Source organism: Eutrigla gurnardus, assembly GCF_963514095.1.
Source record: "Eutrigla gurnardus genome assembly, chromosome: 3".
Lineage (NCBI taxonomy): Eukaryota > Metazoa > Chordata > Actinopteri > Perciformes > Triglidae > Eutrigla > Eutrigla gurnardus.
Genome location: NC_139917.1, coordinates 30,677,318 through 30,819,131, shown reverse-complemented (window position 1 = coordinate 30,819,131; position 141,814 = coordinate 30,677,318). Strand labels below are relative to the sequence as shown.

Below are 141,814 nucleotides of genomic sequence, written 5' to 3'. Positions count from 1 at the left end.
GGCTCAGATTGATTTTACCATTCAGCAGCGACCTGCCGCAGCCCTTTGGCTCACCATGGTAATTCTCTCTCTCACCTGATAAGGTACCTGATCCATAATAAATCAATTGTAATTAGTTTTATGTTTGAAGGGGGGGGGGGGGGGGGGGGGGTCTGTGCTTTGCTTAGGGGACTCTCTTCAGCCTCCTCCCATCATCCTATTCATTCTCAGCCGCCAGTCATCTCCACACCTGATATCAGTTAATCTCCTGATTATTAAGTGTGGATTATTGATGGAAGGGAGGCGGCTGCATTTGACGCCGACTATTGTGTCAAGGACATGCATGGTTTTGTTGTTTTTGTGTGTGTGTGTGTGTGTGTGTGTGTGTGTGTGTGTGTGTAAACGGGTGTGTTTGGGTTGTGGTCTTGGTGCTGGGAGGCTCAAACATGTCCTCAAACTTCTCCTGATAAAGGTTTCTAGCCTGAAGTGGACCGACGGACTCTTCTGCAGGACAGTTAATCGTCATCGTATCTGAAAAGTCACCAGTTTGATTCCTTCTGCAGTCGCGTTGACTCGCTCAGCTCCTACATTGCACTTATGTTCCACTAAATTTGAATTTTGGTAAAAATTGAAGGAGAGTCTCTCGTACTTAAAACATATCAAACACCTTCTTTTTAATAACAAAGCTGTGTGAAAAACTCAGCACCCTCCACCATTGATTTCCCCTCCATTTATTCCTGTTTTGGTTCATGCTCGGGGTTCTCTGTATTTGAAAGTTGACGCTCCTCTCTAACAGACGGATTCATGCATAGACGCCGCTACTTTTGTAGTCCGCGGCGGTTTGATATGATAAGCTTTTTTTTTAGACGTTCAAAATCAATATGTAATCCTGTGCAGGGGCTTATCCCCGGGACTGGGCCATTTGTGTGGCTCTTTGAGCTTTGTTACAGGTCTTCTGGCAGCTCTGTGCCGCGGATTGATTAGCTTCAGTGCCAGAATCCTATCAAATGGCCGACTCTTGATGATGGAGCGAACTCTCTCACTGCCTCTAGTTGACTGGACCTGGAGATAAGGGCCCGGATGGCAATTCCCTCCCTTCCTGCACACCGAGGGGGGGCGGCAAGGGAGCGCTCGCTTCTTACCCTCCGTGGCTCAGAACGGAGATCAGGAGCTTGTTTGGAAGGTGTTCCTTCGCATTTCAGGACATTTAGCTGAGATTTAACCACAGCGAGAGAGACAGAGAGAGCGACAGGTAGCCGGCAGCTGTGTGGAAATGTGAGCATCAGACAGAATAACAAATGTGATAATAAACTCTCTATTTCTTTATTAAAAGATAGAAAAGTTCCACGTCGGCCGGGTCCATTGAAGATCCCAACGGCCGAACCGAGTGGTCTTCGAAATGGGACAAAGGATTTCCTGTTTGCGTCACCCGTCACGTATTTCAGACTGATCCATCCCAAATCAAGTCCCAAATCAAGTCCCAAATCAAGTCTCAAGTCAAATTGGCAAGTCCAGAGTCAAGTCCCAAAGCCAACATAGACATGTCCCAAGTCAAGTCCCAACAAAAATCCCAAGTCAAGTACCAAGTCAAGACAGGCAAGTCCAGAGTCAATTTCTAAATCAAGACTGACAAGTCCTAAATCAAGACAGGCAAGTCCAGAGTCAAGTCCCAAATTCAAGACAGGCAAGTCCAGAGTCAAGTCCTAAATCAAGAAAGGCAAGTCCTGAGTCAAGTCCCAAATTCAAGACAGGCAAGTCCAGAGTCAAGTCCTAAATCAAGACAATCAAGACCCAAGTCAAGTCCCAAGTCTAGATGGTCATGTAGTCTTCGTGGTTCTGCTACTGGACTGGTTCAAACAAAGCAGATCTGGGGAATTCACCGCTGAATGGATAACGTTAACGTGTTGATTTAGAAGAAATTAGCCGATTCTTGACACTTAAATAAAACACTTTTATGATCTTTGGGCTTGAGGGGAAAGTATCAAGTATTTTCAAGTCCAAGAGAAGTCGGGAGTCATCGGTGTTCGAGTCGAGTCCGAAGTCATCAAATTTGTGACTCGAGTCCAAATCGTGTAACCCGAGCATCTCTGCGTATTTGTTTCACGTGTACAAAATTAACTTAACTTAAAATTGTATGGATCTACGCATGTTGTGTTGGATGATCACGTGCTTCAAATCAACGTGACCTTCTCGTAACAAAGGGCCGCTTTGCTAATTGCCCTTTAATAAAAAGAAGAAAAAAAGCAGCCATTTTGCTCCAAGACAATCTGGGACTTACTTTTATTGCCTTCAATATTTTCCTTTTTTTTTTTTGCCGGTCCGGGGAGGGTGACGGGGAACAGAATCTGTGCATTCCTGCGAGCCTCGCCAGCGCTCACATGGTTACGGCTGCTACGCATTGTTAGAGATATCTGAATGAGCGCCGCCGTGCAAGTTTTAACGTGATTGCCCGAGGGGCAGCAGAGAGAAAGAGTGGAGAACAGAGCCGGGGAAGGGGGGGTGGGGGGGCATAATCCTAAAAGGATTGGAAGTTAACCCCCCCCCCCCCCCAACACACACACACACACACACCTCTGTGTTTCAGGGGGTGATGGGTACTGGATGGGGTCAGCTGGTTTCGTGGCTCTGGTGTCTGATTTCTCCCTCCAAGCCTCCTAGTACCCCCCCCCCCCCCCCCCCACCAACCCCCCTCCTTCATTGTTTGCCTTCTTAATGAGAGGGGCGGGGCCTGTGGACCTGTGATTGACAGCTACATGCTCCTCTCTCAGCGCTGAAGGACTCACTGTCTGTACTGTACTTGACACTGGATGACGAGTCGTTTCTCATTTCCTGTTTCTGCCCTCAGGTGTCCCCCCCCCCCCCCCAATGATAAACCTACACAGTTAAATAAAGGTAGAAGGTACCTGATGGGGGATAATGCTGCAGAACTTCTCAGTAAGATGAAACCAGCTGGAGAGCAGGACCAGTAAGGAAACTCAGGTGACCTTTTTTCTTTTTTTGTAGGTCTTAGTTTTTTCTTTAGGTGGCCAACGTGCGACGGCGTATTAGGGCCACGGTGAAAAAGATGGAGGGGGGCAATATTTTCAGGAAATAAGTAGCACATTTGCAATTTATAAAGTTGCAGATTTGCAAGTTGATGGTTATTGTTGGTTTTATTTATACGGGTTCAAATTGTCATCTTATGGGTGTTTATTGAACGAGGAGGTCGGGCTAAGATGCTAGCAGTAGCTTTCACTTGTTGTCATAGCAACAGCAAACATCCGGTTGGGCAACATGTTTACCTCCTCTATAATAAAGTAGCATATTTGCGACTTTATAAAGTTGAAAATTTGCTACTTTTGTTTCTCTGAATATTGACAAACGTAAAAAATGTTTTCCTACAGTGGCCCTAAAACGCTATCATACAAATGAATCACATAAGTAAGAAAACTTTAATTTAATTGTCTTGTGCTTGTGTGTGTGTATATATATATACTTTTATTTATATCTGTAAATAGAAGTCAAATGTTTGTTTATTTAGTTATCCTTGTTTTATTTCTATTTCTGTGTCAAATTCCTTGCACCAATGAAACTGATTCTAATTCTCATAATTTACCTGACAAGTTATTTTGGTGAACTTTTAACCTAGATTTAAATATAGTTTAAATCTCAATGAAAAATAGAGGATCACAAAGTCCTTTTGATTTTTACTGAAATCTGCTCTGAATGCAGTTAAAATGGCTGCAGCCTGTTGCACCGTCTCATCTGAACTCAGGCAGCACTTTTGGATGAAGGACGGCTCAATCAGGGAGAACATCTGCTCTGCAGCGTGATTGACAGATTTATGAGGAGGTCGTCCTTTAATGGCCATTTCAAACGACCCCGTAACTTCACTGTAAAACCTTCGTGACCTCTCGTTGATTCGTGAGGGGAAACTTTACCTCTGCAGGTTTTAAAGCACATAACAACGCTGTCAAACATGGATCATACTAAGGCACGCTGACATTTGTTAATCCTGTTGTGGAAACAGAGAAAACGGGCAATTTAGTTATATCTGAACCACACACTCGTTCTGCTGCACGCCAAACACCCGTTGACTGTTTGAACCCGGATGGAAATGCAGGAAAATGTTATTCAATTGGTTTAAAAAAAAAACAGACACAAGTGGTGTATAATGGACGTACTGAAAGGTTCAGTTTTTATTAAATTCCCTGAATTCCTATCCATATTTCCTTGAATTTTAGTATAAGTCACTCCCTTTAAAAAAAAATAATAGTTCTGTTTCCTGTTGCATCAACAGTTCTAGTGTCTCTTGTTGTGATTTGATGCTATAAATAAAATGTAGTTGTATCAAATGTCCATGGAACAGGTTAAAAGGAAGAATTGTTTCTAGCCAATCACAAACAAGCAAGTCATGTCATAGATTATCAACTTTGGAGAGTCCAATTAAAGGCCCACATTTATTGTGAATTTTAGATTTTTTTTAGTGCATGAAAATAGCATTCTCCCACTACTGAAGCTAAATAAACATATTTTTGGGGGGAGAATGTGTCGTCACAAAGACTCAAATGGGGCAGCAGGAAGACATGGTGTGTTAGATGTTACATAATCACACACGGGCTTGTTTCCATCGCTACGTCATCGTCCTGTCACCTCTGATGTCACAATGAAGGCTTTTGGATCACTTTGCCTTCACTGACAATATCTGAATATTTTTGTTTTTTACTTTATGATTCATAAAAAGTTGTTTTTAAAATACAAATTTCACACGTGGTCACATATGTTTATAATCAACTTCCGCCTCTTCCACCAACATCGTCGCCCTCATAATGCACATCATCATGCACAGTGAATATCCCCAACACGTGATTATTTCTATTTGTAAAATGCCTGATCACTTTCGAGAAATTACCGTAAAGGTCTCACATTCAAAACGCTCACTGCGAAATATTTCGACTTTTGCATGAAAACAAAGTCGGAAGAGAAGTTTTCTTACCTGAGAGTCGCTGCAGAGATCTGCGTGGATCCGGATCAGAGTCGCGTGTGTGAGCATGTCTCGGTGTATTCTGGTTGATCCTGGTCCACGTCCCCCCTCACCTGCCTGCAGAGCTGCACTATTCCCTGCAGTCAGCTGATCCTGGAGGGGTTCTCCCTCCCGCCCTGCCCGGAGATCTGGCTCGTTTTCCGCGGAGCGTCGCAGCAGCTCGGCCTCCCGCGTCTCACAGCCTCGCGATTTGATGCATCATGCTTTTAATACGAGCCGCCAACACAAACGAGACACCTCTCCAAACTTAACCCCCACCACACACACACACACACACACACACACACACACACACACACACACACACACACACACACACACACACACACACACACACATCTTTAGCCTGCCTGATCCCTGGATTTACGGGTTTTAGTATTAAGAAAATACTCTCTGGGATTAGACCCCCCCCCCTAAAAGGAAACCCCTCACAACAACAATGACTTCGTCCATCGTTGATATCTTGATACTTGTGATCGATCACTGGCTTTGTTGCCCAACTTTGTGAGAACATGAGAGGAAACGAGACGAGAAAAGAGTGTTATTCCTCTCAGTTACATGATTTAACTTTATGACTGAGGCCTTACTTAACTGTTCGGCCTCGTGCTTACTTATATTTGTATCTTTCTGTCTTTTCATTAAGATTTATACAATATTGACGTTCAAGAGCCTGTAGATCCTCTGAATGCTGATTTCATTCAAAGGTCATTAAATAATAATTCATAACTGCAGCAGCTTTACATATGTGTGAAATGATTGCAGCTTTTGTTTTTCCTCCTTCAGGTTTATTTTTCAGAAATATTTGTTTTTTTTTCTCCTGAATTTAAGATTGTCAGTGTGGTTCATGTACGAAAATGTATATTCTATTATACTAAATAATAATAATAACGTGAATAAAAATAAATCATACATACATAAAGTGTTCTGTGGCCACGAACTATAATCTGGGCTGAGTGTTGTGGGGCCTGGCAGCAGCCTTCATTGATTATAAACTCAAACAAAAAAAGTATTTTGGTTAGTTTGTTTGTCGTTATGACGTTTTAGCTAATTTATCCCTTTATTATGGTGCAGAAAAAACATTTTTAATTCGTCTTTTTCTTCAAAAACCAAAACTTTTCGTTCAACTTCGTGTTAATAGAATACAAAACACGTTATTGATAAATAATCACACTTTAATATCACTACTTATTGCTTTAATGGAAGCCGGCCGAATCTTTCGGGTTTTTTTTATTCTTTATTCAATTCTTTTTTTTATTAATTAATTTATTTTTATGTATTTATTTTTTAGCAGCAGGCCTGTCCTTTTATTTTTTATACTTTTTATCCGTTTTTATTCTTTATTTAATATTTTTTTTATTCCCTCATTTATTTTTATATATTCATGTTTTAGCAGCAGGCCGATTCTCCCTCAACTTTCTGACACATAAACGTTCCACTCGCGTCACGTGGTTGCTCGCTTCGTTCAAAAGGGGCGGGTGTTTCGGCGCCGAGCTCGCGCGCTGATTGGTCGTCCGCATCGCCCCCTCCACTGCGAGGCCAGCCGAGCGCTGTGATTGGCTCGCAGGGCCCCGGACCCGCGCGCTTCCCCGGCTGATAGAGGCGCGGGCCTCGGAGAACGAGCGTCAATCTCCGTCCGTCAACACCGGCAGGAGAGAGAGAGCGAGAGAGAGAGCGAGACCACGGAAGAGTCGGTTATTTATTTATTTTTTCTTAATTTTTCCTGCGGTTGAAATGTTAATTTTCTAGTTGCGAAGCAGGCGCGAGGTGCAGGCAGAGCACGCGGAACAAGCACGCGACAAAACTTTCCTCCATGTGGATATTTCACGAACTCTGGATCTCATCGGTTTGACGTTTAACCGGATTTAAACAAAACACGAACACAAACCGGAGCCTGAAGAAGGTGAGAATCAAACCTGCTTTTATTGCAACCTATTTCTCCATATATATATATATATATATATATATATATATATATATACACACACACAACATTAACGAAATTATTTATATTTTCTCAATATATTTGAACTCATATTTTTTCTCTTGGAATCGCCTGTTTTGGAAGCTCACAAAAAGTGACTGTTTAAAAAAATAATAATAATAAAAAGAGGAAAAATTAAAAAGAAATATGAAAATAAAAAATAAAATGTTACATTGATTTAAAAAAAAATAAACGACTCGTTTAGTCTGTGCTATAATAATAATAACAACAACAACAGTGGAATAAATGTGAAGTTTAACGAAGGAAACATTGAAAACAAACCTGATAATACTCTCATCTAAAAACACGTCACTGCGCTCCGCTAATCGTCGCCCTGCAGATCTAATCTAAATTGTAATGGCCTTCATTTGCACACAGGTTTTTTCTCCACGCATTGACATGGCGTGATTCGGCTCCTTCCTGCGGTTATGGAAATAAGTGGCGCTTTATGCGGAGTGTTAACGCCTCCGTTCAGATCCACCGGGAGGCCCGCGGCTCCTTTCACGGCCCAGAACAAGCTGCCATTAGGCCCTAAATATGAGCGTTTACCTGCTAAAAAAAGAAAAGGGACCCCAGTGGATTATGGAAATTCTTATCTAAATACATTGTTTTACGCTGACAGTTAATCATTAAGGCGGTTTATTATTAAAGCTAATGAGTGAGGAGGGGAGGGGGGAGTAAATTAACATGCAGGATATGTATTAAAATAAATATTTAATTCATTCTTATTATCTTTCTTTACTCTTAACCACATTTTATTTTAATTCCACACGCTTGTTCAGTTTAAATATTCTATTTAGATTTATTTTGTGACAATTAGTAGCACGCTAAACATGTTTATCGTGTTAAAAGTGAATTATAGTATTTAGTTTATGCAATTTAAGTAAAAAAAGACTGCTATGATATGCAGTAAATGTATTAAATACATACATTGCATTCAGGAAATATAAGTAGCTTAAAAGTCAGCACATGAATATTAAGCAAATGCATTTTAGTCTAATAAATAAATAATAAACAAAGACACAAACTTACTGAAAACCCAATTTAAAGGGGAGTTAACGTAAACGGTATGACCTTATTATTCCGTGATGCTCGTGTTCCGTGTTGAGCAGCAGAAGGCCGGTTATAGAAACGTGTGTCTCCACAGGTCGATTTAATTGTGAGCTATTGAATTAATTCTAAAAGTCACGGAGATGTGAGTGATAACGGGTAATTGTTCGAGTCCCGCCAGCCCCGCGTGCAAAAACACCGAAGGTCTGTTAACAGCAGTTTCAGCTATCGATTATTATTCATTTTATTATTATTATTTTATAGAAGTGAGAGTTTCTCCCAAGAGATCACACTCAGTTTGGTGCCATTTTTTAAATGATTTATTTCTTGGAAGTTTCTTCTGGAGCTCGATGTCCTTTTTTATTTATTTATATGGTTTTAAACTTTTGATTTCAATTCTGCGTAAAACAACGAGTCTCCTTTCACACATCTTGTTCCTCTACTTAAGTCCCACAAGTTAATTCCCATCCGATCTAGTTTCCTCTCTCTCGCTTTGGTAATTAGCTGGATGATTATTATTATCATGACTATCATTATTATTTAATTCTAAACGCCACAACATGTTACATCCAATTTAAAATAAATGTAGAATCAGCAGCGTCGTGTCTGCTCTCTGATTTATGAAAAGCTCACACGAACGATGTCGTCATGTTACCTCGGATTATATCATATCTGTTCGTGTTTGGAAAGTGTGACGTCACATTTGGTGGTTAAATGGTGATTTTTCTCGTCCACAGCGAGGGGGGACCCCCGAGGACCTGAACACCGGGTTTCGAGCATGATGTCGTATCTCAAACAGGCCCCGTACGGGATGAACGGACTGGGCCTGAGCGGGGCCGCCATGGACCTGCTGCACCCGTCTGTGGGGTACCCGGGTACGGACCACATCACACGAGGCGCTCGAACACACACTCAACACAACTAATTCACGGTGACGTCACGTTAGCGACACGAAAGCACCGTATTTTTCATTTTCAGAACATGTTTTTAAACATTTCGATCTGCTTTAGTGTCACTATAATATTTCTATGAAATTAATCTGTAAAGTGAGTATTTTTTACTTCTTTTACACATTTAACTTGTTGTCTAGTTGGTAAAATAAATACAGTCGAAAGGAATGAAGTCTTTAAAGTGACTTCGAACTTGTATAAATGGAGGGGAAAGTGTGTGACGATCGCGATGTGGAAACTGTCCTTGCATGTTGTTACGTGTGTGTGTTGTTCAACTTTTTTGGGACGCAATTAAGTTGTAATTTGTTCTATTCCAAAGTGTGGTAAAGACAATCACTCACTTTTCTCCTGATGATAAAAAAAACAACAAAAACGCTCCGATCGAAAAAAAAAATCGTTTTTGGGAAGTAAAAAAAAAGTTTTATAAGCTAGAAAAAAAACTGTTCCTCTACACATGAAATAAACAATAATCACAAATAATGAAACACAATGAAAACACGTGCGTAAAAACCAGCTTTTACGCACGACAGATCTCCAAATGCGCACGATTAGATTCTAACTTCTGGAGGGATATCCAAGTGGAGTTTCACACTAACTAATGATGCATTTCCTTTTTCCCCTCCCCTCTTCCATGCAGGTAACCCGCGGAAGCAGCGCCGGGAGCGGACCACCTTCACCCGGACGCAGCTGGACATCCTGGAGTCGCTGTTCGCCAAGACGCGCTACCCGGACATCTTCATGAGGGAGGAGGTGGCGCTGAAAATCAACCTGCCGGAGTCCAGAGTGCAGGTCAGAGGCAGCGACGTCACGTGGGAACGTTTTAACCCCATAGGAGGAAAAGGGAACATTTCCCATGCAGTTGGAATATTCCGTTTTTTTTAGCTTTTGATGATGAACAGATGATGAAAATAGTTGGTGATTATATTTCTGTGGATCTGTTAGTGGAATTAGTTTTCCTTTCATTTGTGGTCCTTCTGTAAAAAGCTGTCTCCAAACATCATGTTGGTTGTTTAGAGGACAATAACATCTCATTTAATGTGATGAACAAGTGACATAATAAGTAGACTGAATACTGACCATTGGATTGGTACAAAGATGGAGTTTACCACAGCTGGAAGGGGCTGGAAAAGCATGGAAATGCACCTTGCAATGCTTGAAAAGTGCTTGAATTTGACTTTGAAAAATGTGTAGGAACCCCGATGAAATATATACTTCTAATTTGGGAGATTTCAGTGCTTCCCATTCATATTAAGATTACATTTCTAACATGTCTGACGTGAGAATGAACCAAGTAGAGCAAGGAGATTTGTTTTTGGGAGATGGGAGGTCAGAGCAGAAAGCCTTCGGAGCTCAGGTTCCCTTGAAGCAGATAGTTTCATGCTCTACTGTTACATCTCTTTCACTTTGCTAAATACCACACTGTCCTCGAAGATTTTTCTTTTTTTTAAAAGTCGTGGTGCCACTTTCTGTTTTTTCTTCTTCTCCCACCTCAGACCTCTGTACCGATTAGCTCCAGTGTACAAAGGAGAGAAAAGTTCAGCTGTTATTGATCAAGTAGAGACAAGTCTTTAATTCAAAGGGGGGGGATTTGGCAGGGCTTTTGATGCGGTGAGCTTTCTTTAGAAAAAAAGGGCCGTCAGAGGCTTTAGTGGCCCTCTGCTGGGCTCAAAGCTGCAATTATGGCTGCTGCCTCTCTGCTTTCTGCTGCTTTTTTTTTTTTACCACCACAGCTTTCCCCTCTTACAGGCCGCGTTATATCATCAGGAGTAGGAGTGCGTTAATTTATAAAACATTGCATTATTTAATGTAACACTTCTGATCATATTTGAGTTCACATTCTAAACAAGATTACAACAAATGTGTGTTTGGATCTTGTTAGAATGAAAATTCAGCCACTCAGGGTTTAATTTTGTTATATATATATATATATATATATATATATATATATATATATATATATATTTCATCACAATCAATGCCCTGAACTTAATTCTGAAATAAAAAACCTAAAAGCTGATAATTAATTATTTTGATTTTCAATCTTATTTTGAAAAACCACATTTTGAGTTGCATCTTTTCATTCGGACATTTAATTTGACATAAATGTTCTGTTTCTTGCTATTAATATTAATCATTTAATCAGACAACGTTCCATCGTGTAATTCTTATTATGTGATTATGAGTTCACTGAGGGAAAGTTACCCAGCAGGTTGTTTGTCAGTACTCGAGCAGGTCGGCACACGGCCGGGATTTAACGGGTCAGTTCCCCGAAATCACCAAACAAACAAACAAACAAACAAACAAAAATACAACATATTTTCATTTTATTTGTCCGGATGTTTAAAATGTTCCGCCTCGTGGACTCCAAAAGTGTGTTTTTCCCCCCCAAAAAATAGTCCCTATTTGGGACTTTCTACTGAAGAAATAATCTGTGGATTATTTTAACTATATATTTTCAGGAAAGAGATGTTAAATTGTATAAAAAATAAATAATTATAATGTATTATGGAGGCAGAAAACCTGTTAAAACCTGGAGAACTCAAATTAAAATCACTTGCCACATGTTAGTGAGGAAATATGTTTTTCATTTGGGTGTACTGTCCCTTTTAGAGTGTGTTTTTCTGCACATTCACTCGTTTTGTTTGTGGTACTGTCTCTCTGGATGAACTGCAGCCAGCAGCAAAGGTCAAAGGTCAGATCCAGAGCTCCTCGGTAGGATCATGTTAGAGGGACGGTGTTTAGTTCCCTGCCAGCTCCGTCCTGTCGGGTTTTTGCCCGTTACTCGGTTTCTGATCCGGTGCCACGTGAGATGTTGACCTTTTGACCTCTCCCTCCCTCCTCAGGTCTGGTTTAAGAACCGGCGGGCCAAGTGTCGGCAGCAGCAGCAGAGCAGCGGCAACGCCAAGGTGAAGCCTGTGAAGAAGAAGTCGTCGCCGACGAGGGAGAGCACCGGCTCGGAGAGCAGCGGCCAGTTCACGCCGCCGCCGGTGGTGTCCAGCTCCTCCTCCAGCTCCTCCTCCTCCACATCCTCCTCCGTCCCCTCGGGCCTCGGCGGGCCCGGTCTCATCAGCACCTCTACCTCCGTCACCGCCCCGGTGTCGTCCATCTGGAGCCCGGCCCCCATCTCCCCGGCCCCGGCGCCCGCTGCGCTGCCCGACCCCGCCAGCGCCCCCACCAGCGCCTCCTGCATGCAGCGCTCAGGCTCCTCCTCCTCCGGTGGTGGTGGCGGGACGCCCTCCTACCCGGTGTCCTACAGCCAAACGGCGGCGGCGTACGGCCAGGGCTACCCGGCCTCAGCGTCGGGCTCTTACTTTGGCGGCGTGGACTGCGGCTCGTACCTGGCGCCCATGCACTCCCACCACCACCCGCACCACCCGCACCAGCTCAGCCCCATGACGGGCGGCTCCATGTCAGGGCATCCGCACCACCACATCGGCCAGACGTCGGGGCACCACCACCACCACCACCACCCGTCGCACCACCACCACCAGGCGTACAGCGCGCCCGGCCTCGCCTTCAACTCCACAGATTGTCTGGATTACAAAGAGCAGACGGCGGCGGCGGCGGCGGCATCGGCATGGAAACTCAACTTCAACACCTCTGACTGTTTGGACTACAAAGACCAGGCCTCATGGCGTTTCCAAGTGCTGTGACCTTTCACCCCCCCCCTCGTGTTTTCTCCTCTTCTCTGCTCACGAAGAAGTATTCTTTTTGTTGTCGGTGGTTTTTTTATTTTATTTTTTTTGAAGATCCTTTAAACTAATAGTAGAGACATTTAGATAAAAGTTTATTTGCGATGCACGGACGCCATCGGAGGTTCAGCTCTGACGTCATCAGCGGGATTATTTTTCTACTCCAGAGCTCCAGAGGAAATTTGAAGGTCTTTTAATAGCGACATTTCAGTGGAACCTGCAGTCTGGGATCAATCAGTTACCCTCAACTTGATTGGGATTATTCTTCAAAGACAGAAATCGTAAATCAGACTCTTTAGTCGGCTTCTTTTCCTAAACATGATGCTGCTATGATTTTTTTAGGGTCACTGATGTTCATTTCTATCTGATTTCCAACTATAATCTTGTCCAGAAACTCGTCGTCCAGCCTGTGAGGGTTGTGTTGTATTTTGGAGACTGAATTGCAGCACTTGTTTATAAGGTGAAAGATTTTTTGTTTTTGTTCTTGGCGGAGGAAATAAAAAATAAAAAAAATGTGAAATTAGACACGCAATGTCAGTATTCTGTTTTGAAATTTGAAAAGATGTACATTCGTGTCTGTTTTATAATAAAGTCTTGTTAAAACACGAGCATTCCCCCAAGACTTATTTCTGCAACGATTTAAGTTTGTCTGAACTGGTTTAACTGGTTTGAGGCTGGCGTTTGGCTGTGAACCACAAAAAGAAGCATCCATATGCGATTAGTTACAATTCTATTTGTAAAATTTGTTCTTTGAGAAAATGGTCCTACTTCTCTCTGCTGGCCACCAGGGGGCGACTCCTCTCTGGTTGTATAGAAGTCTGTGAGAAAATGGTCCTACTTCTCTCTGCTGGCCACCAGGGGGCGACTCCTCTCTGGTTGTATAGAAGTCTATGAGAAAATGGTCCTACTTCTCTCTGCTGGCCACCAGGGGGCGACTCCTCTCTAGTTATATAGAAGTCTATGAGAAAATGGTCCTACTTCTCTCTTGATGTATTATCTCAGTAAACATTGTAAACATGAGTTTATGGTCTCAATCTCTAGTTTCAAGTCTTTTTCAATCCAGCATGATGTTCATTTAGTACATTATGGTCCATTTAGAGTCCACCAGACCAGAAAGCAGGGGATGCTTTAGGGGGCGGGGCTTACCTGCTGATTGACAGGTCGCTACCACACTACTAATGCTAGTTAGCTACTAAGATGACTTTAACACTTAGCTGTAAAGTTGACCTTGAATTATGAAGCTAAATCTGTTAGCAGTTTCACACCAGAATTCACATGGATCCAGATCCAGTAAGGGTGCCGCTATGCTGCTTGTGTTCCTCAGATCCACCCGTCGCTCCTCCACAGTCCAAATATGGTCACTTCCTTTCACTGGTTGCAAAAATTCCAGGATGGCGATGGTCAAAATCCAAGATGACAAAAATGCAGAACTTGAGGTTTCAAAACCATGGTCCACGAACCAATGGTGATGTCACCATGACGACACCCACTTCTAACGTACAGTCCTGTTGTTAGCGTGAGTAACGCTACATCCTGGTACCGGTTGGTTCCCTGTCTCTAAGTCGATGGTTGTAGCAACTTAAAAAACGGCTTTCTTCTTCTCCTCCTCTTCTTCTTCTTCTCTTCTTCTTCTTCTTCTTCTTTGCATGTGTATGTCTTCTGTGCATTAACACCACCTACTATGATGGAGTGTGAACCAGAGTAATCTTCCCATGAACTAAGGAATAAAAAAGAAAATTAAATAAATAAACATATCTAATATCCAAAATAAAATACAATAAATAATGAATTAATTAAAATACATAAATAATACAAAATAAAATAAAAATAAAATGTGATTCTCTTCTCCAGAAGTTGATTGCCAGGTGAGCTCTGATGTGGAACACCTGTCCTCGTTATTATAAATACCAGTCAGGTGCGTTGCCTTGTAACTTCCGTCTTTAGGCCTTGGGAGAACCGAGCTCTGCTTTTCCACTTTCCTTTGGTCACATTCAGGCTCAGAAAGAAGAAACAGGTAAGGCAACATTGTTGCTGGGAGTGAAAACTACTTCAACAAATGCTGTTTCTTGTGTGACGATCATCTGTGTGAAATATGAAGAAACTCTCAAAGTGTTAAAATAACTATTAGTAGAAAACATGCTGCGGCAGGATAAATGTTATCTCTGGCATCCAAATGGCGTGTCAACATCCAACCCCCCCCCCCTACCCCTCGCAGCGGGCGGGTTAGCAAACATGTACGCTGGCATCAACCCCCCGGCTGTTTGTTCGGCCGCCGCGACAATAATGTACACCTCCATTTGATCCGAGAGAAAAAGGGACGAATCACGATTTTAATTAACAGCGGTGCACCCGCTTTCCCCTGGCGACGCCCCTCCAGCAGCTGGACAAACAGCTCTCGGGGTAAACATGGCGTCCGGGACGCGTGTTTGCCCGCTCTGTGTCCTACCGGGGTTTTACCAGCATGCACCGCTGCCTCGCGCAAACACGGGCAGGGATTTACCACGTCAGGACAAACTAATCTGCAGGCCGGTTATTCCCGAGGAAGGACGCCCCCCCTCTCCGAACAGCTGTTCTGGATGTCTTGTTACCCCCAGAGACCTGGACCTTCATCCCCCCCGTCTTTGTAGTGACAAAGTGAGTCTGCCTTTTTTTGGCTTCTTGCTTCTCCGGGACGCCGCTGACAGAAACACTTTGTCTTCTCGGGGGATCACGTCACTTCTCCTGACGAGGCGGCGCCTCAGAGGACATCAAAGTGTCCTCTCGTCTCCTCTGAGTGCTCCTGAAGAAGCGACGCCGCGACCTCCCGTGTCCTCTCCTGTCCCCCTCATGTCCTCCCGTGTCCTCGTGTCCTCCGTTGTCCTTTGCGTTTCCCCCTCATGTCCTCTCGTGTCCCCTCGTTTCCCCTCGTGTCCTCTCGTGTCCTTTCGTATCCTCCCTTGTCCCCTGTGTGTCCCCTCGTCTCCACTCCCCTCATGTCCTCTCGTGTCCTCTTGTGTGTCCTCTAGTCTTCTCATGTCCCCTCGTGTCCTGTCGTGTCCTCTCATGTCCCTTCATGTCCTTGAGTCCTTTCATGTCCCCTCGTGTCCTTTCGTGTCCCCTTGTGTCCTCGAGTCTTCTCATGTCCCCTTCTGTCCCCTCATGTCCTCGTGTCCCCTCATGTCCCTTCGTGTCCCCTCATGTCCTTGAGTCCTCTCATGTCCCTTCGTGTCCCCTCATGTCCTCTCATGAGAGTAGCGGTTATTGTTGTTTTATTTATTTGAGGCCAAATTGTCATCTTATGGGTGTTTATTGATCGGTTGTTGAGCTAACATGCTAGCGGTAGCTTTCACGTAAACACGTTGCTTGACTGGTTTTTGCAATGACGTTGCAAGTGAAAGCTACCACTAGCATCTTAGCCCAACCGCCCGATCAATAAACACCCAAAAGATGACAATAAAACCAACAATAAGCATCATCATCACCACCCATAACGAGGCGTTGTCACACGCTGTGATTGATACAAATCTGCGAGTTTATAAAGTAGCAAATTAGCCTCTTTTTTGTTAGAATAATGCCGTCAGCTCTGTTTTTTTGTTTGTTTGTTTTTTAGCTACAGTGGCCCTAATACGCCGTCGTATCTGGCACATAAATAAATTGATAAAAACGGTCCAGATGTAAACTGTAATGAAGTCTGATTGTCGTCCTATGGTTGTTTAGGAGTCACTGGCAGTGAGAAAGATACGAGTCACAGTGAAATATAATGTTAAATTACGGGACTTTGTTGCACGGTTGTCAGATGCAGAATTTAAAGTGTTGATAGTGAAAGTTTTTATGTAGAAACGTCCTCATCCGTCCGGCTGCACAGCGACGCTGCAGCAATGGAAGTTAAAAGAATAATTACAAAAAAAAAGGGCTTGAAAAAGTGGGTAAAAAGCCAAATGATGATTTATGATTTTGAACACTTCCAGCGTGTGTGTGTGTGTGTGTGTGTGTGTGTGTGTGTGTGTGTGTGTGTGTGTGTGTGTGTGTGTGTGTGTGTGTGTGTGTGTGTGTGTGTGTGTGTGTATAGTTTCATATGGAAATCCCTTTAGCACGGCGGGTAAATAGATTACGATACAGTGAGGGATTAGGGACTGCCTCGCCGCTGGCCCGCTAATCCCAAGCACAGACTGTCAACAGCCCTGACATGTCCGGGACTCCTTCTGCACAAAATGGCTCCTCGGCTGTTTAAGAAGCCAATCTAGAAGACGCCCCCCCCCCCCCCCCCCCCCCCTCCTCCAACATGAATATTCCTATCAGGGCTGTCAGAGACGGGAAAGACAATGACGTTCGTCTTCAAAGGACGGAGATTAGATGCTGCACGAGACAAAACGAGACGCTTTGAAGTGATTTCGGTTCACATTCTAGCTACGATTTATTTTTTCTTGGCCGTGCGGCAGGCGAACAAAAAACAAAGTTGCGTTTTCACAAAAACTTCTGTTAGACTTTTAAGTTTGCGATGTGCGTGATCACATGAGCAGCTTTTTAAAAACTATTTTTTATGCCTTTTAGCATTTTTGGTCTTGGTAACCCGGGAGTTTTGGGGTTTGGAGGCGACGTCAGTGTTGATGTGTTGTGTGTTATTTGTTTGTGTTGAAGCCAAAAAAAATGCAGTTTTTTTTTTAAATCGGTGTAGAAAAATTAGATTGAATTGGCCTGAATGGGGGGGGGGAGTGGTGGAATGTTTTTTTTTTTTTGGAGTGTTTTCATCTCATTGAATCTAATAAACAAACAAGTTATATTCTGTACAACAAAATGAACACAACACTTTTTTTGTAATTCACATTTTCTCATTGACATTTTCAGATTTCAAGGACAAAAACACAGAACAAAACAAGTAAATAAATCAAATAAATAACATGTTAACATGAAGACAACACTTATGCAGTGAACATGAATTCACAGCTTAATAAATGTGTGTAATTGTTCTTAAAGTTAATAAATGTACATCATTAGTGCATAAAATAGTTTATAATGGTTTTATTAATGCTCTAAAGAGCAGAAAAGTTACCTTAGATAGGTACTTAGATAAAGTTGTTTATTTCTTTTATTTCGTTTAAAAATAACGATTCGTAAAATCTGCTGTATTGAATCTGAGACTAGATGTTATTATATATTCCTTAAAGAGACTTTTATATGCAGATGACGAGCTGCTGTTAGATATTAAGAGTTCATATTTATTCAGGTTTACACGAGCAGCGTATTTACATATTTTATCTCCAGTCAATTTTAGAAAGAAAAAAACCCACAAATACTACTGCACTGTGGTATTTACCTGTACTGCTACATTATACTTGCAGTACATTTGAGAGTAATCTATCAGGCTTTTTTACTGCACTACATTCATTAATACTTTTACTACTAGTACATTTACTGTACTTGTATTTTTGTAAAAGTTTCACCTTTTCCTTGTAATTGAGGAAACTTGTTTATTAAAGTTTGTCTACATGCTTCATCCTCTTCATCAGAATCAGTGAAAACCTCCTGTTACTGTGATACATTGTCTCGTTATAGTCATCATGTCAAAGGTGGACACGTTTGATCAGCTGATGTTAATTACATTTACATTTAGGGCATTTTGCTTTTGTCCAAAGCGACTTACAATAAGTGCATCTGTGGAAAGAAAGAAACCTCAACATATCATCGCCGATAAAGTAAGAGAGTGATATATAGAAACAAGTGATCCTCATCTCAGGAAAGTAGTAGCTCTTCAGCAAGGATACCTTAAGTACAACGAATGAAAGATCACTAGAACCAGAGTGCATCTTGTTTTCGGGGTCCCTACGTTGGATGCGTTCGCCCTCCGAGTGCTTCTCACTTCTGAGGGCCCGGCCGGCTGAAGCGAGGGCCTCTCCTTGAAACAAACGGCAATGGGGGAATCTCTTTGTCGGGGCGATTCCTAAGCCTAATCTAATGATTCAGATGACTGGGGGCCGTACTTATAGCCGGATAGCCACTGGCTCGCTTCAAACAAGCCGCTACGGGTGGAAGTTTCCCAGGATTAACACTTAAAGAAGCAGCAGAAGGGAGAGAAAAAAAGAAGAAGAAAAAAGAGCCGGTGCCTTCCAGGGAATCCCCATTAAGTCGAGGCTTGGAGGGCCAGAGAGGAATGTTACTGCTGAGCCGTGATCCAGGTCTGTTTCAGCGCTAATGGAAAAAAAAACGTTTGATCTGTGATCTCACGAAACAATAAGGAAACACGGCAGAGATTTAATTCTCCTCTCCGGTGGAATCTGTCCGACCGCCGGCTCGACACGGGCGGGGAAATACGCCACGCGATGCTGGACGTCATTTCAGCACACCGTCGCTTTAAGAAGAGTCTAAATTCAAATCTATGATGGGGCCACAGAATATTTATAAAATACAATCCGAAAGTGGCAATTAACAAATTTGGGCCTTTTTAAAAAAATGTTTAGTGACTTTGCAAAAGCACCACCGTATAGGGCCACTGTAGAAAAAAAAAAAAAAAAAAAACGGAGACAAGAGAGGTGTGCAGAAAAAAATGTGAAAATAGCAAATTTGCTACTTAATAAAGTCGCAGATTTGAGCTACCGCTACCATCCTAGCCCGCTAGCTACCGCTAGCAACTTAGCCCAAACACCCAATCAATAAACTAAAAAACTAAAACGGGGTTGTACAACGGCGTGTTAGGGCCACTGTAGGAAAAAAATGGAGCCGAGAGAGGTGGGCAATAATCAGAGAAAAAAAGGCGCAAATGTAGGAGTTTATTAAGTAGCAAATTTGCTACTTAATAACATCACAGATTTGCTGCTTTATTATAGAGGTCATAGAGGAAGGAAACACGTTAATAGAGAAAGTAAGTAACTAATGTGAAGCGAAACATGTTTCCATTATCTTCATTCCATAAAAGGTGGACTCGGTTGAAGTCGGATCTTTAGGAATTCAAATGAAAACGCCAAAAGTGAACTTAAATATCGGACAAATCTGCAAAATCACAGATTTTTATTTTTATTGAAATGCCAATATTATCAACAATTCTCAGTCAACAAACAAAAAAGATTGTTGTTTGGTGTTTAAAATAAATCAACACTGACTTTTGGTGTCACATGGGACACAAGGTGAAAGTCCTGTGTTTGTTATCAACCTGTCAAATAACGTAGCTTGGTCGGTGATCCTTGGCGGTTTTTTTTGACGCATCCACCCGCCCACCGCCTTACGGGTGGATTAACTAACGTAGTGTAAAGAGATAGATGGTCACAGAAACATAGGACTTTCATGCAGGAGACCGCTGTTAGTGTCCCCTCCCCTGAAAAGTAAACTTTGAAATGTCGTAACATGGATCGCGTAAGTGTTGTCAATTTTCCTCAACCTAAACAAAGAGGGTTTTAGTTGTATTTTATCTATTTAACGGCATCGACCTCACATAAACGACATCAGCGTATTTTGAATCAAGCGCCATCCGATCACTCCGAAGCCGCTCCGCTGACGGCAGCTCGGCCCGGGAGCATCACTGCCGTTTGTTTGTGGTGGACTTTATTTTCGACGAGTCGTAGCATGCGTTTTGGGTGCCGGCTGTTTTTTTTAGGTGCCCTTCGGTGCTGCTGTCACCGCTTTGAGTGACAGCTCTGTGCAACACAAGTAACCCGGGATTAAAGTAACCCAGCGTAAACAAACACTGAGAGGCAGAAAGACTTCTGACCGACTTCAGACTCCCGGCATGTTGTTTCACAGCGGCGCTCAACTTTAACCTTTAACACCATTTCTAACTTTCTCCTCCCCCTGCATGGAACACCCCCCTCCCCCCCCCAAAAAAATGATGTTGTCATGGAAACAAATGGCCTTTTGCGTATGACGTTGAAAGTTATATAACAACGCTGTTGACGCGAGTTGAAAGACATGGTGTTTTTTCTCTTCTAAATGACTTTTGTGGTTTACTTTTTTGTGTTTAACGTTGTGTCTGCTTTAACCACTTTAACCACTGAATGAGAGCAGTGCAGAGCGGCGGCCGTGAGCTAGTGGGCTTGAGTAACAACACACACAGAGGGACAGCGACTTCTCTCTGCTCAGGTAGACGTTACTCCACTACATCTTTATATGGTTCATCATTGTTTGCTGATATATTCATGCTCAGAATAATACGCTCCCCTTACAAACCTTCAGGAGGGGATCAAACCTCCATTAGTGAAGAGGATTTCTGGGTATTGAAGTCCTTAAATTAGGTGCATTTTTTGGTGGTCGGCAACTACCTGGTGATACCCAATGTTGGAAAGTTGGCGTGAAACGTCGGTCAAATAAAAAGTTCTGCTGACGGAGGGCCGACGGGCGGAGATCGGAAGAAAGATCTGACGGGTTCGATGATTCGGACGAGAGCTGATATCACTCGTCTTATTCACAAATCGTAACGCTGTAATCTTATTTGTTTAAGAGCTTTAGGGGCTCAATGGGGGGCTTTAGTCTGAGCGGGCTGCAGCCTTATCATTAGCAGGGAGGGAAGGCGATTAAGAGCAAATTATAAAACAAAGAATCAAGTTCCCAGAGCCAATCTAGATGAGATCTCAGTTAAACGCAATCAATTTGGAAAAGCTCACAACGGGGAATGTCAATATCTTTCTTTCTTTCTTTCTTTCTTTCTTTCTTTCTTTCTTTCTTTCTTTCTTTCTCTCTCTTTTGCTCTCTCTTTATTTCCCTTTTTTCTTTCTTCGGTTTCTTTCTTTCTTCTTAACTTATTGTAACTTCTTTCCTTCCTCTCTTCTTCCTTCCTTCCTTCCTTCCTTCCTTCCTTCCTTGCTTCCTTCCTTCATCAAATGCATCGGGTTTCTTTTCATCCATTGGGACTTTTTATTCAAAACATAAACTGTTATTGTTACATGAGAAGAAGTTAAACATTCCTACTTGATAATCTGTTGAAATCAACAGATTATTGGACTGCAGCGTCCGATGTATTTCCCCTCATGCATCACCTGAGTATGGTTCTACATGCTAAATGAATATCCACAGGAGGAAAGTACAAATACTTTGTTACTGTACTTCAGTAGAATTTTCAGGTATCTGTACTTTAACTTGAGTATTTATTTTTCTGACAACTTTTTACTTTGACTTCTTACATTTTAAAACAAATATCTCTACTTCCTACTTCCTACTTCCTACTTCTCACATTTCCAAACAGGCTTGTTACTTTAGTTTTAATGCATTCAAGGAGAATTAAAGACATTTTCCTTTTCTTATTAAAATGGAGAGAGTTTCAGTTAGACTAGTAAAAAACATCCAGTAAACGTAAACATTTACTATTCTCATGAACACATCACCAAGATTACAGTTGAACACTTTGTGTTAGTGTAATAATTTACCATCGATAACCGTAAAACAGTCACAGGGGACATTTTAATACTTCTAATACTCACAAGTACAACAACCTCACCAAAACTGTAGATAAGTAGATGAGCGACGTGAGCCCAACCTCAGTTTAGAGGCAACAACGGTTCTCGATTTTCATTTGTCTGACGTGAAAAATCTATAAAAGTATAGGTTTTTGCTGTGTGTGTGTGTGTGTGTGTGTGTGTGTGTGTGTGTGTGTGTGTGTGTGTGTGTGTGTGTGTGTGTGTGTGTGCGCGCATTGAGGCTGGGTTAATTTAGGGACTAATTAAAGTGGAGGGCGAGCGACTGGGTGAAACGTCAGCACCCCCGTCTCTCTCTCTTTTGTCATCTTTAAAGTGGCCGTAGGAGTGTTAATAATTTGACTCCCCCCTCCTCCTCCCCCCTCCTCCCCTCCCAAATGTCTCTTAAGTGATGGGGAGGGGGGACTCGTTTGAAGACTGACCCTCCCCTCTTGTTTCTTGTGTCTCCCCCACCTCCTCCTCCTCTCCCCTTTCTTCTTCATTCCCTCTTCTTCTGTTGTCTTCTTCTTCTTCTTCTTCTATCCTCTTTCATGCTCCGCAGCCTCGGCTCCTCCTTTTCAATCTGGCCGGCTCTTACAGGGTGAACGGACTGGAACTGTTGCTGTTCCCTCTGATGTAGGGTGGGGGGAGTAATATGGGAGACAAGTTAAGAGGTGACTCCTTCCTTCCTTCTTTCCTTCCTTTCCACCTCTTTCTTCCCTCCTAACTTCCATTTTCTTGTTGCATCTTTGCATCCTCCCATTTCCTCCCTCCACCTTTCTCTTGTGCTACACCCTTCTCTACACCCTTCTCTTGTGCTACACCCTTCTCTACACCTTTCTCTTGTGCTACACAGTTCTCTTGTGCTACACCGTTCTCTACACCTTTCTCTTGTGCTACACCGTTCTCTACACCTTTCTCTTGTGCTACACCCTTCTCTTGTGCTACACCCTTCTCTACACCCTTCTCTTGTGCTACACCCTTCTCTACACCCTTCTCTTGTGCTACACCCTTCTCTACACCCTTCTCTTGTGCTACACCCTTCTCTACACCCTTCTCTTGTGTCACCGCAGAGTTAATCCAAATGACTTCTTTATGGCTGAGAACGACGTATCGGGAATGTTTTGAATAACGGCAGAGGCATCAAAAGTACAGACGTTCAGTACTCAAGTAGAAATACAGCTACTTGTATTCAAAAGTAGAAGTACTGAGTCTACTTCTTTACTCAAGTATAAGTGTAAAAGTACAGGCTAGTAAAGACATTTCTACTGGCTGTTTTTTTCCCGAGGCTAACAAATCTGGCATCATATTCATAACAAAATAATATTTAATCAATTCCCCTCAAATCCATTATTTCTAAAGTAATGAGGCTGTTTTGGAAATGTGTGTGAGAGTAGAAAGTACTTACTGTATATTTTTTAGAAAAAGTATGAAAAGTTATACATATATATATTTGTGTTATATAACTGGGCCGTTATTTGTGATACATTAATATTTGCTACAGCATCACATTTTATTAGTTGATCAAATGCTTTCTTTGATCTGAAAATGAAATGAAGCCTCAAATAAATGTAGTGAGTAAAAAATACATTTGCCTTTGAGATGTAGTGGAGATGCCTGAAATATAAATACTTAAGTAAAGTACAAGTACCTCAAAATAAATTCTTCAGTAAATCTGCAAAGTTAGACTCACCACTGATTTAATCTCCTTCCTTTACTTCTTCTGTTCGACCCGTTCGTCTCCTCTTCAAGTCGAGTCTTGTTTCATTTCAACTTCATCTCGTCCTTTTTATCATCTTTTCTTGAAAACATTTCTTTTATCCAACTTTCCTTCCCTTTGTTCGTCACTAATTAATTAGTTATTGTATTTTGTGTATTTGCACAATGAAACAAAGCAGCAGAAACACATCAACAAGAAAAGAAAAGAAGCTTGTGTTGTGCAGGTGAGATTTAGAAAAAAATCCTCAAGGATTATAGAAAGAAAAAAATGTAATCAACAAAAGTAAACGAAGACTAAGCATGCAGCATAAATCAAGTAAACACAGCAAGTAAATAAAATAATTCAGTGAGAGAGGAAGTGCAACAAAAAACATGCTCATTTCCTTTTTTCAAACGATTTTCCCCCTGTTATTAATAGTTCATAAATGTTAATTAATAGCTTAATTAATGCCCAACAAATTAATATAGTCTTTATGGATCAGTTGTAAACACATGTCAGGAAGTTTGTTTGATCCTCGTTTACAACTCAGCTCATGATCAATTATAACATTACATATTAATATTAATAACTTTTAATACTGAGAAAGTTATTAATGTGATCAATGCAGCGTTAATAAATGATTTATAATTACTAATAAAGCATCACAACCCATTATAACAGATATCTCTTTACATATAATCAACCTTTTTCTCTTTTCTGTCTCATTTTCTTCCCTTCTTCATTCTTTCCTCGCTTCCTTTAATTTTTATGACGTATTCTTTAAAAAAAAAAAAAAGTCTCTTCGGTGGGTTTTATGTGTTCTGCGTTCGGGAGGCTGCAGGCAGCAGTCGTCTGGTCGCTGGCTGCCAAAAATGGAATTAAGTCAGTTGCCAGGCTGGATAAGGAATTGGATTCTCTTCCTCTTCTGTTATCCCTCTGGACCAGATCCTGTTTCCCCCCCAAGGGGTTGGGGGGGGGGGGGTTAGCGGTGATGGAGGAGGGTGGGGGTTAGATCTCTGCCAGGTCGCTGTCATTGCAGCACCTCAGTGCACCCACATCAGGTCACACCTGACCCCCCCCCCCCCCCCAAAAAACCCCAGTGTATCTGGGCAGCAGCTGCAGCCGGCCGGGGGTCTGGATTCTGGGGTCTCCGGACCGGGCCGAGGTCTTCTCCACGCCACGCCGGCTTATTTATCTTCACAGGATGCAACACCTGGCCGGGCCTCCACCCAGCTGGACAACAACGCTGCTGACTGATATCAATAGAGGCTTTGGAGTTTCATCACAGGTCTCCTAGCAACCGAGGCTGGCGCCGTCACGGAGGAACTCGCTGTGTGGAAATAATACGCAGTGTGTGCAATGCATCCTGGGAGAAGAGAAAATCGCAGATAGTGCTACTTGACTGTCGGTGCTTTCCGAGTTGGAGTCTTCACTTCCCTCGTACACACACGTGTGATAACTAATGATTTGTCATGAATGCTACCTGCTAACCGACGCTAAAGACGACCGGTCACTGCTGGGCTTCAGCAGCGAGACTGTTAATGCATTTACATTCACTTTAACGCCGTGTTACGTCTTTAAAGACATTGCAGAGTTTAGGTTGGACATTGCATAGGTTGGACATTGCAGAGTTTAGGTTGGACATTGCATAGGTTGGACATTGCAGAGTTTAGGTTGGACATTGCAGAGTTTAGGTTGGACATTGCATAGGTTGGACATTGCATAGGTTGGACATTGCAGAGTTTAGGTTGGACATTGCATAGGTTGGACATTGCAGAGTTTAGGTTGGACATTGCAGAGTTTAGGTTGGACATTGCATAGGTTGGACATTGCAGAGTCTAGGTTGGACATTGCAGAGTTTAGGTTGGACATTGCATAGGTTGGACATTGCAGAGTCTAGGTTGGACATTGCAGAGTTTAGGTTGGACATTGCAGAGTTTGGACATTGCATAGGTTGGACATTGCAGAGTTTAGGTTGGACATTGCATAGGTTGGACATTGCAGAGTTTGGACATTGCAGAGTTTGGACATTGCATAGGTTGGACATTGCAGAGTTTGGACATTGCAGAGTTTAGGTTGGACATTGCAGAGTTTAGGTTGGACATTGCATAGGTTGGACATTGCAGAGTTTAGGTTGGACATTGCATAGGTTGGACATTGCAGAGTTTAGGTTGGACATTGCATAGGTTGGACATTGCAGAGTCTAGGTTGGACATTGCAGAGTTTAGGTTGGACATTGCAGAGTTTAGGTTGGACATTGCATAGGTTGGACATTGCAGAGTTTAGGTTGGACATTGCATAGGTTGGACATTGCATAGTTTAGGTTGGACATTGCAGAGTTTAGGTTGGACATTACAGAGTTTAGGTTGGACATTGCAGAGTTTAGGTTGGACATTGCATAGGTTGGACATTACAGAGTTTAGGTTGGACATTGCATAGGTTGGACATTGCAGAGTTTAGGTTGGACATTGCATAGTTTAGGTTGGACATTGCATAGGTTGGACATTGCAGAGTTTAGGTTGGACATTGCATAGGTTGGACATTGCAGAGTTTAGGTTGGACATTGCAGAGTCTAGGTTGGACATTGCAGAGTTTAGGTTGGACATTGCAGAGTTTGGACATTGCATAGGTTGGACATTGCAGAGTTTAGGTTGGACATTGCATAGGTTGGACATTGCAGAGTTTGGACATTGCAGAGTTTGGACATTGCATAGGTTGGACATTGCAGAGTTTGGACATTGCAGAGTTTAGGTTGGACATTGCAGAGTTTAGGTTGGACATTGCATAGGTTGGACATTGCAGAGTTTAGGTTGGACATTGCATAGGTTGGACATTGCAGAGTTTGGACATTGCAGAGTTTAGGTTGGACATTGCATAGGTTGGACATTGCAGAGTCTAGGTTGGACATTGCAGAGTTTAGGTTGGACATTGCAGAGTTTAGGTTGGACATTGCATAGGTTGGACATTGCAGAGTTTAGGTTGGACATTGCATAGGTTGGACATTGCAGAGTTTAGGTTGGACATTGCATAGGTTGGACATTGCATAGTTTAGGTTGGACATTGCAGAGTTTAGGTTGGACATTACAGAGTTTAGGTTGGACATTGCATAGGTTGGACATTGCATAGGTTGGACATTACAGAGTTTAGGTTGGACATTGCATAGGTTGGACATTGCAGAGTTTAGGTTGGACATTGCATAGGTTGGACATTGCATAGTTTAGGTTGGACATTGCAGAGTTTAGGTTGGACATTGCATAGGTTGGACATTGCAGAGTTTAGGTTGGACATTGCAGAGTTTAGGTTGGACATTGCATAGTTTAGGTTGGACATTGCAGAGTTTAGGTTGGACATTGCATAGGTTGGACATTGCATAGTTTAGGTTGGACATTGCAGAGTTTAGGTTGGACATTGCATAGGTTGGACATTGCAGAGTTTAGGTTGGACATTGCATAGGTTGGACATTGCAGAGTTTATGTTCAGTTTGCACTCCTCTTTGGTCCAGACAGACGTAAAAAAAAAAGATAGCTGTAAACATTGAAAGATTTGCAGAAATCAGATGACTGTTGAGGAATCAATACTTGTAATTTTTCATTTCCCCGTCCCTCAGCGTCTCTCAGCTCTTTGGGTAAAAGTATTAGATGAGTCCCGGCGGGGGGGAGGGGGGACGGACCATCGGACCTCAAAATACATCTCCTTGCATGCTTTTCCATTAAAATTATTTTTTTCCATTCTCCCAAAGAACGATTTGGAATTTAAAGTCCTCCATAATTGGGCCTATATTTTCCCGGCCTGCCGCGACTGTGCTTATCAGCGAGGGGTAAGAATTAAGACCACATAGGGAACCAAATAACATTTTTTTAAAAGCTGGGAGACTTAAGTAGAAAATTGGCTTAGCATGCAGATAGCAAAGTCAACAATGGGAACATATATCCCGGCTCGGAGTGATTGAAGTCGCTGTCTTTCTGAATAACAAAGTGTTTGATTTCCACCACGGCTCTTACATAAACTGCTAACTTGATTTCACACCCCGGATCTGAGGGTGACAACAAACACTTTAATTAGAGGAAGATGATGCAGGAGAAGGGGGGAGGAAAGGTGATAGACGGTAACAAATCCCCAGCACACTCCAGACAGCCTAAATATACAGCCAGCAAAGCGAAATATCATATTTTTTTTCTCATATCATATTATTTTTCTCTTCATTCTCGAGCTCGGAATTGTGAATATTTTTGCATAGCTTAAAGGCCGGGTGCTATCTCGTCCAAACCTACGTGGTTCATTTGCATTGTGGAGGGTTTACACGGGAGGTTGTGGGGTCTGAACGGGGGGTTGTGTGATCCATAATTTCGGCCTTTTGTTGGTTGAGATTTGGACCAGACAGTGTACCTGCCGGTTCCTGGCCTGTAGCGCCGCAGCCCGAGTGGCACCTTGTGGGCCTTTTGAACCCCGAGCCTCTCCACATGGCGAGATTAGCTCCTTTCAGAGCGCCGTCACCCTCCTAAGTAGTTGTTTTTTAATGCCGATAGAAGAGAAGAAAGAGAAAACGGCCAAACAAAAAAAAAAAGCACAAACCCCCTTTTCACTTGCTCCGGATCACCACAACTGATAAACGCCCGTCCAATAACCAATCAAGGCCTCCACCTTTCTCTGCAACCCCAGAACCAAACGCCACCGTTCAGTTTGGGCTTTATTGGTCAGCAAATAGCCACTTTTTTTCCTCTCCTCCTCTGGAGGGGATTAGAAAGGCGAAGCTTAGTCCGCTGGACCAGACACTGGCGGGGAGGCCAGGGGGTCTCCTTATCAGGGCTCGGCTGCTGGATGCGGATCCGCTACAGGACAGATTGCTTTCACTGTCGCCTGTCTGCGGGGGGAAGAACAAAGACGCCGCTGCCGCCGCCGCCATAATGCCCCGGCTCTGGTGGGACACCGAGGGCCTCGGAAAGACGCCCTTATGTATTCATTAGGATGTGCAGTGAGATCACACATGCCTCCGCCTCCTTTCTTCTCTGCTTTTCATCCATCAATCTGGCCTCCATTTAACGGGGTAATTTCTTGCTCGTAACCTGTTCTTTTCTGATGGCGTCGGGGATACAGATGCCTGGCGAGCGTGTGAGAGACTCGCTGCATCCTTACAGCCTCAATCTGGGATACATATATATATATATATGAACAAACCTCAGTCAAAGAGCCACGTTTCATCAAAGAAAGTCCGCTGGCTTTCAAATTGGGATGATTCGTCTCCCGAGATATCACGCGTTTGTGCAACAAAGAGGATTTTCCCCAACAATGCACCAACAAAAGCACATTTCTTGATTGCTGCAGTCCTGGAAAACAAACGAGCCAATGGAGGACGAGAATAGTTTTTCCCGATCGTGACTCGTGAAACTGATGCGGTGACTCTTTAGGGTCTTTGCTGGGAGGCGTCTCGGTATCAGAGCAGCTTATATTCAAAACAAATTCTTTATATTATATCTGCAAAGTGCATATTAGCAGAGAAGAGATAAAAATGACTGTGGCTGTGATCATTTTCCTCGTGGCCTCATAAACTACTCTGCAGCATTTCGACCTCCAAACTCATGAATCGCTCATGAAACCATTTTGTATTCTGGCAGAAAAGTTTGCTGCATTTCTTCTCATTATGAGTTTATGGAAAATGTATCAACATTTTGTGACTTTGCAGAAATGAAAAAGCTTTTCCTCATTATGTTGATGAATAAAAGCATAATTCAGGTGGCGTTGTGTGTGAGGCGCTGTCGGTATGTCGACGCTACTTCAGCTCCATCAGATCTATGGATGGATGACTGAACGGGCCCCTATCAGGCTCAGGGGCCCCTGATTTGAGCCCCTCAAAGAGACACATATCAACCAGAAAGAAGCTTAAACGACTACAAAGAGACTCAGAATGATACAACAAAAAACACCAAAAACACAAAAAGACACACAATCCGTTGATATATATATCTGTTAATTGCAATTAAATCACAGCTAAATAGTTTATTTTGGGTTCATACCGCTATAGTAAACCAGCTGATGTGTCTCTTGCTAGATCCAGTGAATCCAGCTTGCTTTTCTGGTGGATCTGGGACTTCACAACATGTAATACAGGTTATTTTACATACACAGTGTGCATTATTGTGTTTGTTAGCTTTCATGTGAGCTACGGCAATACTACAGTATTATGCGTGGTTATATTTTCTTGAGGTAATTATCATTGTGTGCCGTTTGAGACTCTTCAGTAAAACTTTAGTCGTTTCATTTCTCAGCTTCACCCTTTCTCGCTCGTTAAATGTTCCCGATGGTGGAGGTGTTTAGGTGGCGTAGTCCGGGATCTGTCCGTGGTCCTGAACCGGAGCGGATCAGCAGACACGACACGGTCTCTTAGCCCATCGTGTTGTAACGAGAGAGAGAATCGCTCATAAATTCAACAAATATTTAATGCTCTGCTACGCTCTTCTGTGAGTGATCTGAATGATATCGACACCTTATGATGTTGTTATTCATCCTGATGCCTATAAAAAAACGTATATATATCAGTATATATACAGCATATGTGTGTTTTCTGTGTGACATCACAGCGGCGTTGGCCTGGAAACCACAACAAAACGCTGGAATTTGTCCAATGTAGATTTTCATGATGGACACACACTTGTGATCGTAGAGGCCAGAAAACTGTGTGTGTGTGTGTGTGTGTGTGTGTGTGTGTGGTTGCTCTCCCGACATCTAACCCCAATTTGCGTCACACTAATTCCAAGTTTTAAATTACACCTCTCTCTCTCTCTCTCTCTCTCTCTCTCTCTGTTTTAGCCCCTCGGGCCTTTGGCTCGACTCTTGGCGAAGAGAAGAAAAGTGAAATAAAAGCGACATAAAGGGGTGAGGAGCCTGAGGAGGCGACGTGGCGTTTGGCGGACAGAGCGGCGCCAAGGCCTCCACCGACGCATCACCGCCACACATCCAGCAGACTTCCTGGGATTCCCCGAGAGCAGACATGTGACACGTCGGCGGGCAAAAGTAGTCCGACAGCTTCTGTATTCTGATTTGTAATCATGGTTCCACCATTTATGCCATTAATACCACCAGTTATACCATTAATACCACCAGTTATACCATTAATACCACCAGTTATACCACCAATTATACCACTAGTTATACCATTATTTATACCACCAGTTATACCATTATTTATAACACCATTTATACTATCAATACCACCAGTTATACCCCAAGTTATATCATTATTTATACCACCATTTATACTATTAATACCACCAGTTATACCATTAATACCACCAGTTATACCATTAATACCACCAGTTATACCACTAGTTATACCATTATTTATACCACCAGTTATACCATTATTTATACCACCATTTTTACTATTAATACCACCAGTTATACCATTAATACCACCAGTTATACCGCCAATTATACCACCAGTTATACCATTATTTATACCACCATTTTTATCACCATTTATACTATCAATACCATCAGTTATACCCCAAGTCATATCATTATTTATACCACCATTTATACTATTAATACCACCAGTTATACCATCAGTTAAACCATTATTTATACCACCATTTACACCACCATTTATACCCTTTATATCACTATTTATACCACCATTTAAACTTCCATTTATATTACTTATACCACCAGTTATACCATTATTTATAACAAAGTTTTACCTCCATTTATACTATTTTTACCCCCGGTTATACCATTATTTATACCACCAGTAATACTATTTATACCCCCAATTATACCATTTAAACCACCAGTTATATCATTATTTATACCACCATTTATACTATCAATACCACCAGTTATACCCCAAGTTATACCATTTTTTATACCACCATTTATACTATTAATACCACCAGTTATACCATTATTTATACCACCATTTATACTATTAATACCACCAGTTATACCACCAGTTATACCATCAGTTATACCATTATTAATACCATTATTAATACCATTATTTCTACCACCATTTACAGCAGCTCAATCAGAGATACTTGGTGGTAATGATCCATGCTGGTGTTTTGGAGGACAGATGTCGTGTCTGGAATGTATTTTCCGGTGACAGATGGTTGAACTCTCTCTCTCCTTCTTCCTTCGGTGTGTGCCGACCCGTCGACGACGAGCGCATCTGTCGCCGCTCTCCTCGCGTCCGGGTACGTCCAACATGGCCGCGGGACTCGCAGCCGGGCAAGAGGTGACAGGACGGCGTGGGCGTGTTGGTGCACATGTGAGACGACGGACTTTAAAAGGTCACCCGCCGGACAACAAAGAAAAGACCCGAAGCCCCTTCGGGGACTCGGCCTCCCGTCCCAGAGGACGAGGGCAGAGTTGAAGGGTTGAAGAGTTCACCTGCAGGCGAGAAGGAAGGTGGTGAGGCAGTCATGCAGAAGTCTGACATGAGGACAGGACGGGAGGCGGGGCCGGATTAGCCAGGCTAAGGTGACAGAGGACAAATAAAAGGCGGGACAGAAGTGAGTGTTTTACAGCGTAAACTGAGACGGGTTAAGTTTCCTGGAGCGATCGTTTCCTGAGTTTTCTACGCTCAATGACTTTTCAGGCACTTTGGACATTTTGTGCACCAAAACCTTTGTGTTGCGTTAGCCGTGGTTTGGCGGCGTCCTTCATCAAAACTTCGTTAACTCACCAAGATGTAAGTTTTCAAGCACTACTCGGCCGCTCGTCTGCTGCAAAATATCAGACAATATGAAAATGAGTTATTTAATATGCACGTCCTTAAAGTCGCAGTGAAGTTCGAGCGTCGTTTTATTGCGTACTTTGAGTATTCTCCAGTGAAACGGGATATTTGAGCGGTGTGCACATCCTCTCATCGCTAAAGGTTACGGTTTCATCGATGGATGGATGTCATCACATTATTGGTTGGTTCTAGTTTACATAAGCACACATCCTATTTTGTTTTACAGCAAGAATGCAAAGTAATTCATTTTTTTGTAAATTCTACCACATATGGGGGATGTAGGATGGCGGATTAGGGCCACTGTAGGGAAAAAGGAAAGGGGGGGAAAAAAAGTTGCAAATTTACGAGTTTATGAAGTAGCAAATTTGCTACTTTATTACGATGCCAACAACTGGCATCGTGTCATAGAGGAAGCTAACAAGTTGCTTGACACGTGGAGTGTAGATCACATCCCTACAACGGCGTATTAGGGCCACTATAGAAAAAAACAAATGGAGCGTCCATTTCGTGAGAAAAAAGTTGCAAATTTGCTACTTTATTAAGATGCTAGTATTCACTTGTCATAGAGGAAGTAAACACGTTGCTTGACCGGAAGTTTGCCGTTGCTATGACAACAAGTGAAAGCTACCGCTAGCATCTTAGCCCAACCACCCCAGTCAATAAACACCCATAAGATGATAATTTGTCCTCCATATAAATAAAACCAACAATAAGCATCAACATCATCACCCTAAGGACCTTAACAAGGTGATGTCACACGTTGGGATGATTCATTAGGAACATAAATGTACATTCATGGAAAGTTAGCAAGCATAGATGCCGCTTGTTAGCATCGTAATAGAGGAGCAAAACTGCGACTTCAAAAAGTTGCAAATATCTCTCTCTCGGCTCCGTTTTTTTTTCTCTACAGTGGCCCCAATAAGCCATCGTGTATATATATATACAGGTTGTGGTTCCCAGTAATGATCTTTTACGTATTCATCTTATTTAGGGTCCTGATGTACCTGAAGGAGCCCAAATGGTTCAGGAGTCACACAATCAAGTCAAATCCTGCTTTTTGTTCTCCAAGAAAACGTTTTTGTTCTAATCGATCAGACCAGTGACCCTCGTCTGACTCAGCGATGTGATCCGAGGCGACGGACTGAGGATTCCTCACGTTGTTGCGTTTTCTCACATCTCTGAGGTAGACGAAGCCACACTTTGGCTCCTCCGTCTTCACCATTAACCGTTAAATCGGCGTGTCAGATGGTGGCGCTGCTGGCCGCGCACCAGCACTTCAGGGTGTTTTCTATCTGCGGCGTCCCAGGCAGATGGTGGAGTAAGTGTGATTGGCAGGAGACGGGGAAGGAAGCGGCGACGGAGCGGATACTGTTGCCAGGGAGTGTGGGGAGGGGGGAATAAGAGGGTACGATGGAGGGGTGGGGGGGTGTTTCGGGGCGTGACCGGTCTTAATTATCCCAAAGGGTTGCCAAGTGTTGGCGCTCTGACAAGGTCTCCGAGCCGAGTGACGGGTTTTCCAGCTCCACTGAGGAGGGGTTTTTTGGAAGGGGGGGGGTTCTGAATGTAAAGTGACTAATGTGTTTCTGCAAACAGCTCGCGCTCGTGTTTGTTGCCATCAGCAGTTCCCATGAAAACACACAACAGCGAGGGGGAAGTAGCCAGCGGTCGCTATCGGAGCATCTGAACGGGCTCAGAGTTTTTTAATCCTCGGCCGAGATGAGTTTCCCCGATTCCTGCTCTGCAAATCCCTGTTGGAATGCGGCCGCGTGCAATGTCGCCCCCCCCTCCTCCAGATACGGATCGTCCTACGGCGGCCCCGCGGAGCGACCTCTTGGTTGGAGCACACGTGAACCAATGGCCTCCGGGGGAGTCGAGATACAACCGGCAGGTGCGGCGTAAAAAAACCTCCTGGCGGCGGGAGTTGGGTTCATTGGGGGGCGGTGGCACCAAGCCGCCTCCCACTTCACTGCCTGACTCACGCAAGGAGGAGGAGGAGGAGGAGATAAACGGGCCATTGCAGGTGAGATCACCGATGCCGGGGTTCACCCCGAGGTCAGGAGGAGTTCCCACAATGCTCCTTGTTTCCACTAAACACACCAGCATTGACCACGCCACACCGAGAGAAGGAACAAAAACCTGATGTCCCGATGCGATCGCGTCTGTGTTGTTGTTGGCGCTTAAACGGAAATATTCATAATCCCCACATCGTCGCCATCACCAGTCATAACACAGAAACGAAGGAGCGGTGGCGCCGACCGACCGCCGGGGGGGGGGGGGCCAAGCAGCTCGCCGCCTGTGTGACCACGTCGGCTTTCAGACGAACGAACGCACTTTGTTTGTCCCCCCCCCCCCCCCCCCCCCCCCCTGTAAAAAACAGTTGAGCGGCCCGAGTCGATGAAAGCCGGAGCTTGTCTCCAGCTCGGAGGTCAGAGAACTACATTCCCCACATTCCTCCTCCGTCAGCTGCTGAGAGACGGCGTCGCCGAAAGGCTGTAATTACCGCCGACGCACGCTCATGGGAAATATCACCATCGAGGCCTTTCGCCGTCAGAGTAGCGTGAGACGCGTCAACAGAAAGTCAAACTTTTGGGATTTCACAACAGCGTTGATTGAAAATGGATGAAAAACGATTCGCTTCTGACTGCGACGTGAACGCGACATTTTCTGTTGGAAATCGGAGCAATTTTGTTTTATTTTCACAATTTTTTTCTGCCCAGAATTTCATGGCATCTTTTTTTTTCTTCTAAAAGTAAACTGCCAAATGGTTCTAAATTAAATCGCTATTTCCATTTTCCATAGCATGAAACAAAAATATGATTTGAAAGTTATGTTTCTCACAAATGTCATTTCTTAATATTTCTAATTTCTAATCCAAATTGGCTGGCCATATGTTTAAGGTGGAATGTTTAGCATTTAAGGTGATCTATTGCCATAACGTAAATATGAATGAATTTGTGTAAAATCACCTGATAATAAGAATCATGTTGTCGTTAGTGTGAGCTGTTTAGATCGACATACCGAGTGGGTCACATGGGAAAAGTTTCAGTCATGTGCAACCTCGCAGCTAGAGGCCGCCAAATCCTACACACTGCACATTTTAAGGTGGGTTTGTTTTCCTGCAAATTTGACATTTGCAAAAATAATTCAAAATTTGATATTTTTAAAGTGTTTCTAACCCTCTTAAAGTATCTTCATTCGAGAGCGTGTGTCAGAGGAGGAAGTAATCATAAACGTGTGTGTGTGTGTGTGTTTGTGTGTGTGTCAGGTGTGTGTGTGTGTGTATGGGAGTGATTTGCTAGCGTGGACTCGTGAGCGCTGCGTCCTCCTCAGGCGTTTGTCAGTGAGTGACAGGTAAAGCGGAGTGCAGGGAGGACAGACAATACAGAGTAAGTAGAGATGTGGTAAACAGGCTCGGCCATGCCTCCATCATCGCCAATGCCGCCGCCGCCACGCTGCTAACGTGACATGTCATCTCCACGCTGCAGCGCTTTGTTTACGCGTCACCTGTCAAACCCGGGGAGGGGTCCGACGTGGAAAAGAAGGCCGTCGTTAACACCAGCTGGTGATGAATATATCCAACGTGCAGCTGAGTGACGAGGCGAGCGTTTCCTCCTCCATGAGCTCCAACTGCTGCTTTTTGGGGTTTTTTTTAGTGTCTGAATGTTTTCTTGCAGCAAACTTTAAAAAAAAATGTTTTCCACACCACGATTAGCTCTTTTCTGTCCGCTATCATCACTGTGTCGAAATCATCCCGGGTTGTGGTCGATGTTCTCAAAGTTCCTGTTTTCACCACAGACTGAATATGGTTAAGTGGACGTCGTCATGGTGACGTCATTTTGGCCGCCCACAACTCAATATCCTCTCTCTCACCTTTCGAAGATCTTGTGTTTTTTTCCCTGCCCATAGGTCCAATGGATGTTTCCGTCAATGTATGATTGGTAGGCTGATCATACATTGACATCTCCATGGCAACTGAACGGATATTTTAAACGCTCAAACCACATGAAACGTTCGTCCCCTTTGTGTTTTTTGCGATACGAACCGCGACGCTAGCCAATCTCTTTGAATATCCCCCCCACCCGGGATCCCCCACCTGGATCCCCCCCTAGATCTCCCACCTGGGATCCCCCCCTTTTTAACTCTTTTTCCAACCAACATAAAAGATGATTAAAGCTGATTTCTGGATGCAGATAAGTTACATCTGTTGCCAAACGGTTCTTTGGATTTCGAAGCGGCCGGCACGGAGACGCCTGCCTCCAGGCCGCTGTGACGCTTGCCTCCATGTTTGGTTTTCCCAAGTGCCGGGTATATAAACGTACGGCGCTCTCATTGAGCGAGCGGCTGGCCGGCGGTGACTCGGCGGGTTGGGACCTGCTGTGAGAATCACTCAAGGCCGTCTAATCATGCATTTTCTGTGGCAGCGACGGCTGCGTGAAGGAATGCCAGACTTCACCTCCCGCTCAGAGGGAGTCACCGCCGGGGGTCTTGGATTCAAGCGCCCCTCCTCCCCTAGAGGGGTCAGGGTCAGGACTACGTGAGTCACACTTCCCCTCTACCTCGCCTCCATCATCGCTGCCATTGTGCGGTTGTTTTTTTACTCACAGGTCTGCTAACATGATGCTTGACTAAATCATCGACGTGTTGAGGCGTTAAAGAGGCGGAGTCTGGAGCCGTCACATGACAGGGGGTTACGTGGTTCAAGTCCCGCCCGACGACCCCCCCATGCCAGAGAACTTCTGCAGGTTCCATCCAAGCGTGCATTTTTTTTAAATTCCAGCCCAACGTTGTGGTCGGTCCAGCATCGCTCCAATTTCATCAGCAAAGGCTCATGGGTAATATTATGTTCACGTTTAATGTTAATTCTCAAGGTTGTCGACGCGTCCAATGGGGGGTTGCGGCGGAGACTGTATACAGGAAGTGGATGAAATCATGGTGACGTAATCCATTGGTTTGCTGACTACGGTTGTGAAGCCTCCAGTTGGATTTTGGCCGTCGCCATCTTGGTATCTTTTGCAACCAGTGGAAGGAAGTGACCATATTTGGACTGTGGAGGAGAGACCGGTGGATCTGATGAGCAAACCTTACTGGATCTGGATCCATGTGAATTCTGGTGTAAAGCTGCTAACAAAGTTGGATTCATAAATTAAGGTCAACTTTGACGCTAAGTGTTGAAGTCATCTTATTATTTAACTAGCATTGGTTGCGACCTGTCAATCGGCAGGTAAGCCCCGCCCCTTAAAGCATCCCCTGCTTTCTGGTCTGTTTGCACAAAACCTGAAATCTGTACATTTTGGTCACAAAAGTGATGACGACAAACATATTAATTGCTTTTAATGAACTTCCAATTTGTAATGTTTATCATCACGTTATTCAACATTTCCCAGTTTTGTTTCATGACTTTTGTGTCTTTAAAAACACTTTTCACCATTATTAACCTGTTGTACTTTGAGCTGCATTTTATGGGAATATTTTATTATTATTATTATTATTATTATAAATATATATATTTTATTTGTAGGGAATTTATAGGGAAGGCTTCAAATGTATTGGGCCAAAAGCTGCTCGAAATTTGGTTAATAAAAATACTAAATGGGAAATAAGAGGTTATCATATAATCATAATAATTTTATGATCCTTAACGTTAACTGTTAACTTTTCTTGCTTATTCTGAATTTTAAAGTTTTTGCACCGTATTGATTTACATTTTGTTTTTATTTGCAGTAGTTTCTACTTACTGTTTCCTTCTGGATCAATAAAGTTTTATCACTTTTTTTAAGCCTGAAGCTTAAAAAAAAACATTTCTACATGAGGAATAATGTAATTAGGCTTGTGTGGACGTCAACATGACAGATGACTACATCGCCTTGTTGTTAACAGACACAAACATCCTCAGAGCATAACTCGTTTCTAAAAAGAAGAAACAAGGCTGCGGCGCCCTCTGCTGGCCGGCGGCGGGAGCGACACGTCCAGATGTTTCAGCACTCTCTCAAAGCATAGTGGTCTCCACAGAAAACGGGTTCTGGAGTACAATTAGCAGGTATTTGTACATCTTACTTACTTCTATACTTTATTTAGGTCACTTTTCTAAATTCAACATTTACATTAAAATAAAACCACACATTTATAAATTATGAGATTAAACCAGTGGTTTCAACTATTTTGGGCAAAAAAATCTCTGTTGTTGTTAACTTTCACTCTTAATACTTTAGTTTAAGTACATTTAGCTGGTAATATATTTTGTATGTTTACTACCTAATTGTGTGTATTTGTATTGTGGTATTGGTACCTGTACTTGTGTAAATGATCTGAATTATGACTTTACTATTTATGGAATTATACGAGACTTTAAGAAAGCTCAGACGTATATATCTTTTTTTTAATCTTAATTTTTTGACAAATCAGCCACAAGGGTCAAAGGTCAAAGTCACACATGACTATCTGATTATTTCTTCCCTCTTTTACTTCTTCAGGATACACTATTTCTGTTTGGATTGATAATATCTAAAAGACTAGAATATATCTCCCGTCTATGAACTGTTGACTAAAAGGGGGGCGGTCTGGTCCTTCCGAGACCAGCACCTGTATCTTGGCGAGGCTCTGACCCTGAAGCCCACATGGACCCGTCGGTGTCGGACTTCAGAATCAGACGTTTGGCGCCGTGACTCGTTCATGCGTCCCCTCAAACCTGTATTTTCATATCCTCCGGGACTCGGGTCATAACTCTGCTGGCCGGTAATTACAAAATAAACAAGTCGATGACGAGTCAGCGGGTCAGCCGGCACTGTAAACACGGTTAATATGCACAGCTGCTGCTGACGTCAGCACTTTTAATCAGATGGACTCCCATTAGTGTGGTAAAACTTTTTATAATAATAATCATATAATAAAGGACGAGAGTTCAGGTCACTGAAGAGAGACTTGTTTGACCTGCAGACACTCGAATAACTTGAATAGTGTGTTCAAGACGTTCGTATCAAGGAGTCATGTGACTTGTATTTGACCTCAGTGACTTGTATTTGACCTCAGTGACTTGTATTTGACCTCAGTGACCTCTTGTATTTGACCTCCGTGACCTCTTGTATTTGATTTTGTTTATATCATATATTAAATAGCTTTCTTGGGAGACATGATGATGATGAAATGAACTAAACATAAATATAGTAAAGAAGAACCGTTGATTTCTATTTTTATCGTTTTGAGGGAAAGAATCAAGTCACCACTTACTGCATCAGTCCTCGCGTGACCCCGAAATGTGCTGTGACGTCACTTGTCCCTACATAACCAAACTCTCGCGCATTTTTCGTATGAATTAAATGCAGATGAAACGCTTTAGCAGCGGCGGCTATTTACGTCCTCGAGATCTCATTAAGGGACTAGACTGACTGCGGCGGCGCGTGCGCGTGGTAGTTCGTGCGCGTGTGTGTGTTCAGGTAGACGGTTGCGCCGTCAGTCCCGAGGCACAAGAAGCCGTGAGGTCGAACTGCAGCGCGGTTTAAGGTCGTCTCCGGTGCCTGTCTGTCTGTATCCCTCTCTCTATCTGTCTACCTGTCTGTCTCTCTCTGTCTGTCTGTCTCTCTCTCTCTCTCTCTCTCTCTCTCTCTCTCTCTCTCTCTCTCTCTCTCTCTACTGGTACCGAGTCCGGTCGAGCCGCCATTTCTGCTTCAGAGGACAGTCAGTCAGACAGACAGTCAGTCAGAAAGACAGTTAAAACGCCGGCGGGACCATGTTGACGATGCTGACGTCCATGTATCTGGTGGTGCGGGCGGTTTCCTCGGAGGTGAGTTGAAAAAGCCGCGGGGACGGAGCCGGGTGGGGGGTCCTTGAACGCATCACTTACAAAAAAATGGAGCTGAACTTGGCCGTTAATCACTGACCGGAAGTTTCCACTCCCACAGGACTTGAGTTAGGCAAACATGTCTGCCACCGCGTTTATCTAACAAATAGGCGAGTTAACAGTGTTTTTTTTTTTTTTTTGGTAACGTCCGATCGACTTCAGGTGTGAAAATGGCCGCCGGAAACCCAACACCTTAGTTTTTGGGTGACGGGAGCCCGGCAGGATGCGTCACCATTAATTCAAGAGTCGTCGTCTTCTTCTTCGCTTGGCAGTTTTGGCAAAGTGCCACACACACACACACACACACACACACACACACACACACACACACACACACACACACACAGACGCACACATTCCCACACAGTGAAGCCCGCCAGAGTTAACAGCACATCCGGTCCGGTCGTAGCCCTCAAAATAAAAGCACCCAGATTCGAACACTGAATAGGTCTGATTTTCAACTCCTTATTTATCATAATGTACATGCTCTCAGACTCCCTACTACTACTAAATATATTTTAAAGTAGAAATCTATGACATGAAACATAAAATGTGCAGAAGTTACTAGAAGAAAATGATGTACAAATGGGTAGTAGAAGTATTATGGTGATACATTTTACCAGTGCAGTGCGAATAAAAAGAAATGTCTCATTGTTATGTTGCCATAAGATTTAAATAAGAAGCGTTTACAAACCCTTGTTTTTATTTCTTCGGTTATCACATAGTTGAAATGTATACATGTGTAAGGATGAATTAAACAAGTGACACAACTGATAATGTGTACTTTAAGTACCTGCACTAAAGAGAAAGGAAATATTCTTAAAATGTTAGGAGAGATAAAGGCACTCAATGATAACTCATACAGTCAAAACTATTACGTAAAAATCTGAATATTTACTTAATATATCATATATGTATAGTCTTCTATCTGCTGTGTAAATCATAATTAACTTTTAAACTTTTAATCTGATAATCTACAGTAGCTCAAAAGTCTCACAATTTACAAAGTAAAGATGTTGACTTAACTCAGTATTTCACCATTTTCATTTATGAATATTGGATTACCACAAGTACTTTCTCCTTCTTAACTGTCATTTTATTTTTATTTTACTTTTATATAATAGGCCTATAAAATATAATTAATTATGAGGCATCGGATTTAAAAAAAAAAGTAATAATCATTTCAATTAATAACATCATTTTGACCAGATTCATGTTTACCATGAGAAAGTAACTTCTTATGTACCATATATGTTTAATATGTTAAAAATGTTCTAAATGTGAAAAATAACCTGCCGTGATTCAGTTTCATGTTCATTCAAACTAAACTTAAATCAATGTTGTAGTGGTAGAACCGGGAAAAACAATTTAATCCACAGGATTTACAGATAAATACAGACTAGATTAGATACGATAAAATAAGACGGGATTTCTTTATCCTGAACAAACTTGCTGTGTGCTCAAAAATACACGATAGAAAAGGTACACATAAATTATAAAAACTCTCTTCCTCTCTCTCTATATATATATTGTGATCAAAACAAATCACTAATGTTAAAGTTGATTCCCCTACGGATTCCTTTTCGTGTCTTTCATAAAAGCAACATTTATGTGCTTTTATTTTGAAGTCTGAGTTGCTGGGCTTCCGGTCATGCTTCGTGTCGTTGCTGCTGCCTTGATGCAGCAGTCCCAGGCTGCAGATTATCAGCACCACGGTCAGTTCCTGGCAGCAGCCCAGACCTGTTTCAACTTCAGGGCAGCTTTCCGGAAACTGAACCCGGCAAAACGGCAAACAGATCCAACATGGCCGCCGGTGTCCTTGATAGGCTGAAGGGTGGAAGGGGAACGCTGTCATTTAAAACCTCACTTGCTGAAATGTATACCCTCTACAAAAAGAGAGCCTCCTTCACTTTTATTCTGAGCCCTTTTTTCCTTTTAGGCAGCAGGTTTGGTTGACAAAAGTATGTGGACACCTGAACACTTGTTATAGCTGAACATGAAGCATCATTGTTCACAGATTTTCAACATAATACGTAAAAACATTTTTTACTTTCTGTAATCTCTAATCTGATTCTATCAAATCAAAACGTTCCTTTTTAAAGTTTCTCCCAGGCGGCTTCCTCTGATTCTGAAAAGTGTCTTAATCTGTCATTCTTTCTGCTGGCCACCAGGGGGCGACTCCTCTCTGGTTGTATAGAAGTCTATGAGAAAATGGTCCTACTTCTCTCTGCTGGTCACCAGGGGGCGACTCCTCTCTGGTTGTATAGAAGTCTATGAGAAAATGGTCCTACTTCTCTCTGCTGGTCACCAGGGGGCGACTCCTCTCTGGTTGTATAGAAGTCTATGAGAAAATGGTCCTACTTCTCTCTGCTGGCCACCAGGGGGCGACTCCTCTCTGGTTGTTTAGAAGTCTATGAGAAAATGGTCCTACTTCTCTCTGCTGGCCACCAGGGGGCGACTCCTCTCTGGTTGTATAGAAGTCTATGAGAAAATGGTCCTACTTCTCTCTGCTGGCCACCAGGGGGCGACTCCTCTCTGATTGTATAGAAGTCTATGAGAAAATGGTCCTACTTCTCTCTGCTGGCCACCAGGGGGCGACTCCTCTCTGGTTGTATAGAAGTCTATGAGAAAATGGTCCTACTTCTCTCTGCTGGCCACCAGGGGGCGACTCCTCTCTGGTTGTATAGAAGTCTATGAGAAAATGGTCCTACTTCTCTCTGCTGGCCACCAGGGGGCGACTCCTCTCCGGTTGTATAGAAGTCTATGAGAAAATGGTCCTACTTCTCTCTGCTGACCACCAGGGGGCGACTCCTCTCCGGTTGTATAGAAGTCTATGAGAAAATGGTCCTACTTCTCTCTTGATGTATTATCTCAGTAAACATTGTAAACATGAGTTTATGGTCTCAATCTCTAGTTTCAAGTCTTCTTCAATCCAGCATGATGTTCATTTAGTACATTATGGTCCATTTAGAGTCCACCAGACCAGAAAGCAGGGGATGCTTTAGGGGGCGGGGCTTACCTGCTGATTGACAGGTCACTACCAATGCTAATTAAAATGACTTTAACACTTAGCTGTAAAGTTGACCTTGAATTATTATGAAGCTAACTTTGTTAGCAGCTTCAGACCAGGATCCAGATGGATCCAGATCCAGTAAGGGTGCTGCTTGGGGTGCCGCTCTAAACCACCCGTCGCTCCTCCGCAGTCCAAACATGGTCACTTCCTTTCACTGGTTGCAAAAATTAGCAAGACGGCAACAACCAAATGCTGAAACCAGACCAGAAGAAAAAGTGTCCGCATACTTTTGGCAATTTGGTATCACTTGATTTAGCAGTGAGTGTTGTATATACTACTTTATTTATTTACTACATTTCAGCGACAAAGATTGCACTTTGAGCTACATTTATACAGCAGCAAGCTACCAGTTAGTCCTCAGGTGAAGATCGTGCAGCATGTGATCAAGTTTCTAAATGCAACACATCGTTAGATATTAAACTCGTGGTGGTTTGTGAGATTTTTGAGACCCTGAGAGGTAAAATTATCCAGTATTTCACCCCAAAAAAGACAACTTAACGTAATACTTTTGCTCAGCAACATTCTGAATTTGGGACTTTTTGCTGGTCTGGGAGTGTTTTTATATTGTTGCTACTTTTTCATGAGTACTCCTTCTGGTGACGACGTCTGGACGCTCTATAAATGTCAGCAGATCAGACGGCTCACATTTACCTCCCACGAAGCCGCAGATAACAGGCTGAACAACAACTTAACAACAACTTAACGAGCTGGCGACTGAACCCAACTGGGACCTGGACGGGGTGACCTTTCACCTTTGACCCACAGTCACCTGGGAAGAATTTAAAAAAATAACTCTGGCCAGAGTTTCTGGATGTGGATGGTAAAAAGATATAATAATATAACAATCTGCGTCTTTTATTTCTTTGTGGAATTCAGATGAAATGTATGAATTTCAGTGTTTATGGGGCCGGGAATTTTTTTTAATATCACTCTGGTTTTGAGTCCAAATTCAGCATCTGGTCTGCATCAAAGCCTTGCTGCAGAAATACCAAATCCCTCTATAACATTTTTAGATTTTACCGTAACAAAAGATTCAAAGATTTTTATTTTTGAAATGTTTTATTTAGACCTGAAGGAAGATGAAACGTTTGCTTTTGCTGGCATGCTGAGAAGAAAAAAAAAACACACTTTCCATTTTATGGGACCTTTAAGTCCCTTAAAGGATAATTACGTGAAGCTGCTTAGCGCCCTACAGGCATCACAGGAATGTGGTGGTGCACAGCGGTGGCTTCATGTCACATGACCTCTCACTTCACTCTTGTTTGACACATAAAATCCTGGTCTGGAAACAAACTACTAACTGAAGCTGTCGGACTTATGAGGCTTTTCTGCTTGGTTCGGGGGTTTTGTGCACTAAACGGTCACCAGAGTGTCAAACACTAAAGTCCAAAGGGGGAGTTACTCAAGGAATTCTGGGTATTTTAAGGGGATTTCTGGGGGGATTAGGAGATTTCAGGGTGCTCCAAAGATCCAAGGAATCCTAACAGGTGCTGTCAAAGGGGTATGTGGAAGGTCTTGAGATAATTTTTCAGAGATTACAGTTAGTAATGGATGTGGATGTAGTCATGGTGACATCACTCATTGGTTTGAAGCCTCAAGTTTGGCATTTTGGATTTTAGCCTTCGTCATCTTTTTTTGCAACCGTGACCGGTGACTGTGAAGCTGTTAACAAAGTTAACTTCATAATTCAAGGTCAACTTTACAGCTTAGTGTTTAATTCATCTTAGTAGCTAACTAGCATGGTAGCGACCTTTCAATCAGCAGGTAAGCCCCGCCCCCTAAAGCATCCCCTGCTTTCTGGTCTGGTGGACTCTAAATGGACCATAATGTACTAAATGAACATCATGCTGGATTGAAGAAGACTTGAAACTAGAGATTGAGCATAGAGTTCTACAACCAGATAGAAGTCGCCCCCTGGTGGCCAGCAGAGAGAATGCAACATTAAGGTATTTGAACTGGACGTTGCTGCCAGGTTTTCCAGGGTTTTTTAAGGATTTCACACGTATAATTATTGACGTTTTTTTTGTTTTATAAAAAATCTAGGAGGCTTTAAATGTGTTACAGTTAATGAGACATTGAATATAAACTGCTTTTTAATCTTTAAACGTGTTTGTCTTTTGTCTGTTGTTTTGTTTTCCTGCTGGCTTGCTTGCTATGTGCTGATCTTTTTTGTTTTTGTTTTAGTTTTGTTTTTTTGTAAAGCGTCTTTGAGCACCTGGAAAAGCGCTATATAAAACTTATGTATTCTTCTTCTCCTTCTTCTTCTTCTTATTGTTCTTTTTCTTGATATTATTATTATTATTATTATTATTATTATTATTATTATTATTATTATTATTATTATTAATAGTATTAATATGTAAGATCACAGTCCCAAAGCGGTGTGGAATCCTATTCGGCGCAGTTCCTCTGCTGACCACGAGATGTCGCTAAAATACGCAGCATCCTCAATTTAAAAAAAAGAAAAAAAGAAAAAAACAGTCTTTTTCAGAACATCCTCTGCCGTACACGGGTCGGTGGGCGCGGTGTGATCGGCGCGGTGCATCACGGGAAAATGTGTTCTTTGTGTCGCCGACTCGGCTCCGCTGTGAAGCCCGTTGGTGTCGCCACGCGACTACAAGTCCCGTCGTGCAGAGCGCGTCGGGTCGTACCGCCGCCTGACTTTACAAATGCGAGGATAGAGGTGACCCTTCCGTCTAGTCCGACTCTGAAGCGGGGAGAACAGGCGTCACACACACACTCGCAGCATCTCCACCCGTTAGCTTGACAAAATGGTAAGAAGGATTATTACGCTTGTAAACGCTCTAATGTTAGCTCCTCTGTTAAAGCATTAAATAATGTACCGGCGCGCTATACGAGGCGTTACGGTGTTGACATTGAGGAGAAGGTGGCCGTTAATAACATAATGTACGCTAACGTTACTTACTGTGTTTCTGTTGAGCTGTTGTTTTTAACTGAATGATCAAAAGGGGAACCGAGGGTGTCACGCGCAGTTTCGTTGCGCAGTTTTAACGTTAGCATCTGCAGCCGAGGGGGGACGCTTTGTCTCCGCTGTTCTTAATACTGTAGCTCGGCCGCTGTTCATTCAACACATTTGCCTCCATTTTAATGAGCAGCCTATGGCGTGACGTCAGGCAGACCAACGACTCTATTCTTTTATTCAATCCGGGTAACCAATCGCGGCAGGCGCTGTCGCCAGTTTGAATCTCGTTAAACAAGTATCGCAATTTCCCTTTCTTGCCACTGCTTTCCTTGCCAGTTAGAAAGCGTGACGCAATGATGGTGATTTGTGACAGCGCCGGAAACGTCCTTCACTTCGGCGTGTGTTTAAATGAACCTGCATCGTTTATTAGTGCTTAATTTCTGCTGGTTTGCTGGCGCTCATTCATTGCTTATCCCGGGAGAACCGCGTGTTGTGTATTAAAGTTGTATCCGATGCTTGATTCATGCGTGCCGAATTGAAGAGTGACATCACCTGCTAAAGATCAAGTTAAAATTAGTCTGAATGTCACGTCCCACCCTCACTTGGTGACGCGCAACGCTTTAATTACGCTGAACTCTGAATGGGGTTTGGTCGTACTAAAGGGGACTGAGGCCTTGTGATGCAGGATTCCATCCGTCAAACATAGATCCAACGATGCATGTTAACGTGGCCTCGTTTTTCCTCCATCTGGAGTTTTATCTAGGCCAGTGACACTCATGAACCACATGTTTTATTTCCCCTCCCAGGCCGAACCAATCCGTGTTGTGGTGACCGGCGCCGCTGGCCAGATCGCCTACTCCCTGCTGTACAGCATCGCCAAGGGAGATGTGTTCGGGAAGGACCAGGTAAGGGCTTTTGATTGCATAACTGACAGCTGTGTGATGCTCTGTGCATGACATGACTCTTACATAACAGCCTCACCGTGAATAATGCATGTTTTAACGTGCCATCAGCTCATTGCAGTCCCGATGAGTGTCAGATTACCTCATCCAGGAGGAAGAACACCACTCTATTTTAATATTCCTAATAGTGTTCTGCTTTTTATGCAAACATGGCCGTGTTGTACTTCTTGCCCCCGACGAGCTGATTGGCTCATCGGAGGCACCGTGATAAGGATCAGACTCGGCCAGTGATCTGAAACTTTGCACCAGTATTTATCAGCAGCTACTGAGCGGTTTTTATCTCTAGTGGCGTTTGCACCATCCTTACAGATACCCCATTAAAGCGTGTCTTTACTTAAACGTTGTATCCATTCTTACCAAAACACAATGTCAGGCTAGATTTTTTTGGTTTGGTGATAGATGCTCCTCCTCATCTTCCGAGCAGCGTTTCACCATTCATGAAAATGAATTCCATTCAATATGCATTGAATGAGAATGTTATTAACAGTAGTACATGCTTGGGTTGAAAGACAGAAATCAGGCAGCTAATGATTCATCAGAGGGGTCGAAATTCTCAATTCATATGTAAAAGTACACCATAGAAAACCATGTTAATGAGTATCTGATAGGGAAGTAATTGGAAAAAATCTGCAGATTTTTTTAAAGAAAAAAGGAAAAGACTTCCACTCGGATCTGTCATTTTTTAAGAAAATTTCACAATTGAGGTTCGGGTTCATTTGTTCTTCCGCCCCCAATGTTTATTAAAAAACCCAGACAATCTTAATTTAAAATGATCATTTAGGTATGCTTTTCAGGTAATACCTTTTGTCTTCCCTCTCCTTTTTTTTAAGCCAATCATCTTGGTCCTGCTGGACATCCCCCCCATGCTGCCGGTGCTGGACGGAGTCGTCATGGAGCTGCAGGACTGCGCCCTCCCACTGCTGAGGGGTGAGCCAACACATTCATTTAGTTTCTTCAAAACTTTTGGTGCACCATCCGGTCCGTTTTACACCGCCTCCAGGTTCTGAAGAGTGAAGCAAAATGCTGAAGTGCCTTAAACTTGCATTCTCGCTGTTGGCCTTCAGGGGGCGACAGTCTGATTGAATAGAAGTCTATGAGAAATGAGCGAGCTGTAGAGTAAATGAATAGAGAGTTGTTGTTTTCAGAAACGCAGCAATAATAAAATGTAATAATAAGAGTGAGACGCCACCAGAAGCTTCATAAGTAACGCGTAAAAGAGCTCTTTCTGTATCTGTCTTTTATTTATTGTTTTTTAGTAACTTCCTGCATGTTATACCTTTCCAACCACGTACGTTCTATCAGGCATCGAACCAAAAACACTTTGACTTTGAGATGCAAAAACGCTGACTCATCTCCGTGGTTCAGGCCTCTTCCTTCCTGCAGCATTCTGCTGAATAAATCCGTCGTGTTGTCTTTTAAAACGGTGAGACGGTACCTGTAGTCGAGGCACCGCCAGCCGTGTTTAATCACCCCGATGAGAACAAAACGTCTTCCAGCATGAAGGAGTTTCATGTTCCGTCTGGAGACGCTTTAATTTTTAATGCAGAGCACGCTGTGAGCTGTTTGTCCTCGATAACCTCGTATCTGTGCTGCTGCTGCAGGGAGGAGGAGGAGGGAGGAGTGTCTACAACAAGGCCTCTGATTGGCTGGTGGTTGAGACACTCCAGTAGCCAATCAGATCAGTGGTGGGACAATGATGAATGGAGGAGGGGGTGGGGGGGTGAACCATGAACTCAAGTCCAGTCTGATAACAGCAGCAGTTTTACTTCAACTACAAACGCATGTTATCATCAGAATCTGATGAGGCGGCAAATTTATCAGAGTTTTCAGCTGAATGAGAGTGACGAGAAAATCTTCTAAAAGGAGGAATATGTGGGGAAATATGTATATAAAACATGCGGCAGATGTTTAAATCCAACGTCCCTCAGGTCAGAACCAATAAATGTATCTTTATCAATAAGTTTCTACAGTAACCTCCTGTTTAGTGGAGGGCAGGTACGAGATCTGTCAACAGCTCCATAAACCGTACGTTTCAGAGGAAAATGCTCTCAGTTTGTGTCGAACTTTGAATCTAAGTTCATTTCATGAAATCTAAAAGTTCAACAAAAGCTATTAAAAATGCTAAGCAAAATTACAAAGCAAAGTAGCAAAATAACATTTGATAAAAAATTTAATTTCAAAGTTGAAACACTATTGAACGTTATTATTATAATAATAACGATGATAATAATAATAATGACGTGGATTGACCCTGATAAAGAAATCTCCCCCCTCCCCCCACAGAGGTGATCCCCACTGACAAGGTGGAGGTGGGCTTCAAGGACATCGACGCCGCCATCTTGGTGGGCTCCATGCCCAGGAAGGAGGGCATGGAGAGGAAGGACCTGCTGAAGGCCAACGTGGCCATCTTCAAGACTCAGGGAGCCGCCCTGGACAAGTTCGCCAAGAAGACGGTCAAGGTGACACCTGGATGTTTATATTTCTGCTGAGGGTTATCATGCTTTGTCCCGGGGCATTCTGGGAGTTTGAGGGAGGGGGGGGGGGGAAATGAAAGTGCTTATCCAGCGTTTCCTGTCTGGAGAGGAAACTCTTTCCTTTAACAAAGCTGGATGTTTTCGGACAGCAGCTCTTTAAGTTTCTCTGTGTTTATTTGTTGTTTAACAGGGTTTGAATTTATATTATAAACACATTTTAGAGGAACGGTATAAAAATAGACAACGTGTTCACATGATGAGGAAAAACCCCGGTGATGTGTAGAAGACCCACAGCATGTAGTCCAGCAGGAAGTCCACAATGAGGCCCAGCATTAGTGTGATGTGAAAGAGGTCAAAGGTCAAAGCCACCCATGCAGGGAATCTGTGGAGAAAAGAAAACAGCCTGTGAAGCTTTTCAGCTACTTTTATGCCAGAAACCTTCAGAGAAAAATGCAGATTTTTGTTTGTGTATTAGGGAGAAAACGGGACTACAAACAACGTTTTGTTGTGCTAATTGTACATTATATATAATATAGATACATCTAATTGAATTGGCCAAAAGGTTTTTTTTTTTAAATAAACATTTAGGCCGTAAAATTATGAAACTACTCAAAATGGATGAAAAATGTAAAGTGGTTTTAGTGATATTTTAAGAGTTTTAATCAGAGTTTGATGATTATCGGTTTAATATCGTGAACCACAATTATTCTGGCCACCATGCTCATGACATGAAACTTTCACATCGTCGAGCCTTGAGCCCATATTGTCTCCTGTCTCCTCACCTGTGTGACGCCTAGTTTTTTATTTATTTATTTATGTTTTCCAGGTTGTGGTGGTCGGAAACCCGGCGAACACCAACTGTCTGATCGCCTCCAAGTCGGCTCCATCCATCCCCAAAGAGAACTTCTCCTGCCTGACCCGGCTGGACCACAACAGAGCCAGCTCCCAGGTAGGGATGGACCATATGATACAATAAATAAAAAACCTTGCAATGAGCTGGTCCCGGTGAATGTATATTACACACCATCCTCAGTCTAACTGATCAACACGAGTGCAGGTCACTGTTTCTTCACTCATACAAATAGAATGGCAGGGAATTCGTTTTTTAATATGTGGGATATCTGGATTGAAATTGGCAAAAAGGCTTTAATTTGTGAGGCCAGAAAGGGGTCGAGTGGGTCATGGAAAGCGTCCTGCTCTATTGACTGAACCTCGTTGTAACATTAACCCGTAAACCAACATGTGACCCTCCAGCAGCCCCTTCTGAAGAGGGGGAACAGACTAAATGTCCTCGCTGTCAAGGTCTCAAACTCATATCGTCACGTGAACAAGAGCTGCTTGAGATCTGATTGAAAACTTTGAAACAATTTGAACCATTTTTGTTAACTGGGTTGTTGGCAGGCTGATTTTTAAATCTGTAAATTAATAGCTGAAAGACGAAAGACGAGAGCCTTTATTCAAGTAAAAAGTTTTCCTGAAAATATCCGAAATAAGGAACCGGTTTATTGCCGAGAAGGTTTTCAAGGAGAAGTAATTTGTTTTGTGACGGTCAGAATAACGATAGCAAGGAAAATTAATAATAAACTAGTTCTGCAAAAGTCAACAATCAAGTATGAAGTAGAAATTTACATTTTAAAAATATGTAAAAGAAAAAAAGTTTTAAAACGAAAAGGATGGACTGTGTGAAATGTTGACACATTTAATATTTCTTTAAGTAAATAATTGTTCCATTGATCACCAACTGAAGGTCGTGCGTGACGTTTCCCCTCCTCCCCTCGCCTGCAGGTGGCGATGCGTTGTGGCGTGTCCGCCGACAAGGTGAAGAACGTCATCATCTGGGGGAACCACTCCTCCACCCAGTACCCCGACGTCCACCACGCCAAGGTCAACGTCCACGGCACGGAGACCGCCGCCTACGACGCCGTCAAGGACGAGTCCTGGCTCAGAGGAGACTTCATCTCTGTGAGCGCTCGCCGCTTATATGTTCGCCTGTCAGCTGTTTAAGGCAACTACAGATCTGTCTGAGCTCAGCTTCCAGTTACACTCCAGAGACACTGACCTCTGGTGGCGTCTGCTGGTCACTACAACACAACGCATCAATACAGCGTCACAGAAAGAGCAGCATTTGTGTTTATGACGGTATTAAAAATCATAATGTCGGGATTTATTAATACCGTGGTTGACGGTAATGCAACCCAAGCCTCGTTTTAAATCTGCAGTGTTATAAATCTTAAATTTTTGGGGTAATTTTTGCCTTTTAATTGAACAGCAAAGAAGTTTTTCTTCCGTTAGAGATCCTCCAGCTTGTTAAGTTAAATTAAATCTAGGCTCAAAACACATCTCTTCTCCCTGGCTCCCTTTTATGACAGATATTGTGATATATGTTCTCATGTTTTATCCTTTTTAGTTAAATTAGCTACGACGTGTGGATGTAGGTGTTCTTTTATCTGCTTTTGCTCTATGTGCGGTACTTTGGTCAGTGTAAACTGTACTTAAATGTGCTTTTTACCTACTGACTTCATCTTCGTCCTGCAGACGGTGCAGCAGCGCGGTGCCGCCGTCATCAAAGCCAGGAAGCTGTCCAGCGCCATGTCCGCCGCCAAGGCCATCTGCGACCACGTGAGGGACATCTGGTTCGGCACCAAGGAGGTCAGTGTTCCTCCAGGCCGGGGAAACGTATGAAACGCGTAGAAAAGAGGTCTCGAGGACTTTGATTCACATAAACTGAAGAAATGTTGAACATTAGTTACAGGTTACTTTAAAGTCGATCGTCAACATGCAAGAAAAACAGCAGATTTTCCCATTTGTAAGATTATGTCTTCTACTAAATGATACTCAGTCAAACTTTATTTGGGAATATATATTCATATTTAAGATGGTATGTTTAATGGCTGCATATTTTTATTTTCCTTTCTGTCTTTATTTGAAGTTATATTCCATTTTTTCATGTTATTTATATTGTAGAATGAAAAAAATGTTTCCCCCAAAATCATTCAGCCCTAAAGATTTGGATTTAGACCATAAGAGGACATAAAAACACATTTCATCTTCCTGTATTTTACGAAAACAATTTACTAAACGGGGTCTCCTCAGCCGTGATGCCAAATCGGACCGAGGGTCTTTGTGGTCATTAATTCAAAGCTGACTGAAGTTGTTGTTTCCTGTCGACAGGGCGAGTTCATCTCCATGGGCGTCTACGCTGCTGGAAACTCCTACGGCATCCCGGAGGACCTCATCTACTCCTTCCCCATCGACATCAAGGTGAGTTGGACCGATCGGCCGCTGGGCGGGCGTGAGTGAGTGTGTGTGTGCGGGAGGGCAGATCCAGGCTCTGTTGTTGGTCAGGTTTATCAGATAAACACTAATGAAGTATTTCACTGCTGCTGTGTTTTATTATGTTCAGACAGACAGGTACCACATAACAGTGTTGTCATACAACACACCCCACGGCATCTCCACCTGTCTTCACCTGTAGTGGGATCAATGAAGCTCAGCGTATCTTATCTAGCTCGACCTTTGACCTTTCCCCTCTGTCGTCCCACACAGAACAAGACCTGGAAAATGGTCGACGGACTCTCAATAAACGACTTCTCCCGCGCCAAGATGGACGCCACAGCAGCCGAGCTAGTGGAGGAGCGTGACACCGCCCTGGAAATCCTGTCCCAGTGACTGTCGCCCCCTGCTGGCCAACAGCAGCAACAGCACTTAGATCCCATGAAGGCTTGCTGCTCACGCCTCTGAAGAAGAAGAAGAAGAAACCCTCCTCTTATAACCGTCCCAGCTGGCGTCTGTGTGTCACCTGTCTGTCTGTGTGTGTCACCTGTCTGTGTCTCCAGGCCACTTCTTTCAGGGTTTTCAGAAAACCTGTTACCGACCACAACCTGGCCGCCTCCGTTTGCAAGACACAGAGAGAATGTCTCTGTTGGTAGATGATAACGCACACTAGCTGTCCAGAAACTGTAACGGAACCTGTTCTCACCATTAAAACAACACGGAAACTAACCGAACAAAACCCGACGTCTCCTTTTATGCTTCTTTGATCGTCGTAGTATTCTGGTGCTTGATAGACCCTACTAATGTTTTCCACCATTGTTTCAGCCTGAAAAGTTACCAGTAAGAATGCGAATTTTCTTTTGAGTATTTTTTTAAAAATCCAATTAAATGTACAAGTGCAGAAATGATTTGCAGTGGATCATTTTAACCACATGAGGGCAGCATCGATCCAAACTTGAGACAGTTAATTAGTGCTCCTCAATTATTTATTAATGTATTCAGTTATATCAGGGGCTTATGTAAAACATAAAATAGTGCAGAAGTTAAAATATGGCAATAACATACTTTGGTAACATGGTGTCGCCAACAATAGTGATAAAATATGTATAAACACGAATATCTATTTTATGCTGTTTTTTATCTAAACGTAGGTAGTAAAAGTATGTAGTATGAAATGTACAAGTTAAAATACAATTAAGTAGTACAAAAAAAAGAAGAAAATGAATATAAATGTCGAATTTAAGTCACAATTGGATGCAATTAAATCAGAATAAAATGGACATAAACCTGATCAAACGGTTTTAAACTGTGACGAGGAAAACGTACAAAAAAGCGAAATAATCTTAATTTGAATAAAATCTAAATAAAAACGTTTTAATCAATCAAATGAAGTTTAGAAAAAAGAAAACCATCCTGGGTGGGCGGGACATGTTGCAACTTCTTTTTGATTGACGGACATTTTCCACCAATTGCCGTTCTTGTTTAGTACTCTTGCTCGCTACGTCACTTAAGTTCGGCGTTGTTGTGCTAGTCTGGCTGTCGGCTAGAGAAGCTAGCTGGCTGTCGGCTACAGAAGCTAGCTGGCTGTCGGCTAGAGAAGCTAGCTGGCTGTCGGCTACATGCTAACTAGCTGCCGGCTACATGCTAACTAGCTGACGGCTACAGAAGCGAACTAGCTGTCTGCTACAGACAGAGGCTAACTGGCTGGCAGCTACAAGCTAAGTAGCTTAGTAGTAGCTACAGAGGCTAACTGCGGCAGGAAGAGGAAGCGTCGACTGGGTCTGGGACTGGTGGTCTGACAGCCAGGTGGTCTCTCTCTCTCTCTCCAGGTCTGAGGTAGTCCGTGTTGTCCTCAGTACTATCTCCGAGGCTCTCTACTTGGACTGTGTTCAGGTGGGTAACTTAATACAGACCTGTGGCTGTTTGTGCGCGAAAAGTTTGTTAAAAAAGAGAAGTAAAAGGGTGTCGTCTGCAGCTTTTGGGGGGATTAAATGAACATTCAAACCACTAAAGCATGTCTGAACTGCTGGCTTGAACCTGCTACTGGCGTGTGTGTACGTACGTACTGAACAATATGTAAAGATACTCAAAAAGATCATTAATATTCATATCAAAAACTTCCTAATGAATGTTAGTTCCAGTGGTGGATCCTCTGCTCTGTGTGTTGCATTTGACTAAAAAGTAAAAGTACCTCAAGTTTGTATTTGCTACTTCCTTCCTTAACAGGTTACAAATATGTAAAATGTGCAAATAACAATTATATATATATATATATATTAAATATAAAATGATATTCTAAATAGATTGGTGTGCAGGGATTAATTAAAGTGGCATATATTCAATTCAATCATCTTTATACAGTTAAGTGTTTTTTTTTTTTTTTTAAAGACTCAGGATAATGCGTGAGTTGACCTTTTACACGCTGGGTGCCGAGGTCACGGTAAAGGTCACCATTACAACCTCACTGAGGGAGGCGTGTTACATGTTAGATTTTACATGTAAGCCTCACATGCAACGGTATAAACCATTACATTGTAAAGATAAAAGTGCAAGGAAGAAATGGAAGGAACACTTCTTTACAAGTTAACAAAGTGTGTCTCTCAAACCCAAATCAACTCATATTTAAAGCACTCAGGAGTGTGTGATGTAGTGGGATGAAGGCACACACTTACTGTGTGTGTGTGTGTGTGTGTGTGTGTGTGTGTGTGTGTTGTGTGTGTTGTGTGTGTTGTGTGTGTGTGTGTTGTGTGTGTGTGTGTGTGTGTGTGTGTGTGTGTGTGTGTGTGTGTGTGTGTGGCCGTGGGCAGGCCTTGTGTTGAGCTCAGGGTCGGAGCTGCAGATCTGTGAGCTTCCTCTGAGCTGAGGATGCGGAGGATGGCTGTTGTTCTCTGACAGCTGCTGATTTTAAGTGTTTTATGTTGTATTTTTTTTTTCTTGTGGACCATTTTTCACCTTTTAACACTGTGAGCTGATAAAGAAACTGCTGCCTCCTTTCTTCAACCCGTTATTGTCTCTGGATTTGAAGCAGATTGTGGTAAAATGTCTCTAACTGTAGCTGGTAAGTTTATATCCGGGTTGTTTAGACACATTGTGGGACGTTTTTCTGTTTGTGTGTGATCAGACTTTTGTCTTTTCCTAAATCTTAATGAATAATTATCGGGTTTTCTCACAGCCAGTCCGACTGTGTATTTCGTAAGTATGTACTTAGAAAACTGGACTGTCGGAACAATGGCATTGTCTCATTGAATGAATGGGTAGAAACTGTAACTTTTTTATCTTTACATTTGATCTTAAATTAATTATAAGTAATTATTTTGTGACACCTGAACTTTGAAAACGTGTATTTTATATATTTTTATTTTACCATTGTCACAGTGGTAGCGAGGAACTGGAAATCACACTTGACCAGTTCGGAAAAATTGTTTGTGATATTATTTTTGTTGCATTATCTTCTACTGTATGACTGTCATATTCCTTAATAACTTTTAGTTTCAAATAAAATAGAAAATGGCACAATAGCAATTTATTTTAAAAGAAAATCATGGCAGCTTCTGGTTGTAGATAGAAAATATACAAATATATAATTTCTGACATATATTCATGCAATTTAAAAACCTGAACTGACACTTTGCTTCGACTGATTTTAGGTGGTTCAAGGTCGACTCGGCCAATATTTTGCAGTGACATTTATTCTATTGAAGTTTGACTATTTTCATGAAAGGAAATCTCAATAGTGTTTTCTATTGAATTTAGTGTTTTAAGGATTGAAAGCGGCTTTAGAAACACATCGGATCATCCAAACCACAGAAAATCTGACACAACTTTTTATGACATCATGTGTGTAAACGTCAAACTGCACTGGGCTGTTTCACGTTTCGAGTTGTTTCTTCATCTAAAAACCAATAAAGTCTTTGTTTGTCTCCGAGCCGTTTCGAACACATGAACGGATTCTTCTCCGGTGAAAAGTGAAATTAAATCTGTGTGTGTGTGTTTTAATGCAGACCTGACCAGAGGAGCGATGACAGAGTTTCAGGAGAAGCTCCGTCAGCAGCATGAGGAGTCGATGCACCGCGAGCTGGAGGCGCTGCTCGCCACGGCCAACAAGGCCGAGGCCGAGGTGAGAAAAACCAGAACTCTCCCAAAAACTAGAATAATAAGTTCTTATCTGAAACGGCACACGTCCACAGTGAGTCCCAGCAAAGTACACTATTTGTCAGAGTAATAGTAATAGCAAGACACGCGTTGGCTGGTTTACTACAGCGGTATGAACCCCAAAATTAACGTTTTTGTTACGATTTAATTGCAATAAATGGATACATAATTATGCAGAAGTAACGACATAATGACGACACTTTGTAAAAAGTCTAAAGTCATGCTTTGTTAGGTCTGTCTGCAAGTTCACAAGCAAGCAACTGTTAATACGCTTGTTTTCTGAATGGAGTCTGGTTGATGGGTGCTAGGCTACGCTAACATTGTAGCTGCTCCGTCAACACTCCAAATAACATCATCTAGACATAAATACAGCAGAGACCTTGTTGTTTGGACCACAGACAGTCTCTGGTTTCTCCACATAGTCTGGTCTGGTCTCTGGACTCTACTCTCTAGACCTCTGGTGGACCACAGACCGCTCGTCCCCAGGGAACATCGTCCTCGGCTACTGTTGGTCAAATATTTGTAAAGTATTGCGTACAGAGAGTCCATCAGGTCCAGGTCGTAGACTCTGTTGGGAGAGTTCTGGCCTGTTGGTGAAACATGAGGTGAACAACCCTGAGATCACACACACACACACACACTTACACACACACTTGTACCGCTGCAGTGAATGGAAATTACTCAAGGTTTTAAATACAGACTCCAAGTAAAGCTGGGAAAGTATTTTTTGACAGACCTGAAAATGGAACCCCAACTACATCCTGATACAACAGTAGATTTGGCAATATTACATGGTTTTCTTCTTCTTCTTCTTCTTCTTCTTCTTCTTCTTAAAAAATAAAAGTCACGCATAAAAAAACCAACAGTGAATTCCACTAACAAGTATTGAAAACCTTTTACGCTGTTTGTGCTGCCACAAACACCCACTAGAGCACCAAATGTGGATTAATACGCCACTAAAAATAGTCCCAAAAGAAAGCTTTCTTTCCTCTTGTTTGCTTGATAAATCTACAGTGATTAAAAGTACATCTGTTTTAGTAAATTACTGAGTGTTTTTAAAAATGAAACAATACATTAGTGTTTTAAAAGATTAACTAACGCACTGTTGGTTTGGGTCTTTTCATGGGATGTTTGGACCAGAAGAAAAAGGTCTTTAATGGGACTTGGGTAAGGTGTTGATGGATGCTTAAATATTTTTTTAGCAAATCATCATCCTTTGTTAATTTTTTATAAAAAAAAAAAAAAACATCGTCCCTACATTGAATAATTAAACTTGAGTGGAGACCATCTTGCAATGGGATCACACCAGGAGTCAACCTCCGGGGTCTGAAAAGTGAAGCCAACGCTGAAGTGACATAAATTTGCATTCTCTCTGCTGGCCATCAGGGGGCGACTCCTCTTAATTAAATGATAAACTGCTCTTTTTTTTCTTTTTGTCAAGTATCTCATTGACACAGGAATATATTATTATTTCATATAGACTATACATTTATTTATATAGTGATATATATATATATAATCTCGATTATTATATATATATATATATATATATAATAATCGAGATTAGTCCTGCTTTAAACAACACAACAAGAAACACACAACGTTTTTTCGCTGATAGCTTTGGTTTGTTCTCTTTTTTCCAGATCTCCAGAAAGGATTTCGACGGCTTCAAGAAGCTCTTCCACAGATTCCTGCAGGTCAAAGGTCCGGCGGTCGACTGGGCCAAGATCAACCGGCCGCCCGAGGCCTCGGTAAGCCTCAGAGACCAGCCATCACGCTGTGAGGGTTTCGTGTTGCAATTCCTGGTGTCGTAATCCAAGGTCAGTGTTCACGCGGAGGCTCAGCTCAGACGTCAGAACGGCAACGTGTGAACTGACTGAACAGAACATCAGGCTGTCATGAATCTAACTTTAACACTCTTTATTTAGTGATTTATTTCTCTCCATTGGAAATGTCAGTTTCTAACTAAAGCTCCCTTTTTTTAAAATAATAATAGAAAAATAAAAACAAACTTAAAATGTTAGTATAAATTGTATTTCAGGTCATTTGCAATATACGGTTGTTTACCTGGTATATAAAATATGAGAAATTATTGCTGAACTAGGTCTTTTTTGGCCCCGTATCCGAACACCAACGAACGAAGAATGAAAGAATGGAGAAAGTAGAATTGACTTTACTTGAGTATTTCAACTCTTTTATTCCCTACATTTTATTGTAATGTAATGAAGTTTCGTGGTAGAGTTGGAGGCAGCCATTAACTCCCTGCATCGAGTGTAAACGGAGATAAAGGAGGATAAACAGACCCTGGATCTGTTTCTGGACTGTTGGCACAGAGACGAGAAACATCTGATCAGCAGCCGAGCGTGAATAATGTTCTTCAGAAAGAAGGGAAACGTAACCAGATCCGAGGAGAGAGAACATTCAGGCTAAAGAAGCCAACTATTTACCAGCGTGGTGACATTTCACAATCACACACACACACACACACAATCACACACACACACACTGTTCTCAAAATACCCGAGCAGAGTGAAGGTTAGGACTAAGAATAGACTTGACCGCCGCAGCATTCAAAGTCTGGTTGTAGGGCGGCGAGGTCAGACGGACTGTTGGTCCACAGAGGGGGTCTGGACGCTGCTGGGCACCCACTTGTCTTTGCACCCCCCCCCCCCCCCCCCCAGCGTCACCCATCCTGGGTCACCCAACTGCTGTTACGAGTACACTTACGCAATCAAACACACACACAATAACACAACAATGGTGTCAATCTAGCAAAGTGCAGAGTTCAAACGTGGAGAATAACCGTGGGATATGTGAACCTGCTGGTACGTATACAGCTTGCAGGGCAGGTGTATAATAATGTAGTAATAGTGAGATGTTATATACAGAATACACAGCCGAGGGTAAATATAGTTGAATAGGACACACAATATTAACTTATCCAAATGTTCCAAAGCAAATAAAATAGTTCAGAAGAAGTACTTTTTTACTTTTGAAATGTCAACACACTGATAAATAGTTGGCTTTAGCCTGAAGGTACTTTAAGTATATTTATTTTATACTATTTTATGTTTATCAGTGAAAAGTAAAATACTTTGACTGTAGTCACATATCTCAGTACATGTTCCATCACTGATTATATAGACAAGCTTTACAGTTAATGATTTTATGTCTAAAACTTGAATGATTCTTTTTTTTTTTTTTAAAGGACAAGTTCACCCAAAACCAGAGAAAACATCCCTTTATCCCTGGTGGTGTTTAGTCAGGCAGATTATTTTGAATTTGTTGGAAATAAGCTATTTACAGGGCTGGTACGGGTGCTGGAAACCCTTGAAAAATAATGTTAGTGTGGTGTTTTCCAGGTTTGAAAAGTGCTTGGATTTAGACTAAAGGTCTTGAAATGTGTGTTGTATGTGATGACATCTATGATAGAACAGAGAAAAGAAGATCTCCATATCTGAGGGACTGAAAACAGCATTTTCTGACATTTCTTTATGAAAAATGCCTTTTGATGATGAACAGATGATGAAAATAGTTGGTGATTATATTTCTGTGGATCTGTTAGTGGAATTAGTTTTCCTTTCATTTGTGGTCCTTCTGTAAAAAGCTGTCTCCAAACATCATGTTGGTTGTTTAGAGGACAATAACATCTCATTTAATGTGATGAACAAGTGACATAATAAGTAGACTGAATACTGACCATTGGATTGATACAAATATGGAGTTTACCACAGCTGGAAGGGGCTGGAAAAGCATGGAAATGCACCTGGAAGTGCTTGAATTTGACTTTGGAGAAAGTGTAGGAGCCCTGAATTCACAATGAGACCACGAATTGCCTTAACTTCAGTGAGTTTTATTGTGGTGGTTGTTGTCGTCGTAGTTGTTGGATCGCTACTAAACGAGCTAATTCAAGGTTCTGATGTAGTATAGTGTTGATTACATCAACACACACACACACACACACACACACAGAGTGTCCATAAATATGTGTGTCCTGCTGAGGATCAGATCGGGTTTCGTTGGCTTGTTTCTGAAAACATGAAGCTCATCGTCGTCCTGTAGTAGCTGAATCACTAAAAGTAAAAGTACCACATTGGAGGAAAGCAGGGGGCAAACTTGAATTCTCTCTGCTGGCCATCAGGGGGCGACTCCTCTGGTTCCAAAACTAAGTTTCATTGCATGGAAATCACATTTAAAAATACTCTTTATTGTGCAAAGTTACATTAGTTTGGTGAAACAGTAAACGTGGTGTTATTAGGTGTTGTGCGCCCTCTACTGGGCAAACTGCATGGTGACAGCATGTATAATCTACCAAGATCATAGTCTTACATCTGTCATAGGTTTATCATCAGATAGTACACTTGTGTCTTGAAGGGCCTAAATCAGAGGTTTTCAGGCCACGGCCTCTAGAGACCTGGGGAGGGACCCCCTATTACATTTAATATAAAACTGTGTTCCTTATTAAAGCGGTCAATAATAATGTGTAGTGTTGCCTATAGTGTATAACAGTACTTTGTAATGATGGATGGATACAATGCTAAGACATTAAAATAACAATTGTTCACAGATTCACATTTTGATTCTGTTTTGGCACAAAAATCACAATTTCTCAACATAATATGTGGTGCCTGGCGTACTGTCCCTTTAAACGCGTGTCTCTGCTGCTCAGATCCAGCCCTACGACAACATCAAGGCGAGGGGTCTCCCCGACAACATCACCGACAGCCTCAACAAGCTCGCCGTGGTCAAACTGAATGGCGGTCTGGGGACCAGCATGGGCTGCAAGGGCACCAAGAGTCTGATCAGCGTCCGCAACGAGAACACCTTCCTGGACCTGACCGTCAAGCAGATCGAGGTAGAGTCCAGACGCCGCCGCCGCCGCCGTGGGGGGGAACGCCACGAGGTTGAGCTGAACTCTCTCTCTCTCTTGTTGCTTTCAGCATCTGAACAAAACCTTCAACGCCGACGTGCCGCTCGTTCTCATGAACTCTTTCAACACCGACGAGGACACGAAGAAGATCCTGCAGAAATACAAACACCACCGCGTCAACATCCACACCTTCAATCAGAGCAGGTAGGACACACACACACACACACACACACACATCAGGGGCTGATTCCCTCTCCTCACAGGTATCCGAGGGTCAACAAGGAGTCTCTGCTGCCGATCGCCAAAAACATGGGGCTGGGCGGTGAGAACGGCGAGGCCTGGTACCCGCCGGGTCACGGCGACGTCTACGCCAGCTTCTCCAACAGCGGCCTGCTGGACAAACTCCTCGCCGAGGGGAAGGAGTACATCTTTGTGTCCAACATCGACAACCTGGGCGCCACCGTCGACCTCTTCATCCTCCACCACCTGATCAGCCAGCCGGCCGACAAGCGCTGCGAGTTCATCATGGAGGTCACCGACAAGACCCGAGCCGACGTCAAGGTGGGTGGAGCTTCTTTCTCGTTTTATGTGCTGAGCTCGGCCGTCCGTGGCGAGGATCTGCTCAGCCTCTCCTCCTCCTCCTCCTCCTCCTCCTCTGCAGGGCGGGACCCTGATCCAGTACGAGGACCGCCTGAGGCTGCTGGAGATCGCACAGGTACCGAAGGCCCACGTCGACGAGTTCAAGTCCGTCACCAAGTTCAAGATTTTCAACACCAACAACCTGTGGATCTCTCTGCCGGCCATCAAGAGGCTGCAGGAGAAGAACGCCATGGACATGGAGATCATCGTCAACCCCAAGGTGAGTATTCAACGCTTCACAGTGGACTCTCATTTCCACATCCTGAACTATGACTTTTCTGGAGGTTTTCTGACATTCTCTACTATGAAGTTTTTCATATTTTTCATAACTTTTTTCCAACACACTATACTATGACTTAATATATTGTGTGTAGAAAAAAGTAAATTAAAAAAGTCATAGTATAAAATGTCGAAAAAAGTCATCGTAAAGTATGTCGAACAGTAAAAATAGTTTTGTGTGGTTTTCGATCATTTGGGCTGTGATTATGCTTTAGCCATGATATTTGGGTCAAGATCTGTATTTTTGGACAAACTTTAAAAATTCAACCACTGATTCTATATTAGGTCTATAATCGACTGTATAATCAAAAATGTTACATTCAGCCTCCTGGACGTATGTTTTCATCCCATGGCTGCTACAGCAAAAACATATATATATATATATATATATATATATATATGTTTCTGGCTTTTAAAGGGTTAACCTTCTTTAAATGAATGAACATTTGGAAGTTAGAATCAGGAATGAAGTTGGTTAAAAGATTTAGCAAAAAAAAAGAGAAAATATAAATAAATGTAAATATACATGGATTTTATGGTAACATTTCATGTGGACACTTTTGTCCACGTTTGTTGCGTAACTTCTTTTGAGGAGGGTTCAAGGGTTAATAAAGAAATGGAACATTATTTAACGTGAGAGGTTTTAATAAGGCATGTTTTGAAAAAGCAGCGTTCCCCTCCTCTTCCCCTCGAACGTCTCTGCAGACGCTGGACGGCGGTCTGAACGTGATCCAGCTGGAGACGGCCGTGGGCGCCGCCATCAAGAGCTTCAACAACGCCATGGGCGTGAACGTCCCCCGCAGCCGCTTCCTGCCGGTGAAGACGTCGTCCGACCTGCTGCTGGTGATGTCCAACCTGTACAGCCTGGACGCCGGCTCGCTCACCATGAGCAAGAAGAGGGAGTTCCCCAGCACGCCGCACGTCAAGCTGGGCAGCTCCTTCACCAAGGTAAGCAGCCAATCAGAGCACAGCTTCGTTATCAGCTTCATACAGAAGCCAGGAGCTGCCATCCTATTATCTACTGTTATTATTATACACTATTTAGCAGAAATTGGATGGTTAACCTCATTCTGATGTTGTTGCAGGTTCAAGAGTTTCTGTCCAGGTTTGAGAGCATCCCGGACATGTTGGAGCTCGACCACCTCACCGTGTCGGGAGACGTCACGTTTGGAAAGAACGTCTCTCTGAAGGTAAACAACATTTCCTGTCTCTGACCAACACTGACCACAGCGTTCATGACCACCGTGCTGCTCATCAAATAGTCATAGTATGGTATCTCATAAAAAGTAATTATAGTATGTCCAAAAAAGTCATGAAACGAGTAATGAAAAAGTACTAAAAAGTAATGAAAAAAAGTCATTAAAAGTAATGAAAAAAGTCATTAAAAGTAATGAAAAGTTCTTTAAAAGTAATGAAAAAAAGTCATTAAAAGTAATGAAAAAGTCTTTAAAAGTAATGAAAAAGTCTTTAAAAGTAATGAAAAAAAGTAATTAAAAGTAATGAAAAGTCATTAAAAGTAATGAAAAAGTCTTTAAAAGTAATGAAAAAAAGTCATTAAAAGTAATGAAAAAAGTCATTAAAAGTAATGAAAAAAGTCTTTAAATGTAATGAAAAGTAATTGAAAAAAGTAATTAAAAGTAATGAAAAGTAATTGAAAAAAGTCATTAAAAGTAATGAAAAAAGTCATTAAAAGTCATGAAAAAACGTCTTTAAAAGTAATGAAAAAAGTAATTTAAAAACGTATTAATAGAAGTCATGAAAAAAGTCATAGTATCGTATGTCCAAAAAACAAACCAATTGATCGATCATTGAGGAGGAATCAGCTGAGTCATTAAAAGTAATGAAAAAAGTCATTAAAAGTAATGAAAAAAGTCTTTAAAAGTAATGAAAAGTCATTGAAAAAAGTAATTAAAAGTAATGAAAAGTCATTGAAAAAAGTCATTAAAAGTAATTTAAAAGTAATGAAAAGTCATTAAAAGAAATGAAAAAAGTCATTAAAAGTAACGAAAAGTCATTGAAAAAAGTCATTAAAAGCAATGAAAAAAGTCTTTAAAAGTAATGAAAAAAGTAATTAAAAGTAATGAAAAGTAATTGAAAAAAAGTCATTAAAAGTAATGAAAAGTCATTAAAAGTAATGAAAAAAGTCATTAAAAGTAATGAAAAAAGTCATTAAAAGTAATGAAAAAGTCTTTAAAAGTAATGAAAAAAAAGTCATTAAAAGTAATGACAAAAAGTAATTAAAAGTAATGAAAAGTCATTGAAAAAAGTAATTTAAAAAGTCATTGAAAAAAGTAATTTAAAAAGTCATTAAAAGTAATGAAAAAAGTCATTAAAAGTAATGAAAAAAGTCATTAAAAGTAATGAAAAAAGTCTTTAAAAGTAATTTAAAAGTAATGAAAAGTCATTAAAAGTAATGAAAAGGTCTTTAAAAGTAATGAAAAAAAGTCATTAAAAGTAATGAAAAAGTCTTTAAAAGTAATGAAAAAAGTCATTAAAAGTAATGAAAAAAGTAATTAAAAGTAATGAAAAAAGTAATTAAAAGTAATGAAAAAAGTCATTAAAAGTAATGAAAAGTCATTGAAAAAAGTAATTAAAAGTAATGAAAAAAGTCATTAAAAGTCATGAAAAAACGTCTTTAAAAGTAATGAAAAAAGTAATTTAAAAACGTATTAATAGAAGTCATGAAAAAAGTCAAAGTATCGTATGTCCAAAAAACAAACCAATTGATCGATCATTGAGGAGGAATCAGCTGATCAATCCGTCTGAAATTTAGGCTGGGTGAACCCTGCCTGAACTTCCGGGAAATTTGGATTTCGCTCGGCAGTTTAGGCTGGACACCCTCAGGCTTACTTTCGCTGTTACATTGCCAGAATCTTTGGCTCCAATCAGAAACGGCCATTCTCTCCTGGCACGCTATTGGCCGGTGACGTGACGATGACGAAACATAATGGGCATCGTACATTGATCCCGCCTCTTGAGCAGTAGAAACAAAGCGCAGCTTCCCCAGACTAATGTTCAATCTTAAAAGATTGACCTTAGTATGGTGAAAACCAGACTATCTGAAATTATTTTTATTTAACAATTCAAAATGAGTCATAATAACCTCATCATATAACCGGCCATGTTTTCCATGCAGGAACTGAGTATTTTACACCGTGGTATTAGTACTTTTACTTCCGAATACTTCCTTTCACCACTGCTGGACATAAACCGAATGTCTTCACTGCATTTTTAAATATATATATATATTTTTTTTTTTTCCACCAGGGAACCGTCATCATCATCGCCAATCACGGCGACCGGATCGATATTCCCGCCGGAGCGATGCTGGAGAACAAGATCGTTTCAGGAAACCTGCGGATCCTCGACCACTGAGGCATTCTGGGAAAAAAGACGCGCAGACAAGCCGTTGAGAGAGAGAGGTTAATTTTAGTCTCTTTGCCGATGAACTGTCAAGCTTGTGTTTTTTATTAGTCCATTTCCAACGTTTGAAAAAAACAGACGGGGTCAAAGGTCAATTCGTCTTCCTGATGTTACTGCAAACAACCAAAGTCTGAGGCCGCTGCGGTCGTCTGTTTCTGCTGTCAAATAAACAAGTGCAATATGGGTAATCTGAGTGTCGTGTTGGGTTTTAATTCCTCTTTAATCAGTGTCAGTATGTAAGAAGAGGACGTCGTCATGGTGACGTCACCCTTTGGTTTGTGAACTCCGGCGTTTCAGAGTCTGTGTGACCGGTGAAAGGAAGTGACCATATTTAGACAGCGAGGAGCGACGGGTGGATCTGTCAAATTCTTCAAAACCAACGGGTGATGTCACCATGACTACGGCAACTTCCTGTTTACAGTCTGTGGGTTAAATGGATGTTTTTTGTGGGGGTAGAAACGTTAGAAAAACAACTTTTCCTCGACGTGCTTTATAAAAAACAAATTAAATTTTTTTTTAAATATATATATATATATATAAAATACAAATAATAGAAATAAATGAATTCACCGGCCTCGAAACTAAAAACGAGCAACAGAAAACAAACCGAAGGACAACAAGTCGCTCCATCATCCCGTTTTATTCACATCAGGTTTCAAAGGATTCAAGACATTTTGGATTCTCAGACATGCAGCCCGTCTCTCTCTCTCTCTCTCACACACACACACACACTCTCTCACTCTCACACACACACACACTCTCACTCACACACACACACACACACACACACACAGTGGTATGGTAGGCACACTGCAGTGGAGAGCTCAGACGTGTCGATCAAAAGGAGGCACTTCTGAAGCGGACAGTGATGATAGTCGATGCTCTTTTGTTTTCAGGAAGCTTCACAGCTGCAGTCACATGACACGTGGTTTCCTCTGGATATTATCTTGACAAAAAAATAAATATTTTCTCCGTAATAAACCCGTTGTATTAAAAGTACTTTAGTAGCGGATTAAAGCCAGAAGAAATGAGTTTGGCTGCCTGTAGTGTTGCTGTCGGTTCGAGGGACTGCAGGTGATGTGACCACAGCTGGGAAAAAGGGTGCGTTCAAAGACACCCGGGAACAGAAAATCTGTCGCTTTGTGTTTGTGAAGTGGAGGGAGCTCTTAATTCTGCCTTCAAAAATGCCCCAACAAGTTATCGTTTGTGGAACGAAGGTGACGTAAGGAAGAAAAGAAGAAAAAACGGTACCTGAATGCACCATGAGAAAAGCGATGTCGGTTTCAGGGAATTATTTAGATTTTGTGCAGCTTTTGATTCAGATTTTCTGTTCCCTTTTTGAGTGGTTTCAGCTTCGGAGGAAACAAAAGGAAAAGCTCACGTTCTGTTCATGCAGATAAATTAAAAGTAGAGTCGGAGGGAGGACAGCAGTTTGAGTCAACGGCTGATTTTCATGCTTCGTGATTGGGACAGTTTGAAGGAAACAAGTGGAATTGAAGAGTTAATTCCCTCACTTAGAAAGGTGTTTTACTTTGGTAACGACAGGATGCAGCTGTGATGCGTTTCACAGTCTGGATGTTTATTTTGAAAAAGAATCAGGAAAACTAACTCTTCAGTTACACATTTTGGGAGCGTTCCTCCAGGGTCTGGATTTCCAGGCCTTGAAAATCAGCAAGTCTGTGTTTTAAAAGAATGGCTGATGAATGAGATTGGGAGGGAAAAAAAGTTTGGAAACACCAGGAAGGAATCTTGTTGATTCTTTCAGAGCAGGAAGGAGAGAAAAAAATTAAATATTCTTCCCAGAGCAAATCGTTTGTTGAGCAAAAAGTCTGCGAAACCAGCGACAGAAAACGTTTTGGTCTCAGCGTGCGTCGATGATAAAAATCCCTTCGGCTCCGACGTCGGGAGGAAAAGTTCGCCACAGTATAGAATGTTTTCAAGACGACAGAAAAATAAATTACCCCGCCACTTCTGAAACATTATCTACACCCTTGGCCTAAAACCATCTCTAATAATTTACTCTTTCTGCTAAATTGCACACAGTGAGATGAGGTGGCAGCAGTTTTTAAGGAGGCTCTGTTTGTTACTCAAAGTCATTTAAGGTGGAACTGTTCAGGAAGCCCCCAGCGAGTTGCTGCTCTCCCAGTTGTCATTTTTTGGTCCCTGCGGGGCCTTCTCCTGCCGTCGGCCGGCCGCCGTCAGCCCCCCCAGAGGTCGGGGCCCGTCGCCGGGTCGGTGGGTCCTGGACCCACTGGTCCCCCCCCGGATCACCTCTTCTGTTCCCAGATCTCGGCCATGTTCAGGTCCAGCCAGTCGAGACTCTTCAGCGCCTGGACGTTCTCCGTGTAGAACGCCACGTCCACCACCACCAGCCTGCAGACACCCGTCAGTCAAACAGTTCAAACAGCTGATTAACGATGCCGAAGTAACTTCATAATGATGACGATTTGAAAAAAGTGCTGAGTCATGCTTTGTTAGGTCTGTCTGCAAGACCACAAGATAACTACTTCTGGTCAGGTCTGGTCTCTGGTCTAATGTGAGCTACTATCTAGACCTCTGGGGGACCACAGACAGTCTCTGGTCTGGTCTGGTCTCTGGTCTAATGTGAGCTACTATCTAGACCTCTGGGGGACCACAGACAGTCTCTGGTCTGGTCTGGTCTCTGGTCTAATGTGAGCTACTATCTAGACCTCTGGGGGACCACAGACAGTCTCTGGTCTGGTCTGGTCTCTGGACTAATGTGAGCTATTATCTAGACCTCTGGGGGACCACAGACAGTCTCTGGTCTGGTCTGGTCTCTGGTCTAATGTGAGCTACTATTTTTACCCGTTCTGCGGTCCTCCGTCGTTGACGACCCCGAGTCGAGCCAGCTGCCTCTTCAGGTGCATCTTGAAGCCGCCGTTGATCCTCAGGAACAACATCTGTGGAGGAAGTCAGGGGTCAGGGGTCAGGGGTCAGCTGATGTTAGTTCCTCTGCTGGAGACACGAGGTCCGGTTCTACTGGACTCACCTGCGTCTGCTCCTCGGGTAGAAGCTCAGAAATGGCTTCGTGCATCTTGGCCATCTGCTTGCAGACGTTCCTGAAGCAGGCCGACGGCATCGGGGCCTTCACTTCGTACTGAGGGCACAACGGCACGGTCACGTGGGAATCCAACCAACAACCCACACAACACCAAACTCAAATACTTTTTTGATGATATTCGGGTTCATTTGCAGGCGGGTCAGTTAAAATAACATCAATATTTAAGTTATAATCGGGGCCCAGTACAAATTTAAATTAAATAATACAAAAAGGAATATTAATAACTCACGTCAACATATTTACAGCTTCTTGCTTCGATAGTTAAACAAATACAAAAAGAGAAATATGTGTTTCCTCTGTACGAGGAAATAACGCCACAACATAAAAAAAAAAACTTGAACTACACGTGATTATTATTTCTTAAAATCTGTATCATTATTAAAAACTACAAGACGAAGACCCGGGGTCCTGGTCTAGGGAGCAGGATTTTGGGTTAGCGAGGGTTAACTGGTTCCGTTCTTACCAGACAGATCACCATGGTAACGGATGCTTTTAAAGCGTGAGCTCACCTTTGATAACACCTTCTCAAACAGACTGTCCATGATGGCCACCAGCTTCGCCGATATCTCTGCTATGTGGTCGTTGTAGTCCTGAAATAAATAGCATCCCATTACAAAATGACTTCAGACTCAGAAAAAACTACATTTTTAAATCTGATTTTATGTTTTAACTCTTTGGATCAAAACTGTATGAATCTTTATTTAAATTATATATTTATAATTATATTTATAGAGCTATAGTGGAATGTTATTAATGTACTTAAGTACATATTAGAGGTACTTGTACTTTACTTGAGTATTCACACTTTACATCACGTTGTACTTCTACTCCACTCCGTCTCAAAAGGGTAAAGATGGCACTTTTTACTACGTTTGTCTGACGGCTTTCACTACGTTTCAGATGACAGACTTAAAATAATAAATAAACATAAAAATAAATAAATGACTAAAAATAAATAAATATCAAAATAAATATATAAATGAATAAATATAAAAATAAATAAATTATAAAAATAAATAAATACATATAAAAATAAATAAATTAATATAAAAATAACCAAATAAATATAAAATAAATAAATATATAAATGAATACATGTAAAGATACGTTATAAAAAAATAATAAATATAAAAATAAATAAATATAAAAATAAATAAATATAAAAATAAATAAATACAATAGAAATCAAACATTTTACTCCACATTTTAGTGCATTTTGCTGATAATACTGTTACTTGACTCAGTGAAGAATCCATCCTCTCCACTGACGAGTGTGTCTGTGTGAGGAAAGTGTTGTTTTCATGTGCGTTACCTTGGTGATGTGGTCGAAGTGTCTGAGGACGCTGAACTGTTTGGGCTGCAGTTTGGTCTCAAAATGAGCTCTGATGACGGGAATGTAGTGAACCACCAGCTGTAGGCAGCGGGAAGCTAACGCTGCGCACACACACACACACACACACACACACACACACACACACACACACACACACACACACACACACTCTCAGATTCATCATCATGTCTGCATCTGTCATGCGAGGTGAAGCGTGGTCTGAAGAGAGGTTTACCGAGGTTTTTGGTGGTGATGGTCTTCAGACCGACGACCTGCAGAGCTCCGGCTCCCAGAACCAGCTGGCAACTCCGAGAGTTGAAGTGCTGCAGAAACACAAGAAGAAGAAGAAGACATCCGCTAAAGGGAGGACGTTCAAAACATTCAGAAGAAAATCAAAACGGACGCGAGTACCAAAAAATTAAATCTGCTTCCGTGTGTTGATATGAAGAGTTTTCTTCATGTTTTCTCTCCACGTGTTCATAAATGCATCATCTATAAGATTGTTCCGTTATGGATAACGAGAAAAATCAGCTGAAAAAAATATTATATATGGTTTATTTATGCAGGAAAACTTTACGACGTGTGATCTTCCTATTGACGAAGATTTCATTGTTTTTAACTAAAAAGATAAAATATTGTTTCTCAACAAAATGTTCAGTGATTCCAGTGTGTTTTATATCATATACATGATATTTCATAAGCTCGTGGTGGCGTTGCCGTGTTGATTGACAGGGAGATAAACCAATCAGATGGTCTGCAGGCCTCCCTTAGAGACTGACAGGGTTTCCTCGTGGACCTGGTCTGAGCGTGTGAGGCGGTTCTGACCTTGAGGAGGTCCGACAGACGCGTCAGCATGTCGGTGGCGATGGACGGGATGTCATTGACGCACTGACAGTATTCCAGAAAGATCCGGATCAGCAGCAGGACCGTCCTGAGGAAGCAGACGCATCATAATCCTGTGTTTATGGTACATTAATTATGTTTACTGATGCTTCGCCGTGAAGGAGGTCACGTACCCGACGACGGCGTATTTCTGCCCGTTGACGAGCAGGAACTCGGCGGGCTTCCTGTCCTCTGGACCTGCACAGAAACGCTACACGTCACCTTCTTCAAAGCTGCACGATATTAATGGAGGTCTGTTCTACGTGTCACCTTTATTATTATTATTATTATTATTATTATTATTATTATTATTATTATTATTATTATTAATAATTATTCAGCCAGAATCAATTTTTGGTTTATTCTAGAAAAACAAAGTCTTGCTCTGATTTCCTTCAATAAAAATAATTGTAGAAAAATAAGGATTTTAAAGATAAACATAGGCCTCTTTCACCGGAGAGTAAAACTGGATCTAAAGATGGTCTCCATGTGGTCCCACGAATCAACGAATTTACAATAAAATTAATTATTAAAATAAAAAATACATAAAATACAATAAATGAAATAAAATAAATAAATAAATAAATACATAAATAAATAAATACTTAAATAAAATTCAATAAATAATTAAAATAAATAAATACATAAATTAAATTAATTTAAATAAATAAATGAATGAAATTCATTTTATTTTCTTATTTTTTTTTATTTTTTTTTTTTATTATTATTATTATAATTTACATTAACATTTTTATTATGTGAAATAATTCGTTTTTCTTTCTTTTTTTAACAGAAATAAACTATTCATTCATTCATATTCATTCAAATAAAATAAATAACTAAATAAAACAAATAAAATAAATACATAAATAAAATAAAATAAATTAATGAAATAAAATAAATAACTAAATAAATAAAATAAATGTTTGGATAGAAACGTGGTCTTATAAGAGCAGCTGGGGTCATTCAAGCTAAACACGCATGTTAACCTCACGAGGGGTATCTGGTCTGGGGGGTTTGGGGTACCTGGGATTTTGCGCTCCGGTAGTGTTATCCTTCCATCGGCGATAGAGTTGACCAGATCCTGAAACTCAGCAGGAACCTCCGCCTGCTTCCAGCGCTCGTTGTCCAGGAGGAGGCTGCAAACCACGACAACACACCGAATATATCAACTTCAGTGGTGGAATAACGTACATTTACTAAGTCTGTCAGCCCCCTGGTGGCCAGCAGCGAGAATGCAAGTTCAACAGCCTGGTCCAGACGGAGATATCGATTTAAGCCACGGCCTTTTACAATCATTCTTACAATTTTGCCATAAAATAAATATGGTACAGAACATCTTTGGGTTGAAAAAAACAAAACAACAATCAGCCCGGCCACATTTTGAGCTGCGGGTCACCTGAGTTTGTTCTTGCGTTCTTCATGGAAGCGGTGGACGAAGCGGTTGGCCTGGCTCTGCAGCGCCCCCCTCAGGGAGACGCTGCGCCGGCCACACAGCTCCTCGGTTTCCCTGACGAAGCCCTCCACGGCCTGAGAGAGGCACACGAACTCCGCCGAGCTCAGACGCTCCAGAGAGCCGTCCTGTCGGGGTCACATGACACCGTATCTCATTAACAAAGCCTCAAGTCCTCGGGGTTTTAAAACATTCCAGACGACGTTAACGGTGAATGTAAACAGTGGAGCGGCTGTGATGTCACGGCGTGCGGCTCCTACCTTGGCTCTGGCGGTGAGCACTTTGGCGCAGCGGTCGTGGCTGACGTCGGAGGCGGCGTACAGCAGCTCCTGGATGTTGTTGATGACGCGGTTCAGCTCCAGATCGGCGGGCATCATGTTCTCACCGGACCTGAAAACAAACACGCCGGGGACAGAATCACATTCCTGCACTAAAGCTGCATTTACAGTCTATTCTATTTGGATTTAGTGTCACTTTGAGGGCTTTATCACATTTTTTAATGTTCTAGATTTATTGCTTACTGTTTTAAAGGTTATCCTAATGCTTGTTTGTATCCATAAGTGACACGGGAGGCGGAGCTACAACAGAATCCTTAATAAAGACATTTTTAGGCCAAAAAAACGTTACAATTAACTTTAATGAGCTGAAAACAGAGAGAATACGAAAATGTTTTATCTGATATGAAGAGAGTTGTTTCTCTCCACATCCTCATAAATGCATCATCTATAAGATTCCATAGACTTTATTAATTACACACATTCGGTACAGTGTGCACTTAAAACAAAATTAAAAAATGTATTGTAAAAAGAAAGTAATTATTTAAAAGTATAATTTAAAGCATGTTTATTAAATATTATTTTTTAGTATTTGTAGAGATTGGAAGAAAGGACAAGGCCGTGGTAGCGACCTGTCAATCAGCAGGTAAGCCCCGCCCCCTAAAGCATCTTCCTGGTCTGGTGGACTCTAAATGGACCTGTCAATCAGCAGGTAAGCCCCGCCCCCTAAAGCATCTTCCTGGTCTGGTGGACTCTAAACGGACCTGTCAATCAACAGGTAAGCCCCGCCCCCTAAAGCATCTTCCTGGTCTGGTGGACTCTAAACGGACCATAATGGACTAAATGAACATCATGCGTTGCTCTGGAGCGACTGGGTGAAATCAATCAACCTTTAAAGAAGAAGAGTAAAGACATACATGAAGTTCTGGTCCCTGCTGACGGAGGTCTCTGTAGCCCCCGAGGCAGAGTCGCTGCAGACTGCCTCCCCCCGACTCTGCTGGGTCCTGGAGCCTCCAGCAGAGCTCTGAACCTGGACCACCTGCTGCTGCTGCTGCTGCTGCTGGGCCTCGTTTAGGGCGTCGCTGATGAACAGACCCTCGTGGGTCAGGTAGGCCAGCTCCGCTTCCCCCTGCAGGACCAGCTGGCCATGGGGGGCCTCCTGAACCGAAGCCCCCGAACTGGCCTCCTCTGTGAGCCGGTTCTTCTGGTTTGAGGCCAGAACCTCCAGAACCACGTTTTTGATCACGAGCAGAGTGACCTGACGGACAGCAGGGGAAGAAACCAGGCATTCCTGAGTGAGTCTACTTTATTCACATGATGTAGCTGTGAGCTACGTTGGTTACATAGAATCACGTAGAATAGAATATCAACACACAGACTCACCTTGATCCTCTGCAGGAAGACAAGGAAACTCTCAAAGACGTTCGTCAGCAGCTCGAACCACTGAGGGAACGTCATCAGACGCATCTGTTCAGGTAGCCTGGGGGGGGGGGAGAGGAGGGAGGGAGGGGGAGGGAGAGAGAGAGGGAGGGGGAGAGAGAGGTGGGAGGGAGAGAGGGAGGGAGGGGGAGGGAGGAGGGAGGAAGGGGGAGAGAGAGGGAGGGAGAGAGAGAGGGGGGAGGGAGAGAGAGGAGAGAGAGAGGGGGGAGGGAGAGAGGGAACGTTATCTACTTTGTGTTGATAAGACGGAGCCACCTCGTCTCCTTTCAAAGTTTAAAATGATTAACCTCTGAACCCCACACACACACACACACACACACACTCACACTCACACTCACACTCACACTCACACTCACACACACACACACACACACACACACACACACACACACACACACACACACACACACACACTTCTTACTCACTTAGTGACGACTTCAGCATCAATTTCTTCTATGTGTAAAACGTTTTCTGCCACACACTGAAACACACACAGTGGTGGGATTAAAGGAGCGTTACAACAACATGGCTTCATGTTTGGTCTCTAACCCGCGGTGACGTCGTACCTGAGAGACGACGGCCTTGGCAGCAATCATCGTCTCATCGCTGTAAATGTCCAGAAAGTCCAGTTTCCTCTGCCGCAGCAGGCCGAACACCAGAGACTCCAGACGCTCCTGAAACACACACATAAAACCCACATAAAACACAGGTCAAGGGTCAAAGTGCAGATTCAAAACGTAAACCGACGGCAGCCTTTTTGATTCGTCAAGAAATGTGATTTGAAATTTGATATAAATTAGGATTTCTTCAACCAAGCTGAGATCAACATCACAGACACAAGACCCATCATTTATATAAATCACACATCATGAGCATTTCCTTTATATTCATATGGTGATTTAAAATCATTTCTTGTCCATTTGATACACAATAACCAGCCCCTAAAGACTGTTCTGGAGACAGAAGCCCAGGATTTAAACATTTAGTTTCTCTAACCTGCCTGGAGACCAGATGGATTCACACCATGTTATAAACTATTAGTCTCATCCTACAGCATTTAAACCATCCGGCCCTCCAAGCAGATTAAAACAAACAAATCAAATGATTATTTCCAGACCAATCAATCACTGAACCCCACGTTTCAGCAGCAGGCGTGATTACCACGTGTGTGTGTGTGTGTGTGTGTGTCCCACCTTCTGTGAGGCAGCGTTTGGTTGTTGAACCTGTGACGGGCAATAACAGTTAGACACTCAAATCCTGGTTTATAATGAATAAAGAAATGAAACGTGTAACCCCCCCCCCCCCCCCGGGATTCTGTTATCCTCCATCATGAAACTCTGATCAAGACTTGCTGATAATCCTGAACTGGACTCACGTGAAGGATCGTGTGTTTTAATTCTGTATTCTCTACATATATAACTACTATATATATATATATATATATATATATATATATATATATATATATATATATATATATATATATAACTACTCTATAACATATAAATACTCTCCGGTTCTGATAGAACTGATGCATCTAAGCCAACATCTTGACGTTGCCGTTGCTGAAACCTCCGACCCATGGCAGACTTTTGATATGACTACATTTAGGACAAGCTCTGCATGGATAATTCCCTCCTGGATCGGGCCGACTGCTTTGAAGAGGCTTGTCGTGTAATAAACGGTGACAAACAGCAGAGCGGACGATACTGGGTTTGTTCAGACCTTCTCCAGGAGATGCGGCTCGTCCTTCAGGCTGCGGTGCAGATCGCTGCGAGCGTACATGCTGAAGTCCTCCACCATCATCTTGTCGATCAGCTTCTCCAGCTCACACAGCTGGGAGCCCAGGTGTCTGAGGGGCGGAGAGACAGACAGGCAGACAGACAGACAGACAGACAGTCAGTAACATCACAGCTGCAGTCTGGTTTCTGACTTCCTGTACTCAGGACTTTAAAGGCCACGTGAAATGATTTGTTGATCATCTGTGGTTTAATGTGACGAGGACGTAACCTATTAATTGAATTATTCATTAAAAACATATTTTTTTAAACTATGAGTTGATTATTTTGAAAAACAGATTCTCATGAGACAATATGAAAATGTAATACCAGGATTATCTTGACCAAAATAATAAGATATTATCCAGATAATCATCAAAATGTGCTCAAAACTATTAAATGCTGGAAACAAATATTTGATTGTGTCACAGATGAACATCCTTCATAGAGAACAATCTAATAATCTTAAACAAGAGGATCATGAATCATAAGGTTTCCCTGCATGAATCGTTATTTTTGGATCATTTATTTTTTTAAATCAAGCTCTATTTTTCACATCTCTACCATTATAACATATAGACATATATTTAAGTAAGGATATTACTTGTTGTAATGTCCTTAACACAATAATGTGTTCTTACTAATGTCACTAAGTAATCATCCGTTTTGTTTCTGTTAATAAATATAAAATACTTTAATGTAGATTCCCATCTTTTATTTATTTTGTTCTGTCTAAACTGTGTTTTCGTTGAAGGGGTTCCTTCCTGATAAAGACAGTGTGTGAACGTGTGATGGAGCGGCCTCCTCACCTGAAGCTGTGGATCCCCTGCAGCTCCTGCTGCAGCACCTCCTTGGTGGTGGAGATGAGCTCCAGCGCTCCGACGAACTCGGAGGTGGAGAGCAGCAGCTGCACGGTGGGCTGCGTCTGGTGCACCGCCGCCATCAGCTTCAGCTTGTTGTGCAGCTTCACGCAGTTGTTGCGTGTGACGGCGGTGCTGAGGGCCCGCAGAGGCCCCTGGCACATGACCCGGTCGATGGCGGCGGTCCGACCCCGCAGGACGGCCACGGCCCGCTGCGTCTCCTGCAGCCGGTCCTGCAGCTCGTGCTGCGACGACATGGCGTGGAAGAAGGCCTCGGAGCGCAGGGAGATCTGCCGGGCGATGCTGACCTCCACCACGTCCAGGTAGTGACTCAGCTGGGGGGGGGGGGGGGGTTACACTGGTGAGAACAGCCGTCTGTGTTGTGTGATCGTCTGTTTGTTGTCAGAGGTAGGGCCCTACATGAAATCCGTTTTCATTTTTTTTCCAGATTCCATTTTATTTCCCCCCCAAATTCTGTGTTTTCCAATTTTAGAGCTTTTTTTTTTTCATAAAATGATGTCTAATCATGTGGTTGATCTGATGAAGAAGCATTCTAGTAGTTATTATTGTAATTCCTTGTCATTCAGAGACCATAAACATGTGTATGTGCAATCATTAATGGAGGAACGTTTCCGATGTGACATTCTGGTTGTTGCGGGTCGAGTCATTCTTACATCGCTAAAACTCAGAGAAAAGTCAAATAAACGTCTTTGACATGACCACCGATCTGTGTGTGTGTGTGTGTGTGTGTGTGTGTGTGTGCGTCACAGGGAGACAGACAGAGTGAGTTTACCTTCTCCTGCAGCAGTTTGGAGGAGGCCACGTCTCGGCTGCTCTTCCCTCCGGCGCTGTTGAAGTGCGACCACGGCAGCACGGCGTTGAAGGTGGCCGGGTCCTCCAGCGCAAACTCAGGCTTCATGAAGATCTGAACATAAAAAACATATCGTGAGACACACGGACACACACGGACACACCCAGACACACACAGACACACACACCTTTACAAAGTTAGTAACGTTTCGTCCGTTATGTTTGAAATAGTGACGTTTTAGAAAAGTTGTAAATGGGACTTATACTGCACAAGTGTTTATAAAATGATGTTTCATACAGTTTTCCATGTTTAAATGTGGCCCCTTATTTATTCAGGGTTCCTCCACCTTTTCCAAAGTCAAATTCAAGCACTTTTCAAGCATTTCAAGGTGCATCTCCATGCTTTTCCAGCCCCTTCCAGCTGTGGTAAACTCCATATTTGTACCAATCCAATGGTCAGTATTCAGTCTACTTATTATGTCACTTGTTCATCACATTAAATGAGATGTTATTGTCCTCTAAACAACCAACATGATGTTTGGAGACAGCTTTTTACAGAAGGACCACAAATGAAAGGAAAACTAATTCCACTAACAGATCCACAGAAATATAATCACCAACTATTTTCATCATCTGTTCATCATCAAAAGGCATTTTTCATAAAGAAATGTCAGAAAATGCTGTTTTCAGTCCCTCAAATATGGAGATCTTCTTTTCTCTGTTCTATCATAGATGTCATCACATACAACACACATTTCAAGACCTTTAGTCTACATCCAAGCAACACACTTCTCTCAGCTTTTGGGGATTTTGGGGGTTTCTTCACATATCTGTGATGCAACAAACACAAGAATGAAGTAAAGTAGTGAAGTGTTACCTTCGGGACTTGTTCCAGATCAGCTCTGGATTTATCTGCAAACAAGAAAAGCTCCGGATCAGCCACTCAATCTGGATTTTAGATCATTTTACATTCTGAATGACGAAGTTGAATGGACTTTTGAATGGAGGAAAAAACACAGGAAAAACATCAAGGCGACGCCTGCTTTTAAAGCCATTCCTGGTTGTTATAATTAACACAGATCAATCGGTACAAAAGGTGCAAAAATACCTAATATATAAAACCAGTAAATATTGTTTTATTTTCTGGTTTTAAATTAAGAAAATAAACTAATAAAAGATTTAAGATGTGCAGTATATGAAACACAATTAGCATAAAGGATTGAAGAAGAATAACCGATTGGTGAGTAAATAAAGTGATTTTAAAGGGAGATAATGAAACCAAACGACTGTCACACTTTACTCAAAATCTAGAAACAAAAGCATGTCTGATGTTCATGACGAGCTCCATTTCCTGTCGGGGCTCATTCTAATGGCCCCTGAGAGGAGCCTGAGAGGGAGGGGGGGCTGGTTAATAACTCATACCGTGGTTGGGGGTGACACTGGAGACGGCGTCCACGTCGTCTTTGTTGGGACAGATTGTCTTGCAGCGTTCGTGGATTCTTTCCCTCTAAAAATAATAAAAAAAGAAGCTTATCATTAAAACACACCAACTCTGGTGAAACATGCAAGCAAAGGAACAAGGAAACGTCTTATTGTTGTTTAATTGTCTGTGAAACATCGTTCTGAAAGAGGAAATGATGACAGGCGGTTCAGGTAAGCATAATAAGATTAAAATGTTACGTTTTATGGCAAATTTAAAAACTTTGATTTCCTCTTTCACAGCTTTATGGAAATGCATATCAAGCCAAGTAATTCAAATAAAAACAACAAAATGAATAAATAATAATAATAATAATATGTAATAACTCTTATCTGGACATTTCTCTACAGGTCCGGGACCCCCTGGGGGTCTGCAGAGTTACTGCAGGGGGTCCCCCAAAATGATTTAAACCCAAACTTTTTTCTTCCAAAATTTTAAATTTTAAAAAATACACCGTAACATTAACCTCTAATAAGCAAATATAAATGTTAATTGTTGTGTTAATGTGGAATTGTGATAAGAAGTAATAAAACATTCAGTCGAGGAGGATGCCTCGGTGTTTGTGGCTCCTCCTCTACGTTCCCCCTGTGGTTAGTAAGGGTTTCCCATAAACTACGTCCATCTGCGGTGCACCAAACAGCTTTCAGAACCATTAATAATAAAACACATGAAAAACAACAACACTGCTGTGACAGATTTTTTTTAGCAGAGAGCAGTTTGTGAGCAGAGCTCCCGATACAGGAAGTCCAGATCAATAACTCCACTCTGTCTAACAACTCTCAGCTGATAGTTCTGCCTCTGACTTTCCTTTAACCGCTACGTTTTTATCATCATACCACCTCATTTTTATTTAATTTAAAACACATTTGCACAATGTGGAGGGAGATCTAAGTGCTAACAGTAATTGTTATGGAAGACAATAAATCAATTCCTTTTAAAGCAGGAAGCAAATGCAACAAGAAGAAGATCCCAACTAAATGGTTTGTTAAAAAAACAACTGCTTCAAGGTGATTCCTGACCCGCCCGTGAAGGTCACATGCAGTCTGCGGTGCGTTACCTGAGCCGTCTCCTGCAGGTACGGTCCGAAGTGTTCCCTGGTGATGTTGGGGAGGTAGAAGGAAGGCATCACCTCCGTCTCTGCGAAGTCCAGCCCCCACGTTTTGGTGAAAAAGTCGGACTCCCGCTTGGCGAGCCGCGGGTCGTTCAGCGCGGCGGGGAGGTTGACCTTCGAGCTGTACACCGTCCACCTGTCGTGCTCCGCCACCACGGACGGCCCGTCACACAGGCCCCGCCCCTCACCTGCAGGGGAACAGAAGCAAAGTATGATAAATAAAAAAACATGTAATCGACGAGCAAAATACTCCAGCTTCTCAAATGTATTTGTTTTATTTAACTGTAAAGTTGGATTTAAAGTATTTAATACACAACCTTTGGCTCTGGGGAAACACTTTTTCACTACTCTCTGACAGCGTGTAAGGTGGTGAGGTAATCAGTTAGTTAAAGCCCCTAAAAAACCAAGACTACAAATGTTAAACCCACCGGTGGGCTCCTTCGGGCAGACGTCGGGCAGGGAGCGGACGGACCGGATATCCCGCTCCTTGTGAAAGATCCCATCTCGGCCTCCGCGAGGCACTGGGGAGGAGACGTGGCTGGAGGCCATGGCATTGGGAGGAGCCTCCCAGGAGGCTAGCTGGAGACAGACAGACAGACAGACAGACAGACAGACAGACAGACAGACAGAGACGCAGGAACATTACATTAAAGAAGGATGAGGCTGTTGATATTATTTCTGCTGTCATCAACAAACATCTAAACCAACAGTGAATGTATCTGACAAATATCACGTGAGACTCAAAGCCAGAAATATCTTCTTCCTCAGAGTCTCCTTCGTTGACCAGAAACTAACTAACTAACTAACTAACTAACTAACTAACTAACTAACACACGGTCCTGCTGCCACAAATACTAACCAGACTAACGCGCTGATGAAAATAGTCCCGACCAAATGTAATTTTTTTTCCCTCCCTTTGTTTGTTAAAAACTACAGTGACCAGCTGTTTTAGGAAATAACTTCCCTGTCTTCACTTCTCTGCCATGACAGCGAAGAGTGACTTAAATCTTTAAAAACACCACATATATATATATATATATATATATATTTTGCTTCCATTAAGAGTTTTAAGCACATTTTGATGATAATCTGGGATAATATCATGAATATTTTGGCCAGGATAACCACAACATAAAATGTTCATATTGTCCCACACCGTATTATCATCCAGTTGAACCTGTGTTCGTTTCCACCCTCGCTGTCTTTCAGCTCTGTTTTTGGTCTCCACCAACTCCTGAGGGAAATATCCTTTCAGTCTCTTTAGCTGCCAAATCCTCCGCCACGTTCAACCGGCTTCTAACTAACTGCGTAGGACGGCTCATCAGGAAACAGCTGCCTGTTGCCGCTGGCAACGATGCTGACGAGAGCGCCAGGCAGAAAATATGCAGTGAAAACCAAAACTATGAGCTCTTCAGAGAGACTAATTAAAATGGAGGTGAAATCCAGAGACGGGTGATAATTTCCTGTGGCTTCGTCATCACGACGACGTTTAATATTACACAGAGTTATTGTTTGCATAAGTGATCAGTCCAGCTATTGGAACGTTTTATCTGACAGGGAATCAATCTGCAGAAGGGATGAATCATTTCAGTGACTTTTCAGTGTCTGGTCCAGCTTCTCCATTTCATGTTGACAGTAAAATGTTATTTTGGGGGTTTTATGCTTCCGGATAGTCTTTAAAGGAGGTCACGTTCAGTTTAAAGAAATCGTGATTGCTAAAACCGTAAGATTTATTTGCTTTGTCCTTTTTTGACGACAATAAATCGATATAATAATAATCAGCCCTAAAAAACTATTATCTGTCCTCTGCGACGCACACTGATGACAGATAAAAAAGCCTTGCTGAACGAGCGTGGTGAGGCTCAGGATGTGAAGCGGAGAGAGATGTGTTGTTGTTTCAGGTCTAATCTTGACTGCTCGGACTGACGAGGTGGAAGACCCTCTGCCGTTAATCCCACCACACCGACGAGAGGATTAGAGGAAATGTCTACAATCTCACCGTCCACACCGCCACTATTTTTAGCTCTTCCTGTCTACACTTAAAAATCTGTCTCATCTTCAGCGTTGGAAGAAACATTTCAAAGAGTAAAACTTCAGACTCTCGCTGTCAGACCGGCTCGTTTCCGCAGCCTACGAGACGTCTGAGGTAAAAATAGACATAATTGTCCTCTTTGCTTTGTTTCTGAAGAGACGTGCTGGTGTTGCACATTAAAATAAACTCCTCGCAGATTAAATTCACTATTGTGAAAAAACGAAATCACTTGGATTTAATTGATCAGTAAACCTGAGGGATGTTTCTGTATCACTGCAAGTTTATATCGGTTTTAATTAATTAAAGTGTAAACATTTAGAACAACAAAAACTCTTAACACAGCAGCGTTTGATTCACAGAAGCTTTCAAAATGAGCTGAACACAAAAAGAGCATTATCAGCAGAATTATTACGAAACCAAACAAATGAACAATCAAATAAAATAAATACGATAGTTCCCTGTAGTTTTATAAAGTAGCATCAGAGTCAAAGTAGTATATTGCTGTTTACACTTCGGAGTATAGCTCATCAACACTACCTTAAAGCCTTAAATCTCTTCTTCATCCAAACACTAGATCTTAAAGTGCTGCTCAAGCATTTTAGACTCGCATGTGCATAACGTTTGGAGGACGACAGATTTTAAAAAATAAATACAAATATGAGATATCCCAACTTCTGGATCCTAAATCAATGTATTTTCCACCTTTGCCTGGAAAACACCCACATCTGTCAAACACCAACTCTTCCATATGTATACAGCCTTTCTGTTGGACTTTAGTCGTTTCTCTGCGAAAGTACCTCAAAGAGTACAGTACTTATTTGCACACGCATAATTGCACCGTTTACATTTACATTTGCACTGTTTTACTGTTGTATAATTATTATTATTGTCGTTTTAACTTATGTCACATGCTGCCTTTAAATTACTTTGTTTTTATACTATTTTTCATACTAAGATGTTACATTGTTTGGCATTCTGTCGACAGCAAAAGGAGAGTTTCATCGTACAGGGAAACACGTTTCTTTACTGTGCGACGGTCTGACAATAAACCCTTTGAATCCTTGAAGCCTTGAATCCTTGAATCTTGAAGTTAACATTCCAGCTCTGCTGCCTTTCCAGAAGTGCAGGCAGTTGTGACAGCAGCTAGCCAAGCTAGCTTTAGCTTAGCATTCATCGCTGTAGCCGTTGGCGTCACATCCACTGGGCTTGACAGCGATGGTGGACGCTAAACGCTAACTCCAGACGCAAAAAAACTCGATTTCACTTTCGACATGGGGGCTGACGAGGCTCCGGGAGTCCCCGAAGGCCTGTGACTAAAGCTCACGCTCAAAAAAGCTAATGTTGTCAAGCGAGTCCAGCGGAGAGGAGAAGGGGAGGGGGTTACACGTAGACCAGCTAGCCAGCTAGCCGGACAGCTAACCTGCTAACACACCAAACACTCTGTGACGTAATTAAAACCGGTCACCGCGGAGCGTCGTCGCCTTCCGTACCTGTCGTTAGAAGCACAGCGGCCGCCGTCTCTCCTCTTCACCATGACAGGAACCGGGAGGAACCGGGAGGAAAACAACAGGACACAACAGCAGCAGGCACCTCCTCCAGTACACCGACCATCATGCACCGCAGGAGGAGGAGGAGGAGGCGGGGCGGCGGACGCGTTCTTCTTCTTCTTCTCTTCTTTACATAAAACTCGCTGCTGCCCCCTGCTGCCGCCTTTAAAAACACGCACTTTAAAAGTAGCCCGTGTGAATATTTTTTTACTAAATTTACTCAATGTATTTATTTTTAATCACGTCAATTATTCTGACAGGCTCTAATTTACTATAATAAAAACGTATAATATAATATTGTTATATTTTTTTAATAAAAAAGAAAATTATGAATGTATCTTGTGCTGTATAATCTACTCCCATTTCAATACAAATTTGAAGGGAAAAAAGTAGAAAACCCTATCCACATTCATTTTGGCCATAAAGGATTTTCTTACATTTCTTCATGTGTGGGTCAAACTCTCTACTTACTCCTAGCTTATAAACTAAATATGATATAATTAGTACATAGTAAATATATAGTCAATAATAGCTGCATTTTGTACACAAACATCGGCAGTCGTTGTGGTCACTTCACTGGTTTCACTGAAGAATCAGTTCACCCAGAAAAGTTTAGAAGGACGATATTTTATTAAAATAAAAAAATCAGGAATGTGATGGGTGAAAATTTGAAGGAAACGACAGAATGCATTTTCTGTATTTCTTTTCACGTACAAGCGTGGGATTTGACCTCACGTGGCGCTAGAGGAAAGGTCCGAGAGTCACCATCTCATCACAAACGCCTTTCTGATATTTGTTATAGTTATAAAGATATTTCCATGTGTAAAATGCAGCATTCTGGGGTTAAACGTTCCTCATGTAACTGCTGAGGAACGCTGGTTAGCATCTTTACGACAGCCTCGAAAGTTTTCCCAAGAAATATATATTTATTGTGTTACAACACAAAGCTCGTATTAAGATCATAAAAACAGTCATTCTGCTCAAAGAGGCCACATAACAGTGGAAGGTCACGTGACCTCAAAGACTTAAATATGGAAATATGTTATAAATTATCACGAAAGGTACAAATTTCTTCCACAAAAGGGTTTTTTTGTTTTGTTTGTTTTTACATTTTTCTGCCTTTGAATAAAAGAAGTGAGACACCGAAACACTCGACTGGTGTTCATGTCTGAGTGTTACCGGCTCCAATAGTCATCTGATTTACAAGACAACTAAATAAGTAAAGAATAAATAAATGAGTAAAACATGTCCACTTTAGAGAAGAACAGTTCTTGAATCATATATATATTAAAAAGGGGCAGAAATCAACCCAATAAATGTATTTAAAATGGACACAATTAAGTTAAATGTATAAGTTATAAAAGATGGAGTTATGTTGTGCCGTTGTGTTTCTAGTCCAGCGGGCTTTGGAAGATGAGTCTGACGCAGCCGGCCTCGCCGCCGAGCGGCTGGACGCAGAACGGGCAGGCGGCGTGGAAGGTGTGCGTGCCGTGCGGCAGCGGGATCTGACTCCAGTACGCCGTCGTCTTCTCCGAGCACACGTGTCCGCAGGGGGCGAAGGCGTGGCTGGGGGGCTCGGCGTCCACGTAGAAGCCCGCCTCGCAGCCCAGCCACAGCGGCTTGTAGGGGCCCCGCGTCCGGCACATGGGGCACTCCCTCTCCTGGCGCCCGGCCTCCACCTCGGGGTCCCGCCGGCCCCCCCAGCCGTGGTAGCCGTGCACGTGGCCGCAGCGCAGGTAGGCCCAGGGCTGCCTCTCGTCGGGCACGTCGTCCTTGCGGCGGAGGCTGGGGAAGGCCAGCGTGTTGAAGCCCACGGGACACTGCGGCCGCCCGGCGTTCAGCTCCTGCCGCAGCGCCTCCAGGTGGTTGACGGTGGGGGTGCGCGCCAGACCCTCGGCCGTCCGCCACAGCAAGGTGGCGCCGCACAGGTCGATGAGGGAGCCGTCCACCAGCTCGTTCAGCTCGGGGTCCACCTGCAGGAGAGGCGAGCAGGAGACGCTCAGACGTTTCATCCCACAAGCAGCCACTAGGGGGCCCCCAAGCTGCACGTTTTATTCGTGCTTTTTACATTCATTTATTGACACAAAGTGCTTCATTGTTTTCTACCTTTTATTATTATTTTCTGTAAGTTTAACTTTCTTGGGTTGAGATGTTTGATTTGAATTTGAGAGAGAGATATTTCACAAATATACGTGTGAGTGGAACAGATTTAACTCAATTTATTATCTCTTTCCATTTCTATTTTTACTTGGTCTTTGATTTGCCCATTTTTTTTACATTATCTTAAAACCCACCTGTACTCCTAGCTTTTAACCCAGCTTGAGACTTTCTTCTTGTTTTATTGTATCGTTTTTATTTCCTCATGTTGTTTGTACCATACACATACAGTAAGATAGAACTATTATATCCATGCTGTGTCGGTCACCCACCATCTTGCCCCTCTGCTGAGATGATCTGGTTTCCCGCAGCGTGAAGACGTTGCCGCAGACGGACATTTCCCTCCACAGACCGGGTTTGGAGCCCTGGCTGAAGCCGTGGCGCGGGTGCATCACCAGAACGCCGTTGGTGGTCAGTCCGTCCATCTGACCGTCCTGCATCCTCCACTTGGCTGCTTTCTCCTGTGAAAAAAAATACATATATGAAATATACCCCATGTTCAGCCTTAAAAACGATGAATCCAATAATTCTGGTGACGCTGTGACTAGAAATATCAGCGTTGAGATTCTCGTCTGTGGTCCCCCAGAGGTCTAGATAGTAGACCACATTAGTCCAGAGACCAGACCAGACTATGTGGAGGAACCAGAGACTGTCTGTGGTCCCCCAGAGGTCTAGATAGTAGCTCACATTAGTCCAGAGACCAGACCAGACTATGTGAGGAACCAGAGACTGTCTGTGGTCCAAACAACAAGGTCTCTGCTGTATTTATGTCTAGATGACCTTATTTGGAGTGTTGATGGAGCAGCTACAATGTTAGCGTAGCCTAGCACCCATCAACCAGACTCCATTCAGAAAACCAGCGTTTTTACCGCAGCCTACCCCGAGGAAGATGTTCTTGGAGGAGTCGAAGCCCGCGGCGTAGATCTGCGCGCTGTACGGAGGGTTCCTTTGGCAGATGATGCGGCAGGCGAAGCGGGAGATGGTGCTCTGTGCCGACGGGCCGTCAGCGTGACCCTGACCGCCGGGCAGCGTGTCGGTCACCACGAAGTCGATGGGAGTCTCCGTCGAACGACCAATCTGTAGTGACACGGAAGGATTTAAGTCACATGACCTGTTCAGCTCTGGTATATACCTTTCAAGGTCACCAGACTCCATTGACAAAAAACAGTCATTTAACCTGGTAGACCATGGGAGTTGCTGGTCAAACATTCAAGCACTTTTCAAGCATTTCCAGGTGCATTTCCATGCTTTTCCAGCACCTTCCAGCTGTGGTAAACTCCATATTTGTATCAATCCAATGGTCAGTATTCAGTCTACTTATTATGTCACTTGTTCATCACATTAAATGAGATGTTATTGTCCTCTAAACAACCAACATGATGTTTGGAGACAGCTTTTTACAGAAGGACCACAAATGAAAGGAAAACTAATTCCACTAACAGATCCACAGAAATATAATCACCAACTATTTTCATCATCTGTTCATCATCAAAAGTCATTTTTCATAAAGAAATGTCAGAAAATGCTGTTTTCAGTCCCTCAAATATGGAGATCTTCTTTCCTCTGTTCTATCATAGATGTCATCACATACAACACACATTTCAAGACCTTTATTCTACATCCAAGCACTTTTCAAACCTGGAAAACACCACACTGAAAGTGTTTTTAAGGATTTCCAGCACTGGTACCAACCCTGTGTTTACTGAGAGTGAGGCACTTTGTTGAACTGTGTCAGAGTAAGTTATGGGGAGTTGTGGTTGGTTGGAGTCTACAGACCTGGAACATGTCGGTGCTGCCGTCGTGGGTGTACTCCACCACCACCGTCTGTGACCGGGACAGAGTGTAGGAGATGCTGTGCTGCTCCTTGTTGCTCACAGCCTTCAGAAACACACAAGAGACGCAGCGTTACAATGAGTTTGAGGTCTTCTGGAGCCCACAAACAAGCCGTCTGACATTCTTCATACTGATACAGATACCTGATCCTGATCCGATACCCGTCCAAGTATCTGGTATCAGATATCGGTATCTGTATCGTGCATCTCTAGTTTCACAAGAAGATTTTCAGTCTTTTTTTTTTTATTACATTTTTAAATGTGTCTGTTGTATGATTCAGTGTTAATGTGTGTTGGTTATTGTGACTTATGTTGTGTTTCCGTTAACACCACTGTTACTGCTCTTTTTGTTCCATTAAGGCATATTTTTAATGTGTGAAAATATGTGTCAGATTCTAGATTAACACTTAATATAAATACACTTGTGTTTATGTTGAATAAAAGCATGAAAGGAGCGTAGAATAAGGTTCCTGAAAGCCTCATTAGTAACGAGCTCTTGGTCTGTGTGTTCTTTGTGTTTGCTGCCAGAACATTTAAATATTTCCTCGTGTTGCTTCGTGCTCGGACGGCGGATGTAAATAAAGTTATTATCGTGCTCTCACCTTGGCGGCCTGAGGCGTGCAGGACGAGTGCACGGTGCTGGGTTTCACGCCGTTGGCCTTGTTCCTGCGACTCAGAGCGAAGCGGCTCCGCCTCCTCCCTTTGTCGCCGCCGGGCAGCGAGCCGTTGCACCTGAACGCACCACACATCGGAGAATATATATATATATATATATATATATATATACACACAAATAACTCGTCACGTGAATCATGACCAAGAGACGACTCACAACCTTCAAATAAATGTACGTTTTGATGGAGGAAATCTGTCAGAAGAGGTGGGAAGTAAAGGATAAATACCTCGTTACTGTACTTTTTTTGACAACTTTTTTCTTTTTACTTCCTACATTTTAAAACAAATGTACTTTCTCCTCCTCACATTTTCTAAACAGGCTCGTCACTTTAGTTTTAATGCATTTGAGGGGAATTATAGATTATTATTTTTATTATTAATATGACGAGAGATTCAGTTAGACTTTTAAAAAAAACGTCCTTCATAGGAATACTTTTTACTTTATATTTTAAGTATATTTCAAGACCCTGTACTTACTGTACGTAAGAAGTAGAATCAGTACTTCTACTTGAGTAATGAAGTAGAGTCAGTACTTCTACTTCTACCTGAAGGTAACAAGTCAAACAAACAGGTTTCTATCACAGCTTTCACTGGAGACAGGAGGCTTTGTTGGGGGTTGGGGGGGGGCGGGGGGGGTATCTTCGGAGCCAGACCGGCTGCTGCCCCCCTCCACCGGGGCAAGTAAACATTGGGGTTCGGTTTTAAAAGCGGGGGCCATTCTTTGGCCAGATAATGCAAACTTCCTGCGTTTCAGAATAAAGAACTCGGAGCCTCGGCTCCACTGCGTTTTAACAACGTACGGCTCTTTAAATGAAACCTCACGGCCGTCCTGATTGTCGGTTCTCCGGTTCTCACAGAACGTTCCACCGCGATACCAACGCAAACAAAAGGTCTGAAACCGCGACAGCCTGGACTCCTGACACCCCCCCCCCCAAACCACAGGCTCTCTCTCCTCTCTCTCTCCTCCCTCCCTCCCTCCTCCCTCTCCCTCCTCTCTCCTCCCTCCCTCCTCCCTCTCCCTCCTCCTCCCTCCCTCCCTCCCTCCCACAGTGAATAGGCCTTCAGGCAGGAAGTGAGCTGCATTCTTAGCTGTGGTGGAGTTTCTCCTCACGTTTAACAGGATGAACAGGATTTCACATCCAACAGAAAAATGCTCGAAGGCTCCACAGAGCTGAAATTTAGCCGTTTGTCAAAATCTTGTTTTTCTGGACGAATTCTTATTTTTTTCCCACAGCACAAAGCCCCGCCCCCTAAAGCATCCCCTGCTTTCTGGTCTGGTGGACTCTAAATGGACCATAATGTACTAAATGAACATCATGCTGGATTGAAGAAGACTTGAAACTAGAGATTGAGACCATAAACTCATGTTTACAATGTTTACTGAGATAATACATCAAGAGAGAAGTAGGACCATTTTCTCATAGACTTCTATACAACCAGAGAGGAGTCGCCCCCTGGTGGCCAGCAGAGAGAAGTAGGACCATTTTCTCATAGACTTCTATACAACCAGAGAGGAGTCGCCCCCTGGTGGCCAGCAGACAGAAGTAGGACCATTTTCTCATAGACTTCTATACAACCAGAGAGGAGTCGCCCCCTGGTGGCCAGCAGAGAGAAGTAGGACCATTTTCTCATAGACTTCTATACAACCAGAGAGGAGTCGCCCCCTGGTGGCCAGCAGAGAGAAGTAGGACCATTTTCTCATAGACTTCTATACAACCAGAGAGGAGTCGCCCCCTGGTGGCCAGCAGAGAGAAGTAGGACCATTTTCTCATAGACTTCTATACAACCAGAGAGGAGTCGCCCCCTGGTGGCCAGCAGACAGAAGTAGGACCATTTTCTCATAGACTTCTATACAACCAGAGAGGAATCGCCCCCTGGTGGCCAGCAGAGAGAAGTAGGACCATTTTCTCATAGACTTCTATACAACCAGAGAGGAGTCGCCCCCTGGTGGCCAGCAGAGAGAAGTAGGACCATTTTCTCATAGACTTCTATACAACCAGAGAGGAGTCGCCCCCTGGTGGCCAGCAGAGAGAAGTAGGACCATTTTCTCATAGACTTCTATACAACCAGAGAGGAGTCGCCCCCTGGTGGCCAGCAGAGAGAAGTAGGACCATTTTCTCATAGACTTCTATACAACCAGAGAGGAGTCGCCCCCTGGTGGCCAGCAGACAGAAGTAGGACCATTTTCTCATAGACTTCTATACAACCAGAGAGGAGTCGCCCCCTGGTGGCCAGCAGAGAGAAGTAGGACCATTTTCTCATAGACTTCTATACAACCAGAGAGGAGTCGCCCCCTGGTGGCCAGCAGAGAGAAGTAGGACCATTTTCTCATAGACTTCTATACAACCAGAGAGGAGTCGCCCCCTGGTGGCCAGCAGAGAGAAGTAGGACCATTTTCTCATAGACTTCTATACAACCAGAGAGGACTCGCCCCCTGGTGGTCAGGAGAGGGAATGCAAGTTCAAGCCATTTCAGTCTTGGCTTCACTTTTCAGAAACCGGAAATGCATTGTGACAGAAAAAAAAAAAAATCACAATATGAAAATAACGCTTCCTGATCAACTAAAAAGCAGATTCATGTTTGGCTGTGATGGATCACTTTCTACAGGAAGTTGGTTTTCATACTGAAAAGTAAGAACCTGATCTGAAAACAGGCGTTCTTCCTCAGGAAGTTAAATGGTCAGCAGTAATGGAAAGTGTAAAGTGGCCTTCTTACCCCAGCACAATGAGCTCCCCATACTTCACTGGTCCTTTGGTGGAGATGTTTTCCTGTCCGAGTGAAAACATCTGTGCAGCCTTCAGAGGGACGCGGGAGGGGAGGGGAGGGGGGGAGGAAGGGTGAGGACTTTCACCGTCACCCCCGGAGCGTCTCCATCAGAGGCGGGACACAAATCACCTGCACACACAATCATAACACTTTACATTCCAGACAAGAGTTTGATATTTAATTTAAGATTTACACACACACACACACACACACACACACACACACACACACACACACACACACACACACACACACACACACACACACACACACACACACACACACACACACACACACACACACACACACACACACACACACACACACACACACACACACACACACACGTCAACACAACACCATTCATCGCTACAATACACCCCCACGGTCTTTGTGCTGGGAGCCGGGGGCAACAACAGCGGACAATGTGTGAATTCTCTCCAGCACACTGATGATGGGGGGGTAGATGTGCGCCCGTGACGGGGTGGTGACCTCACCCAGCAGCACACTGGACCTCATGATGTCATGATCCTTTTGTACGGCGGCGCTAGAACCACAGCCTCGTGGGTCGTACGCCCTCCGCCTCTGCCGTTTACATATTATTATTATGTTATTTTTTTGTGTGTGTGTGTGTGTGAGGTCACGGTGACCTTCGTCCACGTGGATGTTCGTGGTGACGGACATGAGGTCACCTTTGACCTCTAAAAATGTCATCAGCTCATCGTCGATTCCATGATGTCGGGCTACAAATCACATATCGTAGATATTCTGGTCTTGCCAAGTACTTGGGCAAGCACTTTCAAGCGCTTTTCAAATCTTGAAAACGCCACACTAATATTCAAGTGTTTTCAAGGATTTCCAGCACCCGTAGGAACCCTGATTATTTCACCTGAAATTAGAAAATCTAGTCGTACATCTGTCGCTGTACGCCAAAACACTATTCTATTCACACGCAAACAGCAGCTCTAACAGGAAGTCTCACTGAAACAGAGGTGAGAATATTAGATTATAAATTAAAATAATACACCAAATAGAAAATGATAGGAAATAACCAGATACATTTTTGTTGAGAAACTTCAGCTGGGATTAGTCTGCACGAAGCCTTGTTTATTTGTTGGTTATCTACGTAGAGAACCTCTGATAAGGAAGTTTGGGTTCTGGGCAACAACCACGACGATCAACTCGCTTCACCCAGTCTTTCATTCTTGAAATTTGACGACGCAATTCATGAATTCATTAAAAGTCCATTTCTTTCGTTTTCTGAGCTACAGCGTAAAGAATATATCACATAAATATAAAAGAACCCTCATTAATCCCACCACTCGTTAACTCATGCCCATCTTGTTTTTATCTTCTTATTATCAGAAACAAGTCGGAAGCTTTCTTCTTTTATCTTGAGATGAGCCGAATGACAGGAAACAAACAGCATCAGAGTTTCTAACATCCGAGGTTTAAACGTGGAGACGATAAGATGATGATCGTTACTCTGTTCTCACTACGTGCTGTGATTCCATTTGTCCAGAAAATATTGGTTGATTTGATATTTTTAAGGCTTTGTAGATCCCTGGAAAGCCGCTGCACCTTTTACACGTTTTCCAACTCGACCAACTTTCCTCGTGATTTAAAACCTTTTTGTCTCTTTTGCTTGTTTATTGGCTACAATTTCAGAGAAACACTCCAGATATTACACATACTTTTGGTTCAAAACCCAATAAAAAGATCCAGGCTCCTTACCGAGGGGGCCATACTGTAACAATATTGTAATTTAAAACGTATTTCCTGCCGTTGCACACCGCCTGAACGTTTGGATGGAGTCAGAAAACTGCCACATGCTGCCATGAAAACCAAACATACATTCAGAGCCGGCACGTAACCATAGCAACGCACTCTCGCCGCTGTCACAGTCGTGCACGGATGACAGATATAGAAAAGCTTCTTTTCATGCCGCGACGCCAGAAAATAAAAGATGTATTTTGGCAAAACTTGATTTTTTTTTCTTCTGTATTATTTTGTATGTTATTTATTGGTAAACAGATCAGACCGGCGGATCGCTGGTATCGCTATGGAGCATTTCTACGTGTGGGTTTCCTGTTTTGTGTATTAATAAACTTGCGTGCTTCATCACTCTGATCTGCAGTCAGCAGCACGAATACAGTGTTCCAATGAGTGGAAAGGAAACAGAAACTGTGTTTGCTGCAGCTTTAATGAGCATTTAGACAACGAGACGAGAATGCGGCGGGATGCGTCATCTGGAAATAAACTGCTGTTTGGGCTTTTGGTCGGACAAAATGACAGTTTCTGTAACATGTATAACAACATTTGCATAATTAATGAACGTAGAATTTGCACATTTGCTGAAAAGTCGAGCTGAAACAAGATTTTTTGGTCGTCTGTGGTGACGTTTGTCCAATAAACAGGTTGGGAGGCGGGACTTAACGTTTGGAGGAATCTCATTTGACGGTGTTAATGATGAGCTCACCACCTTCTCTAACTCTGATTGATTGATTGATGTCATGATATTATTGGTTGAAATTGGTTTGTACTAACTGGTGTGATTTTTGTTTCCAGAAAGATAAGAAATATTGGATTTTAAAGTTGATTTATGTAATTTTGTTAAACTGGTGAACAATATGACCGAAGATGTGATCTAAAAGGGTTAAAAGGGCATACACATTAAAAGTGCATATATTGAGTTACATTTACATGAGAGACATTTCTATAATTGCCGTTGTTCCCGTATTTGAGTGTCTTAAATATTAAAGTAAGAATTGTGGCCGATGACCAACTGTTGAATGTTAATCATTTTCAATGATTTGCATTTGATTGATTTCTCTATTGTACCGTAAACGTACGCCCGTCGCACCCCTAGGATCCCGGACTGAAGTCCGTTTAGAACTAATGTTTATATGTTTATTTAATAGGGACAGTGCATATTCATGGACATCAGTGTAAATACGCACGAGTTAGCACAATGGCTAGTTTTCATCTATGTATCTCGGCAGATAACAAAAACATGTGACCATAAAAACAAAGAAACATACATACAACACCCTCATGTTGACCAGCTGGGATTCGTAGTTTAACTTCCGGACGTTTGTGTTGCATCAACGATCCATCAGTTATTTTATTGTTTGTTATTTGTTTGTTTGGTTCGTCTGTTTGAACTGCTTTATGTTTTCTGTTTGTGTAAAGCCTCCCTGGGTTTCTTGAAAGGTGCTTTATAAATTGAAGTTATTATTATTATTATTATGATGATGATGATGATGATGATGATGATGATGATGATCCGTGGCTGTGAACTTCAGGAGGACAGAGACCCATTCTTCACTGCCTGTAACAGCACACCAGATCAAGAGGGCGACTTCCAAAGTGACTTCACTCCTCCACAACGACCAACAACCACCCTTTTGTGTGTGTGTGTGTGTGTGTGTGTGTGTGTGTGTGTGTCCCTGCATTGTGTAAGAGGTTTATTGAGCCCCTGTACGTTGTGGGGATTATCAATCCTTTTTTTGCACGATGAGCAAAAGAAACTCACCTGCCGTTGTTGTTGTGCGCACACACACACACACACACACACACACACACACACACACACACACACACACACACACACACACACACACACACACACACACACACACACACACACACACACACACACACACACACACCATGTCACCATGGCAACAGAGGCTTCGTGGTTGTGTCAGCCTGTCTAACTGTCTCCATAACAGGCGGAGAGGATGGATGTGTGTGTCCATGGAGACAATACCATCAGGGTGAACAATAATGTAATAAAGGGCAGATTTGGGCAAAAAGGCTGGTCACATGACTGCTCCGTGCAAACACACACTTTAAGCAGATTATTTTAAATGAGTTAAAAAATGACAATTAGGAACACATTTTATATTCAATATTCCTTTTATAAAAAGGTAATCATTAGCTGCTGAAAGCAACAAAGGTAATCACGTCCAAGATAAAGTTATCGTTTCATGTTCAGCGTGACGCCACGATGTTGAACGACAGAATCAATCAAAATGAAGATGAAAACAATTTGCCACATTAATCTCAAAAATAATATTGTATTTTTCAGGCTGATTTATGACTTTAGGGTCTTACAAATGTGTGTTTTTTTCTCATTCACTATATTGTCCTCGTAATTTCATGATTGTTGTTCCTTCTTAATTTGCCACTTTAATCTCAGAAAATATTAGATTTTTTTTCCGTAAAATTTACCTTTTTTTAGGAGACCCACTTTGTCTGTGAAAAACTGCAGGTGTCGATGTTGTGACAACGTAGTCCATCTTAGAAAGTGACTCCTCATCCAGACTAAACCTCCTCCAGGTTTTTGGGTTCAACACAGAAAAGGAGTTGACGTGTCCGTTATCGGACAGCTGGACTCAAAGGGCACAAGTTTTCACGTTTTCTTTTCTCCACTGAGGAACAATAGCAGCGTCTGTGAGGACAGATGCTCTGGTAGGACGCTGCATGCTAATCAGTTTGTGTTTGGCCCCCTGGAACAAAAGAGGCCAGCTGGGCTGCTCGGAGACCGGGACAGACCGGGACAGACCGGGACGGACCTGGACCGGGATAACCGAGATGGACCAGGACAGACCGGGACGGACCGGGACAGACCGGGACAGACTGGGACGGACCAGGACAGACCGAGATGGACCAGGACAGACCGGGACGGACCGGGACAGACCGGGACGGACCAGGATGGCCCGGGACAGACCGAGACTGACCGGACAGACCGAGACAGACTGGGACGGATCAGGACAGACCGGGACGGACCGGGACAGACCTAGACGGACGGACCGGGACAGACTGGGACGGACCGGGACAGACCGAGACAGACCAGGACAGACCGGGCTGGACCGGGACAGACTGGGACGGACTGGGACAGACCGGGCCGGACCGGGACAGACCGGGCTGGACCGGGACAGACTGGGACAGCCCAGGACGGACCGGACAGACCGAGACAGACCGAGACTGACCGGGACAGACTGGGACGGACCGGACAGACCGAGACAGACTGGGACGGACCGGGACAGACCGAGACAGACCAGGACAGACCGGGCTGGACCGGGACAGACTGGGACGGACTGGGACAGACCGGGCCGGACCGGGACAGACCGGGCTGGACCGGGACAGACTGGGACAGCCCAGGACGGACCGGACAGACCGAGACAGACCGAGACTGACCGGGACAGACTGGGACGGACCGGACAGACCGAGACAGACTGAGACTGACCGGGACAGACCGAGAAGACCAGGACGGACCGGACCGGACAGACCGGGACAGACCGAGACTGACCGGGACGGACCGGACTGGACAGACCAGGACGGACCGGACCGGACAGACCGGGACAACTACTTCTGGAGCCCTGCTGACGACAATTCACTAAACAAACATAAGCACGATGGTAAAAAAAATTACATTCAACTAAATTAAATTCAGAATTAATTTCAACAGAGGACATTTAGAAATATTATAGTACAGCTAAGATAATATATAGTAGTATGTACATTTAATATATAGTAGTATGTACATTTACTCTATATATCCTATTATCATTTTAAAATCAGAATTACACATATTACTGTGAATCACTACTATAAACACTACTCTGAACTACTTTTACTACCATAAATGTAAATACTTCTTATATTTACTTAACCTATAGTTTATTGTTTTTATTCTTTGTATAGTTGGGCAACTATTAATAAAGATCAATATAAGATAAAGATCTTATTTTATGAAGGAAATGACAGAGTTCAGTAGTACTTTGGAGTCTCTTAAAGAGACAAAGAAAAACATCAAGCAATAAACTCATGAGTCATTATATTAATATTTAAGCCTGTTTATGTTACATTAATATAACACCAACACAATAAAATACCAAATACCAGCATTAAACACCATGACAGTAACGGTGTAGGATTTGTGACTTTAATTCACGGATGTTTGGATTGAAACAGCATGTTATTAACAATGTTAACGATATTACGTTAGAACGGTTAACTTGCTTGACGTTAACGTCGGTGAGTTTCGGTCGGTTAAAGTTACGAACGGGTGCTTAAGTAGCTAATTCGTCGGTTAACCGACTCGTCTCTGAGCATATTTTGTCGGCTAATGAGAATGAAGATAAACAACAACTTTTTCTTTCTTTGTTTTTTAAACAACAAACTCACCGAAGTTGCCGGTCGTCCGGACTCATCTCCCCGAATGTGTCGGTTCCGGTTAACCGACGGCTGCCGTCGGTGTTTCCGAGCAGAGAAGCGCGTTAGCTAAGCTTCGTCTACCGGTAGTTTTAACGAGGTGTTCACCGGCGGGACGCTCCGTTAAAATGAACAAAAAGTCAGTGAGGTACGGCTGCGCCTCTGCCGCCGACATCAACTCAACCACATCCGGAACGACCCTTCAGCGTAAAATACTACTACTACTTCGGTACGCATTTAAAAAATAAAACGAAAAAAATTCACAACATGCATTTCAAAAAGGTGATTGTTGTGTAAAGTAATATTTTATTTATTTAAAAAAAAAAAGCAAAACCATATTCTATATTGCTTGTAAGTTTTTGACGAGTATTCATATCAATATAAATATAATTTCTGTGACTCACACATGGAAAGCCTTGAATACATGTTTTGCGGTAAAGGAACCCTTTGGGATGATGAAACTATTCCTTATTTAACATTTGTCAAACCCGAGGACGAGAAGATTGCTCTATGAAAATAATGTGTAAAGTTTTTTAAAAGTCAAGAAGCTAATTTTCTTTATGAATATCTATGTACTTTAATTCCTGATTGACCACTTCTGTTTGTTATTCCTTTTTTTTGTTATTGCTCGCTCAGTTGTTTTGTTATGTTAAATAGTTTTCCTTGCAAAGGTGGGAAGTAACGAAGCACAAATACTTTGTTTGACAACTTTTTTACTTTTACTGCCTACATTTTAAAGAAAATTCTACTTTCTACTCCTCACGTTTTCTAAACTTGTTACTTTAGTTTTAATGCATTGGAGTGGGATTATTATGGATTATTATTTTCTTATTTATTTGACGAGAGATTCAGTGAGGAGTATTTTGAGTATCTGTAATTTGAGGAGAGAATGTCTCTGTACTTTTGACATCTCTGCTTCATTAACTTTGACCTATACAGTATGTTTAATCAGACTTTGTGTAATAAAATTATTATTTTTCAAACTTGCAAAAAAGTAAAAGAAAAAGGGAATGCTTCAAAGAACTTTCTATTTCGTGTCTCATTCAACAATATCGTCCAAGAGGTTAAGTACATCTGAGACAGATTAAAAAGTGATATAGTATTATTTACAATGCGTATATGTTATAGTTTACATTTTTATACTCTATACTCTCTCTGTAAGAATAACATCCCGTGTCTAGTCCTCTGACCTCTGTCAATATGTTCTCAACATGCAGAGCAGGACGAACCAGCAGGCAGTCAAGGTAAAAATAATAAAAATTTCAGGTATCTGTACTTTACTTGAGTATTTATTTTTATGCCAGTTTTACATTTTTACTTAAAAACAGCCAGTATAAATGCCCTTCATAGGAATACTTTTTATACTTTAAGTACATTTCATAGCGTGTACTTTTTTCCACTTTTACTTGAGTAAAGGTGAATCTTCTACTTCTACCAGTCTTTATGAACACAAGTATCTTCTACTTGAGTAAGTCTTTAAGTAAAGTACAGATACCTGTACGTTCTACTCAAGTACAGTAACGAAGTATTTGTACTTCCGGTTAGTTATTTCCCACCTTTCGAATAGTTTCCCGGGTACGTTACCACGTGTTTTACGGCGGCGCTCCCAAAACAGCAGGAAGTTGCGTAAAGCGGAGCGCGAGGACACCGCCTCCACGGTCCGCGCGCTCCCCTCATGCGTGCGCGCTGTTCATGCAAAGAGGACGCGGTCGACCTGCAGGAGGAACCCGCTCCGACTCCCAGGTAAGATCTGCCTCGAGTTAAACCGTTTTCCTTCAATTGAGAGATTTTCAGACGGACTTCTGAATGGTTCGTCACATTTAATGTGTTATTTTACTTAAATTAACCATAAACGGAGGAAGGCGCGTTAATTAAACATTACACGAGACCTGCATTTAATGTAATACACAATATAATTATGTGCATTAATATGTCTATAATCGAGATTAATATTATTATTAATAAACGGCCACATGTTTGACTTTTTTTTACATGTATAGCCTGCTTTCACTTTGTGGGGAGTGTTGTGAAAGGCTGCTGCTGATATAATATTAATGTTATAATATTATAAAGATTATATGAACGGCATCTAACAGGCATATTGTATAAATTATGTCACCGATAGAGGAAATACAGTAGATGATACGATGTGCAGCGTTGCCACATTGAACCGACGAGGAGCACGTTTTTAAATTTAAATTAAGAGTTTTAGAAAAAAAAGTATTTCAGGAAGTTAAGATCAAAACCTCATATGAACTGACGGAAGCTAACGCAAATATCGCAGCTATCACAGAGCGATGACAGGATAATAATGATAATAACTTTGTAATGCATCAGTTATTATCCCTTTATTGATTCATGGGAATGAAGCCGAACTTTCCGAAGGCGCCCAAATGGCACAAAAAGGAGCACCAGGTGATCACGAGGCGCGCACAACTATTTAACCGCCTCGTTTCATTAAAAAGTATGCGGAAAACCAACACAGTGGCGGCGATGAGTCACCTGTAGGCCTACCTGTACGAACAAGACTATGTTGACACGGTGTGAAAAAAGGAAAAACAATATATATACACATATATATATACACATTAATAATAATAATTAAAAGAATATATATATTCTAAGAGCTTAAAACAATCTACATTCAGAGCTTAAATTAATGTTACTGCTTTTTTAATTACCATCATGAAATGAATGTAAGCGTTTTTACTATAATGATGCATCTTCAGATTAAACTGTCTCCTGGTAGAATTTAAAATAATTAAAAACCATATAAATATAACGCTGCTTATACATCAGTAATAATAATAACCCATCATATACTTTAAAACTATAAAAGTTTTCAAAAGGAGTTTTCTTTTTATACTTTTATAAATGTTGATGAATACATTTGTACTTTTACTTAAGAAAACACAAAGTGTCACCTTTTCTGTGCTCATCCAACGGCCCCAGACAGGAATGAAGTTATTGCAGTTTACTGATGATTTTGATGGTGAAATGATTAAACGTGAGTTGACTGAGCGGCTTTCTAAGAAACAAAAAAAACAGTAAACATCAATACAACAAATCATCAATATACAGTTACAAACCCATGAAAACAAACCCATTAGGAGTCGGGATGACAAAATCTAATGCAAAGACAGATAAGTGTCACTGTTTTTCCTTTCTTTCATCATCAAGTCCACGTTCTGTATCTTTTGTCTATATTTGTTAGAGTTGTCACTTTTTAATTTCATTCAATTCTATTGTTTGATATAAAAGGTAAAGGTATCTTTAATTAGCCTACTGGTCCCACTGCTGCCCCCACAGGCATAAAGGAGTATTTCACAATCCAGTATTTTGCAAACGACAGCTGTAGGAAACGGATTCTTTGGCCCAACTTTAGGAGATTTTATTTTTCTGGATCAATTAAGTGGAATTGGATAATTACCCAGGGTGCACCTGAGGATCTCTCAAACCGCAACTAAAGCGACGTGAATGCTAACTGCACCGTATCGCTGTGAACGTGGCTTCTCGTCGCTTCAGTGCAGAAACGTGACCGAAGCAGCAGCAGGATGTCCAACCAGAAGAAAGAGAGTCCACCTGCCGACCGGTGAGTTTGAGGGTTTTTTGTTTGTGCTATGAACTAAAGGTTTTACGTGTTGAGTTCGAGGTCCTGAATGTGTTCCGTCTCCACAGTGGTCACGCCGTAGGCGTCATCATCTTCGTGCTCGGTCTGGGAACTCTGCTGCCCTGGAACTTCTTCATAACCGCCTCGCAGGTTTCACTCCCACAACAACTTTTTATTCCTGTTCCTCATCAGAAGTTCACGGGAAAAAACAGATATTTTCCCAAATTTACGACTGGTGTTGGATTGTTCCATTTTATGAAAAGGTGTAAATAACAAGATTCATCACTATGATACGCAGTGAAAGGTTTTAGATTCCGTTCATTTCTGTCAACTAAAATATGATTCAAAATCTATATCACTGGGCTCTGTAGGAAGGATGGAAACCTTGCCCTGGGAATTTCAAAATAAAGGTATATCTTAAGTGGAATAATTTAATAGACACCCCTAAACTCTTAATGTCTCTTGATTTTGTAAAATTGGAGCATTTTGCTGACAAACAGAACAACTTACAGAAGTGCCTTAAAGTTGCATTCTCTCTGCTGGCCACCAGGGGGCGACTCCTCTCTGGTTGTATAGAAGTCTAAAAAATGGTCCTACTTCTCTCTGCTGGCCACCAGGGGGCGACTCCTCTCTGGTTGTATAGAAGTCTAAAAAATGGTCCTACTTCTCTCTGCTCTCTCTGCATGGTGATGGCGACGGCCACAATGCCGTCACCATGACTACGTCCACTTTGTCTATGAACTAAACACATGGACGACAAAAGTGGACAAAGATCATAGAAAATAGGAAGATTACCAAAAACACGCTGATCGACACCACAAACATTTATTGTGTGAAATTAAGACCTTCTTGTTTCCCTCTTTGTTAAAGTATTTCAACCAGCGGCTCGCCACGGCGCCAGGCGTCACCTCCAACGGCACAGCGGGTGGCCAAACTAAAGACTACAACTATGACAGCTGGATGGCCTTGCTTTCCCAGCTGCCCCTGCTGCTGTTCACTCTGCTCAACTCTTTCCTGTATCAGTGGTGAGTCCATGACGATATAGGCCAGGGAACAAATCAAATCCATTTATTTGTATATTTAACTAAACCCAATGTTGTTTTGCTTCCTGGAAAACACAGGGTTGGTACAGGTGCTGGAAATCATTGAAAACACTTTAATGTGGTGTTTTCAAGGTTTGGATTTAGAATAAAGTGCTTGAAAGTGGAAATCCACCTTGAAACGCGTGAAAAGTGCTTGAATTTGAGTTTGGAAAAGGTGTAGGAACCCTGAAAACAAAATACGACGCACGCTTACATCGGCTAACCGCTAATATCATGATGTCTGTCTATCAACCCATCTCTTCGAGAGAAGGTCGTGACCTTCAAACCATCAAAACAAATTCCTCCCGACGTCACGGCCCACCAGTCCAACCCGTTTCTCCGTAGAGAAGGTAAATATTTGAAATGCTGTTGGGCTGCTGGAGTTTCTTTTAGTGTGAGATATGCCAAAAAAATTATAATCCAGCAAGATTTGCTGCCAAAAGATCCACAGAAATATAATCACCAACTATTTTCATCATCTGTTCATCATCAAAAGTCATTTTTCATAAAGAAATGTCACAAAATGTTGTTTTCAGTCCCTCAGATATGGAGATCTTCTTTTCTCTGTTCTATCATAGATGTCATCACATACAACACACATTTCAAGACCTTTATTCTACATCCAAGCACTTTTCAAACCTTGAAAACACCACACTAAAAGTGTTTTTTTATTACTTTCTTTTTATTTAAGTTTTCTCAGTTTTTTCAATAAAAACAAACAAGAAAACGGATGAAACAAAAAAAAAAAAATAACAGTGAACAGACAGGTTGATAAGGCTAACACAGGTCATACATTAGTTCAAAATGGGGAAATCATTCACACAGACAATGAGTTACACGTTTTAGAGTATGAAGTCCACCTTTCCCAGCACTTTGTATACTGTAAAGCCCGTAGTCTTTTGTATTTCGTTTACAATGGTGATCCAGTCAGTCTTTGATGGCAAAGTTGTCTGCAGCCATTTCTGTGTAATGACCTTCTTTATAAAGATTTTACCCAAATACAGTGTAATAAAAGAGAAATCAACTTTCAAACCAAAGATTGACCGAAGTTCTCCAGCAAGATCTTGCCAATATGGTTGAATAAGAGGGCAGGCCCAGAATATATGAAGGTGGTCTGCCATAGTCTGTCCACATTGTCTCCAGCGTTTATCCTGTCCCTGGCAACCCTGCTGTTTAGATTTAAACTTAGGAGTCACAAAAAATCTTATTGTGTTCTTCCAGCAGAGATCCCGCCAGGCTCTGGAGTTGGTGGTCTTAGCTTGACCTGACAGTTCTCCCCCTCCCATTTCTGCTTAACCTGGAGACCAAGGCCGTAGCTACCATTGAGGACACCGAGGTCATGTCCTCTGCATTTTTTTTTCACTGATTTCACTTTCCAATTTTTAAAAGTTGACTTTTTTTTCCTTCCATAACCAAGGGAAAATAAGTATAGCGGTACAGCTTTTACAGCTGTTATAGAGCGTGGTCGCAGGTATTATTACAATGTTTCCATTTCATTGTCTTCGCGACAAGTCTATTTTTTTCTCACGAGATATTGTTTTTAACATTCATTTTTTTATGCCGACCGGGGGCGAGCGTGCACGCACCAGATCAGGCACCGATAAAAAACTAAAAAGGAGCCGGTTAGAAATAAAGATAGGAAAAGCACAAAGAATGTCCAGGAGACCCGTCCTCACGAACGAGGGAGGATCAGATCAGATGGTGGCACAGGTTTAGCGATGAGGAAATCGTCACTGTCAGCTGCACATTCTGTCAGCAGGTCCGCTCCATGCCCCCTTCCCAATCCACTCTCTCTCTCTACACACACACACACACACACACACACACAAAACACACACAGTAGTATAGGCCAGGCCAGCCATATACAGATGTTAAGGAATTTCAAGACATGAATTTTCCTTCCAGTTAATTAATGATAATCAAGTTAAAACCTTCTCTCTCACACAGTTTAATATAAAACCTCATGTTCATCCACTTAACGTCAGAATTACATGACTGTTTATACAACCAGATGTTCAGCATCACTTGATGTTCCACCTCTTCCTTTTCAATCAACGACAAAATGAACGTTGAAGTTCAACATGTTAGTTATTACTGAAAATAAAAGTGTAATTAGCCACACTGATCTGTTTTATTCGTGCTTATTTCTTTCTTTTTGACCTTGGGGTGGGTCAGGGGGGCAGTTCAGGCCAGGAGGACTTTTGTTTTGAGGGTCGAGTTGGGATTGACCTCGGTATTTGAAAAATCCTGGCTACGGCCTTGCTGGAGAGTTGAATGGTTCTTGATAAATGTGTGATATTAAATGTTTGCTGTCTTTTAGAGCCCGACCGATAAAGGATTTTGAAGGCCGATACCGACACAAATGTTTGTTGATTTAAAAATCCGATATTCCGATATATCGGACTATATTATTGCAATAAAGCACTTGAATCTGGGGAAATAATCTGCGTTTGGAGGAGAGCATTCAGTCAGCCTGCCATCTTGTCTACGTGCCAACCGGAAGTCCACCACACTAAAATTCAAGTGTTTTCAAGGATTTCCAGCACCCGCACCAACCCTGAAGGTATTGATGCATTGCAAGCTTTTATAGGGGTTTCCCTGACTGACCTTAAGTCTCTCCGCAGGGTGAGGGAGCGTCTCCGTGTGGCCTTGAGCCTGATCTCCATCCTCCTCCTCTTCTCCCTCACCGCCGCTCTGGTCCAGGTCCCCATGCAGCCGGACACTTTCTTCTCCGTCACCATGGCGACCATCTGGTTCATCAACAGTAGGTCCATGTGCACACAAACATTTATCATCGTCATGGTGACGTAAAACACTCGAGTCGGAGGTCTTAACGTCGCGGACGAACCTAAAAGGCAAAGTGACACAAAGTCCTAATTGATTAATTGATGTGAATTGAAGTTACTGTGAGGAACTTTTAATTAGTTAACGACACACCGACGCCTCCATGTGACCTCCATACGTAACCGAGACGAAGGAGACGGATCCACCTGCTCGGATTCCAAAGTCAGCCCGGATCACCTCAGTTTCACCAGAAACCCAGATCTGTGTTCCAGGGTTGGTACGGGTGCTGGAAATCCTTGAAAACACTTTAAATTTTAGTGTGGTGTTTTCAAGGTTTGAAAAGGTCTTGGATGTAGAATAAAGGTCTATAAATGTGTGTTGTATGTGATGACATCTATGATAGAACAGAGAAAAGAAGATCTCCATATCTGAGGGACTGAAAACAGCATTTTGTGACATTTCTTTATGAAAAATGACTTTTGATGATGAACAGATGATGAAAATAGTTGGTGATTATATTTCTGTGGATCTGTTAGTGGAATTAGTTTTCCTTTCATTTGTGGTCCTTCTGTAAAAAGCTGTCTCCAAACATCATGTTGGTTGTTTAGAGGACAATAACATCTCATTTAATGTGATGAACAAGTGACATCATAAGTAGACTGAATACTGACCATTGGATTGGTACAAATATGGAGTTTACCACAGCTGGAAGGGGCTGGAAAAGCATGGAAATACACCTTGAAATGCTTGAAAAGTGCTTGAATTTGATTTTGGAAAAAAGGTGTAGGAACCCTGGTGTTCACTGTCCCGCCTTCGACCTGCAGTCACAGGGGGAACCAGAACCTGAACCAGGACCGCGGGTGGCTGACTATCAGACCCAGCTGTAGTCTAAATGCTTTTCTAAAGGAACTGATGCAGTACCACTGTTTGTCCACAGGGACCGCCAAACAACGCAGAATGAAAGTTCCTCATAGTAGCTTCAGATTGAAAACACTAGTCATTACTGTACTTTGTAAACGATGATGATTGATAACCATTGCTAATTTTAAAAGTGTGTGTGTGTGTGTGTGTGTGTAGTGTGCAGTGCGGTGCTGCAGGGCAGTCTGTTCGGGTTGGTCGGCCTGTTTCCTCCTCGCTATAGCACCTTGTTCATGAGCGGCGAGGGTCTGGCCGGGATGTTCGCTGCACTCGCGATGCTGGCCTCCATCTTGAGTGAGTGACAGTAAAAGGACACATTAGTACGTTTGAGGAATGCAACTGATTATTGTTTTCTCTGATTAATTTGCCAATGATTTTCACAGTTAATTAATAGGGATCTATAAAGAAAATGAGTAAAATGAATGCCATAATTTAACAAAAGCAAATACATTTGAGAAGCAGACGAATTCCTAAAATATTTGCAAAATAATTTCTCTAAATCCAGTAATAGATGTTTTAGCTCAAATTTTATATAATTTATAACTAATAGAAATTATATATTGGTCAATATTTATTCTATTTTATCTTGGTATTCTTGGTAATTAAAGACTGAGTATGTTTAAAATGTTTCTTTATGACCTCAAACCCACATATCACAGTAATAAGCCAATCACAGCGGCCTTCACCATGTGGAGTTCATTAAAACAACAAATCTGCGTTGATGAAGCTTGAGTGTCTCTTTCGCTCCGTAGGTAACGCAGACGAAACCTCGGCTGCGTTGGGATACTTCATCGCTCCGTGTGTGGCCACTCTGGGGACGCTGCTGTGTTACCTGCTGCTGCCGCACCTGGTGAGGACACACACCCGTCACACACACACGCCGTCACACACACACCCGTCACACACACACGCCGTCACACACACACCCGTCACACACACGCCGTCACACACACGCACCAGGGGGCGACTCCTCTCTGGTTGTATAGAAGTCTATGAGAAAATGGTCCTACTTCTCTCTGCTGGCCACCAGGGGGCGACTCCTCTCTGGTTGTATAGAAGTCTATGAGAAAATGGTCCTACTTCTCTCTGCTGGCCACCAGGGGGCGACTCCTCTCTGGTTGTATAGAAGTCTATGAGAAAATGGTCCTACTTCTCTCTGCTGGCCACCAGGGGGCGACTCCTCTCTGGTTGTATAGAAGTCTATGAGAAAATGGTCCTACTTCTCTCTGCTGGCCACCAGGGGGCGACTCCTCTCTGGTTGTATAGAAGTCTATGAGAAAATGGTCCTACTTCTCTCTGCTGGCCACCAGGGGGCGACTCCTCTCTGGTTGTATAGAAGTCTATGAGAAAATGGTCCTACTTCTCTCTTGATGTATTATCTCAGTAAACATTGTAAACATGAGTTTATGGTCTCAATCTCTAGTTTCAAGTCTTCTTCAATCCAGCATGATGTTCATTTAGTACATTATGGTCCATTTAGAGTCCACCAGACCAGAAAGCAGGGGATGCTTTAGGGGCGTTGACAGGCGTCATCTTAAACCCTGTGTAAATGCTCTGTTGTCGTCATCTTATGACCTCTGACCCCCCACTGGGATCATCTGACGGTGTTGACTCTCCTCTGCAGGAGTTTGCTCGTTTCTACCTGAGCCGGCGTCTTCCCGACAGCGTGGAGGCGACGCAGGAACTCCTCGGCAGCGCAGGTCGGTTCTCTATCTGCAACACGGCGAGGCTCCGTCAGTTACTTGTACTCTTATAATTACATTCCATCTGATGGAAGTCAAAGATTCAGGACTGGGTTGGACCAGGTCTACATTAATCCATCATTTAAGTTTGTAAAAGTCCTTCTCAAGTTCTCAGTAACCATGAGCTGCTTTCAAACGAGAATTGGGTTGAATCGAGTCAAAATAATGTACTTTTTATTCCTCTAAATGTAATAAATTACTTAAATTCAGATTAGTGATATGAAATATAAATTTTTAAATCAACCAGCTGCAACATTAAGCTGATGAACACATTAATGCATCAATAATAATAATCCATTTATATATAACATGAATTATTCTGCCTAATGAGTACTTTTACATTTGGTACATTAAGTATATTTTGCTAAATACTAAGTAACATCCAGATAATTCACTTCTATAACACTTCTACATAACATCCAGGTAATTCTTCAGAAAACTGGCTCCAGGTCAGTTATTAAGTTTATTTCCTTTTCAAAAAGGCATAAAAGTCTTGGACAACAAGGCGAAGGACCTCGAGGCCAACGGGAAGTTCGTCAGCGAGCCAGAAAGGAGTCGGGAGCGTTTGTCCGTCCTGAACGTCTTCAAAAAGGTGAAACAACGTCGGATTTATTATTATTTATTTGGATCGTTTGAGATTATTCCTTTATATTTATAATCAAGAAACAGGAGCGTCAACATCACAATAACGAGCAAACGGGGAAAATTGAGCATGTTACGATTCAAACTCATTATTTTCATCGTCAAATTTGTTACGTCGACGTCATCAAATTTTTGTTTGTACGACCAAGAGTACAAAAAAACAAAAAAAAAAGGCAACACGAAGGGTTTTCTCAGCTGGTAACTTCTGATCCAGACATTAAAATGACTAGAATCCTACATCCAGTTAAATATATAGTTTTTAAAACGTGTATCATAGAAATTTGTCTTAAAACTGGATTAAAAAAAGTAATTTTAGATTGATTTGATTAAATTACAGATTTAATTGCTGGAGAAGAATTTGGGATAAAATATAGAAAAACCTAGAAAAACAGCAAATCCTGAAATTTAAGAATCTGCATTAGAGAGTGTTTGATAGATTATTAATAATATATCTTAAATCCACCATTTCATTGTTGTTTCGATGCAGAATACAAATTCAAAAGAAAAACGTTTCATGTATCTTTGAAAAGTTGTCCTTTAAATTTTGTTTGTAATCCTTATTTTATTGTCCCTCAGATCTGGCTGATGGCGTTGTGTGTGACGTGCGTGTTTGCCGTCACCCTGTCGGTGTTTCCCGTCATCACAGTCCGAGTCCAGACCGTCTACAAGGACCACGCCGCCTGGGGTGAGACGCCACCGCCACCACCGCCGCCGGCACCGCCGCATCATCATCATCTGCTGTCAAGAGTTATCGTTATCACCGAGTTGTACATCAAAGTTAAATTTAGTAGACTCTTGCATTGAACGCTTGATAATAATAATAATAATAATAATAATAATGATAATAATAATGCTATTATTGCTATTAAAAAGTGCTATAAAACAGATAGTCAAGGTTCATGGAAATCCTTGAGAACACTTGACTTTTAGTGTGATGTTTTCAAGGTTTGGATGTAGACTAAAGGTCTTGAAATGTGTGTTGTATGTGATGACATCTATGATAGAACAGAGAAAAGAAGATCTCCATATCTGAGGGACTGAAAACAGCATTTTCTGACATTTCTTTATGAAAAATGACTTTTGATGATGAACAGATGATGAAAATAGTTGGTGATTATATTTCTGTGGATCTGTTAGTGGAATTAGTTTTCCTTTCATTTGTGGTCCTTCTGTAAAAAGCTGTCTCCAAACATCATGTTGGTTGTTTAGAGGACAATAACATCTCATTTAATGTGATGAACAAGTGACATAATAAGTAGACTGAATACTGACCATTGGATTGGTACAAAGATGGAGTTTACCACAGCTGGAAGGTGCTGGAAAAGCATGGAAACGCACCTGGGAATGCTTGGAAAGTGCTTGAATTGAGTTTGGAGAAGGTGTAGGAACCCTGATATTAAAAAGATGTATTTCTACTCTCCCGTCTCTAACAGACAAAGTGTTCACCTGCGTTTGCTGCTTCGTCGTCTTCAACACCATGGACTTGGTCGGCCGCGGCGCTCCGTCTCTCCTCCAATGGGTGAGTAGCACCGCTGCTTTGCTATTCGAAGTTAGGGTCGTCGTGGTGACGGCCCTCTCGACGTGGATTGTTTTTTTGTGCAGCCTTCGAAGGAGAGCCGCCTGTTTCCCGCCGTCGTGTTCTCTCGCCTGGTCTTTATCCCGCTGCTCATGACGTGCAACGTCCAGAACTCCAGACTCCTCGTCCTCTTCAGGCACGACGCCGCCTTCGTCCTCATCCTGGCCCTCTTCTCCTTCTCCAACGGCTACCTGGCGAGCCTCTGCATAGCCTACGCTCCACAGTGAGTCTTCCACAAGTCACGGCGCAGAGCCTCATTTCTGAGGGTTTCCTAAAGTCATCTTAAAGGGATAGTTTAGGTGGGGGTTGTATGAGGTACATACAGGTATATACTCTCTTTAAAGGCCACCAGACTCTTTTTTGATTGACAAAACCAGTAATTTAACCTGGTAGACCATGGGAGTTGCTGCCTTGCTGGTCTACTTTGATCTACAAGGTTCCTACACCTTTCCAGAGTCAAACTCAAGCACTTTTCAAGCATTTCAAGGTGCATTTCCATGCTTTTCCAGCCCCTTCCAGCTGTGGTAAACTCCATCTTTGTATCAATCCAATGGTCAGTATTCAGTCTACTTATTCTGTCACTTGTTCATCACATTAAATGAGATGTTATTGTCCTCTAAACAACCAACATGATGTTTGGAGACAGCTTTTTACAGAAGGACCACAAATGAAAGGAAAACTAATTCCACTAACAGATCCACAGAAATATAATCACCAACTATTTTCATCATCTGTTCATCATCAAAAGTCATTTTTCATAAAGAAATTTCAGAAAATGCTGTTTTCAGTCCCTCAAATATGGAGATCTTCTTTTCTCTGTTCTATCATAGATGTCATCACATACAACACACATTTCAACACCTTTATTCTACATCCAAGCACTTTTCAAACCTTGAAAACACCAGTCTAAAATTTCAAGCGTTTTCAAGGATTTCCAGCACCCGTATGAACCCTGTTTACCGTTTGTCTGTTGTGTGACTTTGGTGTTTTAAAGAGTTACTACTGAAGGTAATACTGACTGTAGCAACAGGAAGTACCTCATACAACCTCCCCTTTAAGGAAGCTGAACTATCAATGTGGACGCTCATGACAGCAGACGTGTGCTGACCGTGTGTTTCGCCGTCCGTCAGGTTGGTGTTGTGTAAAGACGTGGAGACGGCCGGCTCTCTGATGACCTTCTTCCTGATCCTGGGTCTGGCGCTGGGAGCGTCCTTCTCCTTCCTGCTGGGAACACTGGTTTAGAAAACATCTTACTTCCTGATCCTCGTTGGAGGGAAATCTGGTCTCTAGCACCGACGTGTGACGAGAATGTCTGTTTTAATCCTGAGAAGAGAAAGAGTGAAAAGTTAAATGTTATTAATATCAATGCATATTATTTATTTATTTATTATATATGAATATATGTTTAGAAATAATTATTAAAAGGTAAGAGTGTGAAGAGGCCAGCATTAACAACAGAATGCAACAAAAGTTTTGATTTTGAAGTTTTATTGATATAATACTTGAGTTGCATTTAAATTGATTTTCTTTCTGAATTTTAAATTCCTCCTTTCGTTCCGAAGACATGAGGATTTCAAAACGGCTTTTCTCGCCCAAAATACATCGTTTCTAAATCTCTTTTAATTCATATCTCATATTAATATCAAATCATATCTAATATTCTATTTTTTTCTACTATGTGGCCTTCGTCTGTGAACTCTAAGGTGGTTGGTAACAGTTATTTAGTTTTAATTCATTTTATATTTTATTTTACTGTATTTAAAATCTTTTTTATATGAATATATTTTATGTCATACTGATGGACATGTTTGTACATTTTTACTGTTTGCTTATTTATGTGTTTTTATACTGTTATGATGCTGAATGTAATGAAATGGCACAAAATTGTCATTGTTGTGTTTATTTATTTATTTTTTAACATCAGCTCTGTATTTGTAGATGGGATTTTAATACATTATCAGCGTCAGCCGGTCAGAAAGCTTCAAATATATTATTATTATTATTATTAAATATCTGGAATGAGTGACGTGGATTTGTTTTTACTTTCCAAGCATGCGGCCTCCGTTGTTTCCTCTTCCTCCGGCTCGGCCCTTCCCTTTGACCTCACGTCCTCCTGCTTCCTCCCATTCTTTTACTCTCGCCACGGAAAACCAAAAGGAAAGTTAGCGAGGAGTCAAGCTTCTGTAAGCAACATCGGAAATAAAAAACACAGTCAAAGATAGAGAAGTCGGGGGTGAAGCTCGGCTGCATACTTGTGAGTTTTTGAATTCTACTTCATTCATTTGATTTCTTTCCTGACCTCTCCGATGTGCATAAATGCTGAGAACTGTTATATCACTGCCGACTTCAAACACACTGCAAGAACACGTCTGCTTTTTCTTATTGTCAAAATGTAAACGACGTGTTCACAAGCAGGTTTGCTTCTCAGCCGAGTGAACATCTGAACTCTGCTCTCCGTTTTGAGTTATTATGTCACAACGTTCTTATTCAACCCGTAGCCTGGATATAAGAAGAGGACGTCGTCATGCAAGTTTAAGGCACTTCAGCTTTGGCTTCACTTTTCAGAACCGGAGGTTGCGTCGAATTCAGGCCTAATATTGACAATCCACAATATCAACAAAAAAAAAGCAGAATGAATGAAAAAGAGAAAAGTGAGTAGATTTCTCACATTTATGTCCCCTAACCAAAAAAATCAAATGATTTATTGTAAAAACGTGCTAGTACTCGTGAACTGTTTAAGACTGCCTTTTCTCTATTATTTAAATTGCACTGTCTATTTGTAACGGTCCAAATTTCAACTGTCTAATTCAAACTTATTCTTTGTTTAGTATTTTATTGGTTGTTTTTTTTACTCGTATTCACTGTAAGGTGCGCGCTCTGAAAGGCATCTATAAATAAAATGTATTATTATTATTATTATAAAGCATTACCTAAGTAAGCTACACAAATAATAATCAACCTTCTGATGGTAATAACAACTGTTAGATTTTAAACATTAATAATAATTAGGAGTAAATAATGAGTGTTCTTGTTTGGGAATAAATAAAAAAGGTGTTAAATGAGTTTGCTGTGCTGAAAGCAAACATGTAAGGGGATTTCATATTTGAGGTTTTGCCTGCGGTCACAGAGGCACAATAAGCTCTCTTGTTATTGGCCTGAGAGAAAGGCATGCAGGGGCAGCTGATTACCAGAGCAGAGTGAGTGTGTGAGTGTGTGTGAGTGTGTGTGTGTGTGTGTGTGTGTGTGTGCGTGTGTGCGTGTGTGTGTGTGTGTGTGTGTGTGTGTGTGTGTGTACGCCGCTGGAGTGCAATGAAGCAGGTTGAAGCTTTTTTTTTCTTCTACGTCAGCACTGACTCAGTCGACTGGCGACGTCGGAAGCAGACAAACTGGACCTGCAGCTCACTTTCTCTGCCGCTTGTTTCCTTCAGGTCAACATGGCTGAAACACACAGAGTGACGGCAGCGCAGGGCAGGAAGGTGAGTTTAAACACACCTGAGCAACAGGAAGCAGGTGAGAGAGAGAGTATGAATCACCACGGCAGTGAGGACACCGATCAGGCTGATCGATATGTCAGATTAGCTTTTTCTGATTTTTATCTTTAGTTCTCAGGTGACAGAATTTTCTTTTTTTCTTTTTTAAAGAACCTGCTCTCGTCTCAACTGTGGTCAAGCCGGCCAGAATGAAACAGCTCAGCTTCCGGTTAGGATTAACAAAATAAAAGCTCTATTTATGAAGATAATCAGTCAGTAGGTTCAGTAGGAAATGTTTACTTGCTGCCGGTTAATTCTTTTACACTTCAAACTCCGGGGAAACCCCGGGCTGTAGATTGAAGTCAACAGCGGTGGAAAAGTAAATCAAGTGTTTTACTTTGTAGAAGTACGTAGAACTTTGAGGTACTTGATCTACAGTGAGAACAACCGCTACCTCATTGCCTGCAATCGACAGAGATTTAAAAAGTTTCTATTTTTATATTCTTATTTTTATATTTTTACCCTTTTATCCCACAGAGTGGAGTGCGTAACGTAAGATTGTCATTGTGCTGTAATGTAATGGAGGACAATAAAGTATCTCATCTTATTTATTACAACACAATAATAATTCGAATTTTTTTCAATGACAATGAGAATAATGATAAGTGAAAAATGATCGCTCCCTATAATAGCGCAGATCACATGTGCAGATCACATTGTCAAAGTAATCAAAATTCTTTTTTTTTTTTTTTTTTCGAAATCGTGACCAAACAACCTCACAAACAAATCTATAATATTTTATATTATGTCATTTTAAAACTTAAAAAAAAGTGTTTATTGTAAGTGGCTCAATTTTAAATGTACGACCTACAGCATCAAACTCAGGATCTCCGTGTTTCAGCTGCTTTTATTCTGAAGGTAAAACCTCAACTCATTCAACTTCCCGCTTTATTGGGACTTGACACAACACGTGCTGGTCACGGGGGTCATGTGACGTCACGCTGTGAATTGTGGTTCTTTGACTTCATTCAGTCAATTATAACGAGAGTCTGCAAATAAAACAGAACCTTTATTTATATTTTTGTTTTGCTCTAAATTCTGCTAAAAAGGTAACAACTGTCTTTATATCATTTTATTTTACTTTGTGCCCTTATGTAATTATTATGTCATACTGAGTACTACTGGGATGTTCCTAATTAACAAAAATAAATAGTACATGTACTAAAGTACAATTCTGACGTGCTTGTACTTTACTTGAGTATTTCCATTCTATGTTACTTTATACTTCTACTCCACAACATCTCAGAGGGAAATATTGTACTTTTTTTTACTTATTATGATCCATTTAGAAGCTAACTTTGTTAGCAGCTTCACACCAGAATCCACATGGATCCAGATCCAGTAAGGTTGCTGCTTGTGGTCATCAAACCCACCCGTTGCTCCTCCACAGTCCAAATATGGTCACTTCCTATCAAAGATGGCAACGTCAAAATGCCGAACTCTAGGCTTATGCTGCCTTCAAGTGGTATCAGCATTACGGTAAATACAAATTGCACATGAACCCCTCCCCCCCCCCCTCGCAGTCATAATTACGTGGAGAAGCGAATAATAATTTATTTATTTGTATTTAGCTGTATTAGCTGTTGCTTGTGTACATAATGTTAATCTCTAATCTACATAGACTTCACGTGCTATTTATCGCTCTATACATAATGGACTTTAGTCTGCTAGCATGTGAAAAAAAATCCCAAATACGTAACAGCAAACCTTACGTCCGCCATCTTACCCCCCCCCCCCCCCAATTCGTCCCAACAACAAAGCACTTGAACGTGACATTCCCGTAATTCTCGACTACACAGGTGGGAAGTAGGATATTCCGACTAGCATTTTTAGCACAAATCGGCTGATGAAATCGTGCAACAACCCTAAACTGACATTTGTTCGACTTCTCAATAATACTGACGCTATCCTTGTTAGCTAGCACAGAAAAAGGGTAAACACTCACCCGAGAACGGTAAACACAAAAATACTTTAATCCTCGGGCAAACCTTCGACTAGTTACGTCTTGTAACACATTCTGGGAAAGGTTTTAATTAGGAATAAAACGTACGTTTTATCTCGCGTCTAGTCTGCGTGGCTGGTGTTCTTTCTGCGTTAACTCGCTGCGTCATTCCTGCCGTCTCATTCTACTCTAAAACCGGGAGGCGCCGCTGTTGTTTTTCCCCTCCGCAGCGCCGCCACTGCCCTCTGCTGGATAAAAGTAGCTACTGCAGGTGGGAATTGTCAACCGCAGTTAAAATTACGTTTTTTTTTTTTTACCCTTTTCAGAAATGGGCTATTCCACCGAGAAATGCGACTGATGAAAAAAAACTGAGTGTTCGTCCCCCTGACAGAGCTGCTGAGAACAGTCTGGTAACTATTTCTTTCCAAATGACAGTTACAGTTTCATAACATTGCTGCATTTTTCTTCTGAAAATATTTCAACTTTATACACAAGATGGTTTTCCCTCACGGTGGCCCAAATACTTGGTCGTATTTCAACATAGAGTATGCTTGTATTTTTTCAGTCATTTACTTCAAAGTTCATTGCACATTTTTTCTACTTTTTATGCCTTTTATGCACTTAAACTAAATAAATAACAAAAAACATAATAACTAAGGCAAATGTTTGTGCACGTGTGCAGGCGGTTCCTTTCAGAGGTCACATCACAGATGGGATGCGGCCGGGGAAGACGGTCGTCGTGGTGGGTGTTGTGAACTCCCCTCCCGACAGGTACAGACATTTTCACTACCTGTTGGATGAATCATGATGAAATCATTTGGCTACAGGATGATTATGATCCAAAGATATTATACAGTACTATGAGAAATGTGCTGTGAGAGTCACGGCTGGTGTCCGTCCGTTCGTCAGGTTCTACATTGCGCTGACGTGTGGCCCCGGAACGGGCCGGGAGCCTCCGCCCGATGTGGCTCTGGAGCTCTGCGTTCGATTCAGGGACCGGCAAGTCCTGCGCAGAGCCTGTGAGTCCGGATCCTGGGGAGACGTTGACAGAGCCGTGCCCTTCTTCCCCTTCATCAGAGACCAGCCGTTCAAGGTGCCAGTAAAGAAAACTCTCGATCTTTGTGCAGGACTCCTCGGCGTCACGAAAACCACAACCAAACATCACGGAGCTCCATTTACACCCATTAGCTCCTTTATCAAACTTCCCATCAGGGATGTAAATACAGCAGAGGGGTCAAAAGTCCAGACGTTCACTACTCAAGTAGAAGTACTTGTGTTCAAAAAGACTGGTAAAAGTAGAAGTATTACTTCTTGAAAAAGTGAAAAAGTACAGGCTCTGAAATGTACTCAAAGTACACACTACCAATGCGGTTAGTTCAGGGCCCCCGGTGTGGTTTTTAGGCTTTGAATCTGAATGAAGGGTTCTGCTCTGCATGCTTGTGTTCCTCAGATCCACCCGTCGCTCCTCTGCAGTCCAAATATGGTCACTTCCTTTCACTGGTTGGTGAAGGCTCCCCCAAAAAGCTGTCCACTTCTTACAAACAATCCGCGGTTTCAGCTCGACTTTAAAAACAGTCCAAATGAGAAATGACCAAACGTCCTCTCGTGTCTCCTCCCAGATTGAGATCCGCTGCGAGCAAAGTCGGTTCCGTGTGTTTGTGGACGGACAGAAGCTGTTCGACTTCCACCACAGACTGAAGGCGCTCGGCGACATCGACACGCTGTGGATCAAAGGCAGCGTCACCGTCATGAAGCTGGCCTGAAGCGAAGGGACTCGGCCCGCTGAACTCCAAGGAAAGATGAGACAACATTTCCCCCAAAAGTTTATTTCATGGCTTTTATTGTTTCGTCGTTGCTTGGTTTCTCCTTCTGTCTTCCAGGCACAGATATTAAAAAAAAAAAAGTATTGTGAGATGCTGCAACTGTAAATAATGTGTGACAGTATGAGATGAAGTGAAGGCCATGGAGGCTTTAGGTGGGATGTTTTTTTATATATATTTTGTTGTATTTTTTTAGAATCACATTTTGTAATCAGTAGCAAATAAAGCATGAAGGACACTAGAACTACCTCAAACCAGGTCATAGTACGACATCCGGCTGCCATCCATATTAAAAGTACATGAATATATGAATATATGAATGTATGAAAATGTCATAATTCCAAATATATATATATATATATATATATATGTATATATATAGTGTGTGCTTGTGCATCTTTCATATCTATTTAAAAATTCTGTAAATAATGTTGTTTGAATAGTGTACAAATTAAAGTGATTAATGACTGTTTTCCTCTGGTGTGATACCAAATTTTAAACCATATTTCTTTACAGTAAAATAAAGGATTTTCTTTTCTCCCGTTGGATATTTTACGAATATTTTTTCAGATATTTCACAAATATATTTTCTGATTTATTTGCATGTATTTCACATTTCTATGGTGGGACATTTTTTGTAATATTTTCTGATATCGTAAAAATATTATTTGAAATATTTTTCCTGAATATTTTTTCTAATATTTTTCAGATATTTCACTGGTGTTTTGCTTTACTTTTACTTTTTATTTTACTTTTTTTTTTTTTAAAGTGTATAAATACTGCATGGTAAGTATGTTTTGATGACAAAGTCATCAAACTAATTAAAATACCATCTTTATAACTCAAAGACAGGAGTATCGCCCAATGTCTCATTAATTCAGAAAAACAGAGCAGAACTATGTTTTAATGAAATGTATCTCTATCTCATTAATTAATTAAAACAGGGCAGAACTATGTTTTAATGAAATGTATCTCTATCTCATTAATTCATTAAAACAGGGCAGAACTAGTCTTTGTCCACCGTGTTTGTTTTGCAGATGTACCTGTTAAACATGGAAAGTTTTTTGGAAAGAACCAGCAGAGTCCACCCTGCCACAGCGGTGCATGCTGGGTGATATTGAGGGAGGCAGGGTAGCAGCAGCAAGCAGCCGGCTGACTCAACCTTCAGTGAGCGCTTCGTCCCCGCAGCAACCGGTAAAAAACCCCGGATGGACCGCGTCGTCATGGACATCCTCGGACAGCGTCTCACGGTTTAAGCGCACCTGTTTTTTCTCCTGGTAACTAAGACAACCGCCGTCAAACCCCAAGCCGGATGATGAAGATGAGGATCGGCTAAAAAAAAAAAGGAAAAAAAGAGGCTAACAGCTAGCCAGGACGTCCACAGAAAGGGAAGATGCTTGTTGTCGTGTCGGTGTTAGCTGTTACCTTAGCTGCGCACTTAGCCGAGGTAGGTTCCCAACTCAACTTGTGGTGCTGTTGCTTTCTAGCCTTGTATTTATACCTGTTTAACAATATGAACCATCACGTCAAAGTGTTAACAAACTAATGACACGTCAAACCGTTAACCTCGCTCTTTAAATTAGCTTGGCTTTGGGTGTTTTTTTTCCCCCTTCACCCCCCTCCGACACACTAGCTCACCGTGCTAAGCTAAGCTAACCAACCGTTACACCCCTGTCTCAGCGAAGTAGTCTTTGGGCCTTGTGTTTTTTTTTAATAAGATGCCTTCTTCTAGTTGGTGCTAACATAGCCGTTAGCTTCATGTCGGGTTAATCTGTTTGTTTTTTAGATCTTCACAACTCCATGGAGCTGTCAGCTCTCTCTGCTGCGCTAACGATAGCACCGATGCTAACCCGCTAAGCTACAGTTAGCTGCCCCCCTACCCCCTCTTAAACGTCTGACAAGTGAAGGTAAACGCGTGAAAACTTGCTGTGAAGAAAGATGCGAACCTCGTCACGAAGATGACATATCATATATAGTTATGTTTTGAGTGTTAAAGCAGCTGGACAGAGAAAAAAAAACAAAAAACAGCTGCTTGTCACCGAAGACGATCAGCTGTTTGACTCGTGTAAAAGTGGTAGAAATACTCCGTTATAACTGCACAACCATCTGTGTCACATCATTGGCTCATTGGTGTTAAATCTTGCAGCTGGTAAATGTGGTGAATTTTAATTATTTGTATATATACTGCAGGGTAGTTGTGAAATCACCATCATCTAAGCTATAATATCAGTGATAAAGGGAAATCCAAGTAAAGTAAAAGTACTTAGTTACTTCCCACCGCTGTTGATTATTTGGAATGACCCACTTCAGTGACAGACATTCACATTAAAGGTCTAACAGCGATGACGGAGGATCAAGTTACAAATTAAGAGTGTACATTTTTAAAGGATCAACATTGTTATAAATACTTTCAGTGCAAAATGTAAACAGATAGAAATGTAAATCCTCGGAGACAAAGTGAGACTACTCTAAGTTTTAATTAGTTTTTTTATGTTTGCCTTCTCTGAACTGTTCCCTTTGTGGTTAACTTGTCTTTCTGGACTTGCATGTCTTTATTCCCAAGTCGCTGCTGCCTGGGTGTAAACTTACAGGTCCTTCTGGCAGATAAGGCCCAACAAGGCAAACACACACACACACACACATACACACACACACACACACACACACACACACACACACACACACACACACACACACACACACACGTTTCAGGCGCCACCCACTTGCCCTGGATCTGTTTATTTCAGAATGCAAACATAGTTTCCTCTTTCAGTCAGAAGTGGCGACAAACTCCGGTTTGTGCTCCCTCGTGGCGTTTTTTATTTTATTTCACAAGCCCTTTTTGGGTCACACCGATTGTGTAAATTTTTCTGAGCTTCCTGAAAGAATTGTGTGATTTTTAATTTGGCGAGAGCAAAGTAGGGCTGCAACCTCGTGATTATTTTCAAACTAATCTCTAGAATAATTGATTCAACCATAAAATCTCAGTAAATGGTAAAAAAAAACAAAAAAAATGTTAAAATTCACAGCGGTTATGAAACACATTTTAGATGTTTGAGCTGTTTGTGCTCAATAGAAGATCATAAAGATGAATTGATCATAAAGATAGTTATTGATTCATTTTGTGGTATCGACTAATTGATTAAATCCATTTACTGGAAACAACTGCTTTTTAAACATTACACAACTAATTAAATACAGTAAAATAAAGTAGAATTTAAAAAAAACTTTTAACAAACCGTACCTTATTTTTGGCAGATGTGTCGTAGATCCTCGAATGAACAAAATAAAGATTGTACAGTTGTTCTCATGTGATGCACGCTGATCAGACACAAAGATTAAGCAGATTCAGCGGAGAGGGAAAATAATAATCCAGAATAAAGTCAGGATTGATTTCTAAGTGTTGACGAGGTGGAGTTAATTCTTACAGACTGCATCAGCAGGCAGGCTGGCCGTGTGTCGGTTAGCATTTTATTACTGTCAATTTTACGCCAATCTGTCCTCCTTTAGTGGTTCAGTAACTCGATTCCTGCTTGGGCTCCGACCACACGTCAAGCTAATTGACCCCGGAGCGCCACAGCCCTGATTGACTCCCAGTGTTTATGAAGCCAGAACGGCGCTTAAACACCTCCTTTATTTCTTCTTATTTAACTCATGTTATTCCCTTTTCCCCCACGCTGTCTCAGGTGTAGCCGGGAGGATTTCGCCGATTGCCAGAGAATCATGGAGCCAGATGTGATCCGCATGTACTCCTCCTCTCCGCCCCCGATGGAGGACGAGGAAGAGGACAACGAGTTTGGAGACTTCGGCACCTTCTCTGCCGTCCCGAACAGCATCAGCTTCACGGAATTCGACACCCCGACGTCTTTCAACCAGAGCCAGGCGCTGACCGCCACCTCCCCCCCGGAGCTCCTCAACAACAGAGGGGTGATGGGATTCAGCCACTCCAACGGCACCCACGGCACGAACACTGAGCTGCCCAAGGCTAACGGCGTTGTGCCGGCGAGCCACCTGGGCCCCTCAGAAAGAACTGAGATGAAAAAGGTCCTCTCCGGCTCTGTGGATTATTCGCTGAGCGACACATCCGGCGGCGAGCCCGCCGACTGCAACGGCGGCGGCACGGAGGTGCTAACAAACGGGTTTGCGACCTTTGACGTTCAGGGAAGCCCCTCCCCCTCGCAGAATTCTGTCCACTCTCACTTTAAAGGAACGTCCGGCGAGGACACGGGCGCCGTCCCGGCCGGCAGCCCCGAGGACGATTTTGCGGACTTTGCTGCTTTCTCCGACGCTGAAGGACGACGCGGCCAGACGGCGAGCGAGAACTCGGACAATCCCCCGGAGGGCGAGCGGCCCGCGGACGCCGCCTGCCACGACGAGCACCGCGACACAGAGCAGGGAAGGACTCCAGAGGACAATGTCAGGGACTCAAACAGAACTGGACCCAGGGAGTCCGGGTCTGACTCCATATCTGTTCCCGCCGAGGCCCCGGGCGGCTCCTGCAACACGGACAGGGGCTCCCACACAGATGCCGACTCTCAACAAAGGGACGTAGCCGTCGCACAGGAGCACTTGGCCTCAGAGGCGGTTTGCACTAACAGACCCTCCACCCTCAACGGGGTGGATGTAGCTGACAGGGACGATTCCAAAGACGCCGCCACCGCCGCGGGCTACAGTGATGACGACCTTTCACTCAACGCGGCGGGGGACGGTGAGGAGGGACGGGTGGATGGGAAGGGCTCCGGCCACGAGACGGAGACGGAAACGGAGACGGAGACGGAGACGTCGTTGGGCCGGCCGCTGTCCACAGAAGCTCTAGAGGAATTGGGCGACATGAGCACCACGGGTTCGGTGCCCTCGCCGGCCCTTCAAGGGGAGACCGCCACGCCGGCCGACCACAGCCAGCTGGCGGAGGACGACGAGGACTTTGGGGACTTTGGGGACGCCGGCTCGTTCGGCGGTCAGGGCTTTGCAGACTTCGAGCAGCTGGACTTCCAGCAGGAGCGGAGCCGGTCGGACAGCCCCGCTCTGAACGCAGCCAAGGACGAGGACGACTTCGGGGACTTCAACTCCCCCAAGTTTCATGACGGTGGAAACGAGGCGGGGGAGGACGGGGGCAAGTTCGCCGACTTCCCCGTCAGCGACAGTTTTGGGAATTTCAACACGGCTGCCGGAGGCGCAGACGGCGAGGCGGACGCTGGGTGGAGCGCTTTCGGGGAGCTGGAGCAGCAGCAGGAGGAGGAGGAGGAGGAGGAGGGGGAGTCCTGGGCGGCGTTCAGCACAGAGCAGAGCATCGCTCCTCCTGCAGAGAGCAGGGAGGAGGAGGAGGAGGAGGAGGAGGAGGAGTGGCACGAAAGTGAACTTCCTGCAGTCAGCGAGGAAACCAGCAGGACAGACAGACAGTCGGTAAGAACTGTGGGGAGATAAACTGGTCAGACTGGGAAGCCTGGTGGCTGCAGAGGGATTAATCCGTGAACCAACATGGTGATTTATTTATGGCGAGCGTCCTCGGTGGTATCTAGTCCTGAATGTTCACCCAAATTTAACTTGTGTTCTATTGAAAATAATATTTAAAACCAAATTCCTTTCACCTTCTTTGTATTGTTGACGGAGGCCGAAATCTCAGAGATGGATGCGATAAAGAAAACCTCGACAAATAATGACGTCGCTAGAGGGAGCTTCTTCAGATGAAGACATGAAAAGGAGCATTTATTGCTTTTTTTGTTTCACTAGTTCATATTTTTATTGCATTGATGACATTTAAAAGATCATTTTAAAATCATACAGGAGTGAAAAAAAGAGAAGTCAATCAAATAACATATTTGCCGACATGAAATCGATCAGCCTGAAAAGATCACGATTACTTATTAATGTGACACATTTGACAATCATATAATAATAATAATAATAATAATATGTGGCGAAGGAAAGGTTCTGTTTTCCACAAACCAAAAAAATGAGGAATTCACTTACATCACTTAAATCAGTTTCTACTGTTTGCTCACGTTGAGCTGAGTCACCGGCCTCGTTTGCATTGAACATTAACCGACGCGTTAAAAACAAACAAACCCAGCTCCTCTTCCACATTAGACGTGTGGAAGGAGTGAAAACATCTGGGTTACTGGTGGCCCAGTGCCTCCCAGCATCACCGCTGGGTGTGGATGAACTGGGACGGCGCATCATGAGACTGGGCGCAGCTTTAAAATAAATATTATAAAAACATCGACGTGTCATTGTTGACGTTCCACCGTCATCGGCTCTCTGTGATCCAGGGCTGTTTAAAAGGGGGTTGCCAGGCAACCGGCGCCAGCTTCCGGTTGTGCCGAAACCGGAACCCGTGGTTGCCGATGTTTTAGTCGCCTTGTGTTGTGAGTACGTAAGATGCTACGCACACTGCGTTGTGTACGTTAGAGATGGGGCGATGTAAGATCTGATCACTGTCGGAGTAAACGACACAATCAGTTGATGGTGATGAATTTTAATTATCGGGATAACCGTGACAATACATTTTTAATCGATTATTCATCCTTATGATGTATGATCATCTTCTTTAAGAATAGATTGTTTTAACCCTTTAAAGGGATACAAATATTCTTAACGACACGTAAAGTGACATCTTGAGGATTATCTCGATAATATCGCAAACAGCAATTATTTTGTGAGATAATCGTGACGTGAAATCTTCATTCCATTTGTATTATATCAAATGGGATGTTGTTTTTTTATTTTTAATGTATTGACATATTCTCAACGAATCGCAACAACCAAAAAGCTGTAAGCAGATCAGATCATCAGTTTCGTTTTGAGTTTACTCACGAACCGGTTCTGGAAGATTCCCCGGTGGACGACGACATCAGGACTGAGTCGGTTAAACCGGTTCCGCTGGTTGTTCGGTAAAAGCGGCTGCTGTGCTCTCTGCAGGCGTCGCTGTCGAGTCGCCTGGAGAAGCTGTTTCAGGGCAGCTTCCCTCAGACCGCCGCCGCCCCCCCTGTGGAGGACGAGGTGGTGTCCCTCAGGGTCCTGCTGGGACCTCCACAGGACGGACCGCTGCCGGGAGGCGAGGAGGAGAAGACGTCGTCGTCCTGCAACAGGTGAGCTTGTTCCTCCTCAGTGGGCTGCACATTTATTTAACCTGTTTGCACTAGAATAAGTGACCGGAGATCTTCAACAGGGGGTCCTGGACCCTGACGGGGTCTGCAGAGTTACTGCAAGGGGTCCCTGAAATTATTTGATCCCAAACTTTTTTTTCTTCCAAAATTTAAATATGTCCAAAAATCCACCTTAACATGAATACAACCTACATTAAGCAAATATAAATCTTCCTGTTTGTTTCATATTATGTTGAGAAATTGTGATGTAGAAATGCCAAAATACAATTAAAATATGAATCTGTCAACAATTATTATTTTAATGGCTTAGCATTGTATCATCCATCATTACAAAGTACTGTTATACACTATAGGCTGCACTCCACATTATTATTGGCCGCTTTGATAAGGAACATGATTTTATATGATATGTAATAGGGGGTCCCTACACCAGGTCTCTATAGGCCTTGGGGGTCCCTCCACCAGGTCTCTGTAGACCCGGACTGGACGATGGAAACATCTGAATTCTGACATTTAACTCACATTATGACGAGCTGCTCGTCTTCGTCTCCACAGAACAGTTAAAACCTGAAGAAATCTCTCCATTCCTCCCGTAGATGAGTCAGGTGGACTTCTTCTTCTTCTACTCCCCGTTTACCGGCGCATTACGGCCCGACTGTAGTTTTTTGTGGTGTGAACGTGCGTTTTTATTGCTCAGTTTCTCAGTCTTTGACTCTGCGGCGTCCCTCAGGGCTGCGGATGGCGGCGGCGGCGGCGTGTGGGCACAGCTCCGGGACATCCACGAGGCGTTCGGCCTCCGATACCAGTGGGGGGGCTCCTACTGCAACAAAGCACTACTCTGCTGCCTCGGCATCGACACCCGGAACATCGTAAGTCACGACAAACATGACGTTTATGAAAATACCAAATGCACAGAAACCCTCGTGGTCTGGTTTTAGAGTAGGTTTGACCTTCGTTGACCTTGAAGGATTGTGTGGAGTGCTTCTAAGCCGCTGCTTTCATGTGTGCAGCTGTTTACGGGGCAGAAGAAGCAGCCGGTCATCGTGCCCATGTACGCCGCCAGCCTGGTGAGTCATCGGCATCCATCACCCTGCGGTGTTCAGTCAATGAAGGATTCTCGTTTACTTCAAGGAAACAAGCGTGTTTGTCTCATTAAGAGAGGTTTGTTTCCCTTTAAATGCCCCGACATCACTTTTAAGTGTTTTTTTGTGTCGCCGGCGTGCAGGGGATGTTGGAACCAACCAAAGAGCCCGTGAAGCCCGTCTCTGCAGCAGAGATGATCGCTTCTATAGCCCAGGCGCCTCCGGTGGCCCCCGAGACCAGCTCCTGTCCCTCAGACTCGGTCCAGGTGAGACCCCGAAAACACCGCAGCACATGTTTACGGACACCTGAGGAGTCTTTAAACGCAGCGCCAAAGGCCTCTTATGTGTATCTGACGGTCTGACCTCCTCCAGCAGGAGGCGCTCCCACCCGTCCAGTTCGACTGGAGCAGCAGTGGCCTTACCAACCCTCTGGATGGTACGTGACCCCTCCCCCGACCCCCCCCGCCTCACCCTGTCTCCTTGTCCTCACACTTTCTGAGCCCTCCTACTGTTTCTGTAGACTCTTCACTAGAAGCATCTTCACATTACACGGTTCTGTAGTTTGTTGAATATAAATAAAAGGAAAAATCCACACTGAACATCGGCAACGCTGCTGGAGAACCAGAACAGGCAGGGTTGGTCCAGGTGCTGGAAATCCTTGAAAACACTTGACATTTTAGTGTGGTGTTTTCAAGGTTTGAAAAGTGCTTGGATTTAGAATAAAGTGCTTGAAATGTGTGTTCTGTGTGATGACATCTATGATAGAACATGATGAAAATATATTTCTGTGGATCTGTTAGTGGAATTAGTTTTCCTTTCCTTTCTGTAAAAAGCCGTCTCCAAACATCATGTCGGTTGTTTAGAGGACGGCGTAGGAACCTTGAATCTGATTGGCCGCTGCAGTGAGCCCATGTGACGGTGGATCTTTCCTTTAAACCGACTAGTCTCATCAAACCTGTCTAACACCTAGCCTACTTCCTGTTCACTGACGCTGCTGCATGTTTCTGGTTTCTTCTCTCTCTCTCTCTGTTGGTCTGTCTGTGTTTGTTAACCTCGGCCGCCCCCCCTCCCCCCTCCGCCCCCCCGGCTGTGCAGCGAGCGGAGGCTCGTCTCTGTTGAACCTGGATTTCTTTGGTCCTGTGGAGGATTCAGGTTCCACCAGTTCACCGTCCATCCCAGGTCAGCAGCTGCTCACAGCCTCCTCCTCTTCCTCACCTCCTCCTCCTCCTCCTCCTTGTCTTTATATTAACCTCCCATCTCTGCTTCTCATAACACTCATCTGGGAGACTAGAGGACCAATCTGATACTTCACCCCCCTGATAATGTGTTTACCAGCTGGAATCCTCTTCATAGTCCTCCACCCAGTCCTCTTCATAGTCCTCCACCTAGTCCTCTACTTAGTCCTCCACCCAGTCCTCTACTTAGTCCTCCACCCTGTCCTCTACTTAGTCCTCCACCTAGTCCTCTACTTAGTCCTCCACCCAGTCCTCTACTTAGTCCTCCACCCTGTCCTCTACTTAGTCCTCCACCTAGTCCTCTACTTAGTCCTCCACACAGTCCTCTACATAGTCCTCCACCCAGTCCTCCACTTAGTCCTCCACCCAGTCCTCCACCCAGTCCTCTTAGTCCTCCACCCAGTCCTCTACTTAGTCCTCCACCCAGTCCTCCACCTAGTCCTCTACTTAGTCCTCCACCCAGTCCTCCACCTAGTCCTCCACCCAGTCCTCCACCAAGTCCTCTACTTAGTCCTCCACCCTGTCCTCCACCTAGTCCTCTTAGTCCTCCACCCAGTCCTCTACTTAGTCCTCCACCCAGTCCTCTACTTAGTCCTCCACCCAGTCCTCCACCCAGTCCTCTACTTAGTCCTCCACCCAGTCCTCTACTTAGTCCTCCACCCAGTCCTCCACCCAGTCCTCTACTTAGTCCTCCACCCAGTCCTCTACTTAGTCCTCCACCCAGTCCTCTACTTAGTCCTCCACCCAGTCCTCTACTTAGTCCTCCACCCAGTCCTCTACTTAGTCCTCCACCCAGTCCTCTACTTAGTCCTCCACCCAGTCCTCTACTTAGTCCTCCACCCAGTCCTCCACCCAGTCCTCTACTTAGTCCTCCACCCAGTCCTCTACTTAGTCCTCCACCTAGTCCTCTACTTAGTCCTCCACCCAGTCCTCTACTTAGTCCTCCACCCAGAACTCAGAATTGGAAAACGAACGCTCCACCAGAGGAACTATCTGTCTCTTGTGGTTCGTTCGCCTCCTGACGACCTCGAGGCAGAGATTCATTCAGAGGTCAAACAGATCTGGATCCAGCAGGAGAGGAGCTAATGTGATCACGTTGATCCTGATCACAGGAATCTGCCTGTTCTTGCAGCTTTTTGTGTAAAAAGAAAGTAGAAGTGTTCTGTCTGCTCCCTTTCCTCCCGTAACGTTTGTTTTTCCGCCTCCTGGCTGGTTTGAAGGAGTCGACCCGGAGCTGTACGAGCTGACGACGGCCAAGCTGGACGCCGGCGCCCCCAGCAGCCGGGTGGCGGACGCCTTCGCCCGCCTGATGTCCACCATGGAGAAGACCAGCACCTCCACCAGGTCCGAGGTCACGAGAGAATGTGACGTGTAAGGCACTAATGGTAGCTAGTTGGCATATTAACGTGTGTGTCTTCCTGTTTGACAGGAAGCCGAGGAAAGAGGAGAATCTGAGCGGCGAGGCGGCCAAAGTGATCGCGGCGCTTCCCGATCTGTCCTTCATGCAGGCCAAAGTGCTGATGTTTCCCGCCACTTTGACGCCGCTCGGTTGCCAGGCAACGCCGGACTGAACCCCCTCCCCTCCCCCTCGCTGATATCATCACATCCTGCCCGCTGGCCCCGCCCACCGACTCGGCCCGTTTTATTAACAAGTCGTCGCCTTCTTTCCTTTTCTGTTCTCTCACTTCGGCTTAGTTCCTCCCTTTCATACGCTTTTTCTTTTGTTTATAATCAGCTCTTTTGTTTTCACCTTTTTTTTTTTTATTAAAGCATTTATGATCACAGGAAAAACAGCTCGGACGCTCGGCCGACCACCCGCACATTTAATGGAATAGGAGATAAAAATAATTTATAGAGTTGCTAATTTATAGAGTAGGTGTGTGTGTGTGTGTGTGTGTGTGTGTGTGTGTGTGTGTGTGTGTGTGTGTGTGTGTGTGTGTGTGTGTGTGTGTGTGTGTGTGTGTGTGTGTGTGTGTGTGTGTGTGTGTGTGTGTGTGTGTGTGTGTGTGTGTGTGTGTTCATATCTAGAAGAATCATCATGTATATAATCAGGGATTATATGTTTATTTTCCTTTTTTTAGTTCTGAATGATTTTCTGGATGATTTGGCGTCTCCGTCTTATGAAGGAAAACTACTGGCTGAAAGCTCTTTGAATCAAACTGAAGTGGAATAAGTGTAAGTTTAAATTAATGCGTTTATATACATATATATATGAAATCTATATAAATATCTATTTATCGACTTGAAACCACACTGCCTGCGGAATCCAGCTGAATGTGTCGTCCCCTCGTCGTGTTTAAAGGCCTTAGTTTTTACCTGCAGTCGCTGTCTTTTTTTTTTTTTTACACTCTGTCTTTAACTTGCGGCGGCGGCGTCCACTAGTGTGGTCTTTTTTTCCCTTTCTAATTTAATGCGTCTTTTAAACATAAATGATTTCCCTGCAGTCCATCCAGTCTCTAGAACGCAGGAGGACAAACTAACCACTGACCAGGAGTCCAGGCGTCCTCTGGTTTTATTTTATTTGTATTATTCCACGTTGAACGATTTTACATATTCCAGCTGTTTGTGGATAAACTCAAGTTTCCTTTCCTTGTTTTTGTCCACTTTTGTTGTTTTTTTGGGGGGAAAGAAAAATTAAAACCACTAAAACTTAAAAAGTGTCTCGTCGGTGAAGGTCGACTCGCATCAGAAGGGAATTAAGGGACCAATTTCTGCTTATGTACACGTTTCCTAATATGAAGTGCTTTTTTTGTTTGTTGCTGCCGCTCTTATTCCCTCGTGTTTTGTTTTGCGACATATCCAATTCCTTTTTTTGTTTTTTTCGTCTTGCTCATACTACTGTCGGGCCGTCTCCCAGGAGGATTTTGCACATTGTAAAGATGAAATGGATGTAATCATAGTTCACTGTGGCTTTAGACTGTGTACAGGTAAACTATGGACTGTAAAATGTACGGGAAAATTCCTATGGAAAAAAACTGAAATCACTTGAAGAGCCTGTCAAAAGGTTATCGTGCATGCCCAGGTTCTTTTGAGACTATAAGTGTGTAAATTTTACTTTTAGTGTACACAAGAAATTAAAATAGTTATCTTCTCTGCTCGTTTCTGTTTCTTTTGGACGGATGAAACGTTTTCATTGGCCGACGCGAGACGGTCAATTAAGCTGATTTATTTAAAAAAAATCTGTTTATGGAGGCTGGAGTGTGAAAATGTATACTTTTACATACTTTGATTTTATTGAATTAAATTTACCATTTTAAAAAAGCTATTTAAGGTGAATACATTTTTTTTATTGCAACTAAAATGTGGTTAGAAACTCCAGTAATGTTGCATTTAACTGATGTATTCATTTTTTTTTACATTTGACGTTCAATTTCCTTAGCTTTAAATAATACAATTTATATTAAAATTCTAATTTAACTATTTACTGATGTCATCATGTCATTTGCATTTAACATTTAAAGAAATTATAAAATTATTGTTGTATAACCATTTAAATGTAACTTTTCCTTAAAAATTGAAAAAGTAATATTTAAAAAAAATGCATTGACTGAAATCACACAATTAAGTATTTCTGTTGGCACGCTCCGGCCTCCATACATACGAGTGAGTACGTTCTTACCGACTATTCCAGAAGGTTGTAACCAGTGAAAAACTTCTTCAAGAAAAACTAACTTGAGATGTCAAATACAATAAATAGGACAAAAAAAGTGGACATAATTTCCATTTAATGTAGAAAATAAAATTACTAAAGTGAGAAAAGAAAAAAGTCATATTGCATAGGACAAGGCACAGATTCATGTAACGACTGACTCCGCCCCTTCTGTTAATGTCCAGTAAAAAAAAGTCTCCTGTAGCCACGGATGCTACAAAGTACTAGAAAATAATACCAACATTTGGTTTGATGAGAAAAAAGTGTGGAAACAAACAAAACAGCAAAGATTCAGGATAAACAGCCAGCTTTAAAAAATAACATAAAAAAATATGGATTTCGGTTTAGTTGGTACAATCATCACACTTTCACAGATTTTTTTCAGGTCCAGATGATCTGGTTGGATTTAAAAGTAGAAATCGTTCTTATTTATTCTTATTTTAGATTGAAGACGACACCGTGTCCCAAAAACTCACAGCTGTGAAAAACTAAATCAAATGACTGTAGATTTGGATCAATGAGCTCTTCAAATAAAACAACGTCTTCAATCTTAAACACATTTGTGTTGAATTGAATCCACTGCAAAAAATGTGTTATATACATAAATAATAATAAAACTACACTTTTAAAGGAGCATTCTTTATACAATTTGGGACAGGTGTGACAACCAACTGTTACATCAACTGTCCAGCAGGTGGAGACACACCCATTGACTTCTACAGGACGCAGATCTGGATTCAGTTATATTTATGTTTTGGGACATGATTGATCCTGGACTGATCAATCTGATCCTTTTCCAAAGACTACAAATCCATAAACACTTTACAAACAAACAAGGGTTTTGGAGTTCAGATTAAAAAGTTAAAAAAAAGAACTGGCCCCACACACACCCACACACACCCACACCCACACACCCACACACACCCACACCCACACCCACACACCCACACACACACACACACACACACACACACACACACACACACACACACACACACACACACACACACACACACACACACACACACACACACACACACACACACACACACACACACACACACACACACACACACACACACACACACACACACACACACACACACACACACACACACACACACAGGGTGTTTGCATTGCTGAAATCCTATATATATGCAAAAATATATATAAAGAAAAACACATCATTTATGAAATGACATTTCATATTAAGAGATTTCCACCAAAAAAGTCTGTTTTGGTGGATTCATCCTTTAAAAGAATACTTATTTATGTTCTGTACAAACAACATATTAGTGTCCGGAGATAAAATAAATATACACTGAGAGCTGAGAGATAATAAATAATCATAAGTGGAGTTGTGTGTATTTCTTGCAGGTCTGCATATCACGGTTGTATTAACACCACACACTGTTGTTGTTCTTCCAGGTGTGTGTTCGTTACTTCAGGTTGTAGTCAAGCTCTTAAAACGTTTGTTTTAATAAGAAATCTCTTCATTGTTTGAGTTTGAACCGCGCGCCAACAAACCACACTAAAAACTCGCAGATGAAGACGACGATGAGATGAAGCTTTAAGGAAAAATCACAACATTTCATATGTGGATTTAAATTAAGATGGGACGCGTGGATCCGGGAGACTTCCAGGTGTCGGTTGGTCTATTTTTTTTTTACTTTGGACACGCTAGCTGTTTCCCCACTTTCACTCTTTATGCTAAGCTAAAATGTTGTTGGTGTGGCTGTTAGCTAAAACATAGAGAATTGATGTTCAAAACAGGCAAATAAAGTGGTCGTCTCTTAAAATAAACATTAACCAGTTCAGCTCATTTGCTCTCGATGACTTAGTTCTTAGTAGATTCTCTCCTTTCGACTAAAACTACAAGTTGGTTTTAAACCAGCAACAACAACTACAGACACAAAGTGGATGTGTGGACATGAAGGCTGGTGGACATCGTTGGAAAAAAACATTTAAAGATGTAAAAAAAAAAAAAAACCTGACAGTTTGAAGTTTATATTTTACTTCTTATTAAAACCAAATGAACAAAAACAAACAAACAAATTGATCCGACTGAGTTCATTTGGAGACTCTGTTGGTTTGGGTGGGATTCATTCATCGTAAAAACACAGAAAAACAGCAACTTTGATGTTTTTGCAGTTCAAACCTCCACGTATTCACCGTCTCCGCTGACAGAGTGAAATCCGTTTTGCAGGCAGGATTCCACAAAGTGATGAAATCAAGGTAAAAACTTCTTTCAGAGTAAAAAGGCACTGGATCGTTTTTCATAAATACTCTTTTTTATTCTCCTCCTCCGTAGAAACATGCACCCGACGGTAGAAAAAAGCCTCCGGAGGTTTCCGTTACAATTTGTCGGACGGCGGTAAAAACCAGCCGCTGCTTCACGCTGGCGTTGTTCGCTGGAAGACGAAGACCGGCTGCGTTTGTGAGGAAACGTAGCTAAAGCTGCTGCCTGTATTCTTTTTAATTTCTTTATTTTTATTAGTAAAGCTTTGTGAGCTAAAACGTCACTGATTGGTCGGCTGCACCTCGCACATTAAAAGACCCGCTGCTTCGTCATTTAGCAATGAAATCATTTCATTTTGACAGATTCGCTGCGAGAAAAAGGAAACTTTTTGACATTTTAAAATCGCAGCTGACCTTCGAAGGAACAGAGAGTCCAAAATGGAGGATGCTATCATAGCTAATTAGCGATCCAATTAACTGAACCTCCGAGAGCAGTCGACTTACTCTCCCGAGTAACGGAAAAAACATCGCTGAGAGCAAGAAGCTTTGAATGAAAGTTGAACCCGCAGCAGCTCGAAGCCTCCAGAAGAAAACCAGCGTGAAGCACGTTGGAACCTTTAAACTGTACAAAATCCATAAAAAGTCTTAAAAAGGAGAAGAGGTCTGGCTGTCCTCTCAGCTGCCCACCAGGACCTCCATGATGTGGTCCAGCTCAGCCAGGTCCATTTTAAAAGGCTGGTTCTGGGCGCCGCCGCCCCCCGCTGCTCCGTAGCCGGACATCGACCGGACGAGGTCGTCGGCCATCATCTTGGACGGCGGCACCCCCGACGATGGAGGTGGGCAGGGCCCGAGGTCGTACATGGACGTGTCGATGTCTGTGAAGAGGACGTCGTCCAGGGCAAAGTCGGTGAGGAAGGAGCCCGGGGAGGACGGCGAGGGAGGGAGGGGCTTCTCCAGCCTGCTCTCCGTCTCCTGGAAGTCCCGCCCCTCCTCCGTCATGACCACGTCAAACTGAACCCGAGGAGGAGGAGGAGGAGGAGGAGGCGGTAACGGCGGGCCTGAGGAGGACGAGGAGGAGGAAGGACAGAGCTCCTCGATCTCCTCCAGGGCCGAGGAGAAGCTGTCCTTGGGTGACGGCGAGGGCGGTGGCCTCGGCGAGTGGAGTTGGGCGGAGGAGGAGGAGGAGGGCGGCAAGGTGAAGAACATGGGCAGGTCCTCCTCCAGCAGCGAGGCGGGCGTCAGACAGGAGTCCAGCGGCGTCAGGCCCGTCAGCGGCGACGAGAGGATGCTGAAGGAGGGAGGAGGTGGAGCCTGCCGGTAGCCTTCGTCCTCGCAGGCGGCGGCAGACGCGACAGGCGGCGCAGCGGAGAAGAAGAGCGGGCCGACGCCTCCTTCCCGCCTGAAGTCGTCATGGATACGGCGGATGATGTTGTTGATGAGGACTCGGCGCTGCAGGCCGAGATCGGCGCCCGTCCGAGGGCCGTACAGCTTCATGAGGGACACGTTGAGGACCGTCTGGCGCTGCAGGGTGTAGGACGCCGGCGACATGCCGCCGACCGGCATCGGACGCCGGTCTTCCTCCGAAACGTCCTCATCCTCGTCCAGTTTCCGCTTCACGCCGTTACCCAACATAAATCTGTGAGACGGAAGGAGTCGAGAGAAAACAAATATTACATAACAAACATCTTCTACACATAAATGAAGCATTAACAAAGTAAACATGGGCACTAAGTACAATATAAAGTACAAATAATAGTAATAGTGTGGAGAAAAATATTGTCACAAATGCAGCAATCTAAGAAAATCTAACAATTTATAAATATTTTGACAGAACAGAAATATTCAAGTTAAGTACAACTACTTGTAATACTACAATACTAGTAATGGGGAGGGGGACATGAAGTGTTAGGCTGAGAAATACTGAAAAAAGCTGCGTGTCACATGACTGATGACACGTAAACTTGTTGTGATGGACGAGTCACAGGTTTCCTGGAAGCTGAGTGACTTCTTCACAAACTGTCATGAGAAGCGCGTGTGTGTGTGTGTGTGTGTGTGTGTGCGTGATAACAGTCAGCTGATCTGCTCCCATGTGAGCCGCAGTCAGCTGATTGGGTGGGAGTCAGTCTGACACCTTCTGACTCCCTGAACAACAAAAAGGCAGGAAGCAGGCGAGTTCCGTCCCCACACACACACGTCCACACACACGTCCAGACACACACACACGTCCACACACACACACACGTACACACACACACACACACACACACACACACAAATTTAGGAATAAAACAAACAAAGTTAAATTATGTAACGTTGGTAAAGTGAATTCATCTGGTGTAAAGATCAGAAAAAAAAAACAAAAAAACCCAGCAGATATAGAAAATATCACCCAAAGTGTAAAAACTTCCACTGGGTTTCTTCAGTTTCACTTTCCTGTGTTTAGCTCGGCAGTTCCCGAAAGCAGAAAACCAAAACTGAATGAATGAAAGCGCACGCACACACGCGCACACGCACACACGCACACACACGCACAATTATTCCTCCTCCTCCTCCTCACTACTTTAAACCCATGCGGGGCCCCTCAGAGGGGCCATCTGCTCCGACACCCAGAGGACGGGGTGAGGAGGAGACGGGGCGAGAGACATAGGAACAGACAGAGAGAGAGAGACATGCATCCACCCCCACCATGTCTGTCCGTCCGTGTTTATAATAATAAATAATAATGGATTGAATTTGTAATGCACTTTCATTCTGTGCTTACATTAAAAGAATAAAAGATGATGATACTTCATACTTCAAACGTCGCTGTGCACACGGAGAATCCTTTCACATCAACACTGTATCTTGTGACTGACTTTGGATCAGCTGGCCGAGGTTCAAATATGCCCCCCCCCCCACCAGCTGCCTGCGTGATGAAGTAGAAATCCAAAAATAGTTTCAGAAACCCTGCATTTGTGGGAAAATAAAACAAAGTGTGTGCCATGGAGCTCTGACAGGTGTGTGTGTGTGTGTGTGTGTCTGTGTGTGTGTGTGTCACACATACCTTTCCATTGAGTAAACCAGCAGAGCTGGTGTTGTGTTACAGCTCTACTCTCACAGTACGGACCCATGTGACCTTATGACATCATGACCAGGACCCCCCCCCCAATCTTTTATAAAACATGAACTGTGTTTTTTTTCTGTTTACGGCACATTTTAAGTGTTTTCTTGTTTCGTTTTTTTCTGGAGGCGTAAATGAAACAAAAACTAAATATACAGCTGGAAAGTTGATTACTTTCCAAATACAACAACAACAAAAAGCTCCCTGCAGGTGTACATTTTGACATGCAAAGACACACTTCTGGGTATCGAACCTGTGACTGTCAGGTGACAGGAACGTGTCTCTGCTGCTGCTCCTGGATCAGTGTCAGCCCAGGAGGAGGTCAGCGTCTTACTATCACACTGTGGGAGCTGTTTCAGCCCGAGCTGCAGCTGCCTCCTTCACAGGAATTTTCTTGCTCAGCAGGCTTTCGGTGTTTAGTCATCCTGACGACAGCCAGCAGCACCAACGCCGCCGACCGCCATCTTTCTTTTCTCTTATGCAAACAAGACTCCTGCAGAGAGGGCTTTGCAGGAGCTTTTTTTGGCATCATGTAAAGAGTTTTTAACAGCTGTACGATCGCCATCCGCTCTCTGCAGAAGCAAATATGCTACTTTAATCTAGAGGTCATAGAGGAAGAAAACGCGTTACTTGACCAGATGTTTGCCGTTGCTATGACAACAAGTAAAAGCTACCGCTAGCATCTTAGCCGAACCGCCTCGATCAATAAACACCCATAAGATGACAATTTAAACCCATATAAATAAAACCAACAATAACCATCAACATCATCACCTGGTTGTTAGCATCCAGAAATATAATCACCAACTATTTTCATCATCAAATGTCATTTTTCATGCAGAAATGTCAGAAAATGCTGTTATCAGTCCCTCAAATATGGAGATCTTTCAAGCACTTTATTCTAAATCCAAGCACTTTTCAAACCTTGAGAACACCACACTAAAGATTCAAGTGTTTTCAAGGATTTCCAGCACCTGTACGAAACTCTGAAAATGTATCTGCATTAGTTAGCATGAAACACAGAAGACGCTTTTTTCTCTTTTTTCCCCCCACGATGATTTCAGGAAAAAGAAAACAGGGCTCTGCCACCGGATGGTTTGGAGTCTGTTTGTCTACCTGACTTACAGTGTGTGTGTGTGTGTGTGAGTGTGTGTGAGTGAGTGTGTGTGAGTGTGTGTGTGTGTGTGTGTGTGTGTGTGTGTGTGAGTGTGTGTGTGTGTGTGTGTGTGTGTGTGTGTGAGTGTGTGAGTGAGTGTGTGTGTGTGTGTGTGTGAGTGAGTGTGTGTGTGTGTGTGTGTGAGTGTGTGTGTGTGTGTGTGTGTGTGTGTGTGTGTGTGTGAGTGTGTGTGAGTGAGTGTGTGTGTGTGTGTGTGTGAGTGTGTGTGTGTGCCCACGCCGTTCAGCCTGACATGTGTGAACATGTTTCCTGCCGACTGACCGGTTTGAAGACGAACTTGTATTCAGGCAGAGAGGAAAAAAAGGGGACGTATTCTCTTCTAACAGAAACACTAACAGAAAAGCTCCACTACATTTTGTCACTTTTTGTCGTTGCTGCCGATCACGGCGTTTATTAAAAGGGAAACGTAGACTCCAGGAAGTGAAGGTGGACTTTACTCACAGCAGAGAAACTGTGTGTTTGCTGCTGCTGACACACTGCAGGATATTCCCCCGCTGTGTGTGTGTGTGTGATGCAGTCACTTCAGCTTAAAGATGAAACGCAAACAAAACATTTGCATCTTTTCCCCTCCCACGTTCAAATGGAAACTGCTAACGAATGTCTTTGATCGTTCGTGATTCACTGGTGAGTCGGCGTTTTGTTGTGTATGGGGGGGGGGGGGGGATGGGTAGCGGTAAACATATTCGGACTAGAGATTCTCGGTACAGGACGTTCAGTTCGTCCTGTGATCTAATCACCTTCCTTTTTTGTTAATAACTCAAGTGAAAAATTCATGAATTCCGGTGTTTTACCCAGAAAGTTGTGTTATTGTGAACTTTTTTTGGTTAATTAAGGTCGATGGACCACAACACCGTTTGATTCGGGTTCATCTGAGGATACACTTACGTACATACGTTTGATTCACGACAATGTTGTTGGATATGCCTGCAATAATATGAAAATCTCATGTCACGATTATCCTTCAAAATAATTGTGATTCACGATATTATCCCAATAATCATGAAAATATATATAACTCGTATAAAATCACTTTCCATTTTGTTAAGATACAAATATTTGTACTGCATAACTAAAGGATTTTATACATGAGGCTCTTTTTTCCCCACTCGTGACAATATTTAGGATTATTCCGATAATGAAAATCCCCCTCGATCGTCTTATTGTGTTTATTTTTAATCGCGATCCGCATCCCATGCTAGTTCAGGCTCCTCCCACTGCAGATTAAACCCAAGACAGTAAATAATGCAACACACTTAAGTTACAGCCCAGATCAGGAATTTTCTACAGGTATTAAGTCATAATTACACAGGTAATTCTATGATTTAATTTTATGATTTATTTTGATAATAATATGCCAGTTAAAGTATGCCAGTGCTTGTTAATAATTTTCCAAATAAATTAACAATTAACTGCATTTTCTTCATTCTCCCGACTGTACCGAACATGAACCGAACCGTGACCCAAAAACCACGTTACAGCAAATATAGCTACCAAAGCTTATAGGGGGGAAAACGTTTTAAAAAGTGAATAGTAATAAAACAGAACAGCTGAGAAAACCGGTTAACTGATTTGTTGACTGAAAAATAGCTGAAATAGTTTAATGATGCATCAACTCCAGAACCGGTTTCTAAAGGCAGCTGTGATCATATTTCATATTTTTGGGAGGGGTCCAACACTTTGGTTAATGACGAAACTAATGGCATTCCAACCAGATGTACTACTTTGTGTTAACTTCTAATTAACAACATGTGTTTACACGTCTGGCATTGTGGGTATCGTGTTTAATGATATTTATTGTTTGTTTTTTTCACCTCCCTATGAATATATATAAAAATATATAAAACAACGGCATGCTAGAACAGGCTTTGTGAGACCCGCGAGCGTTAGCATTTAGCCTAAAGCGAAGTGACGAAGCGCGGCTGCAGGACTCGTCTCGTTGGCTTGATCAACGGCTTGAAAACCAAAGAAATTGATTAAGTATCTGTTGATCAACTAATCTCATGCATCCGGCAGCACACACACACACACACAAACATCTTTTTTTCGCCTCAGTCGGCTCTTGCGTCGGCGTAACGGGCATCCAGCAGTGTGCAAGTCCAATGTCGAAGTCTTACATAATACACACAAAGTGCTGATTGTACTGAGAGCAGAGTGAACGTCTGTCGGTCCGTCGTGACTCCGCCTGCTCGGCCTTTTTTTTTTTTAAACTGCTGCTCCACCGACGACATTCTTCCCTTTAAACCTCCCGACAACACACCAGGAAACACACACACAGCACGCTGACCTTTGACCCCTCCCCTCACCTCAGCTGCCGATGTGTGTCACCACAACCAGTGTAAACACAACTCTGGGAAACCTGACTTGTCTTGATGTAACAACTGCAGATCATGTCTACACGCACCTTTTACACATGACTTCTCCTCTTCTTGTTGCCCCCCTAAAGCATAGTAAAAACAGTTTCTTCCACACTGATGGGTTCAATTCAAAATGCTATCTGTAAGGTATCGGTTACCTCAAGTGATCATGGGTAAAATGATCAATTCACAAGGTTTTATGGGGGAAAAAAATAAATTTTACATTTCTTGATATATGTAAATTTCATATCTTCGGGTTTGTCAAGATAATTAAATGTAAAATTGTTATAGATGACGCACATTGCTTATGCATTAAAAAAGGTAGAAACGATAGACTAATCAATAACAGGGCACCATTTGATTTTTAATCTACATATTAATACAGCGTATCGGCATTGATCTTAGCTGATAGGTAACAGAAGTACAGAGATGTCCAATGACCAGTAAATGATAGATGAATGTAAATTAAATGTGATTTAATGTTCATAATACAGTCCACACCACGCACACTTCTTCATTAGTTTATTCTATTTTTTTTTTATGGTAAAAAGGTTTATAGTAGTTATTGATAATTAAAAAAAATTAAAATCTGAAAATGAAGTGAGGTCGGTTATCTGCCTAAAAAAAACCCCACTGACCATAATCAATACTTTTGATTACTTAGGTCTGATTTCTTCATACATATATAAATATATTTATTTATTTATATATACACACATATATATAACATTTAGTCACTAACTTGCTCACCATAAAACTCGCTCTAACCGACTAAAACAACGGTAATGTGAATTAAAAAGCTATTTGTCATCACGTCACTCCGGCGTGCGTATAAATCACTGCGGCTGACCCAGACGGCGGCGCAGTGTAGAAGCTGTCAGGGCAGCAGCAGCTGGTTTCCAGACCCTCCGGGACCTCCAGGACACCGGCTGCTGCCCGCCACCTGCCCCCACCCACCCCAACCCCAACCCCAACCAACCCCGGCCACCAGGCACCCGCAGTCGGCCACAGCCTCCACACGGGACCGGGAGAGGAAACGCGGTCGTTCTCTTTACTTGTTAACATAATAAAAAAAAACTACTACGACTAATGGCCGATAAATGTGTCAACTGCGATACGGGAATCAAGTGTTAAGTTAGTGACGTTAAACAACAGCGCTTTCTTCTTCTTCGCGGAACGTCAACTTAACGTTTGTCCGCTCGCGCCGGACCAACGGCTCCGCGGCGAGGAGACGAAGTTGTCTGTGCATTATAAGGCGTCGGTGTCCGGTCGGTGCTCGTCTGTCAACTCACCACATGTAGCTAGTCCCGTCCAGGGTCTCCTCTGCTGCATGGGTGTCGTCGGTGAGGCCGGGAGCGGGAAGCGGGAGCGGCGCGAGGACGGGTCGGGGAGGACGAAGAAGCAGACGAAAGATCGAGGGGGGAGGAAAAACGAGCCGTTTAAGTTCCGTTTCGTCTTGTTCGCTCGGTTGTTTCTACGCCATCGCGGCTGCCCTCGACCTCGACACTCGCCGAGCTCCGCGCACACAATGGCGAAGCGCAGCAGCGGCGGCGGCGGCGGAGGTGGAGGAGGAGGAGGAGGAGGAGATGTGTCACCGAGGAACGCTAGTCAAGACGGAGACAACTGCCGTTAACACCACTTCCGCCGTGGCGAACTTCAAAATAAAAGTGGTTTCCGGTTTAGCAGAATTAATATCAAAGCATTTAATACTATTTTTAAAAAAGTTTGATTTTGTTTGTATTGTTTGTTCGTTTCAAGTTATTTTATGTAAATCCAATATAAACTAAAGAATACGAACTCAAGTTTTTTGACTTTACAGAGCTTTCAACTATATCAGTTGTCATGGAGATGGGTCTGTTAGCACTTAGAACTATTTGTTGATGTAAACATTTATAAATAGCATATTTCGTTTATAATCAAATATCGAATATATTAATCATATTATTAAGTGTTTTATTGAATTATCACATTACATATTGTCAATATCATCCCCTTCTTAAAATAATGATGAAGTATTTTTTTTTACAAAAGTGATTTTCTTTGCTGGTTCAGTTTTTCAGTTTTTTTTAGAAAAACCGGGGCCATTATTTTAGGAGGATGACGATATTTAATATATGGTTTAATAAGATCAT

General features: G+C 42.6%; 8 protein-coding genes and 1 pseudogene across 18 annotated transcripts; 6 read left to right on the top strand and 3 right to left on the bottom strand.

Annotated features, from left to right (window-relative positions):
* The first annotated feature begins 6,681 nt into the window (after positions 1 to 6,681).
* Positions 6,682 to 13,217, top strand: LOC311010406 (homeobox protein OTX1 B-like). The gene is made up of 4 exons (XM_084004885.1): positions 6,682 to 6,902; positions 8,771 to 8,908; positions 9,621 to 9,772; positions 11,827 to 13,217. Exons 2-4 carry the CDS (start codon positions 8,812 to 8,814, stop codon positions 12,634 to 12,636), a joined length of 1,059 nt encoding a protein of 352 aa, XP_083861011.1. The 5' UTR covers positions 6,682 to 6,902; positions 8,771 to 8,811; the 3' UTR covers positions 12,637 to 13,217.
* Positions 13,218 to 40,077: 26,860 nt separating this feature from the next.
* LOC311011474 (malate dehydrogenase, cytoplasmic-like) lies at positions 40,078 to 53,736 on the top strand. Of its 2 annotated transcripts, none has more exons than XM_084006429.1 (9): positions 40,078 to 40,235; positions 47,095 to 47,193; positions 48,081 to 48,177; positions 49,534 to 49,709; positions 50,551 to 50,673; positions 51,510 to 51,686; positions 52,260 to 52,373; positions 52,896 to 52,985; positions 53,271 to 53,736. In XM_084006429.1, the coding sequence occupies exons 1-9, from the start codon at positions 40,182 to 40,184 to the stop codon at positions 53,391 to 53,393; spliced, it is 1,053 nt and encodes a 350-aa protein (XP_083862555.1). In that variant the 5' UTR covers positions 40,078 to 40,181; the 3' UTR covers positions 53,394 to 53,736. The 2 variants fall into 2 exon arrangements, with proteins under 2 accessions (XP_083862555.1, XP_083862556.1); XM_084006430.1 differs by lacking the exon at positions 40,078 to 40,235 and adding an exon at positions 45,980 to 46,139.
* Positions 53,737 to 54,632: 896 nt separating this feature from the next.
* LOC311011473 (UTP--glucose-1-phosphate uridylyltransferase-like) lies at positions 54,633 to 68,075 on the top strand. Of its 2 annotated transcripts, none has more exons than XM_084006428.1 (10): positions 54,633 to 54,890; positions 56,999 to 57,114; positions 58,793 to 58,900; positions 61,819 to 62,004; positions 62,090 to 62,223; positions 62,283 to 62,580; positions 62,681 to 62,878; positions 63,643 to 63,885; positions 64,023 to 64,127; positions 66,205 to 68,075. In XM_084006428.1, exons 2-10 carry the CDS (start codon positions 57,016 to 57,018, stop codon positions 66,310 to 66,312), a joined length of 1,479 nt encoding a protein of 492 aa, XP_083862554.1. In that variant the 5' UTR covers positions 54,633 to 54,890; positions 56,999 to 57,015; the 3' UTR covers positions 66,313 to 68,075. The 2 variants fall into 2 exon arrangements, with proteins under 2 accessions (XP_083862554.1, XP_083862553.1); XM_084006427.1 differs by lacking the exon at positions 54,633 to 54,890 and adding an exon at positions 55,841 to 56,055.
* vps54 (VPS54 subunit of GARP complex) lies at positions 66,985 to 84,518 on the bottom strand. Of its 2 annotated transcripts, XM_084006425.1 has the most exons (24): positions 84,387 to 84,518; positions 81,293 to 81,443; positions 80,811 to 81,052; positions 79,696 to 79,780; positions 79,151 to 79,185; positions 78,257 to 78,388; positions 77,413 to 77,798; positions 76,551 to 76,677; positions 76,019 to 76,048; positions 75,392 to 75,499; positions 75,251 to 75,306; positions 74,769 to 74,865; positions 74,303 to 74,643; positions 73,371 to 73,500; positions 73,057 to 73,238; positions 72,684 to 72,796; positions 71,792 to 71,855; positions 71,601 to 71,706; positions 71,011 to 71,098; positions 70,755 to 70,876; positions 69,952 to 70,032; positions 69,371 to 69,478; positions 69,187 to 69,281; positions 66,985 to 68,733 (listed from the first exon to the last, which is right to left on the bottom strand). In XM_084006425.1, the coding sequence occupies exons 2-24, from the start codon at positions 81,411 to 81,413 to the stop codon at positions 68,628 to 68,630; spliced, it is 2,955 nt and encodes a 984-aa protein (XP_083862551.1). In that variant the 5' UTR covers positions 81,414 to 81,443; positions 84,387 to 84,518; the 3' UTR covers positions 66,985 to 68,627. The 2 variants fall into 2 exon arrangements, with proteins under 2 accessions (XP_083862551.1, XP_083862552.1); XM_084006426.1 differs by lacking the exon at positions 76,019 to 76,048.
* A 698-nt stretch (positions 84,519 to 85,216) lies between these two features.
* LOC311009380 (E3 ubiquitin-protein ligase pellino homolog 1-like) lies at positions 85,217 to 98,221 on the bottom strand. Its single transcript, XM_084003515.1, has 7 exons — positions 98,069 to 98,221; positions 91,823 to 92,002; positions 89,035 to 89,164; positions 88,377 to 88,478; positions 87,480 to 87,677; positions 86,873 to 87,061; positions 85,217 to 86,416 (listed from the first exon to the last, which is right to left on the bottom strand). Exons 2-7 carry the CDS (start codon positions 91,891 to 91,893, stop codon positions 85,835 to 85,837), a joined length of 1,272 nt encoding a protein of 423 aa, XP_083859641.1. The 5' UTR covers positions 91,894 to 92,002; positions 98,069 to 98,221; the 3' UTR covers positions 85,217 to 85,834.
* Positions 98,222 to 99,784: 1,563 nt separating this feature from the next.
* On the top strand, positions 99,785 to 112,472 carry LOC311010790 (equilibrative nucleoside transporter 2-like). 2 transcript variants are annotated; one of them, XM_084005438.1, is made up of 13 exons: positions 99,785 to 99,838; positions 101,621 to 101,687; positions 101,774 to 101,855; positions 102,576 to 102,730; positions 105,412 to 105,551; positions 106,649 to 106,783; positions 107,242 to 107,339; positions 108,114 to 108,189; positions 108,714 to 108,823; positions 109,450 to 109,558; positions 110,307 to 110,392; positions 110,476 to 110,672; positions 111,580 to 112,472. In XM_084005438.1, the coding sequence occupies exons 2-13, from the start codon at positions 101,650 to 101,652 to the stop codon at positions 111,689 to 111,691; spliced, it is 1,338 nt and encodes a 445-aa protein (XP_083861564.1). In that variant the 5' UTR covers positions 99,785 to 99,838; positions 101,621 to 101,649; the 3' UTR covers positions 111,692 to 112,472. The 2 variants fall into 2 exon arrangements, with proteins under 2 accessions (XP_083861564.1, XP_083861563.1); XM_084005437.1 differs by having other exon boundaries at positions 99,786 to 99,838; positions 101,626 to 101,687.
* A 120-nt stretch (positions 112,473 to 112,592) lies between these two features.
* Positions 112,593 to 118,237, top strand: LOC311010589 (galectin-related protein-like). The gene is made up of 6 exons (XM_084005140.1): positions 112,593 to 112,703; positions 113,878 to 113,925; positions 116,248 to 116,331; positions 116,604 to 116,692; positions 116,831 to 117,014; positions 117,541 to 118,237. Exons 2-6 carry the CDS (start codon positions 113,884 to 113,886, stop codon positions 117,682 to 117,684), a joined length of 543 nt encoding a protein of 180 aa, XP_083861266.1. The 5' UTR covers positions 112,593 to 112,703; positions 113,878 to 113,883; the 3' UTR covers positions 117,685 to 118,237.
* Positions 118,238 to 118,834: 597 nt separating this feature from the next.
* Positions 118,835 to 130,257, top strand: aftpha (aftiphilin a). 5 transcript variants are annotated; one of them, XR_014596846.1, is made up of 11 exons: positions 118,835 to 119,188; positions 121,428 to 123,144; positions 124,660 to 124,829; positions 125,578 to 125,716; positions 125,858 to 125,914; positions 126,073 to 126,195; positions 126,302 to 126,365; positions 127,025 to 127,108; positions 128,385 to 128,508; positions 128,594 to 129,076; positions 129,193 to 130,257. XR_014596846.1 is itself a non-coding variant. In XM_084005640.1 (10 exons), the coding sequence occupies exons 2-10, from the start codon at positions 121,465 to 121,467 to the stop codon at positions 128,733 to 128,735; spliced, it is 2,580 nt and encodes an 859-aa protein (XP_083861766.1). In that variant the 5' UTR covers positions 118,835 to 119,188; positions 121,428 to 121,464; the 3' UTR covers positions 128,736 to 130,257. The 5 variants fall into 5 exon arrangements, 4 of the variants coding, with proteins under 4 accessions (XP_083861766.1, XP_083861765.1, XP_083861768.1 ...); XM_084005640.1 differs by having other exon boundaries at positions 126,305 to 126,365; positions 128,594 to 130,257; XM_084005639.1 differs by having other exon boundaries at positions 128,594 to 130,257.
* Positions 130,258 to 130,872: 615 nt separating this feature from the next.
* Positions 130,873 to 141,262, bottom strand: LOC311011606 (SERTA domain-containing protein 2 pseudogene; annotated as a pseudogene). 2 transcript variants are annotated; one of them, XR_014599441.1, is made up of 3 exons: positions 140,975 to 141,262; positions 131,880 to 134,687; positions 130,873 to 131,687 (listed from the first exon to the last, which is right to left on the bottom strand). The product of XR_014599441.1 is annotated as an SERTA domain-containing protein 2 pseudogene (transcript). The 2 variants fall into 2 exon arrangements; XR_014599440.1 differs by having other exon boundaries at positions 130,873 to 134,687.
* Positions 141,263 to 141,814: the final 552 nt, after the last annotated feature.

Excerpts from the sequence above, each read along its gene's own strand:
- LOC311010406 (XM_084004885.1), top strand. The coding sequence starts at position 8,812 with ATGATGTCGTATCTCAAACAGGCCCCGTACGGGATGAACGGACTGGGC. Across the intron at positions 8,909-9,620 it reads CCCGTCTGTGGGGTACCCGG|GTAACCCGCGGAAGCAGCGC; the intron begins GTACGGACCACA and ends TCTTCCATGCAG. Across the intron at positions 9,773-11,826 it reads TGCCGGAGTCCAGAGTGCAG|GTCTGGTTTAAGAACCGGCG; the intron begins GTCAGAGGCAGC and ends CTCCCTCCTCAG.
- LOC311011474 (XM_084006429.1), top strand. The coding sequence starts at position 40,182 with ATGTTGACGATGCTGACGTCCATGTATCTGGTGGTGCGGGCGGTTTCC. Across the intron at positions 47,194-48,080 it reads ATGTGTTCGGGAAGGACCAG|CCAATCATCTTGGTCCTGCT; the intron begins GTAAGGGCTTTT and ends CTTTTTTTTAAG. Across the intron at positions 51,687-52,259 it reads TCAGAGGAGACTTCATCTCT|ACGGTGCAGCAGCGCGGTGC; the intron begins GTGAGCGCTCGC and ends TTCGTCCTGCAG.
- LOC311011473 (XM_084006427.1), top strand. Across the intron at positions 62,224-62,282 it reads CACACCTTCAATCAGAGCAG|GTATCCGAGGGTCAACAAGG; the intron begins GTAGGACACACA and ends CTCTCCTCACAG. Across the intron at positions 63,886-64,022 it reads TGGGCAGCTCCTTCACCAAG|GTTCAAGAGTTTCTGTCCAG; the intron begins GTAAGCAGCCAA and ends ATGTTGTTGCAG.
- vps54 (XM_084006425.1), bottom strand. The coding sequence starts at position 81,413 with ATGGCCTCCAGCCACGTCTCCTCCCCAGTGCCTCGCGGAGGCCGAGAT. Across the intron at positions 76,049-76,550 it reads AGCCGCATCTCCTGGAGAAG|GTTCAACAACCAAACGCTGC; the intron begins GTCTGAACAAAC and ends TGCCCGTCACAG. Across the intron at positions 68,734-69,186 it reads GACGGAGGACCGCAGAACGG|GCTGGTGGTGGTGGACGTGG; the intron begins GTAAAAATAGTA and ends GGGTGTCTGCAG.
- LOC311009380 (XM_084003515.1), bottom strand. The coding sequence starts at position 91,893 with ATGTTTTCACTCGGACAGGAAAACATCTCCACCAAAGGACCAGTGAAG. Across the intron at positions 87,678-88,376 it reads GCAGCACCGACATGTTCCAG|ATTGGTCGTTCGACGGAGAC; the intron begins GTCTGTAGACTC and ends GTGTCACTACAG. Across the intron at positions 86,417-86,872 it reads CTCAGCAGAGGGGCAAGATG|GTGGACCCCGAGCTGAACGA; the intron begins GTGGGTGACCGA and ends CCTCTCCTGCAG.
- LOC311010790 (XM_084005437.1), top strand. The coding sequence starts at position 99,788 with ATGCAAAGAGGACGCGGTCGACCTGCAGGAGGAACCCGCTCCGACTCC. Across the intron at positions 109,559-110,306 it reads CAAGGACCACGCCGCCTGGG|ACAAAGTGTTCACCTGCGTT; the intron begins GTGAGACGCCAC and ends CGTCTCTAACAG. Across the intron at positions 110,393-110,475 it reads CTCCGTCTCTCCTCCAATGG|CCTTCGAAGGAGAGCCGCCT; the intron begins GTGAGTAGCACC and ends TTTTTTGTGCAG.
- LOC311010589 (XM_084005140.1), top strand. The coding sequence starts at position 113,884 with ATGGCTGAAACACACAGAGTGACGGCAGCGCAGGGCAGGAAG. Across the intron at positions 113,926-116,247 it reads CGGCAGCGCAGGGCAGGAAG|AAATGGGCTATTCCACCGAG; the intron begins GTGAGTTTAAAC and ends TACCCTTTTCAG. Across the intron at positions 117,015-117,540 it reads TCAGAGACCAGCCGTTCAAG|ATTGAGATCCGCTGCGAGCA; the intron begins GTGCCAGTAAAG and ends GTCTCCTCCCAG.
- aftpha (XM_084005639.1), top strand. The coding sequence starts at position 121,465 with ATGGAGCCAGATGTGATCCGCATGTACTCCTCCTCTCCGCCCCCGATG. Across the intron at positions 124,830-125,577 it reads ACGTCGTCGTCCTGCAACAG|GGCTGCGGATGGCGGCGGCG; the intron begins GTGAGCTTGTTC and ends GGCGTCCCTCAG. Across the intron at positions 126,366-127,024 it reads CCTTACCAACCCTCTGGATG|CGAGCGGAGGCTCGTCTCTG; the intron begins GTACGTGACCCC and ends CCGGCTGTGCAG.